The 144,179-nt window shown below is 40.3% G+C and overlaps 5 protein-coding genes across 8 annotated transcripts; 1 reads left to right on the top strand and 4 right to left on the bottom strand.

The window, feature by feature from the left end:
• Window positions 1–36,484: 36,484 nt before the first annotated feature.
• LOC131236359 (protein CYPRO4-like) lies at window positions 36,485–44,988 on the bottom strand. Its single transcript, XM_058233488.1, has 2 exons — window positions 43,143–44,988; window positions 36,485–36,897 (listed from the first exon to the last, which is right to left on the bottom strand). The coding sequence occupies exons 1-2, from the start codon at window positions 44,784–44,786 to the stop codon at window positions 36,616–36,618; spliced, it is 1,926 nt and encodes a 641-aa protein (XP_058089471.1). The 5' UTR covers window positions 44,787–44,988; the 3' UTR covers window positions 36,485–36,615.
• A 5,994-nt stretch (window positions 44,989–50,982) lies between these two features.
• On the top strand, window positions 50,983–61,842 carry LOC131236349 (photosystem I chlorophyll a/b-binding protein 5, chloroplastic). The gene is made up of 6 exons (XM_058233478.1): window positions 50,983–51,239; window positions 53,381–53,513; window positions 60,500–60,612; window positions 61,201–61,305; window positions 61,406–61,494; window positions 61,579–61,842. Exons 1-6 carry the CDS (start codon window positions 51,040–51,042, stop codon window positions 61,713–61,715), a joined length of 777 nt encoding a protein of 258 aa, XP_058089461.1. The 5' UTR covers window positions 50,983–51,039; the 3' UTR covers window positions 61,716–61,842.
• Window positions 61,843–67,555: 5,713 nt separating this feature from the next.
• Window positions 67,556–82,324, bottom strand: LOC131236331 (uncharacterized). Of its 3 annotated transcripts, XM_058233462.1 has the most exons (8): window positions 82,197–82,313; window positions 76,717–81,913; window positions 76,351–76,607; window positions 76,159–76,276; window positions 70,250–70,451; window positions 69,806–70,150; window positions 69,001–69,698; window positions 67,556–68,575 (listed from the first exon to the last, which is right to left on the bottom strand). In XM_058233462.1, exons 2-8 carry the CDS (start codon window positions 81,847–81,849, stop codon window positions 67,904–67,906), a joined length of 7,425 nt encoding a protein of 2,474 aa, XP_058089445.1. In that variant the 5' UTR covers window positions 81,850–81,913; window positions 82,197–82,313; the 3' UTR covers window positions 67,556–67,903. The 3 variants fall into 3 exon arrangements, with proteins under 3 accessions (XP_058089445.1, XP_058089439.1, XP_058089450.1); XM_058233456.1 differs by having other exon boundaries at window positions 76,717–82,324; XM_058233467.1 differs by having other exon boundaries at window positions 76,351–76,604; window positions 76,717–82,324.
• A 22,507-nt stretch (window positions 82,325–104,831) lies between these two features.
• LOC131236319 (uncharacterized) lies at window positions 104,832–117,406 on the bottom strand. Of its 2 annotated transcripts, none has more exons than XM_058233446.1 (6): window positions 117,237–117,406; window positions 114,093–114,159; window positions 112,040–112,162; window positions 111,863–111,946; window positions 105,273–105,359; window positions 104,832–105,194 (listed from the first exon to the last, which is right to left on the bottom strand). In XM_058233446.1, exons 1-6 carry the CDS (start codon window positions 117,305–117,307, stop codon window positions 105,108–105,110), a joined length of 519 nt encoding a protein of 172 aa, XP_058089429.1. In that variant the 5' UTR covers window positions 117,308–117,406; the 3' UTR covers window positions 104,832–105,107. The 2 variants fall into 2 exon arrangements, with proteins under 2 accessions (XP_058089429.1, XP_058089434.1); XM_058233451.1 differs by lacking the exon at window positions 117,237–117,406 and adding an exon at window positions 115,485–115,572.
• A 1,809-nt stretch (window positions 117,407–119,215) lies between these two features.
• LOC131236317 (protein WEAK CHLOROPLAST MOVEMENT UNDER BLUE LIGHT 1-like) lies at window positions 119,216–132,472 on the bottom strand. The gene is made up of 4 exons (XM_058233431.1): window positions 132,370–132,472; window positions 132,214–132,261; window positions 121,751–122,830; window positions 119,216–121,418 (listed from the first exon to the last, which is right to left on the bottom strand). The coding sequence occupies exons 3-4, from the start codon at window positions 122,783–122,785 to the stop codon at window positions 119,559–119,561; spliced, it is 2,895 nt and encodes a 964-aa protein (XP_058089414.1). The 5' UTR covers window positions 122,786–122,830; window positions 132,214–132,261; window positions 132,370–132,472; the 3' UTR covers window positions 119,216–119,558.
• Between the last annotated feature and the right edge of the window lie 11,707 nt (window positions 132,473–144,179).

Here is a 144,179-nt window from a genome sequence, read left to right as displayed (position 1 = left end):
ATTTTACGGTCAATTCTGGCGATTCCCCTTCACTTCACGGTCAATTCCATGCATTTCATGGTCAATTCCGGCGATTCCCCTTCACTTCACAGTCAATTCAATTCAATTCATTTCATTTCACGGTCAATTCCATGCATTTCATGGTCAATTCCGGTGATTCCCCTTCACTTCACAGTTAATTCAATTCATTTCATGGTCAATTCCATGCATTTCATGGTCAATTCTGGCGATTCCCCTTCACATCACGGTCAATTCAATTCATTTCACGATCAATTCCCTTCACTTCATGGTCAATTTCGGTGATTCCCCTTCACTTCATGGTCAATTCAATTCATTTCACGGTCAATTCCCTTCACTTCACGGTCAATTTTATGCATTTCACGGTCAATTCCCTTCACTTCATAGTCAATTCCATGCATTTCACTCCATTCACTCCCTTACACTCAAATACACGTCCCAACTCATCTCTGTCATCCTTATTGAGATTTAATGAAGAAAATGGGTGAAAAGAATGAATAAGGATGGCAAAGATGAGTTCGGACGTGTATTTGAGTGTGAGAGAGTGAAAGGAGTGAAATTGATAAAGCACCGACATTTTTAACCTGTGAAAAGCTGTCTGAGAGTGGATGCGTCGTGGAGAAAGAAAGAAAGAAATTGAGTGAATGAAGTGAAGTGGACGCATCGTGCTATAATTACATGCGTTTCTTCAACCGTGAAGTAAAGGGAATTGACCAGGTCAATCGGGCCTAGATGGGGTCGGCCCCATTCCTCCCAAAGCTCTTTGGATCATACCTGAGTTATAAATTTATCCTGTGATTTTGTTTTCTACCCAAACTTGTTGAGGAAACTATAGATTCTTACTATACGACGATTCCAAGAATTTAACATTAGACCCTCCGAAATTATCTCACATACATCCTCTTCATTGACCTTCATGCCAATTGCTTTCAATGGGTCCTGGTATAAAGAAGAAGGGGAGCCCAAACAGCTTTTAGCCGAACGGGGTCGTGAAATGCATGGAATTGACCGTGAAGTAAAGCGAATTGACCGTGAAATGCATTGAATTGACCGTGAAGTAAAGTGAATTGACCGTGAAATGCATTGAATTGACCGTGAAGTAAAGGGAATTGACCGTGAAATGCATGGAATTGACTGTGAAGTAAAGGGAATTGACCGTGAAATGCATGGAATTGACCGTGAAGTGAAGGAAAATCACCGAAATTGACCGTGAAATGCATTGAATTGAAGGGAATTGACCATGAAATGCATTGAACTGACCATAAAGTAAAGGGAATTGACCGTGAAATGCATGGAATTGACCGTGAAGTGAAGGGGAATCGCCGGAATTGACCGTGAAATGAAGGGAATTGACCGTGAAATGCACGAAATTGACTGTGAAATGAAGGGGAATCGCCGGGATTGACCGTGAAATGAATGGAATTGATTGCGAAGTAAATGAAATGAATGAAATTAACCCCGAACTGATTAAAATTGACTGCGAAGTGAATGAAATGGATTTTCGACCATCGATCTGATGGAATCTTGGAAAATAACTAGGTTGGTTGGCTAAAGTAGCTTCTTCTACCCCAAAATCATATAGGGTACGTTAAATAATTAATTTTGGTTTAGATGAATAAAGAAAGAAATGAAAAAAAAGAGAAACAAATTTATATGCTTATATATACATATTTATATAAATATGTATTAGAGAAAATTGTAGGTAGAATAAAGTTCTCCATGTAAAAAAATAAAATAAAATGAACAGACTGCTACGGTTATAATCCGTAGCAATAGGGAAAAATACCTTCGATACATATCGAATACTCTTCGATATGTATCGAAAATTGTAAGATTTTTTAGGCAAACTCGCTGGACAGTTCTGGACCTCTTTCGATTATATCGAAAGACCTTCGATATATATCAAAGTACATATCGAAAGACCTTCAATACATGACATATCAAAAAAGCAGGGGCTACAGTTATAATCCGTAGCCATAGGAAGCCCAAGCTTTTAGCAAACACATTTTTGAAAAAACAGGGGCATTTTCGACCTTTGGCAAGTCATCCATATGTATGGGGATTATTCTCGCGAGGTAAAAAGAAGTGGGTTTAAAAATGTAAATGGGTCGTAAACGGGTCGTACAGTTGTAAATTTCTGCCAAGAAAGTGAAATCCTCCAAAGAAATTTTGATACTCCCGCCACGTATGACGCTAGCACGTTCGACACTTACAAAATGCACACGATGGAACATTTAATTCGGACATGGATTGCATCCTACCCCCGCCCGTCTCTAGCCCCAAATGGGCGGTTCTGTGGGCTGGCCCACCGTGATGTATCTGTTTATCCATGCCCTCCACCCCTTGTCTTATGTCATTTTAAGTCATACACACAAAAATGAGCAAGATCCAACGCTCAAGTGGACAACACCAAAGATGACCCTTGCATTTAATGCAACTGGCATCTAATGCTCTGTGCATTTAATGCAACCTATCTTATTAATTTGTGTGGTCCACTTAAGCGTTGGATCTGCCTCATTTTTGTGTATATAACTAAAAATGGCATAAGACAAGGGATGGGCGGCATGGATAAATAGATACATCACGGTGGGCCCGCCCACAGAACCACCTGTTCGGGGCTAGAGACATGCGGGGGTAGGACACAATCCGCGTCCTATTAATTCATATAATATCCCACAAATCGTGTCGCTCACTCACGGTCGATGAAGCCACCGTACTAAGATAGGATTATTCTTTGATTCATTCCTCTTTCTTTTTTATTTTAATCGCTAGATATATTTTATTTTTAACTGTTAGTATCAGTCCATTATATGTACCTTTTCAACTCGTGCCTTTTTTTAAGGTAATGGATGGTTCATATCAAAGGAAGCCTTACATGGTAGGCGACGTCAAAGGTGAGACCCAACAATTCACATCAAAGGTAGGCCCACATTATGGACAACCCACATCAAGGTGAATCCGCATGATGGATTGTCCACATCAAAGGTAGGCCTCTAAATGATGAATGACCCACATCCAAAGTGGGCCCCGCATGATGGATGACTTACATTGAAGGTGGTGCCCACACAATGGGTGGTCTATATCAAAGGTGGGCTCCACATGATGGATGACTTACATTGAAGGTGGTGCCCACACAATGGGTGGTCTATATCAAAGGTGGGCTCCACATGAGGTGTGATCAATACTGAAGATGGCCTCACATGATGGAAAGTAACATTGAAGGTGGGCCCCACATGATGAGCGGTGAACATTGAAAGTAGGCCTCATATTAAGGACCCTTTATTTCGATGGTGGGGCCCACATGACAAATGACCCACATCAAATCAGACTTCATTAAATGAATGGTCCACATAAAAGGTGACAATGATGAATGGCCCACATCTAAGGTGGCATTGCATGATGGACAACCAAATTGAAGGTGGGGTCCATATGATGGATGGTCCACATCAAAGGTGGGCTCCACATGATGGGCGGCAACTATTAAAGATGGGCTTCACATGGTGATGGTGGCCGCCACATGATACATGACCCATATCAAGGTGGGCCCCCACACGAGAACAATTCACATCAAAGGTTGGTCCTAAATGATGAATGATCGACATCTAGGGTGGGACCTACTTGGTAGAAAGACCCACTTTGAAGTTGGGCCCTGCATGATGGAGAGTCTACATTAAAGTTGTGCCCGCATAATGGATAACCCACATTAAAGGTGGGCCTTACAAGGTCGATGGTCGACATTAAAGGTAAGCCGTCATGGTGGACAATTCACGTGGAAGACACGGCTAAGGTGGGCCCAACATAATAAATGGTTCATATCAAAGACTAGTCCCACATCATCTATAGATAGTAAATCACACAAACTTGAGGGAGAAACACTTGACGTTGGAGACCAAACATACTTTTCAACTTTTTTGTGATAAGTGTGTTGTTTACCAAACATACTTACCAATTGAATAAGTGGAAACCAACATAAGTTAATTTAGCCATAAGTAACTTATATAAAATAACTTATGGTCCAAATGCACCTTAAGGCTTGTTTGGATATCTCCTTACGTTACTTTTCAACTTATGTTCTGTCATTAACTTACCTTTTCACTTAAGTTTTTGAAATATGATTTCAAGAATAACTTATTTGTTTAGGTATACTTATACCCATAAGTTTTTTTTTTTTTTAAATAGCTTGTAGGGGACATTTGGATCTTAAGTTACTAGAGATAATCTACTTATGCCTCAAGTACCTTATCTTGGCTTTTACTTATTAAGTTGAAGTAATTAAGTACATTTATGTAAAAAAGTTAGTTATAACTAATTTTTAACCAAATTTACCTTATCTCAAATAAGTTATTTATCTACTGCTGTGAGTAGAAAAAATAACTTATTTCATGGCATTCAAACGTAGAAAAAATAACTTATTTCATGGCATTCAAACGGGCCCTTAACTCCTCACTTTTTTACATCTCTCTCTCTCTCTCTCTCTCTCTCTCTCTCTCTCTCTCTCTCTCATAATCCATATCAAAGGGGGCCCCAAATGATGTACTGTCTACATCAAAGGTGGGGACCACCCTATGGATGATCCACAACAAAGATAGGCCCCACACAATGCACCACCCATATTAACATGGGCCCACATAATGGATGGTCCACATCTAAGGTCGACCCCTAATAATAAATAACCTACATCCAAAATGGGTAGGTATGGTGGACGATCCACTTCAAAGGTGGGACCCACATGATGGATGGTCAACATCAAAGGTGAGCTCTACGTGATGGGCAATGAACATTGAAGCTAGGCCCCACATGATGGATGGCCCACATCGAGGTGGGCCCACATGATGGAAGGTCCACATCAAAGGTTAGCCTATAATGATGAATGACCCACATCCAAGGTGACCCCCTTAGTAATGGAAAACACACATTGAAGATGGGGCCCACATGATGGATAATTCATATCAAAGGTGGACTCCAAATGATGGGAAATTAATAATGGTGGGCCCCACATGATGGACTGTCCATATCAAAGGTTGGCCCTAATGATGAGTGGCCCATATCTAAGGCAGTCCCACATGATGTAGGCCCATAAGAGGTGGGGCCCGCATGTTGGACGGTCTACATTAGAGGTGGGTTGCACATGATGGGTGGTGGATATTGAAGGTCAACCCCACATGATGGATGACCAACATTAAAGGTGGGCCCTACATAATGGATAATGCACATTAAAGGTCATCCCCTAATGATGGACGATCCATATCAAAGGTGGAGCCCACAAAATGAGTGATCCATGTCAAAGGTTGGCCCCACATGATGGAAGATGGATGTGATGGGACTAAACAGACTTACTTATAATGTTGGAAACCAAACATGCTTTTCTACTTTTTGGCTGATAAGTATGTTGTTTACTAAACATACTTACGTACTAAGTAGAAATCAAGGTAAGTTACTTGTGGCATAAGTAATTTATCTAAAGTAAATTGCATAATCCAAACGCCCTATAAATGTCATCTAATTTGATAGTTGGATAATTGAGTAAGCAATTTCATATAGTAGTAATATGGTGTGGATTCAAGTGTATGTTACAATAGATTCATGCAGTAGCAATCTGGTCCTAGATATATTCATACAATTTTTATTATTGGGTTGTTTTGCAGCATAGATTTAAAATCCTTTAAAATCCTATGGAATAGAGAGGATTTTATAAATTAATTCTGAGGTGGACTATGAAAAAGGGCCCCTTAAAGGGATTTTATAGGGTTGAAATTTTAAAAAAAATCTTTAAAAATCCGTGCTTATACCAAATGTTCTAAAAGTTGAAATCTCCACAAAATATCCCTCTAGATCCATCCACTCTTGTAAATGCTTCTGCTTGGATTATGCGATTAAGTAGGATTAGGTGGCATGGAATTGCATTTGGTCTAATGTAAATTCTATCTAGCGTTTGGAAAAGATACGAAGAATTAGATTAATCTAGGTATGATATCACCCGGTCCTAACAGTAGATATGATAAAATTTCTGATGGATTTTGAAACCCACTATATATGTGAGCCCCATATTAATATATGTGTTTTATCTATGTCATCCATTCATATGTTGCCTTTACATATGCTAATCTAGTTGCATATGCATTCAGGTGACCTGCATCAGTTGTGAAATCTGGTCCGTTGATTAATTTTATGCTCCACCAAACATAAGTTTCAGTTAACATAATGCTTTCCTCAAAAGAAGAATTTGATCTCAAACTAGGGTTTGGACCGTCAAAATACCATGTCTATTTCTAAACATATAATCATTGTACAATAATAGTGCTAATTCCACCCAATGCAATTCAATACGATTTAATCAAGCATTGCAAATAAGCCCTAAGTGGTTGCACATACAAACCTTGTTACAAAGCAATGGCCTTTCAATATCTCTAATAATAAGAGCATATCTGCTTATTCTAAAAAAATAAGCTCTTCTTTTCGAAATAAACTATTTGATAAAGCTTTAATTTTATAATTTATTTGTTTAGAAAGCAACAAAATAGCTCTTAAAAAATAAGTGATGGGAAGTCGTTATTTTTTTAAGAGCTCATCTGGCATAAGTGGATAGGCATTTTTTTAATTAATTTTTGAACAAGTTTGTCCTTCAACTTCTTATGTAATTTCCATCTTATCCTCATCTTCTCTTTCTAATCTTTCTGAGCTGGGCCCACAGGATAAGCAATCCATATTAAAGGTGGGGCTCCACATGATGAATGGTCCACATCAAGGTGTGCCCACATAATGCACAATCACATAAAAGGTGGGCCCCACCTGATTGATGCCCTACATCAAAGTATGGCCCCCATATGATGCACAACCCACATCAAAGGTAGGGGTGCACATGGGTCGGATCGGTCCGATTCTGGGGTGAAACCAGAACCGATCAGTTCCTAACGGTTCTACACTTTTCAGAACCGGAATTGAACCGTTGGCATCCTAGAATCAAACAGGAACCGAATCATGAAAAATGGTTTGGTTCCGGATCGGTCCCACGGTTCTGGGCTATCATGCTGAGGACGAGCATGAGGCCAACAGATTTCTATGAATTACTTTACAAGATACAGTGAAAGAGGAGGTGGGCCACAGTGGGCATATAGGCTTAATATTACAAACTACTGCTCATGCTTGACACGTGCTTTTAAGATACCCGGAACAGGAGGTGAAACAGGCAGCTTACCCATGGCATTGGACCTTGGTAGATGCGGCACCTGCTGTTGATACATGGTAAGCATGCTAGCAGAGCTGTCACCCCCATTTGCGGTAGATTCTTGGGCCCCATCACTTTTCTGTCTATCATAGAATCTCATTGCCTTGAGAACATAAGCATCATCATGCAGCTCAAAAGGGGTGCGCAGTCGGCATCTCGGCGATAAAAGTTCTCTAAGAGAGGGTAGGCAGGGGCGCAGACGACGTCGCAGCGAGAGAGACTCTGAGAGAGAGGCGGGAGGCAGCAGTGGGATAGTGGGATAGAGAGTAGAGGTTTTTTAGGGTTTTTTTTTTTTGGTTTTGTTTTAAAGTAAAGGCACGGTTCTACAATTCGGATCAACGGTTCTTGTAACGATTTGGATATACGGTTCAGGTAACGGTTTGGATCTACAGTTCTACAGGGCCTTAAACCGTAACTGATCTGTAATCAACAGTTCTCCAAATTTTGGAACCAGAACCAGAACCGGTGCTATCTAGAACCGGACCAAACCGGACCGATCCAACGGTTCCGGTCCGGTTCCACGGTTCTACGGTTAGATGTGGACCCCTAATCAAAGGTGGTACCCACATGATGGATGGTAGACATTGAAGGTGTAACCACATGATGGAAGGTTAACTCAAAGGTGGGCCCACATGATAAGAGGCCCATATTGAAGGTTGGACTTGACATGATGAATGATCCACAACAAAGGTGTGACCCACATGATGGATGGTAAACATCAAAGGTGGATCTCACATGATGGATGGCCCATATCAAAATGTGGCCCCACATGATGGACTATCCATATCAATTGGGCCCCATTTGATGGATGGTCCACAGCAAAGGTGGGACCCACATGATGGATGGTGGACATCAAAGGTGGGCCTGCATGATGAATGACCGATATTGAAGGTACCCCCACATGATGAATGGTCCACATCAAGGTGGGCCCACATAATGCACGATCCACATCAAAGGTGAGCCCCACATGATGGATGGTCCACATCAAAGGTAGGTCCACATGATAAATGACCCATATTGAAGGTGGGGCCTACATAATGAATGGGCCACTTCTAGGTGGTCCAGGACGAAGTGGGCGTCACATGATGGATGACCCACATTAAAGTGTGGCCCTTCGTGATGGACAATCCACATCAAGTGGGCCCCTACCTAATTGACCTTCTACATTGAAGGTCTTGCATGATGGATGACCCATATCCAAAGTGGCCCAACATGATAGATGAACCACATAGAAGGTGCGCCCTACACAACCGATGGTGAACATCAAAAGTAGGACCCACTACATCATGAGTAGTGGGCATTAAGGCACCTCACATAAAAGACAATTAGCATTGATGGTGGGCCACACATGATGGATGACATACATCAAAGTAGGTCGCACATAATGGGTAGTCCACATCAAAGATCCCTAATGATGAATGGTCCACATCCAAGAGAAGCCTCACATGATAGACAACTCACTTTGAAGGTTTTGCTCACAAGATAGATGATCCACATTAAAGGTGGGTTTCATATGATGAAAGATCCACATCCAATGTCCGACATAATAGATGGCCCAAATGTCTTAAAACATGAAGGTTGAAGACATTCACTCACTTGCCATTTGTGGCAAGGTCAATCTATGATAAGATCCACTGAAACAACATTTTGGAATGCTATTATAATTAAGTTTTTGTAATCTTTAAAAATGACATCAATTATCTTTCAAAAAATAAAATAAAAAATAAAAATAAAATTCTTATTTAAACGTGTTGATGCAGTTTCTGGCTCACCCCCTTTTGGCTAGTTGAACACCTGCACAGAAAGAGGACAAAAGAGACCCTGGCTTGACCAGGGGACCCTCTAATGCTAAAGTCAGAATCTAGGTCTAAGAATAATGGTTTAGGGGTGAGAATGTGTGTCTACATTTCATCTTTTGGCGTCCCTATTTATAGAGGAGAAGTCATTTGGTCCTTTTAGGGATCTTCCTTAAAAGGAATTGATCGTGATCTTTGAATGATCCTGAGATCTCCGATTCTCTGTATTCTCGGGATCAGAGATTATCTTCCGAGGATCTCGAATGGAGATATAGAGCCGATTTCTTAGCTCGTCTTAGGACGAAGTTCGTCGACCAGCATCCAAATGAGAACAAGTGTCGGGGCTCGGCTAACCGCTGATCATCTCTGGAGCATTAGTATTCTCAGACGGCTTATGTTGAAGCTGACCGAACCTCCTCCTGTCAATTGGCTGACCCTTGATCGGCTATAAATTTGGATATAGTTAATCCATGGCCGACCTATCACGGGTTTATAACTGTTTTATTGACTGACCTAGGAAGTAGGTCGGACTGAGTTTCGGCTGAGGCCTGGTCGGTTTTTACCAGATCGGTGCCCGACCTATAGGGTGGGTCGGCATATAGTCAGTCGCTTGTATGAGGTCCCTAGGGGAACCAAGAGGTGCATCAACCTCATAGGAGGTCTCGCCTCATGGCTCTGGACATATATGTCGTGGTCAGGCTCGGTGCCTTGTGAGTCCAGGCCATGTCTCTCCAAGCGATTTGGACATGTAGGCCGCGGTCAGGCTTGGTGCCAAATGAGTCTGGGCCATGTCAACAGGGTCAGTCCATGACTCAAGCCGGCTTTTTCGACTTGTCATATTTTTCCCCAACAAAACATTTTACCAAATGTGCTTCTTTGAAATAAATTTTTTAAAATAGTTTTGAAAAGTAATTTACGGAATGAGCTTATTTAAAACAAGAGCTAAAATAAAATAAAAATTTTAAAGTATCTTTTATTTGAAAAGCTCTTGTTAGATTAGAATACAGATGCCAAACAAGGTTTTAAACTTTCGGTGAAAAGCAGAGTTTCCAGATAAGAGGAGATGGAGATTAGGATGTAAGGTAGCGAGACTCGGAAGACTGTATATGGTGAGACCCCAAGGCAGTGAGATTTGACTGGTCCAACCCCGTAGACTGTGAATCAAGTACTCATTTTACGGACACATTCTCTATAAGAGCCGGATTAGCCACCGGCGAGTTCGATCAGTACCTATTTTGTGTGGTTCACTACTTTTACGCAACGGCTTCACACCCACGCAGGCCGTAGTGGAATTTCACCACCTATAGGTTTCGAACCCAATACCTCGTGTTGAAACTCCTGAGAGTCTACCGCTCCGGCGAGGACCGGAACCCGGTTCAGAACCCATCTTACCTATCTTGCTATTGAACTGACATCACCAAGTTTTGTGGGCTTTATCATGAAGTATGCGTTGTATCCATACCGTCCATCCATTTAGAGATCATTTTAAGGCATGAGTCAGATAATGGGCAGATCCAAAGCTCAGGTTTACCATCACAGAAAACAATAGAGATTGAACGCCTACCACTAGAAACTTTCCAGGAGCCACAGAAGTTTTCTGAGTTTTTTGATCAAGTTGATATTTGTGTTTTCCCTTTTGTCTATGTAGGTTTGACCTTATAAACAGGTTGGATCTCAGATAAACATCATGGTGGGCCCTAAGAAGGTTTCAACGGTGAGCGTCACTGTCCCTGCTGTTTTCTGTGGTGGAGTCCACTTGAGCTTACGATCTGCCTTATTCGTTGGTTTATACCTTAAAATGATCTTTCCAAATGGATGTACGGTGTAGATGCAACACATAAATCATGGTGGGCCCACAGAACTTGGTGACGTCACCCTCCTCAGCAAATCTGCGTCCCTGTCAAACATGCTTTGCGGACCCGGATTAGGTACACCCTCACTTGTCCTGAGCTCCGCAGTCACATGCTGTGAGGGGCTCACTGTGATGTATGGGTTTTATCCACTACATATGTCCCTTTCGCCATATCATTTTATGGTGTAAGCCCCAAAATGAGGCTGATCCGACCCTCAAATGAATCACATCACAAGAAGCAATGGTGATAATCATGCCCTCCATTGAAACCTTAGTAGGATTCACCTAATGTTTACCTATTTATAAGGTCATGTAGGCTTGAAGAAGGGAAAACATAGATATCAGCTTGATCCAAAACTTCTGTGGTCGCAAGAAATTTTCAATGATAGGCATTTAATCCTCATTGTATGGTCCACATGAGCGATAGATCTGTCTCACTTTGGGGCTTACATGTTAAAATGATATGAAAAAAATGAATGGACAGTGTGGATGAAATACATGCATCACAGTGGCCCCTCAAAGCTGAGCCTCGTGCCGAGATCGGCACAGCGGGTATGGTGCGTGACCCATTCAAATCTCACTACCTCAGGGAAGCGTGTGTTTCCCATGTGATGAAGAAGAAATACAGGGGAGTGCGACAGAGGCCGTAGGGTAAATGGGCGGCGGAGATTCGGGACCCAAGGAAGGCGGCTAGAGTCTGGCTGGGGACATTCGATACGGCGGAGGACGCCGCCCCGGCTTACGATAAGGCGGCGATCGAATTCCGTGGAGCCCGCGCCAAACTCAATTTCCCTTTTCCTGAAGACCCAGGATCTGATCACATCAGCCTTCAGAACCAGCAACTGCAAAATCAGCAGCAGCAACAGCAGCAGCAGCCCCGCTCTAATCCTAATCCTTCAATTCCGACTCATTCGATTGAAAATCGACAAGAGAATGATTTCTGGGACAATCTTGGAGTGGAGTTTGACAATTGGATAGTGATGGACGGTGGCGATTAACCTGTCGTCCAACTACCGAAACGAGAGAATTTCTGTTTTATTTGAATATCTCTCATTTATTGTACTTACTCCATGTATTTCAATTACAGCCATATATTCTTTACGTAATTCATTCATTCTTTTAAGATTAAAATGAGCCTTAATTCCATTTTGGTCAGCTTGGACTAAGTCATATCGCGCACGATAGATTTTGTTGCCACGTCGATTTATTTAAGTCCAAGGATTTTTGCCACGTGTGCCGAGGGTCCCTCGAACTGATCACCTTTTCTTTTCACGGTCGGTCACAATAGGGATCACTTAACCAGCAGAATCCGCGTTGAAAACGTGCACTTATCTTTAACTTAAAGGGATTAATTCGATGAAAAGGTTCTGAGTCCATCTAGATGAACCGAAAGTCATAGTCCACCTAGAATATAACTTAGATCCTCTTAAGCGCATGCACAATATAAACCGTCCAATATGTTGGTCACATCATTAGGGTTACATTTGACAAAAATCAGCTACATCCTTTTATGAATATTCTCAAATTTTTATTTTTCTACTTATCAACGGGTAGCTATTTTTCTACAGAATGCTTCACCTACTGGTGATATATAGGCTGAATTTTGTAGTGGATGGTCCAAATGGTTGGGCCTACCTATTGGATGAGTTGGATATCATACATGCTTAATTCGATCTGCGTTATTTGCAGGGCAGACCATTGCTTTTGGTCCAACCGGTTGGACTTGAGACCAAGTCTCACTTGATACTCGGACTGCTTATGACGATCGATACTTAGGCACCTACAAATGCTGCTCGTGGCATAAATATTAATTCAAGTTAAACAGGCTAAATTGTAGAAACCACAGTCACTAAGGGTCCATTTGGATTGTAAACTGTTTAAGATAAACTACTTATTTTACATGTAGCTTATTTTAGGTTTTACTTATTAAGAAAATAAAGGTAAATAAAATACTTATATGCGTATCCTCTCTCTCACTCTCGTTATGCCTTTCTTCAGCAACATATAAAAAGTAGAAAAGTAAATTTTTTTTTTTTTATAACTAAAGTAGTTATATACTTTTAAAAAGTTAATCATAGTTAATTATAAATTGAAACTTATATGAAATAAGTCACTTACCTACTGTTATAAGTAGAAAAAGTAACTTATTGGTGATATCTAAATATGCCCTAAGTTACTAACTAAATATCAGGTTACTTGAGTCCTTATACCTTGGTGGAAGACTTACAAGAGTTTTAACATGAGGCCACGGTTTCAAGTGTGTCTATTGCGGTGAAAAACCATTGCTACGTGTTAGCACGTGGGTTTGTGTGGCCTGTTAGTGTGTAAAGAAATAATAATGATATCAGGTGCTTGAACAATCTTATTCTACGATTCATTCATACTTATCAACCAATAAATATACTAATGATTTAGACAATTTAATTTGATTGCTTAGGTGAGTACCATCCACCACACCAGAGTATCAGAGCGTGAGTTGGCTGCAGGTACCGTAGGGTCCATCTTGATGTATTCCTTGTATGTCCAAGCTGTACATCTGTTTTCTAACTTATATATTTTAAAATATAACTTAAAAATAAAGTAAATAAAATTTCAGGTGGCCCACACCACAGGAAAAGTTACCATGGAATGCACACCGTTAAAATATTTCTCACATTCGCACTAATGTTTATTGACCATGCAACCTGTTGATAAGGTAAAACAAATATCACCTTGATCCATAACTTATTTTTTACCCAGGAAAGGTTTTCAACATATAATAACCACTGCTTCCTATGGTGTGGTCCACCTGAAATTTTTATCTCCTTCATTTTTGGGACCATAACCTAAACTAAGCTGTAAAAGCAGAACAACGGGGCATTCATACATGGAGGTGGGCTCCTACAGTCAGGGTCTCACCCATGGAAACGGATTGGCTACTTTGCCACCATCGAGTTGGCAGGTGGTCGGTGCTCCGTGGGCCTCACCATGATGTATGTGTTTCATCCATTTCGTTCATCAATTTTTATAGATCATTTTAGTGCTTGATCCAAAAAATGAAGGATATAAATATCAAGTGGACCACACCACAGTAAAACAATAGTGATTGGATATGCACCATTAAAGTCCTCCTAATGCCCACAATACTGTTTATTTGACGTAAAATCTGCTGATTAGGTCATTAAGACATAGATGAAGGAAAAAAAAAGAAGAAAAAGATCAGCTTGATCCAAAACTATTATGGCACCAAAAATTTTTTAGTAGTAAACGTTCATTCAACACTGTTTCCTATAATGTGTTCCACTTGAGATTTTGATATATCTCATTTTTGGTCTTATACCATAAATATAGATGGACGGCATGTATGAAATACATACATCAAGATGAGGAGCACCGACCGCCAATGGCTGGTGGCAGGGGTCGTAGCCAATCCGTTTCACTCGCCCACAACGCTGGTTCCGGGGTCGCTATCAAAGTAATCTGTTTCAGGGAATATTCTCCGTAGGCCAACGCAGAGGAGGTAACGCAATTTGAGGAACGCGGATTGACTACTAAGTAAACTCTGTGGGGCCACCGTTATATTGTATCTTATCCACGCCGTCCATCCATTTGTCCATCTCATTTTAAGGCATGTGCTTAAATCGAAGTATACCAAAAGCTCAAGTATACCACACTTTAGGAAAAGTGTGAACTGACGCCTACCATTGAAAACTTCTGGGCGGGAGCTGCAGAAGTTTTGGATGACACTGTTATTTGTGTTTTCCATTCATGCATGTCTATGTGATCTTATGAACAGGATGGATGACAAATAAACATCTCATCAGGTCCTAGGAAGGTTTCAACGGTGGAGGTCATTATCCTCACTGTTTCCAGTGGTGTGGTCTGTTTGAGGTTTGGATATGCTTCAAAATTTAAAATTTATCCTAAAATTAGGTGAAAATCTGATGGACGGAGTGGATAAAACATAAATCACGTATGGGATCCACGAATTTTACCAGGGCAATAGAGTACCGAGTTACCAGGTAGAGAACCGCGTTCCAGTTGCAGGCGCATATGCGGGACGCGGATTGCGTCCTGCCCCAGCCCGGACGGTAATCCGTCTGGGCAGGGCTCTGTGGGGCTCAAAGTGATTTAAGTATTTTATCCACGCCGTTCATCACTTTTCTTAGATCATTTTAAGGTATGCAAAAAGAAATTAAGCAGATCCACAGCTCCAGTGGACCATATCAAAGAAAGCTGCAGTGATAATGAATCTTACCGTTGAAACCTTTCTAAGGGCCACCATGATGTATTTTTACCATCCAACCTATTAATAATGTCATGCAGACGTGGATGAAGTGAAAAAAATAAATATCAGCTTGATCCGAAAGTTCTCCAGCTCCAAGAAGTTTTTAACGGTGGGATTTAAATCCCCATTTTGTGGTCCACTTAATCCCCAGACCTGCCTCATTTTCTACATTATGTGTTAAAATGATCCGAGAAATATTATGAACGGCGTGGATAAAAAACTTACATTACTTTGGACCCCACAAAGCCCTGCGCGGACGGGGTTGTGCCAGCAAAGTCATGTTCTCCAGAGAAATTTTGATACTCCGGCCGCGTATGACGCTAGCAAGTTCGGCACTTACAAAATGCACACGTGGAACATATTAATTCATAGTAAATCCCACAAATGCTGTCGCTCATTCACTGTCGATTAAGCCACCGTGCTATAAAATAGATTCGTCTTTGATTCATGGACTTCTTTTTTTCTTTTTTTAATCGCTAGATATATTTTATTTTTAACCGTTAGTATCGGTCCATCATATGTGCCTTTTCAACTCGGCCCTTTTCTTTTTAAAGTAATGGATGGTTCATATCAAAGGAGACCTTACATGCTGCGCCCATGCCAAAGGTGAGACCCACGAGATGACGATTTACATCAAAGGTAGGCCCAATTTATGGACGACCCACATCAAGGCGAATCTGAGTAACCGATTGTCTGTATCAAAGGTAGGCCTCTAATGATAAATGACCCACATCCAAAGTAGGCCCAATAAATGACCCACATCCAAAGTAGGCCCAATATGATAGATAACTCTCATTGAAGGTGGTGCCCACACAATAGAGGGTCCATATCAAAGGTAGACACCACAAGAGGGGCAATTAATATCTAAGATGACCTTATATGATGGACAATAATATTAAAGGTGAGCCCCACATGATGGGTGGTGGACATTGAAAGTAAGCTTCACACCAAGGACAATTTATTTTGATGGCAGGACCCACATGGCGGATGACCCACATCAACGTCGTCTCCATGTAATGAATGGTCCACAACTAAGGTGGGCTCCACATGATGGGCGACAACTATTAAAGGTGGAAGCGTTGCGTACGGAGTAAATTAGCGTATTGAGTAAACTCTATGGGGTCTACCATTATTTATTTATTTTATCCACTCCGATCATACATGTTAACAGATAATTTTAGAGCTTGAGCTCAAAAGGGAAGCATATCCAAAGCTCAAGTGGACCATACCACAGGAAACAAACAGTGTGATTGAACCTCTACATTAAAAAATTCTTTTTGGCCACAAAAGTTTTGGATGACGAATAACATTACTATGGGCCCTAGGAAGGTTTCAACAGTGGAAATCATTATTCTATTTGTTTACTATAGAATGGTCCACTTGAGCTTTGGATTTGCTTAAATTTTGGGATCAACCCCTCAAATTAATAGGAAAAATGGATGGACGGTGTGGATAAACCACATACATTCATAGTGAGCTTAACTGAGTTTGCACAGTACGATAAAAGTGTACTAAGTAACTCAATAGGCAGTCCGATATCTATTAACGATGGGCTTCACATGGTAGACAATAACATTGATAGTGGGTGCCATATGATACAGACCCAATTCAAGGTGATCCCCAAATAAAGGTGATCCTCAACTTTTTTGTGATAAGTGTGTTATTTACCAAACATACTTACCGGTTGAATGAGTGGAAACCAATGTAAGCTAACTTGTATAAAATAACTTATGATGCAAATGCACCTTAAGGCTTGTTTGGATACAACCATAAGTTACTTTTCAACTAATGTTAAGTCATTAACTAACTTTTTCACTTAAGTTTAGTAAATATGATTTGAAGAATAACTTATCTATTTAGAGATACATATCCCCATAACTCTTTTTTTTTTTTTTTTAAAGCTTTTAAGAGACATTTGAATCTTAAGTTACTTAAAATAATCTATTTATGCCTCAAATACCTTATCTTGGTTTTTACTAATTAAGTTGAAGTGATTAAGTACATTTAAGTAAAAAAGTTATAATTAATTTTTAACCAAACTTACATTATCTCCAATAAGTTACTTATCTACTGTTGTAAGTAGAAAAAATAACTTATTTCATGGTATCCAAATGGGCCCCTAACTTCTGACTTTTTTACTTCTCTCTCTCTCATAATCCATATCAAAGGAGGCCCCAAATGATGCATTGTCCACATCAAAGGTGGGGACCACACGATGGACAATCCACATCAAAGATAGGCCCCACACAATGCATCACCCATATTAACATGGGCCCACATAATAGATGGTACACATCAAAGTTCGACCCCAATAATAAATAACCTACATCCAAAATGGGTGGGTCTGGTGGACAACCCACTTCAAAGGTGGGGCCCACACAATGGATAGTCAACATCAGAGGTGAGCTCTACATGATGGGCAATGAACATTGAAGCTAGTCCCCACATGATGGATGGCCCACATCAAGTTTGGGCTATAATGATGAATGACCCACATTCAAGGTGAGCCTTGTGTAATGGGAAACCCACATTAAAGATGGGGCCCACATGATGGATAATCCATATCAGAGGTGGGCTCCACATGATGGGCAATTAATAATGGTGAGCCCCACATGATGGATGATCCACATCATGGTAGGCCCCCACATGATGGACGATCCATATCAAAGGTTGGCCCTAATGATGAGTCGGTCATATCCAAGGCGGTCCCACATGATGTATGCCCACATAAGAGGTGGGGCCCACATGCTGGACGGTCTACATTAGAGGTAGGCTACACATGATGGGTGGTAGATATTGAAGGTGGGCCCCACATGATGGATGACCAATGGGCCCTATATAATGGATGGTGCACATTAAATGTCATCCCCTAATGATGGACGATCCACATCAAAGGTGGGGTCCATAGAATGAACGGTCCACGCCAAAGGTTGGCCTCACATGATGGAAGCTGGATGTGATGGGGACTAACCAGACATACTTATGATGTTGGAAACTCATGTTCCTACACTTTGGTTGATCAGTATGTTGTTTACTAAACATACTTACCTATTGAATGAGTAGAAATCAAAGTAAGCTACTTGTTGCATAAGTAATTCGTAAGGTAAATTGCACAATCCAAACAACCTATAAATGTCAACTATTTTGATAGTTGGATAAATAGGTAAGCAAATTCATACAAGAATAATATAATGTGGATTCAAGTGCATGTTATAATAGATTCATGCAGTGGCAATATGGTGTAGTAATATGGTCCACGATATATTCATACTATTTTTGTTAAAGGGTTGTTTTGTAGTGTAGATTTAAATTCCGCTAAAATCCTATGGAATAGAGAGGATTTTATAATTTAATTACAAGGTGAACGAGGACAAAGGCCCCCTCAAAGGGATTTTATTGGGTTGAAATTTAAAAAATCTTTAAAAATCCATGCTTATACCAAATGTTCTAAAAGTTGAAATCTCCACAAATCCATCATGATCCATCCACTTTTGTAAATGGTTCTGCTTGGATTATGGGATTAAGTGGGATTAGGTGGCATGGAATTGCATTTGGTCCAATGTAAATTCTATCTAGCGTTTGGAAAAGATGTGAAGAATTAGATTAATCTACATATGATATCAGCCGTCCTAACAGAAGATATGATAGGATTTCTGGTGGATTTTGAAACCCACTATATCCACGGGCCTCATATTGATACACGTGTTTTATCTATGTCATCCATGCTTATGTTCCCTTGACAAATGCTAATTTAGTTGCGTATGCATTTAGGTGACTGACATCAATTGTGAAATTTGATCCATTGATTACAATTCTATTGTCCACTCCACATAAGTTTCACTTAACATAATGTTTTCTTCAAAAGGAGAATTTGTTCTTAAACTTGGGATTGGACTGTCAAAATACCATGTCTATTTCTAGACAAATAATCATTCTACAATAATAGTGTTAATTCCACCCAATGCAATTCAATACGATTTAATCGTGCATTGCAAATAAGCCCCAAGTGGTTGCACATACAAACCTTGTTACAAAGCAGTGGCCTTTTAACATCTCTAATAATAATAGCTTATTTGCTTATTTTAAAAAATAAATTCTTTTTTTTTAAAAAATAAACTATTTGGTAAAGCTTTAATTTTAGAATTTATTTTTTTTAGAAAGCGTCAACATAGCTCTTAAAAATAAAGTGATGGGGAGGTCATTATTTTTTTAAGAGCTCATTTGACTTATGTGGATAGAAGTTTTTTTAATTAATTTTTGAACAAGTTTATCCTTAAACTTCTTAAGTAATTTTCTTCTCACCGTCTTCTTTTCTTTGTAATCTTTCTGAGGTGGTCCCACATGATGAACAACTAGTATTAAAGGTGGGGCTGTACATAATGAATGGTCCACATCAAGGTGTGCCCACATAATGCACGATCACATAAAAGGTGGGCCCCACATGATGGATGCCCTACATCAAAGTGTGGCCCCATGTGATGGACAAGCCACATCAAAGGTGGGACCCACATGATGGATGGTAGACATTAAAGGTGTAACCACATGGTGGAAGGTTAACTCAAAGGTGCGCCCACATGATAAGCGACCCATATTGAAGGTAGGACTCCACATGATAAACGATCCACAGCAAAGGTGGGACCCACTGTTAAGATGTGGAGCCACATTAGGGACTGTCTTCGACCGGTCGTGAGCAATGCTCGATTGGTCGTAGGGTCCGGCTCGACCGGTCGTGGACCGGCTCGACTCAAAGTCCAGCGAGCACTGTTTTTGATCTCGAGGTGTTCGACCGGTCGTGGCTCATTCACGAACGGTCGTGGGGTCCTCTCGACCGGTCGGGGAGGCTGCACGACCAATCGAGGTTACGCAGATTTGTTCCGCGATTTTGCACGGATTTCGTGTCGCAAGTCCTTTCGCAACTGGGATGCGGAAAGGGGAGTTTCCTAAACTATAAACAGGGGTTCCTAGGATTTTTTATATAGAGAAAAAGGTAAGAAAAAATTATTCTAAGGTGTTGGCAAAGGGTTTTCTATGTGCTTCCAAGGGAGAGGTTAGTATATTGCTTTGTAATCTTCGTTCTTCATAGTGGAAGTTTGCATCCGTGGTTTTTTACCCTAGTTTAGAGTTTTTCCACGTATATCTTATCTTGTGGTTTGTTTTGAATGCTTTGATCTATTTCTAGTTTATGTTTCTTCCTGTTTATCGTTTGTGGGTGATGCCTGAGATTGGATGTAGGCTCACTGCGTTGTTGGCGTGCTGCGCAACAATTAGTATCAAAGCTATTAGTTTAGTTCTATTGGGAGCGATGACGGAAGAAGGGAAAACTAGAATTGAGAAGTTTGATGGTTCAAACTTTGCCTTCTTGAAGATGCAAATGGAAGATTATCTGTATCAAAAGGACCTTTATATTCCTCTATGAGGAAAAGAGAAGAAACCAGAAAAGATGACAGATGATGAATAGTTTTTATTGAATAAGAAGGCTTTAGGAACGATCCGACTCTCTTTGTCTAAGAGCGTCGCTTTCAATATATTCAAGGTAAAAACGACAAAAGAATTAATGGAAGCCCTAGCCACCATGTATGAAAAACCTTTAGCATCCAATAAGGTTCATCTTATGAAACAGTTATTCAACATGAAGATGTCAGATGGTGGGAGCGTGGCTGAACATCTAAACGAGTTCAATACAGTCACGAGCCAGTTGGAATCCGTTGGCATTGTTTTTGAGGATGAGGTAAGGGCGTTATTGATCTTATCCAGTTTACCAGACAGATGGGATGGTTTGGTGATTGTTGTGAGCAATTCTTCAGGGTCGACAAAGTTGAAATTTGATGATGTGGCCAGTCTAATTCTTAGCGAAGAGTCTAGAAGAAAGACATCAGGAGTTTCAGGGGATTCAGGGAATGCTCTAAATGTTGAAGGAAGAGGAAGATTGCTAAACAAAGGAGGCAATAAACACAGACATTCTAAATAGAGGAAGAAGTCCAAGGGACCGAAAGACAAAGACGGGTGTTGGCATTGTGGTCAGAAGGGGCACATGAAACGTGATTGCAAGACGCTCAAGAAACAAAAAGGAAGCTCTCAAGGCGGGAAGGATTCAGTGAATCTATCTGAGGAGAGTGACACAGAGGCCTTAATCTTGTCTCTTGATGCGAGGAATGAGTCTTGGGTTATAGACTCGGGTGCTTCGTTTCATGCCACTTCATGTAAGGAAGTTCTGCGTGATTATGTGTCAGGTGACTTTAGGAGAGTCTACCTAGGTGATGATGAGCCGTGCAATATTGTTGGAAAGGGAGACGTTCATGTCAATCAGAAAGACGGAACAGTTTTGAAATTGAAGGATGTCAGACATGTATCGAGTTTGAAACGTAACTTGATCTCAGTGGGGCAATTGACCGATACCGGTTATGTGACGACATTCACTAGTGATTTCTTGAAGATCACAAAAGGTGTCATGGTGATATCTCAAGGGAAAAAGGAAAGTACTTTATACGTGACTTCAGGATCGTATTGTTCACTCTCAGTCGCATCAACTGGAGTGAATGGGCAGTTATGACATCAGAGGTTGGGACATATGAGTGAGAAAGGGATAAAAGTACTATTGTCAAAAGGGAAGCTACTAGGGCTGAAGTCTATTGACTTGGAATTTTGCGAGGACTGCATATATGGTAAGCAGAAGAGGGTAAGTTTCAAGAAGATAGGACGCACTCCAAAGACGCATCTGTTGGAGCTTGTACATACTGATGTGTGGGGACCGGCACAGGTATCATCTCTTGGTGGCTCACGTTATTTTGTTTCCTTTATTGATGATGCTAGTAGAAAACTGTGAGTCTATTTCTTAAAGCACAAATCTGATGTATTTGACGTATTTAAGGAGTGAAAAGTTATGGTAGAAAATGAGACAGGTAGAACAGTAAAATGTCTCAGATCTGATAATGGGGGAGAGTACTGTGATAAGAGATTTGAGAAGTATTGTGCAGCAAATGGAATCAAACATTAGAAAATGATTCCAGGGACACCACAACAGAATGGTGTGGCTGAGCGCATTAACAGGACCATCATTGAGCTCGCCAGGAGCATAAGGCTACATGCAGGGTTGCCTAAGATTTTTTGGGCAGATGCTGTGAATACTGCCGCATATTTCATCAATAGAAGTCTCTCAGCACCATTGGATGGTGGGCTACCAGAAGAAACGTGGACTGCGAAAGAAGTGAACCTTGCACATCTCGAAGTGTTCGGTTGCACTTCATATGTTCACATTGATGCAGAGCACAGAAACAAGCTGGATACGAAGTCCAGGAGGTGCACGTTTATAGGCTACGGACAGCATGATTTTGGCTACAGGTTTTGGGATGCAGAAAATAAGAAAATCATTAGAAGCAAGACGTAGTCTTCAATGAAAAAGTGATGCATAAGGACAGTGTCTAGGAAAATAAGGCCGAGGAGAAAGAATTCGTAGAGATGGAAGAGTTACAGGACATGAGTGTTATAGCGCCACGGGATGATCATGCACAGGATAATTATGAGGCAGAGCCGCATACACCAGTTGTGAGGAGGTCTACTCGGGAGAGGAGATCCACAGTCCGATACTCACCCTCCTTACATTATCTACTGCTAACAGATAATGGTGAACCAAAATGTTTTGAAGAGGCATTAAAGACAGATACACGAGTTAAGTGAGAGCAGGCCATGGATGAGGAGATGGACTCTCTTGAGTCCAATCGTACATGGGAGCTAGTCACCCTACCTATGGGTAAGAAAGCTCTTCATAACAAGTGGGTTTACAGATTGAAGGAGGAGCACGATGGTTCGAAACGGTACAAGGCTAGACTAGTTGTGAAAGGGTTTCAACAAAAGGCAGGTATCGATTTCACTAAAATATTTTCACTTGTGGTGAAAATGTCTACGATTCGTATGGTCTTGAGTATAGTGACTACAGAGGACTTACATTTAGAGCAGCTAGATGTTAAGACAGCCTTTCTTCATGGGGACCTTGAAGAAGAGATATATATGCATCAGCCGACAGGATACGTGGCACCAAGAAAGGAGAACAAAGTGTGCAGACTGAAGAAGAGTCTATATGGCCTGAAGCAGGCCCCGAGGCAGTGGTACAAGAAGTTCGACAGTTTCATGTTGGGAAATGGTTATAGGAGATGTCATGTAGACCATTGTTGCTATTTGAAGAAGTTTGATACATCATACATCATCCTTCTTTTGTACGTTGATGATATGCTTGTGGCCGGTTCAAGCATAAAGGACATCTCAGATATCAAAAGACAACTATCTAGAGAATTTGCCATGAAGGATTTAGGAGCTGCAAAACAAATCCTAGACAAGGGGATAAAGCGTGACAGAAAAAATAAGAAACTGGTTTTGTCACAGGCAGAGTACATAGCCAAGGTACTTAATCGATTCAATGTGGGAGGTGTTAAGCCGGCTAGTACTCCATTAGCCAACCACTTCAAGCTATCTAAGGAGCAAGGTGCAAAGACACAGGAGGAATGAGACTACATAGCTAAAGTCTCATACGCGTCAGCTATTAGGAGTCTCATGTATGCTATGGTGAGCACGAGGCCAGACATTGCTCAAGCAGTGAGAGTTGTTAGCAGGTTCATGAACAACTCCGGGAAGAAACATTGGGAAGCTGTGAAGTAGATTCTTAGATACCTGGTAGGTACTAAGGATGTAGGGCTGTGCTATGGTGGATCAGAAATCAAGCTACAAGGCTATGTGGATTCAGATTTGGCAGGAGACATCGACAGCAGAAGAAGCACTACAGGTTATGTCTTTACTCTAGGCAGTGCTGCAGTCAATTGGGTCTCTCAGTTATAGAAGATAGTATCTATCAGTACGACAGAAGCAGAATATGTTGCGGCTATAGAAGCGTGCAAGGAGATGGTGTGGATGCAAGGTTTCATGGAAGAGTTGAGTAAGAAGCAAGCAGATTGCAAGATGTACAGTGACAGTCAGAGTGCAATACATTTGGCTAAGAATTCAGCCTTTCATTTAAGGACCAAGCATATTGTCATCAGATATCACTTCATTCGTTCGTTACTGAAAGATGGATCGATTGTTCTGGAGAAGATTCATACAAGTGAGAATCCTGTGGATATGCTGACCAAGGAGGTCACATGGAAAAAGCTGAAGCTCTGTTCAGCTTTGATTGGTCTTCAGGCTTAAAGACAGGGAGGTGATGTACTCTGAATGAAGAAGACGAAGGTTTAAGGCGATGTGTCTCCAAGTGAGAGATTGTTAAGATGTGGAGCCACATCAGGGACCGTCTTCGACCGATCGTGAGCCATGCTCGACCGGTCGTAGGGTCCGGCTCTACCGATCGTGGACCGGCTTGACTCAAAGTCCTGTTAGCACTGTTTTTTATCCCGAGGTGTTCGACCTGTCGTGGCCCATTCACAAACGGTCGTGGGGTCCTCTCGACCGGTCGTAAAGGGTGCACGACCAGTCGAGGTTACGCAGATTCGTTCCGCGATTTTGCGCTGATTTCGTGTCGCAAGTCCTTTCACAACTGGGATGCGGAAAGGGGAGTTTCCTAAACTATAAAAAAGGGTTCCTAGAGTTTTTTATATAGAGAAAAAGGCAAGGAAAAATTATTCTAAGGTGTGGGCAAAGGCTTTTCTATTTGCTTCCAAGGGAGGGGTTAGTATATTACTTTGTAATCTTCGTTCTTCATAGTGGAAGTTTGTATCCGTGGTTTTTTACCCTAGTTTGGGGTTTTTTCACGTATATCTTGTCTTGTGGTTTGTTTTGAATGCTTTGATCTATTTCTAGTTTATATTTCTTCATGTTTATCGTTTGTAGGTGAGACCTGAGATTGGATCTAGGTTCACTGCGTTGTTGGCGTGCTGTGCAACACCCACATGATGGATGATAAACATCATAGGTGGATCTCACATGATGGATGATCCACATAAAAATGTGGCCCCACATGATAGACTATCCACATCAATTGGGACCCATTGGATGGATGGTCAATAGCAAAGGTGGGACCCACATGATGGATGGTAGACATCAAAGGTGGGCATGCTTGACCCATATTAAAGGTACCCCCACATGATGAATGGTCCACATCAAGGTGGGCCCACATAATGCACGATCCATGTCAAAGGTGAGCCCCACATGATGGACGGTCCACATCAAAGGTGGGACCCAATTGATGGATGATAGACATCAAAGATGGGCCCACATGATGGGCGATTGACATCAAAGGCAGGTTCACATGATAAATGACCTGTATTGAAGGTGGGGCCTACATAATGAATGGTCCACATCTTGGTGGCCCACATAATGGACCAAGTGGGCCTCACACGTTGGATGTCCCACATCAAAGTGTGACCCCTCGTGATGGACAATCCACATCAAGTGGGCCCCTACCTAATTGATGTTCTACATTGAAGGTCTTGCATGATGGATGACTCATATCCAAGGTGGCCCAACATGATAGATGATCCACATAGAAGGTGCACCCTACACGATTGATGGTAAACATCAAAAGTAAGACCCACACAATGGACACATCAAATGTGGATTCTACATCATGAGTAGTGGGCATTGAGGCGCCTCACATAAAAGACAATCAGCAATGATAGTGAGCCACACATGATGGATGACATACATCAAAGTGGATCGCACATAATGGGTACTCCACATCAAAGTGGGTCGCACATAATGGGTAGTCCACATCAAAGATTCCTAATGATGAATGGTCCACATCCAAGACAAGCCTCACATGATAGAACCCACTTTGAAGGTTTTGCTCACAAGATGGATGATCCACGTTAAAGGTGGGCTCCATATGATAGAAGATCAACATCCAATGTCCGACATGATAGATGGCCCAAATGTCTTCAAACATGAAGGTTGAAATCATCCATTCACTTGTCACTTGTGGCAAGGTCAATCTATGATAAGATCCACCCAAGCGACATTTTGGAATGCTAATATAATTAAGTTTTTGTAATCTTTAAAAATCACATCAACTATCTTTTTTTTAAAACCAAAAAAAAAAATACAAAATTAAAAAAAAAAAAATCTTTTTTAAACGTATTATCAAATGTGCTTATTTCAAATAAAAGATTTTTTAAATAGTTTTGAAAATGTAATTTACTGAGTGAGCTTATTTAAAACAAGAACTAAAATAAAACAAAATTTTTAAAGTAACTTTTATTTGAAAAGCTCTTACTAGATTAGAATAAAGATGCCAAACAAGGCTTTAAACTTCCGGTGAAAAGCAGGGTTTCCAAAGAAGAGGAGATGGAGATTAGGATCTAAGGTAGCGAGGTTGGGAAGACTGTATATGGTGAGACCCTAAGGCAGTGAGATTTGATTGGTCCAAACCCGTGAGATTTGGAAGACTGTATATGGTGAGACCCTAAGGCAGTGAGATTTGATTGGTCCAACCCCGTGGACCATGATTCAAGTACTTATTTAACGGACCCACTCTCTAAGGGAGGCCGATTAGCTACCGGCGGATTCAATACCTATCTTGCTATTGAAGTGACATCACCAAGTTTTGTGGGCTTTGTCATAAAGTATGTGTTGTATCCACACCGTCCATCCATTTAGACATCATTTTAAGGCATGAGTAAAATAGTGGGCAGATCAAAAGCTCAGGTTTACCATCACAGAAAACAGTAGAGATTGAACGCCTACCATTAGAAACTTTCTGGGAGTTACATAAGTTTTTTATCAAGTTCATATTTGTGTTTTCCCTTTGTTCATATAGGTTTGGACTTATAAACAGGTTAGATCTCAAATAAACATCATGGTGGGCCCTAAGAAGGCTTCAACGGTGGGCTTCACCGTCCCCACTGTTTTCTGTGGTGGAGTCCACTTGAGCTTTCGGTCTGCCTTATTCGTTGGTTTATGCCTTAAGGTTATCTCTCCAAATGAATGTATGGTGTAGATCCAACACATAAATCATGATGGCCCCACAGAACTTGGTGACGTCACCCTCCGCAGGAAATCAGCGTCCCTCTCAACCATGTTTTGCGGACCTGGGTTGGGTACACCCTCACTTGTCCTGAGCTCGGCAGGCACATACTCGGAGTGGCTCACTGTGATGTATGGGTTTTATCCACTATATCTGTCCCTTTTGCCATATCATTTTATGGTGTAAGCCCCAAAATGAGGCTGATCCGACCCTCAAATGAATCACATCACAAGAAGCAATGGTGATAATCATGCCCTCCATTGAAACCTTAGTAGGATTCACCTGATGTTTACCTAAGGTCATGTAGACTTGAAGAAGGGAAAACATAGATATCAGCTTGATCCAAAACTTCTGTGGTCGCAAGAAATTTTCAATGATAGGCATTTAATCCTCATTGTATGGTCCACATGAGCGTTAGATCTGTCTCATTTTGGGGCTTACATGTTAAAATGATATGAAAAAAATGGACGGACAGTGTGGATGAAATACATGCATCACAGTGGCCCCTCAAAGCTGAGCCTCGTGCCGAGATCGGCACAGTGGGTATGGTGCGTGACCCATTCAAATCTCACCACCACAGGGAAGCGTGTGTTTCCCATGTGATGGGGTCCGCAGGCAAAATCACCTATTGAACCCTGTTTGACCATGATAAAAGGACTGCGTGAGCCTGACTAGGCCTAATCGCACAAAGGGCATGTGCACTAGACCTAACCATCCAACAGGTGAGCCTCACATTTCCCCTTTGAATCTGAAAAATCTGTCAAATACAAGACTTAGGTGGGCCAGACCATAGTGAAGGATGTAAAATCATTCTAGAAACTCTGGTGGGGCCACATTAGTCTTAGAATGTCCTAAATTTTGAGGGAATCCATTTATCCCGGCATGGCACCTTAGATGAGTAGATTAGATTGGCATATACACCCCACCGTGGACCCACATAAATTCAAACAAATCTAACGGTGGGACTTCCCATCTCAACTGTCCACGTGGCACAGCCACCAAAGGTTTGAAACAACCTAATTAGTTTGGGGCCCTAATCCCAAAAGATTATAACACACCCTGGTGAATGAGTTGGCATCTTTTGCACACATTAGCAAATTGTCGCTCTCCTACATTTAAAAAAAAAAAAATTTGACTTAGCCACGCAAAGTAGGTTTGAAAGGTATTAGATTCAATAGGTATTCCACCGTCCATCTTTAATAACGCCACATGTTACAATCACATCTCAACACCAGCAACTTATGTGGTATTGGGGTCGACATACAATCCATGTGTTTAATAGTTGTTGTTTTTAGTAAATGTAGATTGCCTGGAGATGGTGACAGGGTCACTAGAGAACTAGAAGGATTTGATTGGATCAAGCTCGGTCAAATACCAACACCTTTTCAACATGCTTTGTGTGGCCATTCTCTAATAATGGCAAGTGGCTCAATCAAATTGTGACTCATCCATGATTGCGTGGATTACACTACTATATCAGTTTTGTACATCTTAAAAATGCCATTGAGTAATTGTGGATTGCTTTGCAAATGGAAGATATCTCTAAAATCACACTAATTCAAGTAATCTTAACCATCCAATTAATTTCTATCAAAGGAATCGTTAAGAGTAAATTGGTGAGTTGTTCATCTTTGAATAAAAAATTAGATAGTTAATATTATCTTTTCACTGCAATTTTGAGGTCACGTGCCATTGGTCAGTCTAAACTGCCGCCTCTATGTCACGTGCACGGTGTTCTACAAGGCTCTACCATTTTTAGCAGCAGACCCTTCTCATCGAATACTGTTGCTTACATGTGTTTGTAGTGCCTATTCAGCGAGAAAAAGTGAGAGTGATTGACGGAGGATTGCCCCATTAGCAGAAGAGGTGAGCCATCATGGCATTCCACTTACTAGATTGTCCCTGTCATACTTGTGTTGGGTCAGTCAAGCGGCTTTCATCAGTCAACGTCTATTCATTCAATCACACAATGGCCGTTGATCATAAAGTAATGACCATCATTTTGAAATAGTACTGGCCGTAATTTAATGGGCATTTTCTTGGCAACCAAGACTTTCAGGTACATTCGATGGTAAGTTACTTATGCCTCAATTAGCTTATCTTGGTTTCTACTTAATTAATAGATAAATATGTTTTTAAAACACATTGGTAAAAAGCTGGAAAGTCCTGTAATGTCATGACTATGGGCCACTCTAATATATTGTGTTAGATATTCACTCTAGTCAGCTCTTTTGCGAGCTCATTTACAAGTATTGGCCCCATAATGAACCTGATCCAAATCTCATGTGGACCACACTATGGGAAACAGTGGTAATTAAAGCTCGTCATTAAAAACCTCCAAGAGCCCACTGTAATATTTATTTGCCATCCAACATGTTGACAAGGTCACACGAACCAAGATGAAGGGAAACAAAATGGCCACTTTCTCTAAAACTTGTGGCCCCGAGAATTTTTTAATGCTGGGCATTCATTCATCATGTTTCTTATGGTGTGGTCCACCTAATATTTGGATTGCTTCATTTCTGAGATTATGCCTAAAATGAGCTGGAAAAATGGATGGAAGGCAGGATATGCAACACATACATAAGGTGGGTCCACAATACCGCATCTTTCTCAGAGCTTGAGATTTCGAAGCTTTGAAATTTCAGGTAGAAAGAGAGACAATGTCTGATCGTGGAACGGGAGCAAAGGGGCTGGACAAGGGCGGGGGGCGACGCGAGATACTACGAGATAACATCCAAGGTATCATGAAGCTGGCGATCCAACGGTTGGCAAGAAGGGTGGTGTGAAGATGATCAGTGGCCTGATCTATGAGGAAACGAGGAGAGTGCTGAAGATTATTTTGGAGAATGTTATTACGTATACGGAGCATCCGAGGAGGAGGATGGTGATTGCGATGGATGTGGTGTATGCACTGTAGAGGCAAGAACTTTTTATAGTTTTCGAGGTTAGGAAGGGGATTTTCTTGATGAAAGTCTTGCTGTCAAGAAATGGGAAGATGGATAGATGGATTTTGGTGGGTTTGTTTTAGGGTTTCATGTAAGTATGGGAGTTGAATTTATGCATGTATGGTGGATTTTATGTTAATGAATGCAAGGATCCTTTTATATATATATATATTTTAATTTTAAAAAAAAAGAGGTGGGTCCACAATCACAGTTGAGCTGAACAGTTTGTTTTCCATGGGCTCCACTCCTGTTGCTGCAGACAGATTGGTGGGTGAACCCAACTCCACGTCCATCCACATTGATGTTTCTTAGAAATCCACCCCTTCCATCCATTTTACCAGATTATGTGAAGAGGTGGGCCCAAAAAATGAGGCAGATCAAAGCTTAAGTGGGCCACATTAAAGGAAACGATGGAGATTGAATGATCACCATTGAAATCTTCCCGAGGTCCACTATGCTGATTATATGACTTCCAAGCCAGTCATAAAGTCATTCGTAGACCCATAAGATCATAGGGAGAAATTGGTGGACCAGTAGATATTAAAAAAAGAGTCAATGCAGGCCTCATGACTATTTTAACCATGGAGGTTCAATACCACTTGTTCGAGTAGTTTAGGCCATTTGATTGTTGGATCTGTCTCATATTTGAGCCCACGGTGTAAAATGAGCTGACAAAATATGGTGAACTGAGTGGATTTCTCAAAAACATCATGGTGGGACATTCCAACTTTTTGAGCTCCTCCCTTCTAAAAGTGGGGGGTTCAATAACACAGTTTCAAGCTACCTCATCTACCTGAGAGTTTTAGATCTTTATTAGATTTTGACCCAGCGGGAAAAATCAGTTAAAAAATTGGTGGATGAGTGGGATTCTCTGAAACATCATGGTGAAACACACAACAATGGGTGCAGTTCAATGGTGAGCACTTAATAACACTATTGTAAGTCATGACACACTTGAGTGATCTACATTATATTTGGGCGCACCTCCTAAAATGGGATGAATAAAATAGTTGATAGAGTGGATTTCTAAAAAAATGTCAGAGTGAATTTTGCAACATGGCACATTCATTCATGAAGATGAGTGCACACTCCTCATAGTGACAGGTTTAAGTTACTTTTCTTAAGTTGAAAGGTAATAAAAAAAAATAACTTTAAAAAATAAATTACTTTATTTAATAAACTATTTATTTTAGTTGATTAACTAAACTAACTTAATTAAGAATAATAGCTTATTGACTTACATAAGTTTAAAAAATACTACTTATTTGGTTATATCCAAACAGGCCTTTGGCATTGAAGTTCTCTGCAAACATAATCCATCAAAGTTATACATCCATGCTTCTACACTTAACTTTTAAAAAGTCCATACCTGATTGTTTCATATGAAGTGGTGAGTGTGTGGCCCATATTATGCATGCTACGGGCACATCACAAGTGGATCCCATTGCTATGCCCATTGCCTAAGATCCAAGGGTGGAGGCAATCTAATTTGATCAAGATTGTTGATCTATTATAATCCACAAATAAATGAAAAAAAAAAAAAAAAAAAAAAGCTTACATTCTCACCTTCACATCATTGAGTGACATGAACCAACTTAATGCGTACCTAGAACACCATTTAGATTGTGTTCAGGGTTGTAAATGGTTGAGTTTGGAGCAGGTTTAGCCAAAACCAAACTCACCCATTTACTATATAGGCCTAGGTCTAAATTTTGACCTGGACCCTTTTACTAAATAGGTAGGTCCGGATCGAGTTTGAGTTAACCCTGTTAGATCAATTTATAAATGGGTATGAGGTTTGATAAAAGGAGATCCACCCAGACCCATTTATAAATCGGTTGGGTCGAACGGGTCTGGTTAAGGGATATCTAGACCTTTAACCAGATCCACTTACAATGCTAGTGCATGAACTTTCTGCAAAAGTCTTTTACATGCAATCCACATACATCCTACTTCACTAATCCCACTATCTACGGCACATCGATTGAAATTTCATGGTGCCCCGCATTCTTAGTCCGGCATGAGATGAATTTCTTATTTTCCCATGTTACTTGTCAAGGTGTATAAGTATTTTTACTGGGTTTAAAACCGAGTCCGGATGGATCCAGATTTGAATGAGTCCCTTGCAATATATATCAAACTCGCCCATTTACTAAATGAGTTCAGATCAGGTTAAGCCTGTTCTCAGACCTAAACCCCTACCATTTAACAAATAAGTTAGGTCCGAGTCAGGTCTAAATCGGTTACCTATTTACAACCCTAATTGTGTTGAGAGCTTAAAATGCTTGGTTTCCTCACCTTCTCTACTTGGACCACCATCGAAAATAGGAAGAAGAGCAGAAGGCATGAGAGAGACTTGGGTCTAAACTTATAAACATGGAAGTTTCCGATACCCTTAAACCCGTAAAAAGTCTTTAACCTTTCAGTCTTCTCAATCTTAGAAAATCTGCCCTAGGTAAGATTTCGCCACAATTGAATTAGATGAATGATGTACCAACTCATGTTATATAGAAGGCAATAGCCATTATGAGTGAGACTTACCAACACGATCTTAAGATCCAGCAGTTAAATTTAATCTGATTTGATCAAGACCGTTGAACTATGATGGCCCACTTCCTACTTGGTGCCCTTCATTTTCCAACAATTCTTTAGAAATGGGCTGATCAGAAAAGTATGTGATTTGAACTGGTAGCTCATCCTGAGCAGAGCTGGTCTCTTGAGATTCATATCACTGTCCTCTAAAATAATATTAAAAAACATGTGAGATGAGGACCATTCATCCAGAGCGTTCAATCATGCATGTTTCACGTTCCAAATAATTAATATGACATCGAAAAATGACAGGTGGTTAAAACATCGTCCATGTGACTTGATTTTATTATACAAATCATTTCAATCCTAAGGAAACAGATGATCCTAACTGTCCGATTGGCCACCATTAAATGGACAGTTAAGATGAAAAATCAACCAACAACTAGGTTAGATCCATCCAATCAATCTGGACTTTTTGGCTATTCAATAACTATGGTGGATCCCCGTCGTTTTCATTCGACGTGCATGTATTCCACGTGATCGTTTTCTTTTAGGTGGGACAAAAGGACTAATATTCTAAGTAGAGGATGAGGATCCATACACATGCAGTCCACGTCGGCACACGTAACATACATGCATTTAAGTATAAAGTGTCCACATCTTGGGATCCGCTGTAGGCCGGACATCACCAAAATCGCGTTCCAGAGATGATCGTAACTGGTCAACTGGTGGAATTATAATGAACGGTCAAGAATGATTTTTTTTAAAAAAAACGTCAACAGTGTGAACTCCACAAATAAAAAGTCATTAAATAAAGGGCAGGATCATCGAGTCAATCTGATATTTGGGCAATGCTGCGGATAATAACGAGTAGGTAGAACTACTTGGATGATTCCAACTTAGGTAGACAGGTGACATGTACAACCAAATATTAAAAAATGGTTTTGGTACATGGGATCATTCACCACCAATGTGAGGTCCATGGAGAGGACGCGGATTGCCTTTCCTGCTATCGAAAGCTAGGTGAGGCATACGGTGTACATTCTGTGCATCTGTTTTGCCGACTCATGTTAAGTAGATTAGGCAAAAAAATAGGTATATCTGGTGCTAAAGCGGGGAGGGATGGAGTTTTGAAAATCTGCATGATTGAAAACTAACCACTTAGATTTATCTAAGTAAATAAGCGGCTTGTAGATTTTCAAACTAACCACTTAGATTTATCCAAGTAAACAAGCGGCTTGGATGTTACCTTATTTATGCCATGCCCTTTTTAGTGCATGAGTAGCATGCGCCCAGAGCTACTGTCCTTTTCCCTATGTTTTTCTCTTTGAAAAGCTCACGTGCCACTTTCCCAAATCGTATAATACTTGAGCGTACAATTGTATTTGGTTTGATGGTGGTTAGATCTGAACCATTTGATCCGATCTGACGCAAATTCAATGCCCATTTGATTAGAATCTCAGACGGGTCTTATGTTAAAATAAGCCAACCCATTTATTTAATTGGTTGATTCTTACATATGAGGATTTAGACCAGTTATTTATTTTAGGAGTTTTTGCAAATAACTACATTATATTAGTAAATAACCACATTATTAATCCGTGGTAATTTTTTTTTCTAACGACCGTTAACTCTTTTACAATATTTTGAAGAGAAAATGACGAAACTACCACTCTATCCAGACACCCGGCCCCTCTTGCAACTCAAAAAACAAATATCCAGATTAAAATTACTTCCCAATATGTTCCATATAGAGGGGAATTGAAAGGTTGTGGTATGTTGCTTATGGTCGTTTTCATACATTTTCTATTAGTTGCTAACGGAATCTATGAAATACTAGTGAAATGTGGGTATTTGTAATAATACCAAGTTAGCAATGTGATTATTTGCAACTATCTATTTTTTATGTGGGTATTTTCAAATACCAAATTAACTTTGTGTTTTAGAACTGCTTCGTTTTTAACTGAAGTCGTAAGGTGAGCCGGCAACAGACATATACATTAAATGTCACACAAACAGCACAGTGGACTCACACAGCGCTTTTTGTTGCACAGCTTCCTCATGTGAATGCAGGCTATACATAGATTCCTCTTAAACTAGCGATTGGCGCTAAATAAATTAAAAGGACAAAATTGTCCTTGGTTGAAAAGCTATATGCATGAAAAACACTAGAGCTAACATCTCTTCGTATCACTAATTGGAAGGGTAAATTTGGCCAAATGGCATAAATACAATGGATAGTGGAGTTTTTTAACGTAACGTTTAACTATAAGGGCCGTCCTGATAAACTAATCACATCTTGCACTAACATGCTATATGTAAATTAGTAGCATCATGTGCATTAAGCTTGTACTTTGGGTCAACTACCACACTAAAAGCATATGCTGAATTGTGTGGGGTTTTTTATTTTTTAACACACCCACTCATACCACATGGGCACTTGATCTCATGATCTGTGTTAGCTGGACCCACATCAGGCTCACGGATAGGCATGTTTTAGGGGCCTGTTTGGGAGCGTGGATTTCGAACCCCCTGGATTCGGAACCTTCAGGATTTGAAACCCCTTGGATTTGAAATCCTCCTACATGTTTGGCACTCTGGATTGTGAATCAACTTTAATCCAAAAGTAGCTATGCATGGTATATATATGAGGGTTTGAATTTAATTACTAAATCTACTTTAATATCTCTAATTAGTGAGATATGAAATTTTTGACACAATGGTTGTGATAAGCCCACTGAAATATATGCTTTGCCCGAAAATGATGAAATTTGAAGTCTCGGATGGGCCACTAGCACAAGATCATGTTTGAGTAACTAACCAATGATTTTTAATCGTTGATTAACATGGACAATGTTTGGACAGTGCTGGACAATGTTTGGATGGTGCTGATCATCATTAGTGGGCCATGTGCCCAATAGAATGATAGTATAGTGACACGTGTTACACATGCAACTATTAAAATGATTTTAGGTGTAATCCAAACTCTCACCGTAGATTTCAAACCCCCTCCAAGAGGGGATTTGAAACCCCCAGTTACTTTATGCTACCAAACAACTGGGGGATTCAAAACCCCCCCAAATCCCCGGGTACCAAGCAACCCCTAGGTCATCTTAGGTTGGTCCAAATCAGGGCCCTAAAGGGTCCCACCAGACGAGCTCTTTAGTTAATTGAAGATCCAGATTTCTTGTCAGGCGTTGGTCGGGTCCATTAATCCATCGCAACACTGTTCGCTTTGAGTTGCGTGATTATTGGTGCTTGGGCTGAAAGATTCTGCAGTATATTTTACTGCAAGATCTTTGGGCCCAAGCATCTTTTAAGACCTCTTTCATTTTATCCCATCCCTTGGAAGATTTCTAGCCTTTTATTTTATTTTATTTTTTACCGTTGGTTTCCTCTCTTTGGTTTCTGAGTCGAACAAGCTAGCAGTGGAGACATCGAATCGAACAGTTCTTGCATAGACACCCGAAGAGCTAGGGCAGGATGTATCATTCTTCCATATCCATAGGATATTAAATGAGTGATTTCGAAGCAAGCAGATCACTACATTACAGTGGGATGTGCCAGTTAACACTGTGACAGATTCTCAACATGGACGCTTGCATCAGGCAACATGGATAGTTTCCCTGATAAGAACAATGCTACTAGCGACTATTTGTGTAATATGATAGGAAAACCTCTTTGATTCGGATTCTCTGTTACCCAAGGCGCTCCAAACTGAAACGAAATGCAACCGTCAGGCAAAACAGCATGCCTGCAGGAAGAGGATTTTCAATTTGCTTTACACGAACAGACCTTACCAATTGAATCAAGTGACACAACATCATATTGTAAATTTGACATTCATTTTGATCACAAATACAAAGGTCACAGGCCAAAAAAACAAAAAAAACAAATAAGAAGACTTAAGGTCACAAATACCATAAACAGGACTTGGAAAATATGAAGGACAATCTACAATACTATCCAAATGGATCACTTAGCTATCCTAAATATGTATCATCAGGAATCAGGATAAGTTGAGGGAAGCATGATGTCACCGCCTACCCGATATACTGAAAGAGCTGACTTTCATCGGCGTCGCAACCACGAGCGGAGCCTCCGGAGAATCACTGACTGCGAACTTCTCATGCATGAAGCGGCTGTCAACAATCGATTCATCCTTGAGTACAATCTTGTAGCAGTAGCAGCTCTTTAGGCCGTCTTGATTCCGGTAACACTCGTGGCCGCTGTTCTTCACTTGCTGGAAATTCCAAATGATGCTGAACTTGCCAACAGTTGCTACAAGATGGCGTTCCTGCTTTCCGTTTTCAGTAACCTGGAGCAGTATTTTGTATGGAAGCAAGATTGTCAGAATAAGACTCGCAGTCAAGAAGTGAAGATCAATTGAATAGTGATATTTTCCGAAAGCAATGCTGTGACAATGAGATCCCACCAATCAGTAATAACATATAAATAAAACACGAACGAGACACATGCAAGGATCCAAACCATGAAATATGTCAGGCACTGTCATCATCATCATCGAAGCCTTAACCCAACCAATTGGGGTCAACTACACGAATCCTGTTTTGCCATTCCACTCTATCATGGACCATATCCTTGGTTAAAACATAGGTCCTCACTCAGTTCTTTTCTTACTACTTCTAGCTGCGTCCCTTCCAAATAGAAAATATCATGCATCCTCTAATGTTACTAGATTCAGCAAATGGATTACTATAGAAATAGCGTTGAAGAGTAGTATCAGAGATTATTAACTTTGCAGCATGTTGCATGCAGTTGGGATGATACAGCAGACGCATCAAACATAATAGAAACAAGCAGCAAACATGTATTGATGGCGATTGTATCCACATAGAAACAAGAAACTATCTGGATATTTGGCAGTCAGTCTTGCATGGACGGGAGTATCTCCCAGCAAGTAGAGAAGGAACCCAGTGTTTTTATCTAATATACTTTCAATCCAAAATATTCATTCTTATTGACAATATTCAGAAAATGGTGATGTTGAAAAATGAAATTGTTGGGAATAAAAGAAAAGAAATTTTATTTTTTATTTTTAAAAGGAAAGTTAAATAATTTGACAATCCAATAGCACAACTACGACAATGTAACAAAGTGTGTGTGTGTGTGTGTGTGTGTGTGTGTGAAATCTTGACAAGAAAGGAGGGGGGGAACCATGATTCTGACACTGACGGTACAGACAGTAAATGGTTGTAAAATCTCTTAGGATCAATAAGGAACGCCATATGACAATATGAAATGCTCCAGTATCTCTGGTAACAACAAAAGCACTACCAAGACGCCCGTAGTTGAAAGGTTATGATTATTTCGTAGTAGCATCTAGAATATCTATATATACCTGCCGTCATCTCATTTTCTGCAGTTCAGTGTTGATGGAGAGTTGAGCATTGTCTTTTTTGTTGGGTTCAAGAGCTCTGCCGTAGCGACTGCTTTTGCGAAGGTCTTTAGCATGGAGGCGGCATAAAATTCTATTCTGGTCTTGATGTTAATGGCTTTTTACTCTGTTCCCCCATATGATATTTCAGAAGCTCTTTTGTGCCTTACTATCAAGTTACAAATACGAGTAGTTCTGTGGGAACATCAACTCTTTTTCTGTTTGCCTCTAAGAAGTCCATGAAAGAGTCCAAGAAGCCGGGATGCGTGCCATGAAATCTGAAGGGGATGTCCCCTGAGAATAAGGGATAACAGAAGCCCAATTGTAAACAGAAGTCATTTTTCTTTTTATCCCCTCTTTCGAGGCAGACTTGTCATCAGAGATTCTATTGTTCCTCTCCTTCCAAAGACCCCACATAATGGCAGACAACATCAATTTCCAGTTTTCCACACCCTTTTTCTGCTACCTATTAAAATGGTCCCCATGTCACCCACCCAATGCCTATTTCAATGAGCAATTAGGCACACACTAAGAAAGGATGAAGAAACTGATTCCAAATGGCTGTAGATAGCATTATCTAGATAGGCTACAATGAAGAAAAATATGAGCAACTGTCCATTCATCTTTTTTAACATAGAATAGACACATTTTGCCTCTTTTTAAGATTATAAATCATGAGAGTTTTATTTGAAGTAGCTACACATGCAAAAAATTGAATTCTAGGCAGTATAGGGACTTTCCACATAGATGCAACCAGAAAGGTTTTCCCAACTGTCATCAAACAAGATTTTGAAGAACGACTTGGCAAAGAATTTTGCCGTCCCATGTCCACTTCCTGACTTTCTGGTATTCACAGTTTGTGTCTACATGTCCTCTTGATAAGGTGACATTCCATATACTTGAATACCCCACCATCTCATAATATTCATTCAATTTTGTGTCTTTTCTTGCAGAGAGGAGAAAGAGGGATTGAAATGAATCTGTTAAAAACTCCTTCTAACCATCAGTCCTTCCAGAATCTCAGTCCATCCCCCCTCCCAACAGTGAATCCAAAGTTCAAACCTACTTAACAACATGTCAACAATAAGCAACCATAGGGCGAAAGAATCAACACTTTATAGGGCTTCCAGAGTGTGGAAAGGTATATCATCATTGCGGAACAAGTTTTATGGACGAGATTCATTTCTCTGGGTGATGGGAAAAGAATTCGGTACTTGAAGGACATCTGGATTGGGGAATGCCCGCAATTAGAGGCACTCCCATACCGGACGCAGATTTCCTGCGAAAGCCTTTCACAGGAAGTTCCTGTGCTGAGATGCTAGGTGGGGCCCACGTGATGTTTGTGAGAAATCCACACTGTCCATCCACTTCGAGAGCTCATTTTAGGACATACTACCAAAAATGAGGTGTATCCAAAACTCAAGCAGGCCGCACGAGAGGAAACAGTGGGGATTCAGTGACCGCTGTTTGAAACATTCGTATGGCCACAAAGTTTCATATCAGGCTAAGTTTTTGCTGTTTTCACTTCATCCCAGTGGGAATCACTTTATAAACGGTTTGGATGGCATATAAACATCAAGGTAGATTCCAGGAAGGTTTCAACAGTAGGAAATTCTTTACCTGGTTTTTCCTCTCATGTGGCCCACTTGAGTTTTGGATACACCTCATTTTTGGTCGCATGTCCTAAAATGAGCTCTCAAAACGGATGGACAGTGTGGATTTCTCACAAACATCACGGTGGATCCCACTAGCATATCAGTGCAGGAACTTCCTGCAAATGCCATTCGCAGGAAATCCGCGTACCTCCCATACCCAGCCAGAGTTGCTCCAGATTTGGATGTGACCGTAGAGGCGTAGACCAACGCTATTTGTACAGTGTTGATGTGGTGGTGTGGTCTCCTCCCTACAGAAGGAACTTAAATGGATGAAGAAGCAATGGAGTTTGTTCGTCTCTTGGAATGGCTACATTGTCTAAAGGTACATCCAGGTAAAAAGGATTCCTTGTTGTGGTCTTGGGAAACATCATGCCAATTCTCAGTTCACTCCTTTTATGGGGTGGGTAACCAGTTCCGAGTGAAGTGGTGTGTTGTCCGTTGTATGGTCCTGCGAAGTTCCCCCTAAAGTGGCACCATTCACCAGGTTGGTGGGAATAAAGAAGATCCTCAGTTCCTCACTATTGACAATCTGTGGAAGAGATCGATGGCAACTACTAATTGTTGAATAATGCATATGAGGGCAGCAAAATCAGTGAACCATTTATTTATCCATTGTCCCTTCGCCTGAAAGGTGTGGGACAAATTTATAGCCTTCTTTGGCATTCCTTGGTAAGAGTTTTGCTAGTGTGGTCTGGGGGAGGTTTAAAGAAAAAGGAGGCAGTGGCGCAGAAGTTAGTCATGATGCCAATTTTATGGTCTCCATGGGGGGAGGGGGATCAGAGATGCTTCCAAAACAAAAATGGATTGGAGACGGACATATATAGGACTAAAATGGGCTTATTGAATTGGGTTTCTTGTTTAAAGGATTTTGACCAGGATGAGTGGTCGTTCCTAGAGGGGTTGTAATCTCATTAACTTTTTAAAGTATAGCTCGTAAATCAAGCATCTAGCTCCCATCAATAAAATGTCATCAACTTTATAAATAACTTGAAAAAAAAAAAAAAAAAACACATTTATTTTCTACTATTTCCAACCCTTACCCAAAAAACGAAAAGAAAAGAAAAATGTCAATTGTCACGTAGCTCGCACATTCTCCTTCTACATTTCATAAATAGTAGTTATAGAACCAAGCATAACACCAGAATTTTATCAATATGAGATGCATCCTCAGACTCTTCTCGGTACCCACCTAGACTACAAAAGACAGCTCAAGATCTTATCACACCCTTAAAGAAACTAACAATTCTTGGATATTTCTTAACTTATGAGGAATTACAGTGGTCCACCGAAGTCAACATTTTCCACTTTAAATGAGATATGACACCTCCAAGGCATCTTTTTTTTTACTTCTTTAAAGTAGCAGAGAGGAAGGTAGACACTACCCAGCTTGCCACCCCTTCTTATCCCATGCTCTTCACTCTTTTGAGGACCTAGTAGATAGCCACACAACTAATACCTATGTTACTCTAGGTCATCATCGTCATCAGTATTCATCATGATAGCCTTGTTCTAGCTGCTTGGGCTTGACTATCATGATTGCTTGAACAACCAATTGCCCACCTGATATAAACCCTCCTCTACCTGGGCTTGGAACCAGCTGCCAAATAGTTGAGTGACCTATCTTACCTAAGTATGAGTACATATATATGATATGGCAAGGAAAGGCTGAAAGGATGGATCCTCTAAATCCCAAATTATCAAGATAAAGGCAAAAATCAATAGATTAACCCAAATAAATGTCAGCAACATCCATCTGTTGTCCTGCATTCCATTTTCTCGAAAAATGAAATTCAGTAACTCAATTATGCCGAAACGAGTTAAAATAAAATAGCTCCATTTGCTCTGCAAAAATTGTTCTTGACAAAAAACAGTAGTCTCAGAACAACCACACATTGACTTTGGAAGCACAACAGGATATATGGTAAGTCTGAAAATACTCCATAACCTTTCAATCTACATGATGCATTTCCATGTCCAATCTACACACTTATCCATATCGGACATGAACATGAGGTGTCAAACAGGAACCCCAGAAAACCAGACACAGACACAAATATACAGATATATAATGATATTGGAAGTCTTGTCATATGATTTTCTTTCAATAAAATTGCTTTATGATAATAAAAATTTATTATATGAGTTTTGGTTCATAAATGAAAAAGGCATTGAAAGAAAATGCACCTAATAACTACAGACATTTTAGAACTTCGTATAAAGTTTATAAGCTGCCAAGGCACCAAAACAAAACACAAACTAAGGCTTCTACCTACTGGACATGTTGAACTGACATGTGCCAGAAATGGGTGTCACACTGCAATTATTTAGAAAATAATGTCCCTGTTATAGTTACCCATAGATCAAGCTTTACACAGGATAAAATTTTCATCTCCAATTAGTAAGTTCATCTTAATTTCTAAACCAAGGATAAAATGCACAAACAAATAAAAAATAAAAATGGTCTCACCTAATTCCACAAAGGACATGCAGACAGTCATAAATATTTCTCAATCAGCAATAGCTAAAAACTATTCACTCGATCTCAGTCAACCCAATACTTGCTATCACTAGCCTCTTGCACAATACCAATGAACTTTTCAACACTCCAACAAAATCAAACCTAAATTAAGGAATTATAAAGGAACTCCCTCAGAAGTTCAGCCTGGATGAATCCGTTTTAACATGGTAAGTTCTATCTCCACAAACTTGAGCTTCCAATGGTGAAGAAATAATCACATGGCTCTTTCTTCTCGTGATATGACTCATAATCAAGATCATCTAAGCCTATAGTTGCACAAAGCAAGAAGTGAAGTGTCACAAGGTCAGGTGCAGGAGCAGGGAAGTGCCTCAAGTATAAATAGGTAGGAAGCAGGAGTGAGAGTCCGAAGTAGGGATTTGAAGCAGGAGCGGCACCTAGTTTGAAGGATCCTGCAACTATGGTTATCCCAACTAATTGGGGTCAGCTTGTTGTGGATGGCCATGAACCCTAAAACAAATCAAGGAAACACTTCCTTCTTTCTTTTTTTATCCTCTCTTTTCACACTATGGATGTGTTTGGATGCCGCATCATTGCAATAATCAACCTTATAAAGTCCAAAATAACCAGAGTATATTTCCTTCCTAAGCATTCATATTGTGGGGTTGAGGTTCAAAATTGCACCGTGTTACGTTAAACCTGAACTTGAAAGGATCATAAGCAACTCAATGGCCATTTCCTTCTCTCTTTTTTTTCTTTTCTTTTTTCAATTTTTTGAAAGATGACAGCCATTTCCTTATTATGATCCAAGGAAACATCAATGACTTTTGTTGTTCTCTTGCATGCAGCCTCAGTGTGTATAAGAAGACATGCCTAAATTTAATACATTAAGAAGGCAAATAAAGAACAAGATGCTAACCTAGGATCTTGGTATCATATGAAACTTGACAGATGATGAAATTTTAACCCACTCGAAAATAATGGAATCAGCAAAAGAGAAATTATGCCTACGAAAGAAAAGAATTTATACTTACCCATGAGAACTGTCCTCCATGGAACTTATTGTTTACCCCGGCCAGATGCGAATCCAAAGGAGTGAGCTTCAACAGCCTTGGAGCTGCAATCCTATTCCCCATCCGACCGCTAAACCCAGTCTTAGTCTTGCCATCTTTATCCGTGAATAGAGTGCATATGAGGATCAGGTATGTATCCGTTGTGCCCAATATCCATTTCCCATCATAAGTGACATCGACATGGGTAATCGGTGAACCAAGCCCTGGAAATGCCGTCTTTGCCTGCCTCATTGAAGTCTTCGAATACAGCCGTATCTTCCCATCAATTGACCCAACAACGATTGACCCGTCACCCGTTGTTGCAAAGCACTGGAAATTTGTCCCTCTAGAGAACTGATGCCCTTGCGTCCAATGCAGAACCGGTGTGTCTGCACCAGCCAGCTTCTGAACCATACCTTTCCGGTCACGCATGTCCCACTGGCACAGCCTGTTATCATCCAAACCCAAGAATGTCGACTCCGAAGGATCCAATTGTGAACCTTTGGTATCGTTTGTGATGTCCCGCATGGAGACGTCAGCCCCATCCTTTTCGAATTTCCACTCAGTGACTACCTTGCCCGTCTCAATATCAAGCTGGTGGAGCCCCGTTGAATGGGGCTTTCCCACATTCACCGGGCTCATCAGAAGCATGTTCGTCTCACCCCTCATCAAAAGCGCTTTCTTCGGGGTCAAATGCCCAAGAGCAGAACTCCCTCCCCTGCTCCCACCATTGAACTTCACGTAGGCACCTTTCCCATGAATCCCATGACTGAAATTCTTGACAACCTGAATACCCGAATCACCAACAAGGAAGCTGTTATCCAATGCACCCAACGCCAGACTCTGAATCCCTCCGGTATTAACCGCCTCCTCAAACTCCTCCAACAAGTCCTGCCTCTCTCTTGCAGGCGTCACAGGGCCCGGGCTCTTCACGAAGCCATCCTCAGCATCTTCCCAGATCGAATCATCAGCTGATTCCGGGTTGGCCCACCCCATGAAATCCTTCCCATAAATCTTCACCTTGTTCTCAACCGTCGCTTCCACATTATAAAGATTCTCGAAGAGGCAATTCTGGTAATTGGCAACAAACCTGCGATAGTCATCGTCGGAGAAGAATTTGACGGCCCAGACGCCATGGGCCACAAAGTCGACGCGGCGCTGGTCGGGGAACATCTTGAGTTGCATGGACGTTTGGACAGGGGCACGGACTTTGGATCCAATCTTAAGGACCCAGATAGAGGTTTTGGGGTTGGCTTCCGAATCGGAGTCCGAGCCGGAAAGATCGTCGCCATCGGATTTTACAAAGGCGTAGGAGGTAAGCTTGTCGGAGACGATCCACTTGGCGTTGGGCGTGTTGCCGCCGACATGGAGGTAGAGCTTGATGGAGGAGTTATTTTTTAGGTTAGCGTTTTGGGAGGAGGAAGACGAAGAGTATTTGAGCTTGAGGGATTTGAGGCGGGCGTCGACCTCGTCCAGAGATTGCTGGTGTTGCTGGTTTTTCCCTCTTTTGGATTCGTCGCCGTTGTAGTCTTCTTCGTCAGTTGGGTTTTCCCTTTCTTGCTCTTCTTCTCCTTCTTCTTCGGAATCGGAGAGTTGAAGGCCTTCGCGGCTTTGAGAACCCCCCATAGCTGCTGCTTTCGCTGCCGGAAACTGAAAAGAGAAAATGGAGATGTTGTGTTTGTGTTTTTGTCTTGTGCTTTTCACGAAAAATCGAGTTTGGGAAATGGTTATTTGGGGGACTACAGATTTTAAATTTCGATGTGGTACCGCGTATCGCCGGTACGCGTGGGTTAATCGGATCGTTGGTTTCTAGGGTTTCACTTTCCTTCGGATCGAAGCAAGCAATAGTTCGTGTCGTCTCTCTCGCGTCTCACGATCCCCTGTGTGTCGCCGTCAATGGGCCCACAATCTCAGTGATCTGACAATCGTGACCGTTCATGGTATGTATTCTATTCTAGACGCGTCACCTGATGAAAATTAAATTTAAATGATGATTGTAACTAACATTATCTTCAGATGATTTAAAACAACGAAAAGGATATTTTCAACAGTATCTTCAACTTTAAAAAAAATAAAAGGATAGGATCCTCCCTGAAGTAAAAGGTTATTTGATAACAACTTATTTTCGGTAGAAACGAGAAAATGGAAAATTCAAATTACCTGACCATCTCATCATGTGGGGTCCAGCAGGTGGCGACACACCATCGGCGCTGCGTCGCGGCAGAGACAAAACGAACTAATCAACTAACTTGATACAACCGCGCTTGGGTAACTCGCGCGAAGTGCCTGCCGGTGTTTCTTTTGCAAACCGAGAGCTAAGTCTACTTTTCATGAGATCTACCCCGTCCATCAGGTATACTAACTTCTTTTAACTATTGAAGCTGAAAATCATGATCATCTAAAATTAAAGTAGACCACACCACGGGAAAAAATTGGGATGAAGTGGCCACCATTAGTTTTGTGTAGGACCACCGCGGTGTCCATATGCCATTTAATCTCATTCATTCACATGATGTGCCTCATCAGGCGAAAGAATTTCTCAAAGATCACAGTATCCTAAGACTCAGGTGGGTCATGCCATGTAATCAAAGTAACCTTTGTGGTACCTAGCGCCAGCGCGAGGGACCCGATAGGTCTTCTCTGTGAAGAGGGAATGTTCAAATCCAAACGAAGCAGCAGCAACCTGACCTGAAAGTGAGCTTGACCCACATGTGCGAGGTTTTGTCCTTTTATTCAAGGATGTGGAGAGAAAATACTGGAAAAGCTCGTGCTTGACGTCGACCCCGTGCATGGGGTTGGGAATGGGCCAGGCTAGCTTAGGGGTTCTACTCTGCTTCTTATTATAAACTCAACTGGTGGAGAATAAATGGATAGTGTATGTATCACTATTGAAAATCATAAATTGAATTTTTAAGTGCTTACAATTGAGAGATGTGGTTGATTTTTTATAGCTTATATTCTTTTGAAATTTTATAAATGAGATTACAGTTTTCTATCCATATAGGTAAAAGTACTAATACCAATAGTTAAAAAATAAATAAATATTTGGAAAAGGTTATCTATCACACTTTTTTATTTGAAGTCTCCATACTACAAATTTCAATATCTACCTGAATAATCATGTATATGAATCATGATTAAGCATTCCACTCCAAACTTATTTATAATGATCATAATGATGGTGGGAATCATCGAATTACTTAATCTGAATAATTCAATGATCAAATCAAAACTTATAATTATGCGTAACTCATTTAATAGAAGTATTACATTTAAAGTTATAGCTCTAGTTTTAAAATACAGAGATATAGCATAAAATTCAAAATTAATAAATTAAAAATAATAAAAGATGAATTTAGATAATTGAAGTACAGTAATGTCACCTGCAAGTCTACTCCTGAGATACAATAGCACCAGTGTATAAGTGTGGACACCATACTCAGGCTAACATCTTGAGAAGACTAAGACAATCCGGGAACCATAATCATATCCTAAACCTAATTCCAGTTTAAACCTAACACTAACCCAAAACCATGACCTAAACTTCAAAACCTCAAATCTTGCTACATTAGAAATCCGCGTGTGTGCCTAGTCCCATCTCGACCACAGCATCCATCATCTATTGAGATTGTTTTACCACACTAAGTAGAGACCGTACATTTGTACGAGAAGAGAGGGTACCTAACCCCTTCCCTCTTTGTAACTGAGATCACTTACCCGGAATCCCGGATCGTAGACCAGGAGTCAATCTAAGGTATGAGAGTCTTCGGATTTATCTAACCTTACATATTCCGCGATTCTAGCTGACCGCGGGATTCTAAAATTGTTCGGCTGGTGGCGACTCCATTCACAAATTAGCCTAAGCACTCCCACCACCAAATCAAAACATATAAATCAGCGTGGGTGCTAATTTTCAGTGTTTACAATAAGTACGCATGAGTATAAACTATATGCTAAGAATATCAAAAGTGATCAATTAAATACACATTACACTACGATTGTGGGTGCACATCCAAGGTTACTCCCATGACATGCTATTGTTTTCCAATACAAATGATTAATAAAGGATTTTAATATAAAAACTTAGTTTTCTTTGAAACTTTTTAATGTGGGACAAAACTAAATTTAATTAAAACAAATTAATTAACAAAAGTAGAAAATCAATTTTCTTAGAATTTTCAAATCTCTCTTTTTTAATCCTTTTAATTTAACGGTAGCCTGGCCAGCCCTAACCCTGTTAGGGCAAAAAAGGCATTGTACTTGCCCAACAAAGCAAGAAAAAGTTAGAGGCTTGAAATGATCCAATTTTAAATATATATTTTTTGGGCAAATACGACAATCCACAGAAGTCTCATCATGCAGATTATGGAAACATTACCACATATGTAAGAGTTGATTTAAATTAATACAATTGAGTGAGAAAGCTCAAGAGTGCCTTTAAGTTGTCCATTCTTTTTTCCCACTTGACGGTTAGACTATGCCTGTGATTGAGGCCTGTGGTTGGCCCTCATGGGACCTAAGGCTTAGTTCTACAAGACTGTGCTGACTTGACTAAGGTAGGTACTCAGGGATTGACTTGTGCTAATTGAGCACTATCGTGGACAAATTTGTGTAAATCCGCCACTTTCATGATATATACAGCTACATTTGGATCTTAAAATCAGTCCAATTTAAGACTTAGATGGTCCAAGCCACATAAAATAATGTAAAATCATGCCTAAAACCTCTAAATTCATATGGTGTGGCCCAAACAAATCTCGTAACATTCTAATTTTCAGGATACTCCTTCATCCTAATCTATGCATTAAATTGAATAGATTGAATGACAACTATAAATCAAGATGAATCCCACTTGCATTTTGGGTGATTTTAATATAATGGGACTTCACATCTCAATTGTTCCATAGGTTGTACCCTTCATAAGATATGAAGTGTGATTTTGGACTTGGTCCAAATGCATGATAGTGCACTTGATGGACAGGATGGATGTCGTCTTCACTGGCGTCAGTCTACTCATGAAAGTCACGCGGCTACAATCAGGTGTAGTAGGTTAAAATTCATCTATGATGAAATGATCCTAAGACTTCAATTGGTTCTGATTAGGCACATTGAATTGGACAGTTAAATTCTTGTTCGAACTTTGAAGTCATCCATTGTGAACCCCGCTCGTTGGTAGGATGTGCTTCCAACGTATGTGGGGACCCATGGCAAGCCATTGTCATTTTTGTGGTGGAGATTAGTCCTTATTGAACATGTGGTACCTGCATAGTGATCAGGAGTGTTGATTTGGTGGGTCTCTATATGAATGCTCCAGAATCCGTTTACGTAGGCGCACATGACCGATCAAAGTGGAACGGTTGTCCCATTGCCAGGAGTCCACATGGTGCCCCACCATATCAACAGTTCAGGTTACCCGGTGAATGTTCACCTGCCGTGGGGATAGTGGCGGTACCACCGTGATTGGACATTGGACTGGGACGCGGATCGCCGATTGAGGCTTTACAGGGGAAGCGGATTGGCTGGTGTACCACACACACACCGTCCTGGCTGATGTATTCCGTTCATCTATTTTTACAGATCAATTTATGGCTTTATACAAAAAATTTGATAGGGATATAAATCTTAGGTGGGCCACACCACAAGAAAACAATAGTGATTGGATATCCATCATTTAAATCCTCCCAAGGCCCACTGTACTGTTTATTTGACATCCAGTCTCTTGATTAGGTCATGAAGAGCCAGATGAAGGGAAAAAATAAATATCAGCTTGATCCGATACTTTCATGGCCTCCAAAAATTTTTTAATGGTCATTGTACATTTAACACTGTTTCCAGTAATGTGGTCCACTTGATATTGGGATATACTTCATTTATTTTGCATCATATGAAATGATCTAGAAAAATAGATGGACGGCATGGATGAAACACATACATCATGGTGGGCCCCACAGAGCACCGACCACTGGCCATTGACAGGTGGCAGGGGAGTAGCGGATCGCCGATTGAGGCTTTACAGGGGAAGCGGATTGGCTGGTGTACCACACACACACCGTCCTGGCTGATGTGTTGATGTCACCAAGTTCGATGGGTCCCATCACGAGGTATATATTATATCTAAAGTGTCCATGAATTTGGCAAGCTCCTCGTGAGTCTTGAAACTAAAAATAGGACAGATCCAAAGATCAAATGGATCACACTGCAAATAAGCAGTAAGAGATTGAACTTCTACTATTCAAACCCTCTTGGATTTACGGAAGTTTTGGATCAATTTGATATTTGTTTTTGCTCCTCTTCTAAGTCTGTGTGACATTATAAAAAAATTTGGATGGAAAATAAATATGATAATGGCCAACGAGTGTTTTGACGGTGAAAACGACTGTCCACATTGATATGTGTAGTGTAATCAACTTAAGGTGGTGGATACGAATAATTTTTGAGCCTATTGGCGGGCGTACCTCACACTATAGCTGGTGTATTGACGCCAGCAAGTTTTGTGGTCTGATCACAGGATACGTGTTATATCCGAGCTGTCCATCAATTTGGCGGCCTCCCTTTAAGGCTTGAGATGAAAAAAAATACAGATCTAACTGTCAAGTTGACCATACTGCAGCAAAAAAAAAAAGGCTGGAGATTGAACATCTACCATTAAAATCTTTTTTGGTCAAAGAAGTTTTGAAACGATACGAAATTTATTTTTCGTCTTCAGTTATGTCTTTGTGGCCTCATGAATAGATTGGATTGAAAATAAATGTTATGGTGGGCCCTACAAATTATTTAACTGAAAACCATTACCTCCCGCTGCTATTTATGGTGTGGTCGATATCATCTTTGGATATGATTTGGTTTTTAGATAATGCTCTAAAATCATCTCTAAAAATAGATGAATGGTGTAAATATAATAAATACATCACAGTGGGCCATGTAACTTTGATCTCCTTTGAACCGTTCGTACAACTGAGAGCCCGAGGAGCGTTAGTGCTCGTCTACCCACGACACGTACCTACAGCAGCTATATAGCTGGTGTGTGGTCCACCAGCCAATTCGCTTCCATCGCGGAAGGGATGATCGGTGTGAATATAATAAATATATCATTGTCGGTCATGTAACTTTGACCTCCCTTGAACGGTTCGTACAACTCGACACATGCGAACACGAGCCTGGACGGTGGCGTGTGGTAAATCACCCAATCTGCTTCCATGGCCCTCATTACGAAGGATATGTTTTATCCATGTGGGCCATGCATTTACACAGCTCATTTTAGTCCACCTAAAATCGAACCGGATCCAAATCTTAGGTGGACCACACCAAAGGAAAAGGTGGTGATTGAACGCCCACCATTAAAAACTTCTTGGGGGACACAGGAGTTTTCCTTTCATCCATCCAGGTCAATGTTACCTTATCAGCAGGTTAGATGGAAAATAAACATCACAGCGGGCCTTAGGAAGTTTTTAATGGCGGGCGTTCGATCACCACTGTTCGATCACCGACCAGTAGCTGCCTCGCTACTGGCGGCGTTAGCAGGCAATCCACGTCCATTGGACTGTCCTCACTCCTTATGGGTTCGACAACTCACAGCAGTTGCATCGTGCATGTGGGACCTGTGTTCTGTTATCCGGACGGTGGATTTCTCAAAAACCATAAAAAATGGAAGATCGGAACCCTTCGATCACCGTACCATCAGCAATGACCGTAAACAAAAAACAAAAAAAAAAAAAGGGGGGGGGGGGGGTCACCAGATGATAGTCCACTGGTACGGATGGGGTTCACTATCCATAACGTGGTGAAGCATCAGGACCCAACATTTCCGCGCGGGGTATTACTCAACAGGATAACAATAGAAGTAGATACCGGTCCGGAATTGCATGGTTGTTAGCTACAGATGGCCGTTGCAATGCGAAGCCTTCTTCTTCTGCCTCATCCTCTCCCCTCACCATTCCCTTCTTCATTAGGTAATAACAACAAGCACCTAGCCTTCAAACCCGCAGCACCAACCGCTCGTCGTTCCTCTCGAACCCTGGCCGGAGCCCAACGTGCCACGTGGCTTCCCGGGCTCGACCCACCCCCTCACCTCGACGGAAGGTCTCTCTCTCTCTCTCTCTCTCTCTCTCTCTCTCTCTCTCTCTCTCTCTCTCTCTCCATGCCTTAGTTCTGGAAAGCTTGCTTCATTGTCATTTGAAAGATCATTGCGGCAACACCGTTCAATGGTTTTGTGCGTTTGGATGCTCAATCGAAATGAATTGACGCGGCTCAAGGTGATGAGGAGAAAATGACAATGTGTGCTAGCTCTCAAGTTACCATTAGGGGTCGTTTGGATGGTGGTAAATGGTTTACGTTGTAAATGATTTACAAGTAAATCACTTAAAGGCTGTAAATAATTTACAGCCTGTCTTTTTGGCTTTAAGTTGTAAATGATTTACTAGTAAATCTTGGATAGCCTGTAAATGGTAAATGAAATCTGCTTTATAGGCTTTCATTCAAAAAAAAAAAAAAAAGAGCCATTGCCATCTCCTCATTTACTAGTAAATGAAAACTCACCTAATTGCTCATAAATGAGAAGGGGGCTTTGCTAGTAAATCATTTACAAGTAGTAAATGATTTACTACTTGCCCCATTTACCACCATCCAAATGACCTCTTACGAACATTTTGTTGTGTTTTTAAGAATAAAAAATAAATTTCAAAAATAAAAGTTATTTTTACAAAACAAATAAATATATTAATTATTTAAACTTTCCATAAATAGTGTGTATAGCCAGTTGGTAAGAGAAGGGGTTTTTGCTTAAGCAACCAGGGTTCAAATCTCCTCGAGGACGGTATGAAGCACCGTCCGCGCACGTGGCGTGGGCTGTAGGGCTGCTTGGGCGCTTTATTAGGCTCACTTAGCACTTCGCATCGTCGCAAGGAGCAAAAAGATAGTCTTTTTGGCACATGGTTCAAACTTTTTTGGCCATAGTACAATTGGAATTGAACGAGGGTTTATCCTGATGATTTTATGACCTTTGTTGATTAAGAGTAATTGTGACATGATTGTACATGTGGCACTTATGCCATGTGTTGCTTATGTGGATTCAGTTTTTCTTGTTGGATAACTGCTCCTGTCTGAATGGGTACAGAAATAACTGCCATATGACATAGAGTCATGTCCTTTCATGGAAAGGCAATTATTTGCTGTGAATGGGTATGAATTTCTTGAAGAGGCTCTTTAGCACCTCTTCAGGAAGAAATCCATAACCTTTCAGTTGATATAAATCCTGGATACTATAATGCAGAAGTATAGACTCTTAATTCTTAACATTATATCATCTTCTGTGCAATTACTCTCGATCTAATCTCTTACTGAGTTTTTTCTGAACGTCTTAAGGCATATCGGTGTCAAAACTAGAGATCTGTTTAACACTTAAATGTGCAAATTTTCGTGTTGAAAATTGGATTGAGAGTTCATTGTATCCTGAAGACAATTTGCAGATTTCCTTCGTTTGCACTTGCTGGAATTTCCAAAAAAAGGGCAGCAAATCTATCTTGAGAAATCGACTATTCAAGTCGAGCCTTGAACCCGATAGATCTGATCGTTTTTCTTGTATCCTCCGTTGTGTATTGGATTTCTAACACATTTCCAATCTTAAAATGGTAATCAGAGGTTTGGTAATCATTGTGAATTAAAAATGGTGCCATGCCCAGCGATTTCCTCTTTATTGAATTCATCTATTGCAATTCCGTGTTTGTATGCTCTACCAAATTGAATTGCAATTATAATTCTAGTAAAATGGAAATAATCAAACGGTTTTTGCCTCCCTCTGTATTGATATTGGCAGTCTAGGCTCCAAATTGCAATTATGTTTCCTTGAAGTTGAACTTGAAAGAGAAGTAACTTCAATTTTAGGGCTACTTCGCTTTGAATAGTAGGATTCATGGATAATTTAGTCATATCCTCTTGATTAAACTACATGTTCATGATTCTCTTTGCCCATGCATCCATACACTGCCTTAGCATTGCCCATGAACCTGGAACCATATACTTCCTTTTGCGCAACAAGTTTTCATTTATGGTGTGTTTGGTTGCACCAAATATCATGATATTTGGTGCAACCCCAACGCACCCTTCATGATTTAAGGCAGCATGGGCTTTCTACATAATCTTCTTAATTACTGGAGGAAGCATCACTTCACATATTTCTAGTAGTTAGATGCACACTGTTGGCTAACAGAGGTTATCTGATGTAGTCTCGTTGGAGATTTTGGGTTCGATCCTCTGGGGCTTGGGGAAGATCCCAAAAGTTTAAAATGGTATGTGCAGGCAGAGCTAGTGCATTGCCGTTTTGCAATGGCAGGAGTAGCAGGAATTCTTGTAACAGATGTAAGTGCCTTAGCTTGGTCTTGTTGGCAGGCATCAGATATGAATTTCATTGAATGTGATAATGCCTTGTCATTTTCTTTTTCTTGTTTTCATGTACTGAATTCAGGCAAAATTTGGGTTTTTCCTGTGCTTAGAAGTCATGATATAGACTCTGGCGTAAACTGCTTATGGAAAGGTATAGTAGGATACTCCATATATCTGTTTTGTCTGATAGGCTATCATTTAAAGTAGGAAACTTCACAGGACCACTGATACCAATATGTTTAATGGGTGGGTTTCCGCTTTACATTCAAAGCAAGATACACCAACTGAATACTATACTGTTCAAAAAAGCTATACAGACCACCTTCCAAGGAAAAGAAAATATGTATATGGAATTGCTAGCACCCTTAAAAAAAAGTATATGGAATTGCTAGCAAAGTGACACACTCAAAGCATCAGTCAGATAGCGAGGCTGCCATAGTGGCATACGTTGGTTTGCATCTGAAAATGCAGAATATTTCAAATGTATTTGTACAATGTCGTTGGGACAGATCTTTGTTTTCCATATAGAATAAATGGGGTTTGTGTTCGTGTTGGAATGAAACGGAGGAGAGCAAGAAGAATTATCAATTTTACTTTCTGGGCATTTGCTATTCGTGTTAGCTCGCATAATTAAGTTTATGGCCCCAATAGCTTGTTGATTGTAATCAACCCATGTAATAGACTATTAGATAACACTTGATTGTAATCAACCTATGTACTGGTCTATTAGATTGCGCATGAGGGAGTTTTATGCTTTCACAGCCAGTCCCGAGCCCGGATAAAGGAGGGTTGCGTTAGGTTGGCAGTCGGCGTCAAACTTATGCCAAAACTTTCAATTTGAACAAAATGACATTCCAAACTCATGCTAGGGTTTTCCCAATAATCCATCTGTTGCATTGGAACCTGGTTACAGTGAGAAATAGGCAAGGGTTGGCTAGGGCATCTCCCGTAAGCGACTCACCACAACAATGCTTAGTTGCTGTAAGAAATAGGCATGGTTTCCTGCATCAATTTGAATGCGTGCTAGTAAAGAAGCTAGTCCTAGAAAATAAGATTCGTCTTGCACTAGAATATATGAACATTGATAGGTATGAGCATGGAGTTAGGAGATACGGTGAAACAAATGAGTGTTAACATAGCTTGTGTTCAAGAGACCAAGTGGAAATGGGCCAAAATTAGAAAAGATCGATGGATATAAGCTTTGGTATATAGGAAAGGACAATAATAGAAATGGGGTAGGATAGTGGTAAATAAAGATTTAAAGGATAAATTTGTAGATGTTAAGAGAGTAAGTGATAGTACTTTATTAATAAAACTTGTGTTAGGAGAGGACATAATCAATGTTATTAGTGCATATGTGCAACAGTCTACAGGTGGGGTTAGAGGATAGAATAAAAAAACAATTTTGGGAAGATATAGATGGACTAATGCAAGAAATTTCAAACAGGGAGAGGATATTTGTAAGAGAAGACTTAAATGGTTATGTTGGAAAAGAAAGAAGAGAATATGATAGGGTACATGAAGGATATGGTTTTGAGAGAAGAAATGTGATGGGAGAAGTTATCCTTGATTTTGCTATGGCATACAATCTAGCTCTAACAAACACATACTTTAAAAAGAGAGATGAACATTTAATAACTTCAAATGTAGATCATATACAAGCCAAATATATTTTTTCTACTGAGGAAGACAGGACGATCAATGCATAAGGACTAAAAGGTGATACCTGGAGAGAGTTTGATCATGCAACATAGCTTAATGGTTATTGATGTTTAAATTAAGAGATTGAGGGAAGGGAATGGAATTAATAGGTATCCAAATACTATGGAATTTATAAGGAGAGAAAACAATATTATTTAGTAATAAATTGATGGAAGAAGGAAGGTGGAATTTGATGAAGAAGAAATGTTATGTGGAATGAGATGGTTGGGTGCATTAAAAAAATCACAAAAGATGTTTTAGGAGTATCTAGAGAGAAAAGTCAATCATATGAGGGAGCTTGGTGGTGGAATGATGATGTACAACAATCTAGTAGCGAGAAACGTGCATATTTTAATGCCCGGCAAGGGACTAGAAACAATGAAAATCTTGAACAACGAAAAAATGCCAAAAAGATTGCTAACAAAGTGTAAGGATAAACTTAACACTTATGATGATCTTACGATAGATCGAGGACAAGAGAAAGTGAGAAGATGTCTTCAAACATGCAAAAATAAGAGAGAGGAAGAGTAAGGACCTAGATTATGCTAGATGCATTAACAGCAATGACCAGATGGTACTAATTATGGACAATGAGATCAATGAAACGTGGACAAGTTATTTTCAGAACTTGTTAAAACACAATCACTCTAAAAACATAGAGATAGAAGGAACTATAAACTCAAATGACGCTGGAGTCCATAGATACTTTCCCGGGATTAGGATATCTAAAGCAAAAGAAACTTTGAAAAAGATGAAACAGGAAAGGCCTGTGGACCAGATGGTATACCAACAGAGGTTTGGAAGTGTATGGGAGATACTAGGTTATTTTCGTTGACAAAATTGTTCAACAAGATTGTAAGACTGAAGAAAATGCAAGACGAATGGAGGACAAGTAACGTGGTACCTATTTATAAGCATAAAGGTGACATACAAAGCTTCACTAACTATTGAAGGATTAAACTTACGAGCCATACAACTTTAGGAATGAGTGATTGAGCCGAGACCAATGCATCAACAATTCAGTTTGGTATCATGCCAAGGCAAGGTATTCCGTAATGGTAACGGTGGCCGTAACGGCCACCACCGTTACTGTTATGATACGGGCCGTAACGGCTGTTACAGCCCCTGTATCGGCCGTTACGGCCATTTTTTATTTTTTGAAAAACGTTGTTCCTGGACTGTTACGGGGCTGTTTTTTCTGTAACGGCCGTTACCGCCATTTCGACCCCATAACGCGTAACGGTTATGACCGTTACCATTACGAAACGGCTGTTACGGCTGTATCGTAATGGATACGGGACACCTTGTGCCAAGGAGGTCCACCATTGAAGCTATTTTCTTAACTAGACAATTGATAGTTTTCTTCTTTTTTTTTTTTTATTTTTTGGAGATATAACAAATTGTATATAGATAAGAGAAAGCAAAATACAAAAGGGGAGGAGGAGCCTGCTGAGACGGCAAGCCCAGCTAACCTCCTAGAAAACGAAAATCAAAATCCTTTAAAGATGCTATATTAACAGCCCATTCTGAGAGAAAGCACTTAGCCTTAGATGCTATTATCTCTGCAGAATTCGAAGGATCCCTGAAACATCAACCATTTCTTTCTTCCCGGGCAGCCCACCAAATTGCCAGAATTTCCATTATCCAGATTCGTGAAGTACTCTTTCGAAAACAAACCCCATGCCATGCTGTGAATAGAGAATCTACCGAGCCAGGAATTCACCAACTAAGATTGAAGCAAGAGAAAAAATCTGACCATATCTTTCCAATGAAGGGATAATGGATGAGAAGATGATCTTTCCAAACTAAGCTTAGCTTTAGATCTTCCTTAAAGACTGGCTTGTTGTGGATCAGACTGTGTAGCAACTTGACTGAGAAATTGCTGAATTTATCCAATCTCTAAGAAAGATTGTCAGTGCTTGAAGGATTTGGCATGGATCTTTGGATAAGAAGAAGCAGCTCCACATATTCACTAATCTGCCAATCTTGGAGGAGTCTTCTACACTCCACCTTCCAGACTATCTTTCCAGCAATGATCTCATAGCAATCAGCAACTACAGCAGCTTTGTTAGAGGCTAGAAGGAAGATGTTCGGAAAGCCCATTTTCATGGGGACCTCCCCCACCCATAAATCTTCCCAAAACCGAATTTTGTCTCCCTGACCGAGCTCGTAACCAATGCCTTTTAGGACTTCCCTTTTCATATGAATAATGCCCCTCCATAGATGAGAAGCCCTATAGAGAGAAGAATCTCTAGTCCACCAACCATCTTCTGACGAACCATATTTACCTTTGACTAAGATATTCCAGAGACTTTTTCCTTCTGATCCTAGTCTCCAAATCCATTTACCCAAGAAAGCCCTGTTCATGTTTTTTAGATCTTTTACCCCTGCTCCGCCTTCTTGATATTGCTTGCAAACCTCTTTCCGTTTAACAAGATGAAATTTCTTCTTTTCCTCACTACCAAACCATAAGAAGTCCTGTCTTAACTTTTCGATTTCTACCATCACCGCAGGCGGACAAGTATATAAGGACATAAAGAATAAAGACAAATTAGAGAGGGCCGCCTTAATTAGCGTAAGCCGCCCTCCCAAGGATAGATATCGACGTTTCCATCTTGCGAGGTACTTCTCAAACCTGACTATTATCTTGTTCCATAGTTCCTTTGGGGGAGATCCTAAACACAAGGGGAGACCTACAAACGTTGTAGGGAAAGAAGCCGAGGGACAGCCGAAGCGCTTAGCAAAGTTCATAATTTCTTCCTCAACCATATTCACACCGAACATCTTAGATTTGCCCAGATTCACTCTCAGCCAGAAAACTATCTCAAAGCAACGAATAGTGGTGCATAAATTTTCTATCTTTGCTTGAGATGCTTCAGAAAAAATTGGAGTATCGTCCGCGGATTGGATATGGGAGACCGGAGAAGACATGCCTGGCATATTAATCCCGAGAAGAATACCCTCTTCTTGGCCCTTATGTAACATTCTTGATAAAGCTTCCCTAACTATAAGAAAGAGAAAATTGACAGTGAAATACAAAGAGAGGAAGAAGGATCTCCACATGGTCTTTGTTGACTTAGAGAAAGCTTACCATAGGGTCCCTAGAGAGTTAATTTGGTGGGTGTTGGCAGAGAGGAGTTTCAAGAGGCTATCTTGACATGGTTAAGGATATGTATAAGGGAGCAATAATAAATGTGAGGACCACTAGTGGAGATACAAGTGAGTTCCCAATTGTTGTAGGCTGGCACCAGGGGTTGGCATTGAGCCCTACCTTTTCGCAATGGTTATGGACGAGTTAATAAGACATTTTTAGAAAGAGATGCCATAGTGTATGCTGTTTGCTAATGACATAGTTTTGCTTGACAAGAAAAGGGAGGGTGTAAAAACAGAGCTAGATTTATGGAGAGTTGCTTCAGAATCTAAATGATTTAAAATTAGTCGAACGTAAACAGAGTATATGGAGTGCAAGTTTAGTAATAATAGAAGTGGGAACAAGGAATTAGTAAAGATTACTAACCAAGAAGTTTCCCAACTTGACCGCTTTCAATATCTTGGGTCGATAATTCATGAGAGTGGAGAGATTGAGAAGGATGATGCCCATAGAATTTAAGCAGGGTGGAAAAAATGGAGATGTGCCTTTGGAGTTTTATGTGATCGTCATGTAACACTCAAACTAAAAGGGAAATTTTGTAGGATGACTATAAGACTAACCATGCTTTGTGGGGTAGAATGTTGGGGCAATTAAGGAACATGTCCATAAGATGAGTGTAGCTGAAATGAGGATGCTGTAATGGATGAGTTGCAAGTCAAGGAAGGATAGAATTAAAAATGAATGCATTCAAGGGAATTTAGGAGTAGCGCCAATAGGTAACGAGATGAGGGAAAGTTGACTTAGATGGATTGGTTATATGCGACAAAGACCAAGAATTGCGCCAGTTAGGAGTGAGTCAATTCAAGTTGAAGGCTCTAAAAGGGCAAGGGCAAGGCCCAAAACAACGTGGGTGGAGGTAGTAAGAAAAGACTTGATGACTTCTAGTCTAGTTGAAGTTAGGGCCCTTGATAGAGTGGAATGGCAGAAAAGGATTCATGTAGCTGACCCCAATTAGTTGAGATAGGGCTTAGATGGTAATGATGATGATGAATCAACATATCTGTGGGAGAGAGCTGTTAGGCTTTGTTGTCCATCCCTCTGTGTGTGTGGATTCCAGTTCATTCACTAGAAAGCATGCTTGTGTGTGATTACATCTGTTTAGGATACGTAGACCTTTGATAGGCTATATAACTGTTTCTTGATCAATTGCTCAACAGTGGCAAAGCTAAATTAGGGATTGCATAAGCTTGCTCGCCAATGATGCAATCTACCAGTCTCTGATTGTTTGTCCATCTTTTAGTCAGCAGACACAATGCTATAGATTTATTGATTCCCTGGCACCTTTGGTTAACACGCAACTATTGCTTAGACCTTTTCATGTGGTCTAGTTTTTCCTTAGACATGCTGGTACCACAAATGCAGTTATTCCATATTTGGCGAAGCTATACTAGGATTAAATTATTGAAGTTCTTTGCAGAAGGCAACATTACCAATGAATTAAGGTCTTAATTCTTGTAGGAAATTTGTGCTTTTGTACCTCAGGCACACAATGATTCTTCAAAAACATCTTTGACTAAAATTTGGTAGGGAACTTCAAATCCATGTCATAATTTTAACTTTTGTGAGCTGTGAAATATAAGATGAAATACAGTTCGGTCATGTGTTACAATGCTGTGTTTGTCTATATACTTTCACAAAATATCAACATTGTGTAACAGTATCTGTGTTGGGTTCTTTTAATCCACTGACCAGTAATGATAATTTGCTAACTTTCAATCCGTTCGTCAGTCAATTACTCATATATGGATCGGCATTATTTCACTATAATTTTTATTTCAATCTGTCCATCAGTCAATTCCTTGTATATGGATCCATATTATTCCACTATGATTGTTATTCCATGGTTCCAAGTACATGCAGAAAAGAGAACAAAGGGGTGCTTGCCAACCGTGCCTGTGTCTTGACCTTTGCTTGATAGCGATATTTAGTTATTTTTACCAATTTGGGGTTTCTTTTGTTACATCTATTTCTTTGACCACCATATGCATCTAACATTCGATTTCAAGGGAAACTGGAACCAGCTTTATTAATACTCTATCATCTTCTAACCCACCCATTGTTACTTTTGCATCATAGTCCTGTGGTTTAATCTTTTTCTTGCTGGTTGCAGTTACTTCGTGTTACTGGAAACAGCAACATTCCAGTTTGGTATGAAGCTGGTGCTTTAAAATTCGACTTTGCCAGCACAGAGACACTTTTTATTGTCCAACTTCTTTTGATGGGGTAAGGTTTATGTAGGACTTCTATTAGGGGTGTGTGGATGCACTATCGATTTGAATTGCAATAATTGGTCTCCTAAATTGCAAATAATCCTCTCATTCATACTGAGGACCTCGGCTCCGAGTTGCAATTTGTTGCTCAAGTTGGACTTGGAAGGAACACATCAGCAATTTGATGGTCCCTTCCTCATTATAAATACTGGGAAACTTCTTAATTTTGTTTAAAATTAGTGTGAAGTGAACCGGAAATAGATACGGGTGTGAGAGGAGAAAAGTGCCTGTTTGAAAATGTTTCAACTATAAAAAAGCAAGAAGTCTTATCATTTAAATGGTAGGTCAGCAAAAGTTTTACTATCAGCTGGCCACTAGACTTCAACCTTCCTCTTTTACCTGGGCTCTGGAAGTTGGAACTGGCCATGGCAGAGGCTCGCACTTACAACAATCGTGTTCCAATGACGCAGAGTACAGTGATCTTGCAATTTGAGATTCAAAATATTTCAGTGGAATCTTTAGTTTCATATCTATTCATTCTAAAGAGTAGTAACCATGATCTTCAGTTTTACCCATAGATTTTGTTGCTATTTCTTTGCAGATTTGTGGAAACAAAACGATACATGGATTTCTTGTATCCTGGATCCCAAGCCAAAGAAGGAACCTTTTTTGGGCTGGAAGCTGCACTAGAGGGATTAGAACCTGGGTAATTATCTTACAACGAAATATGATCATGCTCCCTCACTCATTAAATTGCAAAAGTTGAAGGACCTCTCTCACGGGAAACTTACGGCCTGTAACAACAGCTATCCTGGTGGGCCGTTGCTCAATCCTCTTGGTTTGGCGAAGGATGTCAATCGTGCCCATGATTGGAAACTCAAAGAAATTAAGAACGGTTGGTTCCCAGACACTGTTGATATAATATCACTGATAAAAAAATCCATCTCGTTTTGCATTTACATGGGGTGTTTTGTTACAGGAAGGCTAGCCATGGTGGCCATGCTCGGAATCTTTGTGCAAGCATATGTGACTCACGTTGGCCCTATTGAAAACCTCATAGTGCACCTTTCCAACCCGTGGCATAGAACTGTGATTCAAACCCTTGCTGGCTCTTGATTCCTGAAGACAACGAAAGAACCTAATTTTCTCCATAACATTTGAAATGTAATGTATCATCCTATTCTAAACAACAGGGAATGTTGTATTTATGATTTTTTTCCATCTTAGTTCATTTTATTTTTAATTGCCTCCACAGAATCCCTTTTCTTCTGACTGACAACAAAAACTTCATCAGAAACAAAATGCACTACAAGAGAACATCGTGGCTAATGGAATGGACTAGATGATTAGGGTTCATCTAATCCATTACAATGAGAGCCCCTTCCCGAAATTTCTTCAACTTGTTCTTGGGCTACACCGTACAAAAGCTTTTACACTCACAACCCAATTAACCACTCTACCTCTGGCCTATATAATGATCTTACCATCTTAGAACATGATTGCGACTTGTTGCAGAACATCCTAGTGTTGTGTTCATTCCAAATGGACCATAGATCCGTTTGCAACATAAGGGGACACGAAATACTTCCTCTTACCCTTGCAAACCCCTTTCCACACTTGAACAATGTCCTGGGTATTCCCACTATCACCCAGGCCATCCCAAATAAATCAAAGAATCTTTCCGAAACAGCCCCTGCAAAACCAGTGCAGAAGGTAATGATCCATTCATTTTGGAGACGATACAAGTGTTTGTAATTATCATATTCCTTCTCCAATGATCAATGTTGAGCATGCCGTGGTTTTGACAAGCCAGCAAAAAGCAATCACCCTTGGTGGGCTCGAGTAATTGCCAGATTTGGGTTTTAGAGCCCTTCTTTCCATCCAACTATCGCTGATGTTAACGAATAAAATGATTTCACTAAGAAAGTCTCTGCTCTCGCTCTCTCACATAGGCACTGCTCTTTTTTTTCTTTTTTTTTTGGTAATAAATACTGACCCACCCATGCACAGACCCCACATGAGCACTAGAACCCAGGACTTCAGTGTTGAAGTGCAGAGCATCTACCACTGAGCCATGCATTGAGACCTAAAAGAAAAGTTTCAGAATGTACACCTCATAGGCACTACCTAATAACATTAATGCACATAAATATGGCAAGGGCTATATGTTGCACCAAACATCCTCACAGAATTGTGTGAGCAATTGCTGATTTTACATGAAATCGCCTTTGCAAAAATCTTTTTAACTCTAAACACCGTTTTCTACATGCTGTCACCGTGTATCAGGCAATTCGTTAATGAACCACCCTCCTGTGAATTTCAGATACAGCAAATGACTGTTGTCTAAAGACTATCTCTCCACTCCAGACCTACAGAACCATTTATCTAACAACGTGGTATTCAGGACTTCCAATGATTTTATCCCCACCGTTCCATACTCTTTTTGTGTGCATGCCTCCCCCCAGTTTACAAGGTGGAACTTGTGCCTTTCTTATGCGCCTTTCCAGATAAAATCCCTTTGGATTATGTCCAACCTTTGTAAAATGCTCGTCAGACACTGAAACTCATGCAGCTGAGGCTCGTTCTGATTGTGGAAATGACAGTGGTTGCTTTGGCAAAACGGGTAGTTCACATGATGATGCAAATCATGAAGCAAGGGCATGGTGCACTTGGAAAATGCAACAAATACCTTGCAGCGGTGGAGAATTCTCAGCTCCAAGATTACATAATTTATTTCTCAGAAGCTGAAGAGGACCTTCCTCCAGTCCTTTACATAGAGCTTCAACCAAGTAATCCTAATGCAATTCTTCTAAGCACTTAATAACTAAATAATTTTAAACAGCTAATCAAGCCAGTTTCAACCTTCCATTGGCTAATTATTAAAGCTGAATTTTGAATTGGAATAAAAGATAAGATTGATTAAGCTGTTGTGTAGAGGGATAATCAGAAGCCCAAATTCATGCTACCTCTCCATGTTTCTTCACTCGTAACTTCTGGGACCCATGTTGAAGCGATCCCAACAGTTCATAACATGGATTTTGATTGCATCATTCTCCCCAAGTTGGAGAAAACTCGACCTTGAATTTTATTTGTTGTCATTGACGCAAGTGGCCCCTGCTTATGGTATGAGATGATCTACATCACAAATGTCAGATGGCTAAGCCTGGCAGACCAATTCCGAGATTGATTGATGGTGAATTTGGGCTGCAATAAGGACAAATCCCACTGGTTGGGCTTGGCCCTGCTAGACCATGTAAGTGATAAGTTTCCTTTGTTGTGAGTTACCTCCTCAATCTGCCCATCAGTCTGTGGGTGGTAGGCACTTGAAACAAAGTCAGGTGCCCATTTTCTTCCATGAGCACCTCCAAAAATGTGGTCAGCCTGACGTGATGCTATGAGGAACCCCGTGAAGACAACCATCCTAAAAGAGTGGTTGGCTGTGTATGATGAATGAAATGGGCTATCTTTGAGAACTGATCAGCAACCACCATAATCAAGTCCACTGGCGCTGGTCATTGGGCATGAGAGATACCCAGCACAAAATCGACATTGAAGTCTTGCATGGTGTATCAGGTGTGAGGAGCAGTGTGAAATCTCATATGTAGCTTGCTGACCCTTTTCATAGAGTCCAACATAGCTTGCTGACCCTTTTCATACCTGACATATGTAGCAACACTCGACATACTGTGCAATGGCATCACATGTGGAGCAAGTAATAGCTCTTCTCGACATGTACCAAGGTTTTCCTTGACCAAAATGGCGTTTTCCATCCAACTCTATGCAGATCTTTTCGCGCAATGAGCACAAGGGAAAGCATGGTCAGTCCTACTGAAGAGTAAACCATCTTGCCACAAATAAAAAAAAAAAAAAAAAAAAAATCATTGTGTTGTCCTCTATCAATATCATGCACAACGTGGAAAAAGCCTGCATCATCGTCATATATGTCTGTGATAGCTTTTAACCCATCCACAACTTTTAATTTGGTTAGCAAGGTGGTTTGATGGCTTAGGTTATTGGCTACTTAGTTCTGGGTACACGCCTTGTGTGCGATAAGAACATTCTTGCAAAAAGGATATCCGTTTGGCATGCCAATGGTTTAGCTTACACTGCCCATTCAATGGCTCATGATCTAAACAAAGTTCTTAGATAGTGGTGAAGATGTCCTATTTTGGCTTATGGTGAAAGAGGTGCTGGTGGTCTAAAGAAGATGGGGTTTAATATCAAATTGGTCAACGTTGGGGCTTGGCCGTCCGGGTTAAAGACATGCTGAGGTCGTGAATGAGCCAGTGAATGCTGGACAGAAGAGGTGTTGCTCAATATGTTGTCACTTCAAGTCTTGAGTGATCCCAACATCCCATAAATGCCTCCCCAATCATGGTTGCATTAGAAAGAGAGAGAAAATAAATAGACATATTCAATTACACAAAGTTAATCAGCGTGAATTCTAGCTATAGATACCTTCTTTTCCAACCTGAAAGCTTCCTCTCTCCTCTCCGCTGCCAAATCCCACAGCTGTTTATGCAGTTTGCCGGTGCATAGATGAAGCCCAAGGTAGAATCTTGGAAGCTTGCCTGCCTTGCACCTAAATCTCCCTGCAATTCTTTGCACATCCTGTGGCCACATGTGGATCTCCAACAACTATTGAGATTTATCTTCTGCCCTGACAGCACCTAAAAAAGCACATCTAAAATTCTCCTCCTTTTGGTCGTCCGCATTGCAAAAAATAATTTTTATTTGCATTTGTTAGTGGGAGGCTTGGAAGTTGGAGTTTCCCATCCAAAAACTATCAATTAGTTCCTCGTCTCTTTGTACAACATCTTGGTAAGTGCTTCAGCTGTCACCACAGAGAAACAGAGATGAACGGATTCACCCAATGCAAGCCTTTAGCCCCCAGAAGAACCCCTTAAGTGGCCTATTTACCAATTAGAGAAATCAGCTCACACATCTTCATCCACCTCATCTTGCTCCGAACTCCAATTTTTGTAACAAACAATGCAGAAAATCACAATCAAGTGACCTACTTACCAACTAGAGAAATAAGCTCACACATCTTCATCCACTTCATCTTGCTCCAAACCGCAATTTTTGTAACAAACAATGCAGAAAATCGCAATCCATGTAGTTAAAGGCCTTCTCCGTATCAAGCTTAGAGATAACCCCAGGCCTACCATCTCACTGCCTGAAGTCAATATGGTCATGTGCTACATAAGTGCCCCATCAGGAATTTGTTTCCCATGCACAAATGTCATTGCGATTTTAAGGTAGCGACCCCTTGGACTTTCCTCAACCTTGATGCTAACACCTTTAAGATTATATGGCCTCCTTGGTAAAGGGGGCCTAGCGTGATGAACAGAGCCTTGATGTCCTTGGATTTGGTTATCTTTCCCCAATCATTAGTCAACTTTTACCTCTCCCCAAAACACATGGAGAAGGGCAATTGGAAATCCGTCTGGTCTGACAAGATTGCCAACTAGACATCATCTCCACCAAATCCAAGATTGCCAACTTGACATCTTCCTTCCTGATGGACCTCTTAACTAGTCTGCCTCCTCTGGCCTTTTCTTTTCTTTTTTTTTTCCTTTTTTTTTTTTTTTTTACACACGCACACACACACACACCCCCATACACTCACGCCAAAGTGGAATTTCACCAACTATGGGTACTCGAACCCTTGACCGGGTGTTGAAACTCCTAAGAGTCTACCACCAGAGCAAGAGTAACGACCCCTCTGGTATTTGGTTGAAATAAAGATACTATGAAGTTTCTGTCTTTCCCAACACCCAAGTAAAACTTTATAACTGCTTCGCATAATTTTGGAATGCCTCCACTCCGTCTTTTTCCATCTGCATTCAATATATGAATTCTGTCAATGGTGTTTGCAATACCATAGAGATTTTCTATTATCACTCCTTTCAGCTAAAGCGCTCTCTGCACCTCTTTCTTCATCTGATTCTCTTTAACTGGCACCTTTTTTCTTCATTTGATCTTCTCTTTAACTTTCTTTCTGAATTCTAGCTTCAACCCATTTCGCTGCCATCTTGTTCCTCAGAGATGCTTCCATTCTTCCCTCCACGGTATTCTTGAGTCTGCAGTTTCTGCAAGCAGTCTTTTCTCAATTGAATGTACACCGTTGCTGTATCTCTTCTTCAACATCCATCTGTTGCAGAACCCAAATTGAAAGGTTAGGATTGTCTCATCAAATAGATTTTGGGGCATGGTCCATCCAATGTGGCCCACAACAAAATGATCCCACTGAACCATGGACTATAAACTGAATACTAAGTATCTCAGGTCAAGGTTTGTTTAAGTAGCAGCATTGAGGGAAATGCCAAGCACAGACTGAACAAGAAGAAAACTAAAGAACAAAGACGTTTCTGCTTGCAGTTTAATCTCGAAGCAGTAACATGAGATCATTCAACCACTCCTCCCTCAGAAGCAACTTCTGGCATTTACAAGCTTTGTGCTGCAACCAACTCAGTTCTTTAAGAAACCAGTGAGGAATATGAACCATTTGGGGTTCTGTCTGCAGCTTAAATTAAACAGAGCTTTGGCAGCTTTGAAGACGTTCATGCAAGCTAAACTAACAGAAATAATAAAGATAATAACAGAATAAATAAGTAAATAATGAATCATTTTTGCAAATCTGGGTTTCTTAGCAATTCATATCAGTTCTTCTAGATCAGTTTCCATGAAATGTCATTCCTGAGTTTTTTATTTTTAAAGGCCATGAGCATAGGAATAGTTCAAACAAAAAACAAAGCAAAAATGCTCCAGGCAAGGAGGTGGACTTCCTCATCTGAGTTTCTAGAACCACCTTTGGCTCTTTAAATCTCAATCAGAGAGGCCCATGAAAAGGAAAAACTGAGAATTACATGAGCATAGTAGATTAAGGATCTGATAACATTGGTCTGTGAAATATAACAAACACCAGGAAAAGCAGATTTGAGAATTGAAAAAAAAAAAAAACAATAGTGATTTTATCATTAAAATTAGTGTAATATCTGCTGGATTTCATACAGCAACCCCTACCTATATCTTGCTTTGGAGCCAAAAAGGAAATATATATAGAGAAAGAGAGGAGCCACCTAATATGAAGAAACACTTATACAACATTAAAATTAAAATTTTAAAAAAAAAAAAAAAAAAACAAAAACCACCAGTGTCTGCTCCATCTCTCCCCCTCTAAAACATTGAAAACAAAAAAGGGCCTCACAATGCCAAATCACTAACCAAAACAGCTATTAAATAAAAGAGGCAGCCACCAAAAGCAAGCCTCACTATGCTGCTGAAGCCATGCCTCCAAATCAAACATTTGTTGTAGGAGTCCCGCTTGTTGCTGGTTTAGCCACATAAATTTGCTTCATCTTGGACACGGCAAAGTTCTTGTCTGTCCCCGAAGTTTGATTCCTTCCTTGGAAACCCATCCTACGATGGTGCCATTCTCCTCCCGAACCAATCTTGTGAGAAAGCCCACCTCTCTGGTCCGTATACCCAATCGGATGAAGGTACTGCTGAGTGGGTTGATTTTTAAAGGATGAGCTCATGCTCTGGCTGCTGCTGCTGCTGCTGCCGCCGCCGCCAAGACTACTCTCATTAGCACTTCCAACAGTACTTCTGGATGAGCTCTTGGTGAGACTCTGCACTTTGTTGTTCCCATTTGTAGCGCTGTATGAAGCAGGTCTGCTTGTGGGAGCATGGGGTGCGCCAGTGCTCGAGGGATCTACTAAACCCAGTTCATCTGGCAACTGTGAGGAGTCAGCTGCCACATGAAAATTCCGACAGTTGTCTGCGGGGGCTGAAGATCGAGGTTCATGGAACCTTTTCCCAGTCGACGATTCCACCGGCAATCCATGGTTGAATTGGGAAGGAAGCCCTCCCTCTGCCTGCTTCTGCAATGGCATTGATGGTGGTATGGAATGAAGGGGCGAAGCAGGAACGTGAGACCAGCGTGCTTGCACTGGTATTTCAGCAGATGACTGGAATTCAAACAGGTTTAACTTATCATCACTAATGACAGTAAAATGAAACCAGTGAACAAGAGCTTAATACTGAAGAAAATGAAAAAAACAATAGCAATAAATAATAGATTTAACTAGAATGAAGCTCTTCTTCTTTTTTTATCATTTTTATGGGTAAAAATAGATGCCATACTGTTGCTACCTGCAATAAATAAATCAAACTTTGTAGTGACCTAAATTTGAAGGGTAGTATTTAATTTGTAGTTCCCCTTTTTTCGAGAGAGAGTAATGAAGACGTATTCAATTAAAAACAGCATATCCAAAATACATATTCATGATCAATCAGCAGGATTCTTTTTATTTATATATTTTTATCTATTTAAAGCAGTGATGGGCGAACAGGTCAGTATAAAAAATCTACTAAGTCAATATAAAAAATCTACCTGAAACGGCATGTCAAACATGGCCAAAGGAGATGCCATTGGCAGTAGAGGTGACCCTGGAGCAAGATGCTGGATGGGAGCAGGCATGCCTGAAGGATTGCGCTGACCAGAAACCATATTAAGATTATTGATGTCGCCTTCACTAATACCAACTGCAGAAGATACAGGAGTATGCTTCCAGTCAGGTTGCTTCCCAGAGGGGATGTACGTGGTTCCCATGAAACTTAATCCGAGCTGCCCGTACTGTCCAACTGGTGCAAAATGGTTGTAAACAACCATGTGAGGTGGACCTTGAACACCTGGCATTCCTCCGGGAGGACTGATGAAAGGGGCGGTAAATCCAGCTGGATGGCCATAAAAGGAGTCTACACCAGAATGGCACTGTTGCCAAGCCCCAAGTGGCCCTGTACCTGATGTGCTAGTTTTTTGCGACTGTGATTGAGTGCTGGCAGACTCATCATGGGGCCCAAAGGCAAAAATTGGACCCCCTAACATCGGGTTCATCTCATAACAAGGAAAATGGGAAGGTGGGGCCCCAGGGAAATGAGAGAGCATTGGGCCAGAAGAATTTTGAGGGCTCGGTAAAGTAGGCCACAAAGACAAAGATGGTGTCTCTACAGAAAGGTCGGCAGGAAGAGCTACAGTCAGAGACTCTTCACCTCTCGACTGACAGGATAATTGTTGGTTGTCTGCCACACCTGCCAATCATTTAACACTTAATACAGCAGTACAAGAAATAAACAGATGATTTTATTAGTGAAAAAGTTTGGCTCAATTGAGATAGTTTAAAGATGTGTTTTCCCACCTCCTGAAGGTAATCCCACGACATCTGGACCTCCAAAGCTTTTGGTCTCTGAAACAGAGACAGAACATGCACCTAAGCCAGTCCCGACTAACTCATCGCTACTAATTGCAGCCACAGCAACCGCTGATGCAGCTGCCTCAGCTTCAGCCTCAGGATCTTCTAGGTGAATGCAAGATCCATCAGGGTGCTTACCTTTATCGAAAAATAACGTGCAGTCACCCTCAGGTCCAGATAAATTATGGTCGGTGGAACTGGAAATGTCTGACCTACATAAACCAGGAGGACCAATCCCGCTTGAAACGGCACGACTGCTTGGAGGCAGAATGGTTGGAGATGTAACAGCACCTGAACCCAATGTGTAAATTTGCTCAGAAAGCTACAGCACTAGAGATTCAAAGTAATTATGCCTGCAAGGTGAGATTTCAAGTGGGATAGAAAGCTCACCAAATTGAATTTTCTCCCCAGCGAGAAGGGAATTGAGTGGGCTTGCAGATGAAGTAAATGATATATCCTGTGTCAAGACTGATGTTGATTGCTTGCCAGGCTCCATAGCAACAACAGTGTGATCACCGATGGAAGCAACATGTGTATCAAATCGTCCAGGCTTCATAGCCTCATCAAGTTTAGTCTGGGCTAAGACCATCACCTAAAAAAATTTAAAAAATAAATAAATAAATAAATAAATGCCATTGAGACTAATATTTTAATAGGTTGCTGGAAATTTTTAAAAAACAAGATAATACACATGAAAAGTAGACATTTCCACACTGCACCCCTTCAAAAGAATCAAAACAAAACAAGCCGTTCTTTTTGGGACAGAATGTTGGGCAGTTGTTTCATAGGATGTGTAGCTGAAATGAGGATGTTGAGATGGATGAGTGGCAAGACGAGGAAGGATCGAATTAGAAATGAACACCAATAGATAATAAGATGAGGGAAAGTAGAGTTAGTTGGTCTAGTCATGTGCAACGGGTGCAATGGAAACCAAGATCTACGCCAATTAGGAGTGAGTCGGTGCAAGTTGAAGGCTCTAAAAAGGGCCTGGGGGAGGCCCAGAAGGACATGGATGGAGGTACTAAGAAAAGACTTGACAACCTATGCTCTAATTGAAGTTATGGCCCTTGATGGGGTCACATGGCAGAACAGGATTCATGAAGCCGACCTCAATTAGTTGGGATAAGGCTTAGATGATGACAATGATGGTGACCCCTTCAAAACAAACTGCAGCAGCTAAAATAAACACTAGCTTGGTCGGCCTAACAATAGGTTATTTGTGTTAAGTACTAACATCAGGGGTCCAAACTGGTAGCCAATTGGATTGATAGATATGAGAAATTCTCTTTTAACCATAATTGTCAGTTTTATATGTGTTTTCAATTCTTCTTCTTCTTCTTCTTCTTCTTTTCCAAAAAAGAAGAATATCAGTACAATCTAGTTCAGCCCAGCATGCCGATGTCTGATTACACCAGAAAACCAAACCACCTTCAAAAATAAACAAATAAAAAAAATGCATCAGTAATGCAAAATATCTCCATAACAAGTCCATTAGTTTCACGAAATTCTGTGGAGTCACCGTGTCCGTAGTCACATGTATGGCACTCCTAGACATGGCTCATATAAAAATCATTTTTTATGTTTAATTATTAAATCTTTTTTATTATTTACTATAGTTATTTACTTTTGGGATATATGCACATAAATAATTGCAACAAACAATTAAAATAAAGTATTTTATTATTTAAAATAATTGCATGGATATGTCGGTGAATCTGACTTTTAAAATAGGCCTGTAAACAGGTCGGATCAGGGTGGATCCATGTCCAATCCTAGTAACATACCGACACTGATATGAGACAGATCTTGATTTACAATATCCAAATGCATAGAGGACATAAAGGGCATATCCCGTGGCCGTCCCATATCTGACCCGTTGAAGGTACGTTGAAGGTAGGGCGGGGCATGCTTCTTCTTGATAGATTCATGAAAAAGCAAGATCCACAAATGCACATAAGTTCAACAATAATGACACTAGAATGGAACCCTGGAGATGTTATTATATGCGTCTTTGGGAGATGGGAATCAGTAATGCAAAATATCTATCTAACAAGGACACACCTTTTTTAAGGGAAGACAACTCTCTCCCCTTGTTTCTTTTTCAAAATTACATAGTGACCAAGATTCACATGTATGGCAATCCTAGACATGGCTCATATAAAAAGATGTTTTTATGTTTAATTATTAAATATTTTTATTTTTTTACTATTGTTATTTATTTTTGGGATATGTGCACGAATAATTTCAATATACCATTAAAATAAAATATTTTATTATTTAAAATAATCGTATGGATGTGTTGGTGAATCTGACTTTTAAAATAGGCCTCTAATCGGGTTGGATCAGGGTGGATCCATGTCCAATCCAAGTAGTAACATAACCTACCCAGATCTGAGACAGATCTAGATTTACAATATCCAAATGCATAGAGGACATAAAGGGCATATCCAGTCGTCGACCTGGATCCAAGGTATCCAAAAACGGCTACGTAACGGCAGCAACCATTATATATATATATATATATATATATATATATTGAAAGACGACAAAATTTTATTAAGAGCAAAAGCAACTATAAGCAAAGACAACAACAAACAAAAACAAGAGCAACAAGAAAGGGATGCCGAGACAGCAACCCGACAAAACCAGAGAAAGTCCATGTTACAGCCCTTTAGGATAGAAACAGAAGAAGCCCATTCAATAATTAAAAATCTAGCCATTTGACAAGGGCAACCATTGCGTGTTATGGGGGTCGTAACAGCCATTATGGAAAAAATGGCCCTCAAAGGTCCATTACGGAGCCGATATTCAGAATTTTTTTAGTAGGCATACAGCGATTACAGCCCGTACCGTTATGGTTACCTTGCCAGGATCTGGCCTGATGAAGGCAGGGCGGGCTTCTTCTTGATAGATTCAGGAAAAGCAAGATCCGTTGCCTTTCAGGAAGAAAGAAAAGTTTTTTTTTTTTTTTAAATAAAAAAAAAATAAAAAAAATAAAAAAAAAAAAGAGATCCGCTAGTGCACATAAATTCAACAATAACAACATGAGAACGGAATTCTGGAGACGTCATATGTATATTTGGCAGATGGGAATCAGGGATCAGCTATTGAACTTTCTCTTCTTTTTTTTTGGTCATGGATTTGAGAAGTTTTATATGCAATCTGATGCTCAAAAATTGCAGATTTCAGGCTGAGGGCCATCATGAAATTAGACAATTACAATTGAGTGGAAAATTTTCATCGATTTGGGACTTCCTAGAAATGTCTTGATCAACAGATGCTACAAATTTCAGTAAGAGTTACCTTGTTTCAGGAATGAGCTCAGATACAAAGTGAGAAAGGAAAAAGGAAGTGAAAGGAGCGAAGCGAAGACGTGTTGACATTCTAGCATTTGTGGAAACAAAAGGTACTTTTGGTTACTTAACCAATCTTACCTTAAAAAGTCAATTTGAAAGCATTCACTGTTTGGAAAAAAACATCCACTGAAGGATTACAGCATTCACCCATGGGTGAATGTGAGCAAATCCTGTTTATAACTCTGTAACTTTTTTTGCCTTTACTTGGGGAGTGGGAGCCTTGAAGGTAGGAACCTCCGAGGCAGCAAGTCAAGGTATCAATCCATCACAAATATTAATATATATATGATGAGGGTCCCACATGTCAGATTGACCTGGACAAAGATATGATCCAATTATTAAGATGCAAGAGACGGTCCACCAGATAATTGAATTGACCCAACCAATTTATGGCACCTTATTTTAAAGGGCACCATGTACCTCTATTTGTGTCCAGCAATGACAAATGTGTCAGAGTGCAATTTACATAGCACAGCATGAGAGAAGTAGAAAAAAATGATTGATGTCAAATACAGTCAAAAAGTTGTAACATAGTTCTCCATCAAAGTCATGTGAAATAGAAAGAGAGAGCCTTCAAATGCAACAAAGATCTCACAACTGAATTGGCTTCCTCAGAACTACAATTATACTAACAATTCAAGAAGCAACTGCATAGAGCAGCAATAACAAAGTGTAAATAAATACCTTTTATATATAAGAAATGCACACACAACTACTTGGACATGCAACTAATTCATCAACTAATGCTGATAAATGTTGAATGAGGGAGAGTAATTAATGCTGATAGATGTGACCAGAGTTTTCATAAGGTGGAAAAGGAGTTGGTAGCTCTGGTAGGCCCCACCTTGGTGTTAATGCGAAATCCACACCGATATTAGGTGTGCCACCCCATGTTAGAACCAGATCCCAAAAATCAGCTCCATTTGTGGTTCAGGAGGACCATATGATTGGAAACAGTGTAAGGAACAAAATTTACCACCCAAACTATTTCCCTAGGTGCGGCTACCTGGCTACCTCAATCATGGATGGGCCTGATTTTTGGCCTCCAGTCCCAAGTTTAATGTGACATCTAATGGTTGGAATGGATTGGGTATAATCATCAGTGAGCCGTATAAAAATCAAGGGTGGATGCTCTATCCCAACTGTTTCCCTTGGTGTGGCCCACCTGAATCACAGTTCAGCCTGATTTTTTGGCTCTAGGCGTAACATAAGATTAAACATCTAATGGTCGGAATGGATGTCACATACATATCACGGTGGCCCCCGTAAAAATCAAGGGAAGCATCTGATAAAATTCCTTTCTCTTAAACATGAAAGTCTCGATCTAATGGGTTGGACTGTAGGTTGAGGTCCGACCAGCAGATAACTTCCAACCTTCCATGTGTACACGACATCCAACCCGTCTAATAGGTTAACCCCATCATGAGCATAACTTTTGAAAAAATGCATATGTAAAATCCATTCATTAGTAGACCACGCTTGTGTTTTGCTATTTACCCAATGTCTAGACGACGTTTTATGTGGTGAGGCCCGCTTAATTCATAGATAGGACTGGCCATTGTACAAGACAACCTCGTGGTGGGGCCAACCTGCCGGAAGGTCTGGATGTCACATGCACTTAATGTTGTTGGCAGGTACAATATGGGTGGAAAGTAGCTTGTTGTCAAACCAATTGGACTTAAACTCCTCTTTTGGAATGGACTTGTGGAGCGTAGAACACAACACCAACCTCCATGCAGTGCATGCCTGGCAAAGCTCCGTGGGCGTGGATGTATGTGTTTTATCCACACACAGTCCATCCATTTTGCCAGATCATTTTAGGGCATGAGCCCATAAGTGAAGCAAATCCAAATCTCAATTGAACCACACCACAGGAAGCAGTGGGAACAATGGTGCCCACAGTTGAACCTTCCTAGGGCCCACCATGGTGATTATTTGCCACCCAACCTCTTCGTAAGGTCACACAAATCTAGATGACGGGAATACAAAATTGTCAGCTTGATCCAAAACTTTTGTGGCCCTGAAGAAGTTTTCAATGGTAGCCGTTCAATCCCCATTGTTTCCTATAGTGTGGTCCATTTGAGGTTAGGATTTGCCTCGTCTTTGGGCTAATGCCCTAAGATGATCTAGCAAAATGGATGGACAACATGGATAAAATACATACACCATGGTAGGGCCTACAGAGCTTTGCCACATATACACATTACCAAAGTCAGTGTTGTTTTCCACGCTACCGAATATGAGTCTTCTTGAATCTATCCCTGTTTTCATGGGAACCAATGCGAGATGGACGATTTTTAATGGGGCTCACCATGATGTGAATGTTAAATCCACTCCAATCATTAGATGTGTAATCCAATGCTGGGCCCAGAAACAGAAAATCGGGATGATCCGTGATTTAGGTTGGGGCACAACAAGGGAAACAACTGGGAGAGAGACCGCCCTTGATTTTTACAAGGCCCACTATGATGAGTATGTAAAATTTACTCTTAACCATTAGATGCCACACCAACCGCTAGGCCTGAGGCCCAAAAATCCAGCTCATATTTGATTCAAGTGGGCCACACCATGGGGAAGAGACAGTTTGAAGTGTGAGCTTTTCCCAGTTCACTCTTTCCAATCATGTGGTCCACTTGAACCATGGATGTCCAACATGAGGTCATGCACTTGATGGTCGGTATGGATTTGACATTAACACCATAGTGGGGCCCACCCCAAGCCACTTACCCCTTTGACGTGAAATTACTCTTCCTCGCATTTAACAGCACTCTTCTCCTCACATTAATTAGCATTAATTAATGCTTAAATTGGGTAGCTATTTGTACCTACAACTAGTTGTGTGTGAGCATTACTCTTTACACACGCGCACGCATACATACATACCGTAGGCTAGCATACATATGCAAAGTAGAAAAAGGAACCACGTCAAGACGCTAACAGTACCTGCTGATTAATGCGTGCATTGGCCCAAGGACCCAATGTGGGGACATTATCCACATTTTTGCTCTCAAATGATAAGCCTGGCACAAGGTTTGCTGGGACAGAGTTTGTTGGATGCGACCTGCAGAAGAGATCATGAGTACCAGGGGCTCCAAAAATATCATGTATACATTTGTAAGTTGTAGCTAAACATACTTCATACTGAGAGATCTTGTATCAGGTTGGGCATCCGCGGTCACAGCAGGTGTGCCAATTGGGGGTAGAGGCGGAGATGCAATACTGGTAGAGAATCCAGATGATACTTCAGCATTGTTTGGGCCCTTCCCATCAGTAACTACACACTCAGGACGAGCACTGTTCGTCATTTCTCCACTTAATGATGTTGCTACCCGATTTGAGTTGGATGAAACCACAATACTCTGTGAAATTGAACGAGGTTTCCGAGGTGCCTGCTATGGAGAAGCCAAACAAGCAAACCAAACAACATCTCTCATGATGCAAGAGGCAATACTAAAGGGAAATCAAACCATGAAATTGTGTAAGAGTTGCAAGACCAAATACCTTTATGACTCTTGACTTGGCCTTAATTTCCTTTTCCCTCTGTTCACGTCGATCATTTAACATCTGTCTCTTAGACCTGACCTCAATGAAGTCATCTTCATCGCTAGCAGCTTCTATGCCTGGCTGCTTGAAAACACGCACAACGCCACTTTGCAGAGGAGCATCAACGTCCTCCTCAGAATTGCCATTAGTTTTGAGGATGCCATCTCCAGAGCGAGAAGTATTGGCTGCAGTATTTCCCAATGCTTTGTCCGTCTTATTTTCAGAATCAGCAACCCGTGAACTAGAAGAACCTGAGGTTAGAAAGCACTCTGAGTCAACCGCTGGTTTGGTTGATTTATTCAATCCAGCATCCTTTTTACCTCCACTTCTTGACGAACCAGAAACCCTTCCGCTGATATTTGACTTCTCATCCTGCCCTGGGTGGTTAGATGAGGCCACACCTTCCAATTGCCTCCCATCAACATTTTCCCGCACTCTAAACTCTGTTCTCCGGATGTTTCGTCGAGCCTTTCTCTGGAAGCCACTAGAATCAACTCGTGAAGCTTCAGAGGCAGGAAACGATAACCTTGAGCCATTGTTCCTGACAGTATAAACTAATCTCCTCCCTCTACTACCAGGTATTGGGCCCGGAGCCTTTGACCCAGCAAAGTTTCTCTCTTTTGAAAAGGGATGGGATGAAGTGGCTTCAGTATGCATCAGACCTTGCGTATCTCCATTATTAGCAAAGGATCTATAATTCCTTTTCACAGTCTTATCACGGTGTCCTTGATTTTCAACCTGGGAAATGGATTCAGACCTAGGCTTATTTTCACTGCACAGGGAGCTTTCTCTATTCTGAGATGGCAGAACATCATTGTTGGCATTACCTGTTACTAGCAAGCCATTCACCTCCTTGCCTAAGTTTTCCTGAGATGAGTTCATGAGATTTGGCGCAAACCCGGGCTGGTTATCCATCAGAACAGATGGCATATTATCTTTCAAACCGGGACTCTGAATGGAGGAATCTTGGGTTGCTTGATTCTGCAGCGATCCTGCGGGATTTTGGTTCATAGAGTAATGGGTTGAAACAGTGGGCTGCACAAAAGGCACTGTCTGAGGAGCCAATGGCAATATTCCCTGGGAAATAGGGGACGTGTACCTCAGCTGGCCAAACTGGAAGACAGGAGACTGTGAAGGATGTATTTGACTGAGAGAGGGGCCAACTTGAGGATGGAGATGGAGAGGCATCTGAATGGAACCTATCTGTATGGCTGGAACAGGCGATGGAATCAGGGAAGGACCAGAAAACAGACCAAACTGCAACTTAACGGGGGACACCTCAGACTGACTTGAAACAGAAGAAACCGTGGACAGGATCGGCTGGATTTGTTGAGAAGGTAGTGACATGTTCACAGAAGATGTGACAGGCTGCTGACCCAGCAAACCAGAATTATTAGTTGCTTCCACAGTGTCTGGCAGGTAATTGGTACATGCCGCTGAGCTCGCGGATGCATTCACTGGCTGGATTACCAAGTCTTGCAGTGACTTTTCAGTTTCTTGAATCATTTTGGAAGCGCTCTCCAAGCTCAACTCAGGAAAGTTGTTCTCAGATGGAAGACCATGTCCATCAAAAGACTCCAGTTCATGTGAGGTGACAGCAGAAAGAGGTTGTCTTCCAACGGCATTTTCACTCTTCCTGGGAGTTCTTTCAAGTTCATCCCCGCTTGGCATTCCCACCTCAACACCCTCATCAAACCCTAAAACCAGCTGACTTACCTTCCCGCTTGTGTCTTGCTCCTCTGAATGCAAATCTTCAAACTCCTGGGTTAGGTCAAGATTCTCATCATCGTGCACTTCATCTTCTTCCCGGTAGCCATCTTCCACTTCATCATATTCTTCTTGCTCCTGCAGTTCTTCATTGTCTCCAGCAGCCCACTCTTCATCTTCGACAGGAGATGCCACCCTTGGGGCTATCACAATATTTGTGTTCCCAGCCTCTGATGCTGAGATGACATGTTCATTGTCAGATAAAGCAATCTGTTCACCATCATCAACAGCGGCCACATGTGGGGAATCTCCACAATCATCCAAGTCATCATGCGAAAGATGGGTGGGCGAATTTGGCGGACTTGAAACAGAAAGTGAAGACTGTGAGTCACACCCAGACACATTCTTCTCTTCTTTCTGCTCCTGAGGGCTGGCATCCTCTTGCGCTGAAGCCCTCATTCCAGGTTGTCCAAGATTCTCATGATACGCACTCCCATAACCGGCCTGCTGGTACCTCAATTCATTAGCCATAAAACCTGAAGAACCTGGATGTTCAGTGTCGGCTCTGAAGGAACCTCTGTGCATGGAAGGTAGTGATGGAGGAGGGAGAACACGAGGCTGTCTCATGGAATGCCTCATCCTCCCAAAAGAGGAAAAGCCATCAACCTCGGAGTTCTGAAATAACCTTTCTGCATATGGAGCATGAGAACTGCTACGAGAGCGACCTTGGCCCCATCCAATATCAGTAAATTTGTCCATTGAATTATCTGGAAACTCAGAATCAATGTCTGAGTTCCTACCATAATGATCCCCATCCACAGCGAGGTTCCACCTGCGCCCTCTCAGATGAGGGAAATCATCTGGCATATGAGGTTCTGGCATCCCAACTTTTGTGGATGTCCTGGAAGACATGACTCCAGGGCCACCATAGAAATCTTTCCTTGGAAAAACTCTCCCCACACCAACAGCATCTCGCCTTGGACTGTGATAACCATTATCCTGATCTTGTAAAAGGAATGAGGAGTTGTTCCCATTCTCAAACACATCCCTTTTCCAGGAATTTGAGTGCTTACCTCTGTCTGAGAAGGCAGGATTTCCATCCCTAGAAGAATGAGGCCTTGAACCTGTCTCAAAGTGTCTGTTCATACTGGAGGAATCAGAGGATGCAGAACTAGTGATCCGCTCTACCATTCGTTCACCATCTTCCCAATCTCCAACATCTGCCAACCTTGGAACTTCTCTTTCTTTAACTAACCCTGGCATTCTTTCGTCCCCCATGAACGTGGTAAACTTATCATCCTTAGTATTAGTAGCTTCAGACTGCCTCTTTGCAATCCTTGCCTCCAACTCCAAAAGCTTTTTCCTAGCAGCCTCTTTCCTCCTCTCTTCCTCCAAGTGAATCCTCCTTTTCTCCTCTTCTCTTGCCATCTTCTGCTCCTCAGCTCTTTTCACTGCTTCCAGCCTCTCCTGTTCTGCCCTCCAAGCTGCCTCTCTCGCCTCTTCCTCGAGTCTTCTCCGGCGTTCCTCCTCTTCCCGGGCCAGCCGCTGTCTCTCCTCTTCCTCTTTCCGAGCAAGCTCCATTGCTCTAGCTTGCTCTTCAGCAATCTGCCGCCGCTCCTGCTCTTGCATCTTTTGAACCCTCTCAAGTTCTGCCTCAAAAGATTCCCTAACTGGATCATGGAAATCAGCCTGTTTTAGCACATCTTTCTTCCTTTTAAATACTTTTACATCCCCAACAAAACCCCCAGAAAAAGGATCCCTTCCATCAAAATCTTTCAAGAAAGTGTCTTCCACATACGGTTTGCCAGCACCTGAGAATAAGTGTTTTTCTCTGCCAAAATTAAGTATTGGATCATTCATGGGAAGCCCTTTACTCCCCAAAGAAAATGAGGATTTGGGCTTCAAACTGTTCTGAAACACATCACCTCTGTATCTGTTGGAGGCGTCACCGTACCGCCCACGTGTGTTCTGTTCTGTGCCTCTGCCATTAAATGATTCTGCTGAATGGTTCCCGTTCTGCCCAGATGGCCCATAACCCAAATCTCTCCGCATATACCTAGCATCCTGATTTCCATTCGCCATGCTGCTGAAACCATCGCGAGCATTGTCACCAAACTTGTTGTCTTTACCTGCATCTTTGCTGAGACTGAAAGGTCTCGCAGTGACACCATTTCTGTCAATTCCGATTTCTCGGGCACCAAACCCATCTTTGGGAAGCGATGAAACTCTCCACGAGCTCCCATCTCGGCCTTCCCTGCTTGGGGTCCTCACATCTCTGCCAAAAGATTCCCCTTTCAAGACTTCCCTCGACGAAATCTTGCTAGCTTCAGCATCACGTGGACCCTGCCCTTCAGAAAGATTTTGAACCAATGACCGTGGCAACGCACTCCTGGGAATATCAAAATCTCTTTCATGACCAGATTCAGCCCTCAAGAATCCATGATCTCTGTTCCGATCTGGTATCCCATGACCTGTATCACGCTCGTCATCGGCCCAATCAGACGTGTGAGATAACCTTACAAGTGGAAGTGGACCTGGCAAGTACCCATCCTGCTTCCTTGATGGCTCCCCCATGCCACCCGGCAGGCCACCCGAGCCCCTGCTCTCACCTGAATTACTGTTAGCAGTAAGACGCGTTGAACCCAACTGAGGACGCATATGAAGAGGTGAACGCAGATTAGAGCTCTCCATTTTCTCATTCAATGCATCCTCGCCTGGCCTCTGCTTCTGCTTCTGGTTCACACCATCCTTTTGCTTCTGGGCCTGCATGGTCGCAGAAGACAGGGTAGCATGCAACGAAGGGAAATCTTCCCCTCTCAGAACAACAGCTTTCTCCACGGGAAGAACATCGCGTGCTGTGGCAGCAACCGGCTGCTGCACGCCCATGCCTGACCGTGCAGAAGGTGGCATATAAATGCTGCTGCTAACTCTCGCTTCGCCATCAACAGGGCTATTGACCGTCTGACCCCCACTGCCCGGGCGCCCAAACATTGGCTGGTCCTGACCCACGTCTTTCTCCTGCAATGTGGCAGAAATGCCCGGTTTTGTCCAGCCCATGGTAGATGAAGAAAGGCCTGCTCCAGATCCAGCATTCCCACCACCAGCCAAACCACCCGATGTAGATAGATCAAGCCGTTCATGCTCTTTCCGCAACGATGGCAAATTCAAGGGGGGCGGTACGGAAAGCTTTGGGCTGCCCTTGGGGCCACCTGAAATGGTACTCCGCGTCCGTGACAGGACCACCATACCACCACCACCGACACTGACATGGTTAACAGGCCGGATTCGGCCAGTATTCGAAGAAGAGGATCGAGGCTGCCCATACGATTTATTTAGATTGACAGAGACGAATTTGTTCCCAACACTGCTGCCAGGATTGGCCATCAAAGAAACCAACCGAAACCCTTATCCCTTCCGGCGAAATCCGCCACAGCATCAAACCCTAACCCTGGAATTCTCACCCAGAAACAGGAAGAAAAAAAAAAAAAAACAATTCTATCCCTTCTTATTTTCTTGCAAACAAAAGATCGAGATCAAACCCTAGAGACCGCTCCAACGACGGCGATCGGATAATATAAATGACGGTGGAGGTAGAGATCAAGCTGGAAAGGAAGGGATGTTTGTTATGAGGGAGGGAGAGAAGTCGGAATTTCCTTGATTTATTAGGGTTTCACCTTCTAGTTCGAGAGAGAAGAGGAGTGAATGAGGGGTGCGTAGATTAACGAGGTTACCTCTCGGCGTACGCGGAGATGGTGATGTTTATAAGGCGCCGCTGAGGAAGGCGGAAACGGGAAGCCCTAACCAGTAGAGAGGAGCTTCTCCAGAAAGAAACGGAACGACAAACAATTGAGAGAAGGGAAAATAAAAAGAAAATATCGATTGTATTGTAGCTGCGTCGTCATTAAGTGGGGATGCGACTCGCGCGCGTGGAGATTGATAAGAGTACTCGCGGAACGCCTGACCTCGCACGTGTGTGAGAGACCATTGCCATTCGCCGGTGGGTCCTATCGTGACCATTCTTCGGTCCAAATAAGCCCAATTAACCCAGCCAATGTACCTAGCCGTCCATTTTCTTGATTCATTGTAACGTGATGTGTGTCCCCGCCTAATTGGCCAGGCCTCGTTGACGGTGGTCCCTTCCTGGATCTCGTGCGTTGCTTGTTGGCACGTGTGCCAAGAGGTCCTTGGTAAGTAAATCAAGCTCGTAGGATCATCTGGTGTGTCCCATCATTGCCTGAGAGAGATTTCAATGGCCATGCGCTTATCTTGAAGTTCTGTATCTTTTCCCTTATTAGGCCCCTTTGCTTGGACGCGGACGCCGTTTTTGGCTAGTGACGCTGCCATGAGCCAGGTGGCTAGTGGTCGGTGCTATGTAGACCCCACCATGATGTATATGTTTTATTCACGCCGTCCATCCATTTTTAAAGATAATTTTAGGGCTTGATCCCAAAAATGAGGTAGATCTAAATCTCAGGTGGACCACACCATGGGAATACAGTAGTGATTGAATTTCCACCATTAAAAACCTCCTAGGGCCCACTGTAATGGTTATTTGACATCTAACATGTTGATTAGGTCATACAGACTTGGATGAAGGGAAATACATATATCAGCTTGATCCAAAACTTATGTGACCCCTAAAAAGTTTTTAACGGTGGGAGTTTAATCAACACCGTGCGGTCTACTTGAGATTTAGATCAACCCCATTTTTGAGCTCATATAATAAAATGATATGCAAGAATGGGTGAACGGCATGGATGAAACACATGCATCATGGTGGGGCCCGCAGAGCACCTACCACTAGCCATTGGCTAGTGGCAGGGGAGTCGCCAGTCCCTTTCACCTTTGTTTGGCACATGGATAATGGCAATGCTTTGGACTATCTTTCCAGATGATGGTGGGAGTTATTTTGTTTAGCTACTCAATCTTGACCATCCATTTTTATGTCATCGGACATACGCTTAATATCATTAAGATTATTCGAATGGATGGCATGATTTTTATACCATCGCTTGCTCATAGTTACATAAATGAGAAAAATGTTTCGTCTCGATGATAGGTCATCCCATGTGCTATGTAAAAGCTTGGGGGTATTGCAAACATTCTATTAAGTTGGCAATTGTTAGAATTTTGTTTTTTTTTTACTAGTTAGTTTTACACTACCAAGCATTTGCTATTATACAAAATTAGTTCAATCCAATTTTTATCGGTGTTAAAGTGCCTTTAATCTAGTGATGTAGTGTAGTTTGGTCGATTGAAGTCCGGTAGGGTTGACTGATCTTGTTATGATGTTTCCAATCAATGGTGGCTCCCTCTGAAACTTTTTGTCGATTGAAGGTGGGGTGCGGTTGATCGAATGGGATGTGCCAGTTGTAGAAAGTGCAGGTTCGTTTCTAATTTCGTATGGAAGTCTATATAAGACTTTGTAATATGAAATTAGGGTTAAATCCATGTAATGGAGAGAGAGCTTACACGATTTTTAAGGTTTCTCAATGGAAGAAAGCATGGGCTTTTGAATACGTAAGTTATTTATCTCTTGTAACTTTTTAATTATAGTGGATTGTTTGTCGTTTGGTACTGTAGTTTTTCCCCACAAAGGTTTTTTCATGTAAAATCTTTATATTTCTTTATAATAACTTGATTTTCATTTCTCTATTCATGTGTTTGATTCGTTCTAATGTTGCTTCCAGACCTAATGTGTGGCAGCTACGACAATGAGTGGTATCAGAGCATACGCTTTACGTTAGGAGTTTAGATTGAATATGAAATATATGATCGAATGTGAAGTTCGAAACAAAGAAGTTTACAGGAAAAAATAACTTTGAATTATGGATGTTGAAAATCAAAGCCCTCATAATTCAACAAGGTGTGTCGCAGGCTCTCATTGGCAAAGTGAGACGTTCTGAAACTATGAAGGAAAAAGATATGTACAACCTAGGTCAGAGGGCGATTAACACAATTTAATTGTGCCTGATTGATGAAGTCCTCTATAATGTTATCAATTATGCAACTATCATAGGCCTATGGGTGAGTTTGGAAAGCATTTACATGACGAAGTCACTCTCCAATTGCTTATATTTAAAGAGACAACTATTTACTTTGAAGATGGAAAAATGGTCAAATCTTTCCAAACACATTAGTGTCTTCAATAAAACTAATTTATAAGCTGACAAGTATGGAAGTAAAAATTGATGAAGAAGATGGAGCTTTAATGTTGTTGACACTCTTTACAGATTCCTACAAGAATCTAATGGATACTCTGTGCCATGGCAGGGCTAACTGAAACCTTGATATCGTTATCTTTGTCCTTCAGTCGAAGCAACAGAGAAGAAATAGTGGTGAGGAATTTACTTCTGTAGGGACACTGATTACAAGGGGAAGATCGTTTGAACAAGAAAATGATAAGTCGCGTTGAGGTCCAAGTTGTTGGGATTTGAGCTGTGGAATCACACAAATATGGATCTAAAATAGCAATCTAATGGTGTCAAGCAATCACAAGAGAATACAAAAATTTAACATGGAAAACCCTTTCAGGAAAAAACCACGGTACAAAGTAATAAAGATCCACTATGACAGCAAAATTATAGAGATAGAGGACTCATGTAACACCTCATACTTTCGCGTACGCGGGTGTTACCCTCATAATCTAAATTTACGTATTTGTGTGAAAATACACATGACCTACATTATTAACCATCGTTTGATAAGTCACAACCCACTACTTAATCTCTACGATTAGATTACCGGATTCACAAATGCAACCATTAATTTAATATAAACCGATAACCGTACATTAAGACCCATGTATTATAACCCACTTACAATTAAAATAATCAAATATTTTTTTTTTTCTAATCAAAGCCATGTAGGGGGCTAGGTGAAAGAATAAATGTCACGGATCGTGATGTGACCCACATAAACGAATTCAAGAAATAGTACAAAATAATAATAACAATAATAATAGTAATAATAAGTTATTAAAAATATTGTACTATAATATCACCTAACCCAAAATCTAGCCATTTATTTTAGCTAAGTGGTCCCTTGGACACTTTTTACCGTTAATGTACAAATTTGGAATGATCTGACCGTCCGATCTTTAAGGGTCATCGGATAGTATCAATTAGGCACATAAAACAAATGTTAGGGCCCACCTAAACCTTGGACCTTCCTGATCTTTGGTCGGGGGACCTATTTAGACCCGAGGAGTCTGATGGACGGGTCAGATCTCGGAGGGCAACCCCATGGACCCCACTTTTGGGCAGGGTGAGTGCACATCAAGTATACACCACGGAGCAGCGGACCATCATTTCGGATTAAATGAGTTTGACCCAGTGATTTCCGAAGAAGGAAATATCCTTCCTTTCCACCAGCGTCCATTTCAAATGGACAGACGTTTTTGCTTGATCAATGGCCCACCATCTGGAGTCTTTAGCATAGTTCGAACTGTCCATCAAAGAGTCCATGGAAAGTTAATCAAAACCCAAGTGTTTCAGATGTTAGAAAGCTCGTGTGTACACAAGGCGTCGATCACAAGAAGGCTGGCGTGCAGGCAAGTTGTGTTTCCAGCCCTCTCAAAACCAATCGTTTGTGATCTATATGGGCCACCTTGAGCCAATCCAAACCATTCAGGTTGTAGGCCTCTTAGATCCATCCAGGATGGTGGGACCCTCATAGATGCATACACACGTGCATGTGTAGAAATTCGGCCCAAAGTCACCCTCTCACGAGCATTCCATTTCCAAAAATGGAAACTATTCCTTCCCCTTCACGAGCCAGTTGTTGTGATCCATGTGAGGATCTCTCCTCCAATCAAAGCCCTCTGTTTTAGACGAATCCAGACCATCCAAGCGCTGTTCACGTGGAATAGGGTTTTCCACTGGAAAACCAATGCCAAAACCGTGTTCCATTAGTGGTTTTTAGAAACTGGACACCTAAATCATATCCTGACCATCCAGAAAAGCTAAGTTTTGATATAAAGAGAAACAGGAAGGATCAAACAACAGCAACTTCTCTCATCTTCTCGTGGCAACATGAAGAAAATCCGGTCATTTTCTCCTTCCTTTGAACCCACCAGCCAAACGGCATCTGAGTTCCATTCGATCTATCATCCATGCTCCCTATAGTCCATCAGGGCTGTTCGGAAGAAAGAAAATAGAGAAAAACCCATCGAGCTTCAATCTGCCATTGATGCCCATACCTTCTTCCTCGTTGTTTTACCACACTGAGTCGATGCGGTTCAAGTTTGGTTACATTCGGACTCACCGTCGAGTGTCCCTGGAGAAGAAAGAAAGAGAAGAAAGGGAAGACAAAAGAAAGGAGGGCGAGATGTTGATCACTACTGCTCGCTGCATGGTGCCGCACCACCTTCCGACTATCCGAGTTAGGCTCGAACTCAGAGCAAGTTGGGGTGGCCAGTAGCCCTGACTCTGGAGAGAGAGAGAGAGAGAGAGAGAGAGAGAGAGAGAGAGAGAGAGGACTCGGGGTCCAGTAGGGCTCAACTGGATCCGAGCTCGAGTTATCGTCCAGACTCGCTGGATGGTGTTTGCTGGAGCTATAGAAGGACTGCTAAGTTGACTCGAGCAGCCCCACACCCACCAGGGGGGACGTCTAGAGTGGTTGCTGATTCCAGGCAAGCCAACTCCCTGCTCACGCCAAAGAGAGGAAAAATAAGAGGAGAAGGGAACAATTGATGCTTGCTGCCACACAACACCAACTTGTTGAGTTTATTGGAATTTCAGCGAGTTGTATTGGCCTTCACTGCTGACTCATGGGTGTGCTGTTAGGTTGGACAGAAACTCAATCCCATATGCGTAAGGGGGTTGGTACGGTTAGTCTCAAGAATCCGACGAATTGTGCAATTGGTTCAAGACCGAGCTGTGATTGTACAATCTTTGAGTCGTTGTTCCGTGGACTCAGCGAATTGGGTTGGTTTCATGCTTGCATGGGTCAATCGAACGATACAAAGCAATATTAGTTGCCAAAGGTTATACCCAGACACATGGAGTTGATTATTAAGAAACCTTCTCACCAGTGGCTAAACTGAACACGATTAGAGTTCTATTATCTCTTGCTGAGAACCTTGATTGGTCATTACATCAGCTCGATGTAAAAAATGCATTTCTTCACAGTGATCTCGAAGAAGAAATTTACATGGATATCCCTCCCGAGTATATGGCTAATTCTGAAGCCAAGGTTGTGTGCAAATTGTAGAAAACTCTATATGGCTTGAAACAATCTCCTCAAGCTTAGTTCGGGAGACTGAGTTTGGCATTGAAAAAATATGGCTTCCAACTGAGCAACTTCGATCACACCCTATTTCTTAAACGTCAACAAGGTAGGATCATAGCACTAATTGTCTATGTTGACGATATGATCATTACATGAGATGATGCAAATGAGATTGCAAGACTTCAAGAACAGTTAGCATCAGAGTTTGAGATGAAGAACTTATGGGGGCTCAAGTACTTTTTGGGGATCGAAGTTGCTATATCTAATCATGGAATATTCCTTTCTCAGCGGAAATATGTTTTAGATCTGCTTGCTGAGGTCGGGCTACTAGATTGCAAGCCTGCTAATGTACCAATAATCCAGAATCACCAACTTGGGGAATATCCAGACCAAGTTCCAACAGACAAAGGTAGATATCAGAGACTGGTTGGCAAATTGATTTATCTGTCGCACATGCGACTTAACATTGCTTATGCAGTAAGTGTGGTTAGCCAATTCATGCATTGCCCGAGTGAAGATCATATGAATGCTATAATGCAGATTCTCAGATACCTGAAGTCGTCCCCTGGAAAAGGACTTCTGTTTTCAAAGAATGGTCATTTAAATGTTGAAGGCTATACAGATGCTGACTAGGCAGGAAGCATATCAGACAGGAAGTCTACTTCAGGCTATTTCACATTTGTTGGAGGGAACCTAGTCACCTGGAGGAATAAGAAGCAGAAGGTAGTAGCGTTATCAAGTGCAAAAGCAGAATTTCGGGGAATGGCCAAAGGACTATGCGAGCTTCTCTGGCTCAAAAAACATTTATCTGAGATTGGGTTTACCCCTAATTGCGAGATGAATCTATTTTGTGATAATAAGGCGATGATGAACATTTCACATAACCCAGTTTAGCATGATCGGACCAAGCATGTAGAAGTTTATTGGCATTTTATCAAACAAAATCTCGAAGAGAAGATGATTCGTTTTCCTTTTGTGAAATCTGAAGACCAGTTGGCAGATATTCTAGCAAAAGTTGTATGTAGTAGGAGTTTTCACAACTCAGTTGGCAAGTTAGGCATGATAGACATATACGCACTAACTTGAGGGGGAGTGTTGGCATGAGTTGTCTTCCGAAGATTAGATGAGCAAATTAAGGGATGAAAATCCCTACATCATAGGGTCAACTACAGCCCAACGGAATCAACGATTATAGCCAAGATTTTCTATGATTAATAGCGAGATTTGTGTACATCAAAATAGGAGTAATGTTTGCTGTTATATACCATCTCTGTGTAAAGGAAAATATACGAAAATACATAATCTGAATTCTTCCTCCAAAAAATTGATATTCGCTGGTGACAAACCACATGCATGGGTTTCGCCCAAAAGCCAACTGGATGAGCATCCCCAGTTGATGTGCACTCATGCATCTATGCATTTAATAAAACTGCATCATGTATTGTTTTGAATGCCTTTTTGTTTATAACTATGCTTACCTAATGCGGCAGTGTATAATCTTAAGAAAAATTCACACAGAGCTGGTCACTCATTCATCGAATATATAACCGTACAAGTAGTACAGGTGGCTTAAATGATATTCATGTTCAGACTGATGACGAGCAGGGTACAATTGTCAAGGATACATGGTCGTATCTATCAAGAGAAGTTGCTTGATCTTGCTGCTTAATTTTATATGCATTTTAATATTTTTCATGTGTTAAATTGTGTATTTCTTATAATTGTATAAGTCATTATGGGCAACCGCTTATACATTGGAATATATATGAAGATTTCATTTATGTTTGATTTGTTCGTATTTCGCATAAATGCTCACTCTGAAAAGATACGTACACACGTCGAATTTGTATTTTTAAAGGTTAACACTCAGGTTTTTGGAAAACGAGTTATATACTTAGGTTCCGAAAACTCGGGGACTTACAACTTACTCGATTGGAGCAACCTCAAATCTCACCCTTACTACACCCTTTGAAACCTTAGAACCCATTCTAGAAACCCTTAGAATACCTTTAGAAAGCATTAATATTCTTTAGAATGGCCCTATGGACTCCTATTTATAGTTTAGGAGACTCAACTTTCACACCAACTTAGAATAGTCTGGAAACTGCCTTAAATTTATGCAATCTGTGTAACGTTGGACTAGTCGAGCTAGAGCTTCGACTGGTTAAGTGTCCAGGAAATCCCAAATACACCGTTGCTGCACTTCGAGTCAAACTTTCTTCGACCAGTCGAGGATTTTCAGAACTTTTCATATTTAAGACATCTTTTTAACAACACGAGTCAAACGATAAAGGGAAGTATAAGTGTTGAAATATGATAGGACCGGACATATAAAGAAGGAATGCATAAGTGCCAAAATTTAGAAAGATGAGAATTCAAATAAATAATGGAAAAGACCAATTCGGCAGAATCCAGTAAAAGCACGAGTGGTTGTGACATATCGTCTGTGTCTAAGGTTAAACACTTGTTTAATGAGTGGATACTGGATACGGGATTTTCGTATCTCATGTGTCCTCATAGTGGTTGGTTCGCGAAGTATAACGAGTATAATGGTGGCTTGGTTCTTATGGATAATTATCATGCCTAAAAGATTATTGAAATTGGTTCGGTGCGCATTATAATGTTTGGTGGGGTGGAGCGTACTTTGACAAGTGTGAGGCACATTCCAAACCTGAAGAAAAATTTGATATCTCTAGGAGCTCTGAAGGCACTCAAGTGTAAATTCATCAGGTATGAAAGTGTCCTGAAAGTTTCTAAATGGGCAATCACTGTTATGAAAGCACAGTGAAGTGAAAACCTTTACTTATTAACTGAGAGCATTATATCAAGTGGAGTTACAACATTTGTAGCAGAATCTATGTATACATATGTGTGGTATACGTGCCTAGGCCACACATTGTGAAGGTACTACTTGATTATGATTTAATTTATACTTTTAAAAATTTTAATTTAGATGTATGTGAACATTACATATACGGTAAATAATCAAGATTATCATTTAAAATTGAGAAACATATAAGTAAATGACAACTTGACTATGTGCATTTTGATGTGTGGGGGTCATCGCCCGTTGTTTTTAGAAGAGATTCATCATTCTTCGTAACATTCATTAATGACTTCTCTAAAAAGGTGTGACTTTATTTCATGAAGAATAAATCTGATATGTTTGTCACTTGCAAGTTATAGAAGGTTATGGTTGAAAAATAATCAAGGCAATAGTTGAAAGTTCTGAGGACTAATAATAGCGAAAAGTTTACTTTGAAAAAAATTAATCAATTTTGTAAAAACGAGGGTATTGCTAAACATAACACAATTAGATATACATGTAGCAGAATGGTGTGATAGAGCGTATGAATTGGACTCTTTTGGAAAGAACCCAGAGCATGCTAAGTAATGCTGTGTTAGGCGATGAGCTATGGGTTGAGGCCATCAGCACGACTTACTATTTAGTGAATCATTCCCCGTCTACACCGATTTAATACAAAATTTCAAAAGAAGTATAGAGTGGTTAGGAAGTTGACTAATCGGGACTATGGATATTTGGTCATGACGCTTGCTCTCATGCGCCGTCAATTAAGAGAGATAAGTTGGACCAAAGGAATAAAAAGTTAACATTTGTCAGCCATAGTGATTGAGTGAAAGGGTACATACAGTACGGTCATATTTCACGGAAAATCATATTTGGTCAGGACGTTAAATTTGATGAGGGATCCTTTTATTAAAAGGATGAGCACAAGGAAATCAAAAATTTGGTTGTTGGTGTGAAATTAAATAGAGGTAAAACACCTATAGAAGTTAAGCTATAGGAAGAGGTGGTGGCACTACTTGTTATGAGAAATTCACCGAGAAATTACAGGTTACTAATGAGACACGGGAATGACTCAAATTTTATGTTTTCCCTAATCATGGATGATGGGAATCCGTCTACCTTTTTAAAGCATTAAATAACCCAGATGCTAAGAAGTGGATGACGGCGATGTATAATGAGATGGATTCTCTGTATAATAATGAAACATAGGAGTTAGTGGAGCTTCCCGTCAGGCGAAAAGCAAATAGGTGCAAGTGGATCTTTCATAAGAAACTTGATAGGTATAAGGCGAGACTAGTTGCGAAGGGCTATTCTTATAAAGAAGACATTAACTTCGATGAGATATTCACATCAATTGTGAAGCAAGTATCTATTAGATTCGTATTGGCATTAATTGCCCAATATAATTTGAAATTGGAACGACTAAATGTGATGCTAATTTTTCTACATGGAGAACTATAATTACATATGTACATTAAGAAACCTGAAGAATTCGAGGTACAGAGAGTAGATGATATAAGGTTTGTAGGTTGAAAAGGTCGTTGTATAGCCTGAAATAGTTGCTAAGCAGCTGTATAAAATTTTGATTCTTTCATGATGAACAAAAATTTTATTAAAAGTGAGTTTGATCATTGTGTTTACTTCATATTACTGAGTGATAGGGAATTCATAATTCCGGTATTGTATATTGATGATATGCTTATCGTCAGCCCATAACATATCTAAAATCAACATACCAAAGGCTCAGTTGTCTAGGACATTTAAGATAAAAGATTTAGGAGTTATAAAAAAAATTATCGGCATCAACCTATATAAATATAAGGAAATGAGAAGGCTATATCATTGTCTCAGGAAGAATATATTGAGGACTTGGGTCAAGTTCAGACTTGATAACACAAAGTTGGTTAGCACACCTCATGCTGCTCACTTTCGACTTTCTTTAGAGCAATGTCCTACATCATATGAAGAAAAATAGTATATATATTTTGTACTCTACTTAAGCGCAGTTGACAGTCTTGTGTATGTCATGGTTTGTACTGGACCAGATATTTCACATGCAGTGGACGTTGTAAGTAGATACATGTCAAACCTCGACAAGTAACATTAGGAGGCAATGAAATGGTTACTTCATTATATATGAGGTATGACCGATTATGTCTTGTCATTCGGTAAATTTGAGGAGAAACTAGTGAGCTATGTGGACGTCGATTATGCTAGTAATGTGGATAATAAAATTTCAACTTTTGGTTACTCGTTTTATGTTAGTAGGTGTAGCGATCATATGGTGGTAACAAATGCATTCATGGCAGTAGTTTGGTTGAGAGGTATGATGAATGAATTTGAGACTTTAACAGGAAGTCGTGCCTGTGCATTATGATAGTGAAAGCACGATCAATTTGGCAAAGAACTCGGTATACTATTTTTAGACTAAACACATTGATGTTCATCATCATTTTCTCCAACAGATGCTAGAGGAATACAGTGTTACTCTTGAGAAGATCCACACCTGTGAAAATCCAACATATATGCTTACGAAGGTTATTCTTATAGAGAAGTTCATGTCTTGCTCAACTTCTATGGGCTTGGTGAAGAATGAATGAAGATGAACTGTGCACTAGAAGTGATGATGATGATGATGCTACTATGAAGGAGAGTAGAAATGGTGATAACAACTTAGAATAATTGAGCTGGAAGATTAAAGCCACAGTATAATTGTTGTCAGAATACCTTTAATCTGGTGATGCAGTACAGTTAGGTTGACCGAACGAAGAGATTGCAACCTCTTTGTGGACAACAATCTTCTCTTGTGCCAAGATAGTGAATTTTAAAATATTAGATTTAGATATGAAGAAGGAGGTTCCAAGATTTTACAATCTTATTAGAATCCCCAAAAGCTCTTTTTGAGGCTTTTCAATATTAGCAACCACCTTAAGGTCATGAACGAATGAGTAAATATCATACTATATATGGAATGCATAAGGGACTCAAGATCATAAGTAAAGATTTCCTTTAGGAAACTTTGAGCCCGAGCCAAAGGGGAGAGGATTCTGGTCGAAGACGTGGTTGTTAAGAACTTGCGGAAGTATAGAAGGTTAGAGGCTAAGAATCTATATACAGGAGAAAAATGAGAAACCCAAGTGGTTTTATATAATAATTTAAGGATATGGATCATGTCCAAGTTTAATGCCTCACAATGTGCAATAATGGTATTCAAAATGCCCTATTAGCTTCTAATGAGTTAGGACGAGGACTCATAGTGGCAATTATTTCGACAAAAGAAATGACACATGACTCCTCATTTCCATGTCACATCACTAGGACAGTTATTACTTTTAGTGCATAAAAAATCATAAGTACTAAAATGATTGAGATATAGAAAAACAAAAGTGGCACTTTGGCTGATTTCATTGATCAAGACAGTAAATACATGCTAACTTAAGATTAAAAATCAAAAGAGGAAAAAGCAACCATTTTCTCTTATATCTTGGATCGCCTAGCTTCTTGTTAGTTGAAGGCTGTTTAAATTATGGAGGCTACACGCTTAGCCTAACCGACAATTGAAGTGTTGTATCGGATGAAGGTGAGCAATGTGCTAACTTTGATTTTTTTATTGTCCCTTAATCCTTACCAATTCTTCATGACGATTCTTTAATGTCCCTGATTTTTCCTCCAACATTGCGATTTGAGCAGCAAGATCAATTACTTTCGTGTCTGATTCCTTGAGTTCAGCCTAGGCAACATAATATTGTTCTTCAACTGTAGTAACTTCATTTACTTTAAGGGTCGCTGTTAAGTACTCGGCCTGAATCTTGTCAACTATAATATTGATATCTTGATACTCATGCACTAAGTCTAGGAGAAGCATAAGCATCTTGGCCAAGAGGGTTTCATCAAGTGAGAAAGCACTTGATAACGGTGAATGAGGAGCGAAAGTCTCTCAACTGACCTTGTAGAGACAATTTCAGTAGCCCCTGAGCGTATGAGAGTCCATAGCTCATCTTGGAGTTGTTGAAGTTCGGAAGGTGCTGGAGACTCGGCCACTATGATATCACTGTTTAGCATTTGACCGAGGAAGGAGAGTACTTCTTCAACCAGAAGTGTGTCCTTAGGAGATGAATGGTTGTTGATGTATCGGCTAGTATGGGAACTATAGTATCATTAGCCACAAGAGCCTCCATGGTTGTTACTTGGCCGGGATAAGATGTAGACGACCGAGATGGTTCTTCTTCTTCATATAAGACTAGTACCTAATACCTGCTAGTCGTTCTCAGAACTGGTTGTCCAGTTGCTTTCAATGGTGGTGCAGGTTGGCTGGCCGATATTGATATAGAGTGAGAAGAGATGGCTCTACAAAAACTTTGTGACATCACCACAATAGGTTCGTCATCCCAATTGATAGCCGCCAACAGAGCCTCATAATGAATGGAAACACGAAAAGGTTTGGCTGATTGAACGGTTTATGTGTCTTCATGAGCTTGATCATCAGACTGAGGGATATCGCTTGTCGTCGCTTCAGAATTAGTCTTGTTAAATTCCATTGTGGGAGTTCTAGGTTTGTTTGGTGCAACAACAGTAATGACTAGTAATTTTAGCTGAGATTGTGCAGCTGTTGCAAGGACTATTTGTTTCTTAGCAACCATTAGTTCTCTTGTCACTGTGCAAATGGTTAAGAAAATGTTAGAAAAAGTAAGGAACATAGAAAGAAAGAAAAAAGAAAGAGAAATGAAAACATCCACCTAAGTCAGAACGAACAATAATGGTAGAATATCGGTCAATTGTTAACTGAATTTTAGTAGGATCGCCGATGGTTATCACCAAAGGACAAGCATAAGTAGGAAAAGATGGTGGATTGGGTTGATACTGTTTGAGATAACGATCATGAGGAAGATTGGGATCATTCAACATTTCCATATCTTTAATCTATTTCATAAAAGCTCGGTTAAAATGGGCTTCCTCATGTTTTTATGAGCTTCTTTTTTTTTTCAAGCATAATATGAGGGTGAGAGTCCTGACCAATATTTTGTTTTGAAATATATTTTAAAGGCAGAGACAATCTCAGTTGCAGAAGAGATACCTAAAGTCTTTGTTATAGCTCGACCACTTCTACTGGTTGCTGGAGGATTTATTGGTGTAGCTTAAACAGTTGGGGGAATGGGCGGTTTAGGGACATGACCTAGAAAAGGTCTAAGGTCAAAAATCTTCTTAAGAACGAGCGAAGCTATGGGTTTTTGGGTCATTTAAATTGAAATTTTTACTTTGATCGGACCCGCAATTGTGACCTTTTAATGATTTGGCTGAGAGGAGTTGGATTGATCATCCATGTTGTTGCCGGAGAGGGATGATCGAACTCACCGATGCCATTTTTTGTGATCGTGTCTTTCTCTACCATGAAAACATGACCGGTTTTGACATTGTTGCTTTTTTTATTTATCTAGTTCATTATTTTCCTCTTATTAGCCACAAGTTTCTCTATCCTTGTTGTAGAAGGAAAGAGTCGAGCAATGATGAGTTAAGAGGATGCAAAAAACAGTCCATTATAATAGTTGGTCCACCATTCACCAAAAGTGCACATTTAACAAGGATAACTTGGGAAGATGGGAAGTTCAAAAGCCATGCGCATCGTATCCAAAATTGTTGTTGAGTATTTATAAAATCCTGACCAAATCTACAAGCATACGATTATAGGGAGGTTAATTGCCAGTCTTGTGAGTGAATAGATAGGGAAGGGATTAAGCGAGGTCGAATTGGAGAGCCAGGAGATTAGGGCAGTACTGCTTGACCTCTGCCTTAACATTGACATCGGTCTCCATGATGGCACTGTAAGGGAGATCTTTACAGATGAGGTAACTCTTCCAAAATAATCTTGGAACTCTACCATCTCTACGTTGGCTATTTCATATTCTTCTATGAACCAAGCTGAAACAAATTCCTTATTGCAAAATGGGTAGAAAGAAGTGTTAGGTTTATTTATGTCAATGACAAGGAAGAATTTCTTATAATCTGCAAAAGAATAGGCAATTCTAGGGTAAAAGATGTTTCGGCGGTTGAAGGAAGTAAAAGAATTTGGAGGAGAATATAATTTACAAGACCAGATCGGAAGTATTCATACAACCACATTTGAAGAAGCCAAAGAAGTCCTCCGCTGTGGTAAAAACCCTTGGTAGTTGTATTAAACATGTTGCGATACAAGTAGTCGAGCACGAATGGAGCGAAAGCTAACTGTCGACCTTAAGCTAGCGCCTTGGCTAGATGAACATACTCTTTAATTACCTGAACAACATTCACACAACAAGCAATGATAAATCCACACCAATAGAAATGTCATGAGATTTGTGCTGAGTGGATATGAAGGTAAAATAAGCGCACCCATTCTTGTTTGGAAGGTCGAAGTAATGCAACTCTTCCTGGGCGAAGTTGGGACAGACTGAATCTCTAAAAAGGAAGAAGATGAGTGAGAGTGCAAATATCCATGACTGTTGGGCTCGTGGGACCACATTCAAAATGAAAAGTGTGAATCGATCGACTCCAAAAGGCAGAAACTGCAGTGAGCAAAGAAGCGTTTGTTATGTACTCTTGCAAAGATAGACCGATACATTTATAGATACCGACATGCTACGATATATCACCATGTTGATTAGATATACGGTCGAACCATTTTGACCATCCTTTCATGGGTTTCACTTGGGATCTCGAGGTCTTGAAAGCATTGGCAGGATCCGAGAGGGAATCAGATTGAAGAAGAAACTTTTCCCCAAGATAGTCGGGAAATAATAGTTTTATAGATTAGATTTATTTAAGAATGATTTTAGGATAGAAATTTGGGGCATGAGTAAGGAATGATATGTTAGATTCGTTAATAACATTGAAAATGACGTCATTGATCACTACGTTAGAAGGAAAAGCATCCAATTCTCTCATGAAATCTTCTTAATAATAAGCTGGAGTAGAAGAAGAAGAAGCACCCATGGCGGATTGCAAAAATTTCAAAAGATAAAGGAAAAGCGTAAAGAGAAAGAGTCATAAAAAGGAACAAATGATTTGAAATTGCATATATATCAGTCAAGAGTGTGCACATTAATGAGAGGATAATCACGATTCCTCGTATGACACAATTGTGTGCAACATGTCACATTGACAATTGTATAAAATGAACAAAACCATCATTTGATCTTCAACTCGGTCAAGCAGAAGCAATGAGGAGTTGACACATGGAAAGAAAGACGGTTGTATTTAATGCATCAGACATTAAGCCAAACATTGCTCTCACATTTTTTATCAAAGTTAAGATGACATGGGGGGCAATGTTGTACCTTATTTTTTATCGTTCCTGAGATAGCAAATTAAAAAAGGACACATGTCATTGCACAAGAAATATATAGTGTGCGTAAGATCTTTAGAGATATTTATAGCGCTTTTTATGAAATTACAGCTGGCACAAATATGATGATACACATCATCTAATGACGGTGCACGATCGATGCTTCCAGAAAGCAGAAAGCGGTCGAGTGGAAAGAACAGTTAGAGGGACACATGTCAAGAAAAGAAGGAAGGATCTGGGATGTCCAGATGACGTACGACAAATTAGTTATCGTAACCATTAAATAAAGAAAGAAACATCTATGAAACAGTTGAAGAAGAGATATATAAACAACAAGGAAATCAATAAAGCAAGTTGTCTCACACCAAACCAATCAAGTTATCTTTCCTTGTCATAATTTAGCTCTATCCAAGGAGTAGCGGTAATCTAATAGCAGCAATAAGCTTTAGTTATAATCCATTAGTGGTAATTTTTTACTATAATTAAAGTCTATATTTATATGCTGGATTATTCCCAATTTCAATACAAGCTATTAATATTTCCGAATGGCAACTTGTAGTTGCTCATTGTGACTAACTATAAATGTTTCCTTTTTATTTGACCATTTCCCCTTATAAAAGTGCTTTCATACGAAAGGTAAGGTATAACCCATCTTAGGAGGAAGAACTCTAGCCTCCGATAATCACCTGATTATCCTATAACCATATTGCGAGTGGTTGAATAGTGACCAATCTTCTCAGGTGTCGGTTATATACGATTATACTCAACATATCTTCCTATCCTGGTGCTTCGAGTCAAGTTGTTCGGTTTGAATCGAGTCGCACAATCGATTTTGGGACGCTTGCACACATTACAGGTGACAAAAAACAAACCAAGGGCCAACAAAGAGTCTCATATATAATGTAAGTGTATCTAAGCTATTAATCTACCGTACATGTGGAACATTGTGATACCTCGAAACAATCATGGCTACATCACTAAATTATATCAATGGAATGATATGAACAATCCAAACATTGGCCATAAAATTGATGATTAAAAAGCATAGGCATGTTACTTGTAATGATATGTTTGTAGCTCACTCAAGGCTCCAAAATTTCATCATTTTTTCCTCTTGGTATATATTTCATTAGGTAGCTGATTACGTGTGGCCCTGACCTTAGCCAAGGTGGGGCATCCCTTACCATAGGCACACCTTGATGTGTGTATTTTATATTCATGTCGTCCATCTATTTTGTCGAATCATTTTAAGGCATGCATCTAAAATGAAATAAATCTAATTCTACGTTAATGGTCAACAAAAGGATTAAGTTTATATTCGTCTTTTCTTTTTAACCTAAGTCCATGTTTACGGTACATTGTCAACAGATTGGATGGCAAATAACCTTATCAAACATTATGGTGGACCTTAGGAAGTTTTTAAAGATAATGCATATGGTGGGCCAAAATTTGGATCTCCTTTATTTTTTGGCTCAAGCCTTAAAATGTTCAAGAAAGACATGGACGAGATATATACAAGGTGAGCCCGACGGTGCAAAACATTATTATCAAATATCACTTGACAATAAGGTGTGGTCGTGGATGAGTCGCACCTTTATTATCAAATATTCAAATATCACTTGTATATAAATTCAAGATACTAAAATTGATTTAGTAACGAAATTCAAATTCTTAATAAATATATTATAAAATTTAAAAGCATTGCTATTTTTGGATTCCATTACATGACGATTTTGAATGAGATTTGAAATTCAGTGCATTCTAAATCCAACGTTCACGTGATGCTAGGCCCACATATGAATGCGTATCCCTCTCAAATTGCTACGGTTGAGTGACCTACCATGCAAATATACGAAATGGATGGTCCATATCAAGTGCGCTCGAGAAATCTAAGCATTGATGTGGATGGCACACAACGAGGGGCCCACCGTTGATTGATATTTGTAGATCAGTTCAATTGGATGATGCTAACCATCTCGTTTTAGAATGCAGCCTTACCTGACCTGCGCAGATTTTACATTAGGCATGAGTTTTCAATTCTTACAAATGGGCTCATTGTTCCTCAATCCAGACCATTGGTCTTAATCCAGACCATTGGTGTATATCAGCCGACCGTGGATGGACCATGCCTCGATATTTCCCTCACGGCGCAATCTTAAGAAGATAAATGAAACAACGTTCCACATTTAACAGAAAAAAAGATCCCAGTCCCAGTATCGGATCTTCCAAACATAGATTGGGTGTCGTCCGTCAGCCAATGGTCTAGATCACCAAACCATGGGACCCACTTGCCCAAATTGAAAAACGGTGTATGGTATCCCAAGCGTGCACCACCCATCTTTCGGAAGCGGAATGCCTGTGATGTGTCTGTGACCCCGGCACAGAGATATTCCTGTGGCCGCTGCTGTGGGGCCTGCAGAACTGTCCGTGATAAATCCATTCCGTTCATCTATTTTGCAAGACCATAATGGGACATGATTCTAAAATTCAAGCAGATCCGAAACTCCATGGGCCATAACACAAGAAGCAGTGGGATTAGTAATTTGGGAGTGACTAAGTTGTATCAGGATGATATTTGTGCCTACAATTTAATCCTATGAACGGTTTGGATGGCATATCAACATCATGGTCAGCTCCAATAAGGCTTTAAATGTTTCCATTTCCACTGTTTCTTTTGGTATAACTAACCTGATCTTTAAATCTATTTTATTTTTAGAATCATGTTTTATTGTAGTCTTTCAAAATAGATGAACGGAGTAGATTTGTTGCGGACATCTCTAGCGTCCTCACACAGCCCCGCACAGATATATCTCCGCGCCCGGGGTCACAGGCAATCTGCTTCCTGACGCGGATTAGGTACCGACAGGTTGAGTAACGAGTCTGCGACTGAAGTGACGTAACCAAGTTCTGTAGGCCCACTATGATATATGTGTTTTATCCACACCGTCCATCAATTTTAAAATATCATTTTAGTGGATGAGCCAAAGAATGAGTTAGATAAAAATCTATAGTAGACCCATCACATAAAACAATGGAGAGAGTGATTCCCACCATTGAAACTATCCGAATGCCCACCATAATGTTTATTTGAGATCCAACTGGTTCAAAAGTTTAAAAAGACATTAAATAAGGGAAAATATAAATATCAGCTTCATCTGAAACTTTTGTAGCCTTTAGAAGTTTTTAATGGTAGGCATACCTCTTGCTGTTTTCTGTGCTGGGGTCTACTGGAGCTTTAGATTTAACTCATTCTTTGGATATTATCTTAAAATGATCTATACAAATGGATGAAAGGTATGGATAGAAAACATAAATCATAGCGGAACTTGGTGACGTCAGCTCAGTAGCCAGTCTCGCTACTCAACCTGTCAGTAGCTAATCCGCGCTCTCTGCTTCTCCCTTTTCTGATTTAGATTGACGAGTATCCGTTTAGCATGTCAATCAGATCGAGGTATATCCGTACATTAATTTAAAATTTTTTAAGCAACCGCCAATATATATAGAGGTGCTATCCATTTTCCACACGTGCACTATTATTGTATGCTTGTGGGCACTAACGGCAGAGTCGCCACGTTAGGGGCTACTGGGAAAAAGACTGATAATCTGGCTCAAAATCTAAGCAAAACTCTTCTAATTTCACTCCGTATTAGTAATCCCTTGGGCGGTTGTGGTGGGGACGGCCCAGGTAGAGAACAGATCTCCGGCCAAATTCCAACGGAGAGGCCAAAACGTAGCAATTTTCTGGCTGATGATCACTCTATTCTCAAACATTGATTTTGAAAACGATAGTTTATCCATGTTAGCAGTTTGCAATTTACAAACGCATTACCACTGTAGGGCTACTAATACTTTGATGTAACAGTTTTACCTTCCTGTACGGTACTATAGGCAAATCTAAATAGGCCCTAAAAGGCTGCAAGGATCAGACGGACTTATCACTTGACAAACACGGGTAGCAACAAACGATTAATAGCCGCTATCAAATTTCGATGAGCAATAACAGAGGGTTGGGATATTTGTTGCTACCGTGTTTTCCATGAACATCAATGAGGGTTGAGATATTTGTTTAATCCACACCGTCCATTCACTTTTCATATAATTTTAGATATTTATCCCAAAAATATAAAATATATAATGCTCAAATGGACCATACAGTGAGGATTAAATTCTTTCTGTTAAAAAATTCTTAGGGACCACGGAAGTTTTAATCAAGATAATATTTGTTTTTTAACTTAATCCAGGTATATATGACCATATCAACAGGTTAGATGGAAAATAAATGACACAGTGGACCCTAAGAAGGTTTCAATAGTGGGCATCCTTAGCACCACTGCTTCCTGTGGTGTGGTCCACTTGAGCCCTTGATCTAATTTATTTTTATTTTGGTAATCTAAAATGATATTTAAAAATGGATTGATGGTGTGGATAAAACTCATACATCATGGTGGCCCCTCAGTGGGCCTCCGAACATACGCCTGTACCGACTTCCGAACAGGCGGGGGTAGTACCCAATCCGCGCCCGGTTAAACATAACAAAAATCCGGACCACCAAAGTGCTACGCCACGTGGCATATTACTACATGGAATATCCACGAAGCCCAATGGGGCCTGGGAACGGATTGGCTACTCCCCCTGACACCAGCCCCGTGGCTGGTGTTTGGTGGTCTGTGGGCCCTACCATGATGTATATATTTCATCCATTCCGTTCGTTCATTTTTAAAGATCATTTTAGGGTTTCATCCTAAAAATAAGAGGGGTATAAATCTTAGGTGGACCACACCATAGGAAAACAATAGTGATTGGATATCCATCATTTAAATCCTCCTAAGGCCCACTGTACTGTTTATCTGACATCCAATCTGTTGATTAGGTCATAAAGACCCAGATGAAGGGAAAAAAGAAAAATCAGCTTGATCCAATACTTTTATGGCCCCGAAAAGGTTTTTAATGGTCGACGTTCATTCAACACTGTTTCCTGCAATGTGGTCCACTTGAGATTGGAATATACCTCATTTTTTGTGTAATATCATAAAATGATCTATAAAAATAGACAGACGGCATGGATGATACACATACATCATGGTGGGGCCCACCGAACACCAGCCATTGGATGGTGCAAGGGGGAGTAGCCAATCCGTTTCCAATGGGCCTGGTCGAGCCTTCGTCGTCTTGACCTTGTCTTCTCCTGCGATTGGCAGCAGTGCCGTTTGATGTGACCCTTTTTGTTTTTAACATGTAGGAGGTGGTGGGATCAAGGGGACCCCATTGCCCATCACTTTCTCATCTTTGATAGGGCATTCTGCAGTCTGCACCGTATTAAATTGATGCCCACATGGTACTTTACAGGAAGTTCTATTTCGGTCCTCATGGTACACATTGAAAACGTGTTGTGATCACGACCATTGATCTAGTGGCCCACCAAATGGACATGCCATATCTCAAAGGTTTAATGATAACATACATTCACCACATGGTAGGGCTATGTGAGGCTCCATTGATGTTATACATCGAATCCAAACCATGAATCCGGTGCAGCGCCTCATGTTCGAGAGACATACCAAGAATCATCCCAATCAAAAACTCAGGTGGGACACACAACACGAGCAACTGCCTAAAACTTATATATGAACGGCTTGGATGGCATGTACACAATACTGTGGACCTCAAATTCCATCTGGAAGTTTCTATGATGGGCGTCCCCTCCCACTCCCTATTTCCCATTTGGTGTGGCCACCAAAGTTATGGATAAGGCTGAATTTTCAGATATAAGCGTGTAACGTACGGGTTGGATGGCAACCATGAACTCCATGAAGCTCTAACATGGGTGATTATTACCGCACCTTCGTTCAAGCGTATGTGATCATTCTCCCATATAAAAAATAAAGGGGTTATTGGACGGCCCTGATAGTCCCATGAGTCTATCTGAATGGCTGACACTTCCTCCAACGTTGATGTTTTTGAACGAGATTCTTCTTTTACTTGGACCAAAGAAAACGACATCCCTCTCATATGTAAACAGCGTCACAGAAAAGAATGCTATGAAGACAATCAAGGCTTTTCAACCAATGATCAAAGTTTAATTAATATATGATGTGATTATTGTTATTGTGTCATTAGCTACTCTTTCTTGATTTCTAAGCACTATAAGACCATGTGCTGCTTTTTTTAATCAGGAAATCTACTGTGTCAAAGCCAGACCGAGCGCCGCACTTTTGGAAAATTCAGCACAACTAAAAAATCTTCGTGTCATTTTCATTGTCTGCTTATGTTTTCTTAATCAGCTGAGGTCATTTAGAATATTAATTTGGTGGGACCTGCACTAAATGGACATTTCTACATGTACCTTTCAGACTAGAAGATCCTACCCATCCAATCAAGCACCGACATACGCTTTGGTTTTATATTCTATTGGCAGCATATGATAGTATTCATGTAGTTAAAAGGGGTTAACCATTTGCTTGTTGGATTAGGATAATGAAAGAGCTCACTGGATAACTTAAAAAGCAAACCCGATTTGCTTAAAATGCGTTTTACTTCACATTGGTTTAACATCCCCGACTTCTCAAGAAAAACATTCCCGGGGTCTCAAAGGAGGATTTGTACTGGTTTTGATCCACCAGAACCAAGTTTCAAAAGTTAGAACCACCATTGAAAAGGACAACACTGTATTTATGCATTTTTGTAATGAGGACGGATTCAGTACACTGCTGTTACCATCCTGGGCAATCAATACAGAGCAACCAATTGATTGGCCACCTGATTGATGGCCCAATGAGCAAGTATTGTACTTGTTGAGGTGTGTTTGGATGCAGTATCAAATTGAATTGCAATTCTTATCTATGGGTCTGTTTTGGTGACACCCGAAAAATCATTTCCACCAGTAAAGTGGAAATGCCAAATTGGAATTTCCTTATCATTCATGTCAGGTATCGGTGGTATTGGGCCTCCAAATTGCAATTACAACAGTTCTCACATTGTACTGGAAACAATTACAAGGACTAGGAAGCATAACTCCTGAGTGTTTGCAAATTTGTTTGTTGTGCATCAAAATGCAATCTAAATAATGTTCTTTCTTCTTTCTTGTGTACTACACAAACAGCATTTGATATAGCATGAGGGTCCTAGATTATAACTCAAGAGCTTAAATTGGACCCCAAAAAAAATTATATCTTCAAGAATAATAAAGATTAAGAACTTAATCAGAAATGGGGTACAAGAGGCTGATGCTTATAATATAGAACAAAACCAAGTAATAGAACATGATAAAGAAGATTCCGTACTTTCTTATAGGGCATCTCGAGCAGCAATCCGGCATGTGATGGAATCGGCCAGCGAGGATATTGATAATTCCAGGCTTGATATTTTGTAATGCTGAAGAAAATAGAACCATCATCAGCAGCTAAAAAAGCAGAAGCAGAGTAGGAATTTGAGCTCATAATCGAATCAAACCTTCTGTATCTGGGCTTTGTCTGCTGTTCCTTCCAACTCCTCCAAATCAATCTCTTTTCCATTGATCAGCTTCTCTACAGCATTCATCTGGTGGACTTAATGCCATCCGTCGTCAATATCATTGATTTTAGATTAACTCCAAAAAAAAAAAAAAAAAAAAAAAGCCCAAATTATAGGTTCCCAGGCTTTCAATTTTATATTTGGATTCTAACAAGCAGGGCCCACAATCCAGTGGGTCCAGATTATCGGTCTACTGGGCCTCACCGTGGATAGACCATGCTTCAAAAATCTTCTCAATAGTCTCTTAACCTCTTGACCTAGACCTACAAATTGACAGTTCCGAAGGAATAGAGCAACAATCTGCATTCAAATGAAAAAAGGGCCAAAGCTTGGAGGATCTTCGAATCTGGGAGAGTTTTGGGGAACGGCCCATCCACAGTGGTCGTAACAGAGCAATGGGTTGGATTACTGAACCATGACCCCTACTAGTCAGAACTGAAAACCAAAGTATTCTGTGAAAAGTCTTGAGCCAAGGATCCAAATTGGCCTCCAAAATACATATACCTACATACATTCACACATACATCAAGGGTTAAAAATTGGTTTCAGTGTAATGGATCAGCCACGACTGAAACCAGTGTGTATCTACAGTAACAGCCACTATGGGCTGATACACATATCCGACCCATCCATAGTGGAACATATTAGTTCAACGGTTCAGATCACTATATTTATCATGATCTGTACCATTTCGCAAGAAAAGTTGGGTTTGAACTTTCAGTTCTGAATTGATACTATAAAGGGGAGTTAATGAATGCTTTGGCAGCATGTGATGCCTGACACGCAGGACATCAGAAATTGATCAGGTGGCACATATTAACTCAAATTAAAATGACTAAATGTGGAACCCACTGTCCCCAAGTCTTGGTCCCAAAGTCAGATTCATTAGTAATCCTAACCTCTGATTTGTGACTCTTGTTTGTTGAAATAGGACCATTGGATATTTTTCATTTTTAATCATCCAACAAATGTTCTAGACATGTGGTCAATAGAATTTTATTTTATTTTATTTTTTTTGCGGGCTCAAATGGCGTGGTTCATGATACATTTAATGAGGGACATACAATTTGGACTGTCTAATTTGAATTACTCATATGATGAGTGTAGCTGAAATGAGGATGTTCAGATGGATGACTGGCAAGATGAGGAAGGACAAAATTAGAAATGAATGCTTCAAGTGAACTTAGGAGTAGCACTAATTCGTAAGAAGATGAGGGAAAGTAGACTTAAATGGTTGATCATGTGCAATGGAGACCAAGAATTGTGCTGGTTAGGAGTGAGTTGGTACAAGTTGAAGGCTCTTTAAAGGGCAAAGGAAAGGCCCAAAAGGATGTAGGTGGAGGTATTGTATTAAGAAACAACTTGATGACCTAACTGAAGTTATTGCCCCTTGATAGAGTAGAATGGTGGAACAAGATTCACATAGCCAACCCCGATTAACTGGGATAAGGCTTAGATGATGATTATGATGATGAATTTGAATTACTCATATGCCATGTTTGCAACTTTTAAGTGCCTGCAAATCATCTGTCAAACTCTACAAGGTTTCTCTCATTGATAAAAACAAAGTGTTGGTGTTATGATTGAGGCTTAACAGATGAGTCATTATAGTTTAAGTGCTTTGACACAGATGAGCTGCTTGTCAGTCCAATGTGATGTTTTTTTGTGGAATCCAAACCATGCATTGGGTGGTACCACAATAAGATAAGATGCCACAAAAATCAAGCTGATCCAACACTCAGGTGGGCCATGCCATTAAAAATAATGTAAAAATGTGCCCGAACCTACAAACTCAAGTGGTGTGACCCACTTGTGTGTTGGATATGCTTGAGTTCTGGGGAGTCCATCCTGATTGGGCGCACCTTACAAGCGGTTTGGATGACATATTTACATTATGGTGGGCTGCACCCTTGGCTGGCGGTCCATTTTTCTTTTGGCCTCCAGATAGATATATGCCAGTGTTAAAATTTATTTTATTGGCATTAATCTTGTGATGATGATCCTCTCGAAGTGATTTGGCAGGCAAAGAGTGTGTTTACCTCACTGGAGAGCCTTAGATATATATCTACTCAGCCTCCAAAATACATATACCTACTCTCACTTTGAAATCATGCAAGTCCTACATAGCTTTCCACTTTCTTGAACTACTAGATCCTATTGCTTCCAGTTGCTAAGATCTCCCCCTTCTCAGAATTTTGTGCCTTTAGCCATCACAACCAAAAGAATATTCATGCAATCATTAGTTTGACTCGACTGGACTTGGTCCTGTCATTTGTTATTTATTTTTTTATTTTTTTAAGATAACGATTGTATTAAGGAGAAAAAGAAAACAAACAAAAAAGGCCTGCTGAGATAGCAGAGCTGAACAACCTAAAAACCCAAAAAAGCAAGATTATAATCTTTAAGGCCTAGAACATTCACCACCCATTCAATAATCAACTTCTTAGAATAAGATCCCACTGATTTAGCCGAGGACTGAGAGTTGCTAAAGCATCTTTCGTTCCTTTCTTTCCAAACTGCCCACCAGGTAGCAAGAATCACCATTCTCCAGATGCGAGTTTTAACTTTGCCCAACTTAGTACCTTGCCACGCTGCTAGCAAAGCCGGAGCAGAATTAGGGATACAACCGCTGACGTTAAAGCAAGAGAAGAGATCCCACCAAATTTGGGTGATAAAGGGACATTGGACCAATAGATGGTCGATAGTCTCCTCGTTTTGCATACAACAGAGACAGATGTTTACCAATTGCATCCCTCTCTTCCTAAGATTATCGATTGTTAGGATTCTGTTCATAGCTGCCAGCTATCCAAAACAGATGATTTTTGGGGGAGCATCATATTTCCAAATGAAAGGACATACCATTGCTGAAGAGGAATAATTGGAAGCGAGAACAGAGTAGAACGATTTAACCGAAAAGATGTCAGACTTATCTCGATTCCAGATAATAGAATCGGAGGTAGATTGGTCCAAGGTGACATTAGATAGGGAATGAAGCAGCTGCACATAGTCATCCATCTCCCTATCATGCAAATTCCTGAAGCAAGTAACTTCCCACACCCCTCCAGTAGCTGTATGGGAGAAGAAGTTAGCAATCATACTGTCCTTTTCCACAACAATCCGGTAAATAGCAGGAAATCTTTCACGCAGGGTGCAATCTCCCAACCATTTATCTTCCCAGAATCTAACTCTCGTTCCATTTCCCACTGCAAAACCGATATCGATAAGAACTGACGATTTAAGACGGAGAATCCCTTTCCAGATATGGGAAGCCCTGTACAAAGAATTATCCTTGGTCCACCAAACACCAGGGGATGACCCATATTTGCCTTTAATGATTGTGCTCCAAAGAGCCTCGGGTTCCTTTCCCAGCCTCCAGATCCACTTTCCCAAAAGAGCCGAATTCATTATCTTAAGATTCTTAATATTAGCGCCCCCATTTCGAAAATGACTACACACATGCGTCCAATCCATAAGATGAAGCTTATTATGATTTTCTTTACCATTCCAGAGAAAATTGCATCTGAGATGATCGATACGATTCAAAACTGACGTCGGACATCTGAAGAGGGACATGAAATAGACTGGAAGGTTAGATAGCGCAGCTTTAATGAGGGTGATCCTACCTCCAATCGATAGATAACGACATTGCCAAGTAGCAAGCTTCTTTTGAAATCTATCAATGACTTTGTCCCACATCGCAATCGGAGGAGGACGAACAACAAGAGGGAGACCAGCGAAGAAGGTGGGAAAAGAGGCAACCGAACAGCCCAGACTACCGGCAAATCTGGCGATGTCCTGATCTGATCCATTCACACCATACACTTTGGACTTGGCCATATTAATTTTCAAGCCCGACACTGCCTCAAAACATCGTAAAGTCGTGTGAATGTTGTCGACAGAATCCGCATCAGCTTCTATCATGATAAGAGTATCATCAGCGAATTGGATGTGAGAGACAGGGAGGGAAACGTCAGGTATCGATATACCTCTAAACATGCTTGCATGCTACCCTCTAGCAATCATTTGAGACAAAGCCTCACCAATGAGGAGGAAAAGGTGACTTTGTTGACTTGGTCATTTTTAACTCCCCTTTATCAAACTAATTCAAAAACTCAAATTTAACAAAAGACTTTGTTGATCTTGTCTTCTTTAAGATAAGTTTAAAGCTATTAACTATTGGAAAAAATCTCCTTCCCTCCCTGTTATTATTGACTTGAGTCTTGTAAAGACTCCAATGAATCTTCAAGTTGGGAAAGAGAAGAAAGTGCTTTGGAGAATGGATCTGCTCGCTATTTGGTGGGCTATTTGGGAAGAAAGAAATGTTGAGTGTTTCAATAATGCTCAAAGTCGGTGAAATGCACCTCCCAAAGTGCAATATCGCTGGTCATAGAATGGGTTTCTTCTGCTTCTAAGCTGAAGGGATGTAATTTGGATTTTTTTGGGCTGCAGTTGGTTTGCTTTCTTGGTTCCCCTTTCTTGTTGTAGTTCCCCCCCCTCTCTCTCTCTTTTTTTTTTTCTTGTTGTTGTTTTGCTGCTTTCGTTTGTTTTAATACACGTTTTGTCATCTTTCTAAAAAAAAAAAAAAAAAAAGAATCTTCAAGTCATACAGTGTGTTGGATTTTCAGGTTTGCTATGCATGTAATGTAACGTTTGTACAAGGTCTGCCTCTAAGACTCGAGAAAATTACTATTAAACTGGTGATCTCTGGACACTGCACTTCTCATCAAGGCATAGCCATTGCCATAGATGCAGCTGTAAAGGTGACTTAAAGGAGTTCTTGGCAGGAAGGAATATGCACACATGCAAGGTGAGAAAACACAGCTAAGGAGACCACGAGCAGAGCCAACTTCAAGAAAATGCAATGCAATAACTGAAATTTTACAAACTTTTGTTCATCATTTCAATGCAATAATAGATACTTACAAACTAATCCAGAAATTATCAACAAAAATCCACTGCCATTTGAGAGTTGGAATGATAATAGAAGTGGCTAAGTTAAATTTCATTTTGAAAATGCAGGAGAGAGTTGCCAGGGGCTAAAATCCGCTGGCAATTAGTTGCTTGAGATGATCAATTTCATCTCTACTACGCATATGAGAGTTGCTAGGGGCAAAAATCTGCTGCCAGTTGGTTGTTTGAGATGATTAAACTATGTAATGCAAAAGAAAATGAGATGGATTTTTTTAAAAGTAACGGAATTTATTAGGAGGGCCAAAAGGCCAGCAAGGACAAAAGCAAACAGAAACAAAAATACAGACCACAACTCAGGGCACCCACTCCCTGATACACAGTTTAGCCCAAGTAATAGCCTCCAAAAAATGAGATGGACTTTCAAGCAAAAGAAACGACATTTTGGTAATTAGAGCGAAGCAATATCTTTAACCAAAGAGGCCTGCTTTTTACAACTGCTCCCATCCCACCCTTGCCTTGAAAACCACTTCTTTTCTCCACATGCATCGTACCAGCAGCATCTGCTGGTAACTGGAATAATTGGTTAAAAAGCAACAACCACTACCGTCCATCTTCCAATACTAGACTACTAGGTTGATCAACTACTGATATCAATGATCAAATTCCCTTATTTGGCCAACTCTTCAGTGAAGGTGAATCATTTAGTTTCATCTAATGGTTGTGGGAAATGACTGTAGTCTGGGTGCTTGGAGATTAGAGCATGACATCAACTTTGATCTTAGACTAGCTAGATGGCCTAGTAGTAGCAGGATCCTTAGTTGTAGTGCATAAGGCTGAAGAGTTAGTCAACAACCTTGCTAAAGGAATCCTATGAATAGCATTATGTAGAGGAAAGCGACACCCCTCTTGTAAGTGTTTCTTCCTTTATTATTCATGTTTTTTTTTTTCTTTTCATCGTCATCGTGGCCTCATCCCAACTATGGTTGGCTATTTGTATGTCACAAAAGAAAAGAAAAGAAATGGACATCTATTTTACAGTGCATGCAAATATATATGCAAACAAGCTTATGTTCATGTACAGAAGTCAAAATCATACAAATTAGGCCTATGTAACTTGGATAGTGACATGTGTGTCAGTGTTGAACATAGTAGCTTTTGAAAGTCGGATTTGTTACCATGTCCTAACAGATACTTAAAAGCAATAAAATATTACATTGCAATTGCCTATTTATACATAAAAAATCCCAAAACTAAATAAGTAACAATAAACCTAAAATTCAATTACTTATATTTAAGCAAGTACCACAAAAATAAAAGGCAATGATAGTCATATATGTGTGTGTGTGTGTGTGTGTGTGGGTAAAAGAAAAAGTTCTTTTTATCAGTGAATACAAACATTATGATAATGTCTTCTATATTAAAAATAATAATAAGAAGAAGAAAGAAAGATATTCCTATATGAGCCATGTTCAGGAGTGTCATACATGCAAACACCGATACGCTTGAAGTGGTACAATTTCAAAAGTCTCAAATCTTTGCCATTTAGGATGAGTTTCAAATATGAGAAACAAAACCACCCAATCAAAACTGCATGAAAGGGATGCGTTTAACAATCTCACCTCATCAGGAGAAGCATTGAAACGAGCTGCGAGAACATACTTAGAGTTCTCAGAGATTCCACATCTCTTCAATGATTCTGATATCTGGTAGAAAATTGAAGTTCAAATGCTAACTATTCCAAGGAAGTTAATGAAAGAAATAAACCCACAGTGAGCAGAATAGAGCAAGATGGATACATGTTTGGACCCTGAGTAATTATAAACAAGCTCCGAATGAAGGGTGCGTGTTGTCAATGATCCCCTTGATTTGGCTAAATGTGCTTTATGTGCTGCCGCTAGAACAGGGAAAACGTCTGGTATCTGTCCAATTTTTTTACAGAAATGACATTAGAGAAAACTTATGAAGTAGCGCTGATGCAGCACAGAGTGGAAATGAGGCCAATTTGAAAAGAATTTAGATGTGAAATCTATGTCATTTCTGAAGAATTGTTGCAGAAACTTTTCATGAAACTCCACACAACAGCAGAATTCGTAAAAAGTAAAAAATAAAGACTATTATAGGATCTACAAAATAAACGGCATCATGCTACTTGTTTTGGAAGCACCACACTCCACAAATTAACTCATTATAGGATTAAAGGAAAAAAACTTCAATTTCCTTAAAAAAAGAAGACGAAGAATCTTCAATCACCAAATAAGCAGGTAAAGTTCCATATGTATGGCCTTTGTATATACAGGCTGTACAGCTTAAAACAGAAGAGTACTCGTTAATCAGCATATAACAATGTAGAGCTCTATGCTTTCAATATCTAGCCCTTGCACACACCAAATTCATAATTTAACTACAACACAGATTATTGCTTGTGAAGTGAGTCTAATACATTGGGAACTGCCTATTAAACTGGAAAAAAAGGAAGGTGGCCTGTTAATAACAAGCCAATGTGTGTGTGTGGGTGTATGAAAATGCATGTGTGAAGAGTGTATGTATGATCAGTGTGTCCAAAATCTGACCAGAAAACCTATGGGGCCCATAAATTGAATCTGATCAACTAAGGGGCTGATTCCATGAATTCCCCTCAGCTTAAAAACTACTCGCCCTTAAGTTCTACTTCTGATCCAGTAAACCTACATGTTAGCCCAGCACAACTTTTGTTAGGATCCACCGCAGACCACGTTACATGCACTTCCATGCAACCTAAGCCTTCCATTGTATCTTTAATTTCCTTTTCAGTCTTCAAATTGTTTGCTCCAGTATTCATGTCAAGATTGACATATCCATGTTTGCCTCAACAAACTCCTTAATCAATTCCGCTGATTTAGTCATCTCTCCATCCATCTATTTATCTGTAAATCAGAAATTTGTTCCTTCCATATTAATTTTCAAATTCTTCTCCAAATCCATTCATTGTTGCTTCCTTGATATGACCATCGATCCAAGCAGATCCTAGGTGAATCCAGCCTTTAGTCTATTGGCATATCCACCCATGGACCACCTCCAGGGCCATTTGGCAGCATGGATTTGGATTTTGACTTAAGAATCCAAATCCAGGATTTTTAATCCCTAGATTTTGCATTCTTTCAGTTGAGTTTAGCAAGCTTGGATTTCAATGCCATAGAATCCAGAAATTGTGTTTGGCAACCTGGATTTTTACTCAAGGGGAACCCTAGAATAATGTTGCGCACAACTAAAACAAAAGAGTCATTAATAATCAAATAACCATCTAAATTTCCACACAATAACCTTGTGCATACAGACCTTGCATACACCACTTTCCTAAAGTAACTTAAACACTCATTCCTGCTTGTTGAGCAAGTCTAAGAAAAAATGGAAATTATCTATTAACTAGAACATAAATTTTTTTTTTTTGAAAGATATTAACTAGAACATAGTTGCATGAAGCGTGAAGTGAAGCAGCAACAAATTCAGGTGTGGGAGCAGGGACATGCCTCTTTCAAAATGTAAACAAGTATAAATTAGGTAGGGATTCGGAGCGGGATTGAAAGTGGGAATCTGAAGCGGGAGCAACACCTAGTCAAAAGGATCCTGCAACTAAGAACTGGACACAAAAGGAAAGTAACTTGCTAACAAATTGTCCATTTGTGTGAGGATGAACAGTGAACACGGGTAAACAGTGCATGAAGGCAATTTGTAGTGCAATAAACAAGTTGGAGACATCATTGCCTCTGGAGGCATTGGGTCGACACACATAGGTAGATGGATGGATAGAGCACGGGTGTGTGCGTGCATGTGTGAGGAATGAAAAGAAGGTTAAATGTGGAGAAAACGTACAAGAGATGCATTAAGAAAGGCTACTTCAGGTTCAAGTGTTCCTGCTTGCATAGATTCCACAAGTTCCCTGCAAAGGCAATCAGTTATGGGGAGTTATTTGATACTGTAACAGAGAATGATGGTTTCATATGCATGCAATCAGAAATTGAAAACTTGGCGGGTAATAAATTAAAATTACACCAGCCAAGTCTTGGGACCACCACAATGGGTAATAACTATAAAATCAGACAAATTTGACAATCCTGACCCCTGATCAATGGACAATTGTTTAGGGGCTATTTGGCACACGGGATTAGGTGGGATTAAGTGGGATGGTATTGTTTGACAGTAATTATTACGGGATGTCAGGGATTGTCAAGGGATTCAATCGTTTTGATCACGTTCCATTCCAAGTTTGGAATGTAAGAAATCTCCATGTATATCCAGGATGAATGGGGATACCACGTTTGGAAACCCACCTAGAGGAGTCGGTTACAATGAAGATGCCGGACGCGGATTTTCTACAAGAGGCTCTCGTAGAAGTTTGTGTAGGGATGCTAGGTGGGGCCCACCATGATGTTTGTGAGAAATCCACTCCGTTCATTCGTTTTGAGAGCTCATTTTAGGATAAGAGACCAAAAATTATTCAGATCCAAAAGTCAAGTGGGCCACACGAGGGAAGAGTAGGGATTTAGTGACCACCATTGAAACATTTGTATGGCCACAAAAGTTTTGGATCAATCTGATATTTGTTTTCTCCCTTCATCCAGGTCTATGTGACCTCATGAACAGCTTGGATGACAAATAAACATCATGATGGGCCCTAGGAAGGTTTCAACGGTGGGAATCATGGTCCCCACTACTTTCTATGGTGTGTTCCACTTGAGCCTTGGATTTATCTCATTTTTTGGCTCATGACCTGATGTGATCTCGAAAAATGGATGGATGGTGTGGATACGATACATATATCATGATAGGGCCCACGGAACTTGGTGACACCAATACACCACCACGCAATCCGCTTCCGATTTTTTCTCCGGCTCAAATCTATCAAGGGATTCCATCCCGCAATCGTAAAACAATTGGGATTGGGAGAATCCCCACCATTCAAATTTCCATCCGGCGTAGTTTCCAAAGCCTTAATAAACCAACATCAACAAAGAAAGTTACCAAACAAGGGGTAGGTTTGAAAAAGTGATTTTTGCAATTCAATCCTACCCAATCCCATCTAATACCATGTACCAAACAATCCCTTACTGAATATGGGACATTGACTATTTTTTTCATTTGAGCCATCCATCAGATGTGGCCAGTCAAAACATCAATTCAATGGAATTGTTATTTTTTGATCCATCTAAAGTGGAACATTTGATTTGGACAGTTTAATTTCAATTACACGGCTACCACATGTACCATTTCTGTATGAACCATCAAATTTTGCAAGAGTGTCAAAGCTTTTCACATTCATTATTAGCCAGCCTCAATCTGTAAAAAACAACACGGCTTGGCAGTGCAGGCTCACAAATAAACACATACACAATTATCCAATCTACAAACACACACACACATGCTTGATGTCCTCCAATGTGTATAAAAGCATTATAGTGCCCATTGTAACAGCCTCACTCAAAGCTTAATAATGCCCATTACATCAATGCTGTAATGATAACAGGGCAACCCCATTACGTTACAGTGGCAATAAGGGCTGGCGATATACTGAAATGCAGTTATTTTGCTCATAATTAAATTACTTAATTAACTAAGCTCAATTAAAATAATAACGACATCCAATAGCAATTAAATATATTTAAAGCATTGCTGCAGTATCGTATATTTGAGAATTTGATCCAGTGCCCTCGGAGCATTACGATTTATACTTCTCCGAGATACATTGGTAACTTGGCCAGTCTGATCGACTGATCTGGTCTGTCAATTAGGTCCAGCAAAAGTTCCATGGTTATCATTTAAAAATCACACTGAACAGATGATTCTAACCATTTGATCAACAGCCTATAAAAATGGACAGTCAAGATCATTTACGGAAAACGCACCCAAGCAACAATCTAAAGCATCTATCTGTTGGACCCAACACAGATTGCTCATTGTTCTGAAGAAATAAAATTTGTCATAGAACCCCAACAATCCGATCCATGGCTTAGAAAACAGATAGCTATATATATATATGATGGCCGACTTAGGACAGAAAAGGTTATCGATCAGTGTTATGGTGAACCTAATGTACAGTATGGCTTGATAGAATCAACTGATGAATGCCCCTATGCAACTACAAGCATTGTAATTGGAATGTTTCTAATGCAATCGTCCCACATCCCAAGCGTGCATGCTTCGTATGTGTGAAATTTGCTCTTTCTTTCATATCTTTATTTTAGGCAGGGAATAATTTTAAATATCTTCTTATCTAAGTATCTTCTTATTTTAGGCTTTTTCTTAATTATAATGCTTTATTATTTGTGTGCTTTCCTATTTTCATAAATTTTTAGATTCCACAGTCTTTATTACAGATTGTAAGGTTTGATTATAAATAGGGCCTATGTCCTATGGAATAAGACAGGCTGATTAATATTCTCTTTATGAAATTCTCTTATTTTTTCTACGGTAGCTGTTGAAGGGAGGGGGAGTGGTCTCTAGTTCAATACTAGAGGACTGCTGAGCTTGCTCACAGTCTTGCATTTGTGATCTCTAGCATTCGGTGATAGGATTGTTGGGTCTTTTCCCACAATCTCTTTCATTTCTTATTGATTTATGTGCTTTCCCTTTGGGATTGCGTCAGTTTCTCTACATATGGTACATGACTGCGAATGGCAGACAAGATTCATGTTTGAACAGCCAGAAATCTGAGCAAGGGTATGTTCACCGTGGGCGCCATCCCACCTAATGAATGGCTTGGATCCAGCACAGGTGCCCCATGTGGGCACGTGTCCTCTGAGGAATGCGTGAGAGAGAGAGAGAAAGAGAGAGAGAGAGAGAGAGAGAGAGAGAGAGAGAGAGAGAGAACGCTGAGTATTCTGACATTACATGCACTATTTCTACTTTTAGGTGATTCAATAGTACATATCTGTACTGTTGTGTTAGCATAAGTAGAAAAAGAGGGGCGTAAATGTCAGAGAGTGAGAAAAGCAGAGAAGAAGAAGAAGAGGCGTGTACTTGCAATTGGTGACGTCGTTGAAGAGCGCGAGTGAGAGTGTCGTGCTTCCGTTCACCTTCATTTCCTTCATTTCCTCGGCTTTTAGAGAGAGAGAGAGAGAGAGAGCTAGGGTTTTCGCGCTTAGCGGAAGGAAGAGGGAAAATGCTTTGGAAAAACTAACTGACGAGTGACGAGAGGCTTGTTTTTCCTAGACCACACGCGCACGCTTTCTTGGACACGGTGCACACGTGGCTCCCTCCCTGAAGAAATGAATACGCGCTACATAGCGGACACAATGTGCGTGAAATAAATAAACGGTCCACCCCTTAGGCGGGGACTACCTTGTGGTGGCAATGAGCCGGTTCTGGGTCGGGCCAGGCTGGGCCCGGGTCCGGCCTGACACTTTCAGACCAAAGTCCAGGGCCAAATGGGTTATTAGCAGGCCCAAGCCCAAGTCCCAAAAGATAATTAGACCCAGGTCCGACCAAACCTGATCTGACAAAAAAATTTGATAGAATCTCATTTTCCACTTGAATGTTCCTAATCTATTCATTGATTAGGTGGGTCTACGTACACAAGTAGATAGAAGTTTTAGAGAAATGAGATCAATGCTCCACATTCAAGATAGATGTATTGCCTAACCTAGGATTGGATATATTCAGGGCAGATAACACGTGGACAAAGAAACGTTATCAGTGTGCACTACCTGATGAATGGCCCACATCTCTGACATGTGTGCCTTGCATGTTTGGACTTTTCACTCGCTATGAGGGTTGACAGAGAGTTCAGATTTTGGGTACTTAAATGGCCCACCAGAAGAGTTGACAGCCCCATTTTCACGGTATAATCCACATAATGGATGATTCGGATGCATCACTTCCACACACGTGTAGGCCGCCCGGTTTATACCCGGGCCTACCAACTCATGAAGGAAAGATGAAATGACAATTATATTGGGACTCATTTCTAAATGGCAATTTTTAAAACTGAATCCACACATTTTCAGCCATTTGTGCAGAAATAAGATGGACCGACTTTTGGGCCCCTCAAGCTATTTGGTTAAAATGTTCTTAAATAAATCCAGTTTTAAGACACCGTCAGCCATTTTTTATTGCCCTATTTTTCTCACTAATAAATCCATTTTTTGGTCGGCCTGACGCCAGCTCATATGGACATCATCAGCATTAGTAAAAAAATACAAGAAATGATATACATCCCTAATTGGGAGTTGGCGTCTAGTTCAAGGGTTTTAATTGGACCTTATCTAAACCTCCTTTAAAAGAAATTATTTGGTGCCCATATGCAAGTCACAAATCAGATGGAAAGTGACCTGTCTAACACGGCATGGTGGTTGAATGATCAGTCCACCAGAAGAGATGTGGCTAAGATGCCCAAAAGTGAGTCTGGTCCATACAATTTATAAAATAAAAAATCCTTCTTTCGCTCAAAGCATTAGGTAAACGGTGATAAGTGAGTAATTATGTCAAATACTTGCTGTTTGGTTTCAAGCTGGAATTCACCTAGAAAATCAGACAACTCAACCTTATAACAGGTGAGCCCCACCACGATGAATATCCCAAGTATTTGATGAGGCAGATCCAAAACCCAAGTGGACCACGCCATAGAAAACATTGGGGAATGAATGCCGACCACTGGACTACTTGGTTGATACAAAAGTTTTGGATGGTTGATACAAAAGTTTTGGATCACCTCGTGTTTGGGCTCATGCCCTAAAATGATTAGACTACATGGATAAAATACATATATCATGGAGGCCCACAGAGTTTATGCGAGTCTCTTTTTTAAACTGCTTGTCAACATCTTCAATGTTGTAAATACCAAAGTTAATCATCATTACTTATTTACCATCATTTACATACATTTACAGTTAACCAACAGGCCCAATAATGGGTAATTAGCAACGACATTCTACTGATATCAAATATTTTGGTCCAACATGCAATGCACCTGATCCTTGGCAGTGTTTTACCACAAATCATGCTCAAGCAATCTCAACCACATTTATTGTAAGATGACAACCCCAAACAGCTTCACTCAATTGAGTTCTGCCAAAACTATAGAATACACAGATTATTATCACCATCCCTTGTTTTTTCCGACGACAACCCGAAAACTTCCATATATCATACATGGAATTCTCACAATCTATACAAGTACAGACAAATCCCGACTGAAAACTGGGTTTCTCGGGTCACCAACACCACACACCCAGGATTCCTCTTCCAGCTCAAATGCCCACAGGCAAGCATAAAGAATAAGCATGCAGAGACATAGAAACACAACAACACAAGCTTATAACACACATACAACAACAGTTCACTTCATTGATTGCGCTTCTTTCTGGTCAAGAGCATGACAATACTCGGTAATAGTGATTTCTTCTTCTTCACCTTCAGTTCTGATGAAACGTTCTCTCCATTGTTTCCTGCCATGTACACCTTCGGGCTCGATATGGGTTGGGGAGGAATGACGACAGTGTTTTGATCCTTCTCGAAGCTCTTCTGTTCTCTCCTCTCCTCGAAGCTCCTTGGTGGGCTTCTACCAGGGTTTATAACTGGGGGAGCAGCATCACCGGCTTTCCGCCGCCGCTCGTGCTCTGCTCTCCACTTCCTCAATTCCTGTTCTACCCCCAATTTCCCTTCCTTGGCCCTCTCGGCCTTCTCTGTCGCCATCCTCAGTGCTTCCTTTCTTGCAGCCACCTCCCTATTTGCTTCCTCCAACTTCTCCAAGCTTCTCAGTTCGGACTCCTTCGCCACTTGTATCTGGGATATTGCAGCAGCCACCTTCAGGTTGGCCTGCTCCTCGGCCTCATGGGCCCTCTTGCTAAGTGCATAGTATTCCTCCAAGGCGAGTGTCACACCATTTGGCGCCTCCTTAGCTCCTGGGCTTGCAGCTGTTTCACTCTCTTGCAATGCCTTGACCGCAGCAAGTGCCAACCTCTCTGATGCCCTTGCCGCCTCTATCTCTTTCAAGGCTGCATGTAGTCTACTCTCCGTGGTGCTCGCACCAGCCTTGGCTTGCTCTGCCTCTTCCTTCGCCTTCCGTAGCTCTTCACTTGCCAATTTAGCAACTGACTTAGCCTTATCAGCTTCTTGGGCTGCTTGCTGCAGTGCCTTGGGCAGCTCCACCATCTTCTCCCTGGCTTCCTTCTCCTTCACCAGAACCTTCTCTATCTCTGACCTCATCCTGTCCAGCTCGGCTTCAAGGGATGCAACCGCCACTGATGCCATTCCTTCTCTCTGTCTCATGGTGGTGAGTGCTGCCTTTTCATTCTGAAGTTCCGATTGGAGTGACACGGCCGCAACCCGTAAGCAATTCACATCGTCCTTTGCTTTTTCAATGTTGAGCTTTACTTCTTCAAGCTCCTTCTGGGCTGAAGCAACTGCTGCTTGTATTTCTGTTTGGGTTTTCCTCATTTCTTCCCGCAGTTCATCTTCTTTTTCAATGTTATTGATCTCTTTATTCAATTTCGCTTCCATGTAAGCTGCCAATTCACATTTCAAACTGAGTAGAAATTTGGATGCACCATCTAATTTCAACTCCAGATCCTTTGCTGACAAATGCTGCTCGTTCAGCTTCTGCAGCTCCTCTTCGGCTTCCTTCAGTTCCTTCTCCCAATTCAGAGAATCTTGCTCCCTAGCCATGGCAGCACCGATTCTGTGCTCCTCTGCTTCCAAGTGTGCTGCCTGTGCAGATTCCAAGGACTCCTTCACTGTGATAAGCTCCAAAGTCAGTTCCTCAACTGCCTTCTCAACTTCCTTGGCTGCAGAAACTGTCTCCTCAGCTCTCTTGACGGCCATGTCCTTGTCGCTGACTAAAGAAGCATACTCTCCCCGCAGTACTTCTAGCTCATCCTTCACCAATTTCAGTTCAGTGACCGCAGCCGCATGCCTGGCTTTGGCAACCTCGAGCTGTGCCTTGGCCGCGACACTTGCTTCGTCAGCGATTCCTTGCTCCATCTCTTCGACCCTGAGGCGTGCAAGTTCAGAGTCCTGTTTTGCCTGGTCCTCTTCGGTTTGTGCTCGCTCCAGATTCAGCTTTAGTTCCTCTATGAGTCTCTTCGTGCTGTCTAGCTCCTTCAGTACTTGAGCTTTGGCATCTTCAGCAGCCTCCGACTGTTTCTTATACTCTGGAATCTTTTCACGTGCCTTCTCGAGTTCAAGCTCCACAAGTTTACGTCTCTGAGGACAGCCAAAGGAGTAAATTTAGAATATTTACAACAAAGAATGAGAGATAGATCATTGGGGTCCACAGGAAGTCTGGAGTAAAGCTTTGTCATAACAGAAAAAGAAGGTGTTTTATATTCTTAAAAGAATGATATACTGGATCTTGGCTTAGTCCTTTTATAAAACCATTCTGATTCATGGGAAAACAGTAAAAATGCGCTGCTTCCTTAAAAGATCGAGATATGATCTACAGCCACTCGAAATGCAGTAAATCACTAGCCGTGGGAAAAAAAAAAAAACAAAACAAAACAAAAAAAACAATAACCATCATAAAGAGCAATAAATACCTCCATAGTCCGGATCTTATGGGCTTTCCAATCGACGATTCCTCCAAACTTGGTAACAGCTTCTTTAACAGATTCAAAAGGCGCAGCAGTGTCTACAAGGCCTCTGTTTACATCAACCTGTTTTATCTGTTCCGATGGATCAATGGGTTTTGCCTGTTTTACATGTTCGGAGTGATCAACGGTGCCAGGCATTTTGGCATGTTCCAAAGGATCAACGGGTTCCGGCATTTTATTTGGTACACTTGCAACCTCCATTTGGGGCTGACCAAGCTCATTAGACGGCACAATGAGGGAATTATCTTCCGCAACCCTTGCCCCGCTGGAGGCATTTGAAGGTACTACAACATCGACCTGAACATCAGCAATGCTAACCAAACCACTGTCCACAGGTAGCTGTGGAATATCTCTTGATTGTGCTTGAAGAGTATCGGAAGAATGAGGCGGAGTCTTTAGTGCTTCCAATGACCCAGCTGCAACTTCCACAGCTATAGGCTCCGATATATCTGCTTTCTCCATAGGAACAAGAGCGTTCTTCTCAAAAGCTGGACCATCACAAACACTTCCGACAGCTGATATTTCAGAATCTGTTGCTACTGTGCTCTGGTGGACAGTTTCTGGTTTTTCAGCAATAAGAGGGGTAGGAGTCTTTGCATTAATGTTAGCAGAAACACCATCCTCAGGTAGCTGTGGAGCATCACTTGGCTGTGCCTCAGGAGTATGTGAAGAATAAGGTGGAGAATTTAGTGCTTCCAATGACTCAGTTGCAACATCCACAACAGTAGGCTCCGACTTATCTGCGTTCTCCATAGGAGCAGGACTGTTCTTCTCAAGTGATGGACCATCACATATGCTTTCAACAGCTGAGATATCAGAATCTGTTGCTGCTGTGCTTGGCTGGACCGCCTCTGGCTTTTCAGGAATAACAGGGGCAGTCGTTTCTTCACGAATGTTACCAGATGCTTGGGAAGGTTGAGAAGCATCTAGAGAGATCACAATTGCAGGAGGATTTCCATTAGCATTCCTCATTTCCTCCATTCCTCTGCCGTATGCAAGAACGAAGCCCAAGAAGATATCTGAAATCTAAATATAAAAGGACAGCAAATAAATCAACACAATATGCAACTAGAACCTCGTTCTACAGCTCAAAAAATAATGTCCACTTCAGCCAAAAAGAAAAGAAAAGAAAGAAACGAAAAGAAAAAGAAAAGATTTTCTTGCCTATCATCTCTTTAGAAGGAAAAATTAGCTCTGAAGGAGCCATGTAATGGTTTCATGATGTCATAAAGACTAACATGAAAATACAGAGCAATGAATCTATGACCTGATACTGAACGAAGTTCTGTTTGCATATGCAGCCAGCAAAAGGAAGTCCCACTCGCAAGTGAAAAAGGTGTACAGAAAATAGGATTACTAGAAAATAGGATTACTAGTATGAGCGGTGGCCTTGTCCTAGAAGACGCATACAATATGCCACAGGAGGGTTCTGCCACTCTCAATGATGTAACAGTGTTTCCTTTAAAAAAATGCAGCTCTGTGAAGGCACACAGGATATAAGTGCTAATACTTGAAAACAAGGAAACACGAGGGAAAGTAACGCTGTGACACCTAAGTCGTACTTCACCGTTCACCCTCAAATTCAACCCAAGGACTCAAAACAGAGTTAAAGCAAGACACTAAAAATGTTATAGAACAATTGGAATTGTGACGCGTGAAGCTTAGTTGCACAAAGCATGAGAGCAAGCAAGAAGGCAGGAGTACAAAGCTATATTTGGAGACTTGAAAAAAAAAAAAACAACTTGACTCGACTCAGTCAATTCGAATGACTCACTCAGATTTCTTAAGGACTTCAAAAAAGATTGATTTGGTCATGAATTGGTAAAGACTCGCTCAAGACTCAGTTAACTCGCGCAATTGGCTTGACTCTACTCAACTCCACTCAACAGAACTCGGAAAAAAACTTAACAAAAGTTTACTCAACTCACCAAGATTGTACAATTTTTTTGAACATTAACTCTACATATTTATACATTTAAAACATTAAAAATCATCGAATCTTGTAGTTCAAAACTTGAAAAACTTGACCTAGTTGCTAGACTAGCAGACTTTTGAATTGAGTCAAATATTTGAGTTTTAAAACTCTGGTGGCAAACTCTACTCAGAAATTTTAGTGAGTTTAAAAGCTTAGGAAGTGAACATGGTGGCAGGAGTGGGGGCAAGAGCACTCTAAAGCACAGGTTTGAAGCGAGACAGCACCTTGGCAGAAGGCTCATGCAACTAGGGCATGAAGTGAAGCCCGGTGAGATGACAATGGTAATCAACAAAGGCAACACATCCAGATGTTAGAGTAGATGATGGATGACAGACCTCATGGAAGGGTGTAGTGCATGTGCCCCATGGCAGGAGGGCTTTCCCATTCATGGGCATTCCTGAATCGAGATGCATGGTGAAGTGGAAACATAGGGAAGAGTTACGAAAAGCTAGAACAGAAGTATCAAGTCAAAAGACAGTTTTAGAATATAGTAACAACAAATCATGTAACAACATGGGCACAGATCATGTTTGGAAAGTAAATACTGAGAGAGCATCAACTAAGAATTTTCTTGTTGGGTGAAAAAGCAAACCATGAACTCTGAGTTCTGACAGGAGGTGCTATAGCATATTGGTATCCTAGTCAGTCTCAAGGTTGAGTTAACATTTCTTTTTGTATTTTAGAGTGATCTTAAGTAAGCAAATTGAGACATGATCCTCAGTATGAATAATCATCAACTACTGCATGGTGTCAAACTGCAACAAAAGCTACCCAGTCAACAATGGTGTGCTAGATGCAAATCTCTTCCTATATGGAGTATGACATAAGGATAGTTGCTGGACAGTCTGCCTTTTCAAGGGCTTGTATTGGTTAGTCTGTGTGGCTTGTGGACGTTAAAAAGGGGTGTCCTGCTTGTGATTGACCCCATAAAAGGTGTAAAAGTATTTTTGTTATTTGGGAAAAGGTTGCACCAAAACTTGCAAGGTTTCAATGAAGAGATTGTGGCAAAGTTGGATGTCAGCATTGGAAACAAGGGGAGAAAGATGTAATCAGAGATGCAGAACTTTGCAATTGCCCCATAATGCTGTCCATATAAATAAAATATTGTGCCATGTTGCACAAGTTGATTGGAGAAAAGTGTACCTCCTCACCAGCATGGTGTCTTCTTCTTCTTCTTCTTCTTCTTCAGATACCAGCACAATCTAAATTTAATTGTGACTAAAGTGTAAAGATATCAGCACAAATCACTAGTATCGGTTCCTCTGTTTAATGTAACCACATGTAACCACATGTGGCTTGAGAAAGTGACTAAGAAATACTATCTACAATAAACTGGCATCGGCCAGTTCTGCCATGTAATATTCGAATTCTTAAAGTTTACATTTTTTACTGAGCACAATCTAAATTTAATTGTGACTAGAAGTGTAAGGATATCAGCTCAAATCACTAGTATCGGTTCCTCTGTTTAATGTAACCACATGTGGCTTGAGAAAGTGACTAAGAAATACTATCTACAATAAACTGGCATCCGGCCAGTTCTGTCATGTAATATTCGAATTCTAAAAGTTTACATTTTTTACTGATAGTCTAAATATTTTTCTGTATGTACCCTTTATGGGAAATTATTTAAGTTGAGAACTTGTCTATTAATATATTTAATTATTCATATATGTCCATTACTCAGTACGTTTGTTCTGGTAGTACATTTGATAGAATATGTTATATGCCTATATCAATATGTGATGACTTATCTATGATAAGAGGTTATAGGATCCACCTTCAGTGGAACTGAACTCATCAGTGAAACTGAACTCAGGATCTTAAATTCTAGAGCTGGTAATTGTTAAAGTCTACAGTTGTGTGACAATCAAGCCTATCTTCTGATATATATATTTTTTTGAAGACACAAGGTGTCCCCACCTCTTTTTGAAGTGAGACTAATCCCTGCGGATACACGCAATCACCCACAACCATGTGTATCGGGTAAAGCCAAGGAGGGAAATTGAACCCTCACTTATAGGGAGCAAACCTACGGTGAAGACCATTCGCCCAAACCCCAATGGGTAGCCTATCTTCTGATATTGCCGAGGAAATATTGTAACATAATTGTAGCAATGAATTGGTCAATGATGCTCCTTGTTTCAACATCTGACAATTGGGTTCAAGCCCATAGCACAATGGTAGGCAATCTCCCATTAGAAACTGACATCTCGAGTTCGATCCAGCTTACTTACCCAAAACATTATAGTAACAAACTGTAACAAACCCTTTCTCCATATGATCTGGAAATTTGTTATTTACAAGATTTATGTACCAACTACCAATCCTTGCCATCCTTACTATACTCAATACACAGCTGACTCAGGTGGATAAGATAGTTTTTTGAACAAGGTGTTGAATGACTTGGGAGTCCTTCACTTCCTTTTTTTTTCCCAATCAACATCAACAACCAATCTGCAAGCCATGCCTTGAAGTATATATATTAATGAAACATAATGTTCCAAAGGTTTCAACAGCCGCATTGGAATAGTTAAAATGTGATCCAGCCTCACCTTAGTCATAATCTCATGAATCTTGCTGATGCTTACTGAACTGGCCACTTCTTCTAACATACAACCTCAATATTCCAGGAAAATGGTAGCTGCTTGACAATATCTGCTCCTTAATTTACTTAGTGCCAGGAATGTTTAGCACTTATGACAGCACCTCACATTTACATATCCCCATATAATCAACCATTTAAGTCAATTGACAAAACAATTTTTATTTTATTTTATTTCTTTGAGAAGCAATCAAAAAAACACAATCTCATGTACAATGGCCCAAAATCCAAGGAGCCAATGAAATAAGTAAAGGCATAAAACCACCAAATAATAAATTTTATCCAGTCAACGAAAGCTAAACCTTGAAGGGCTAACTAAAGGTCTGGCCCTCGGTAGAGTGGAATGGAGGAACATGATTCATGTAGCTGACCCCAAGTAACTGGGATTAGGCTTAGATGATGATAATGAAAGAAAGCTAAACATAGTAAAATCCACAAATATATTGCAAGAAATTCTGGACTTACTGTTTCAAGTGATTCTCTTAAATCAGAATCCCATCGTTGACTTAACCCATCTTCCTCATGAAGCACCTCATCTTTCCATGCTGAATACACCACTTACCATTCTCCAGTCAAAAGAAGCCAATTTGCTTTTTTGAAAAAGGTAGTCTAGTTCCAGCACAACATACTTCGAGACAATAGTGGAACTGATGAGGACATCCAAGCACCATACCAGAGGAGGGCTGACCAGTCTCCTTATGGCTAGACGACCATTACATGGGGGCCCACTTGGCCCAATTCACATTCCTAGCCACATTGAAGACCCCACGTGCATGTTCACGCATCTTTGAAGACCCCACACTAGGAAGATGCATGTGGGCTGCATATAGGAGCTTGATGGACACATCGTACCATTGGACTAGGTGGACACGATAATCGGACTGTTGGATTATCATTGGACATCTTGATCGTGGACCCCCATGGGCCACAAAATAATATAGTTGCTTAGATTGTTTACATGCTTTGTTATTTTTGGTATACTTTATATTTGTGTTGAGATTAGGGAATTAGGAACAACTTTTAATTTATTAAGCTTCTTTATGTTGAGAATCTTATCTAAAAGTGTTTGTGTGTAAAAAGTCTTTTCTGAAACTATAAAAGAGAAAGATGGGTGTGTGAAGCCCTAATGCCATTATTTTGAGAAAAAAAAAAAAGCTGTGTTTTCGCTTCTTCATGTGATTTGGATTTGGGTGTAGTGGGATTCCATTCCCCATTTAACGGAGGTGCGAAGCTTCCATCTATCATCTTCCTTCTCTTTTCATTTCTATCCAAAAGAGGTATTTTAGCAAAAACTTCATCCATCTTCTTCCCTTCCTATTCAAGACCATCCAAATCATCTTTTTCTTCAACTTTTCATCATTCAACTTCAACCCCAACCAAAACCAAACATTGAGGACCTAAAAACCCTAGCCAACAACCCACATGTGCGAGCCCCTAGGCTTACCATATGAACAACCGCTTAATCCTTTTATTTCCTTTTGATTCCCCCATCAAAACCCATTGATTCCTCATCCATAACCCTACCCTAAACCCTAGATCCCCAATTTCTTATTTTTTCCAATTTCTAAAAACCCTATTTCCAAAATCCCCAATTCCCATGAACCCTAATTTATAAAATTTCAGATTTCTCCCTTCCTAACCCTAATCATAAAACCTACAAATCTGTCCCCTGAGTGTGGAACGTGCCTATGCTAAATTGGAAGTTTTATCCTTCCATTGGGCCCAGTTTTAATTGATTTATGTGATTTCTTAGCATGCGGGCATGTGATTTAGGTTAAGTCAAATTTTATTTCCTATTGTTTACTCTTAATTACTTGGTGGGTTAGCATCTTCTATTAATTAAATTACTTTATAAACTCTTTCATAATATCCACGTTCAATGCTAGCATTAAATCATGTGTCCTGCATCAGGAACAAATACCTTAGAATAGAGCACCCATCCCATCATTCACCATCACAATCTCCATCCATTTTTCAACTCCAACCAACCTTCACATAACTTCCTAATACATACTTGATGGCAAAACATTAGAATTGATGCTTCATCAAAATCATACGGGAAATCCATAAACAAGTTTTTGTAACACAGAAACCCAAGCATATTTACTGATTCATTGAATTCCTTTGTGCACTAAACTGATTAAATCTAAGATCAATGAATTCGATAGAACCACTAGTTTTGTTAGAGTTTGCTGGCATAATCTTAGTCAGGATTGTCTAATTTCTTGGTGTATCTTGTACAGCTACGTATCCTTATCCTCTATGTACCACTTTATGTATAAAGACACGTTCGTGTCTCAATGAAATACACAAAAAACAAGTTTCTGCCATGTAGTCTCTTGTGATTAACATAATATCAAATCCTACTCAAAGGCCTTGATACCCTCCGATCGTATCATCTAGTCACCATCTGCAACTGTCCAATCATATCATGTAGTCACCATCTGCAACTGTCTGATCGTATCTGTGACTAGGCGCACCACCATTCATCTGTCTGTGTAACAGATACATTCACTATCTAACTTGTGCCTCGATCAGCCACCATTGCATCTGCTGAATTCATTCACCTCCTTCCTCTCACTTGATTGAATTGGCTTGAAAGCTGATTAATTCGGTTCTCATTTACAAAGAGGAAAATAAAACCTGCCGCACATTGCTGACTAGTCATCTCCATCTCCGACTCGAACTCAGACTCGTCCTTCACCCGGCTGTGATGAATCCCATTCCGCTGCCCTCCACATCTTCGCACACATGCACCTGTCTGCAGGAATCAGCGTATCATTTACATCTTCCAGGGATGCCATTGTCCTTCCATCCAGACTTCGTCTCCGTGACGTTTACACCAACTCTGCCCTGAATCCGACAACCATTACATCCGACACCTTGAAACCAATGCCTGAATCCCATCTCCGCTCCCAACCACCGGCCCAGCTCCTAGATCTGTGTTTGAAACCCATTTGTTGTCCAGATCCCATCATCCAACATCACCATTAGAACCAATCTTCGGTGTTGCAACTTGCAACCACTCACCAGTACATATACCAACTGAACGCCACCCTCTAGCCACCCCACTTCTATTATTGCCATTATCAGATCCATCATTAAACCCACCATCACCGATCACTGCAACCACTGGTAGGAATTAGGCCGTAATTTGAGTCATCATTTGCATATCCTCAGACCGATGTTCAGCACCATCACCATCACTACTGGCGGATTGCCACTACAACCCCGACCAAATCCTTTCAGGGCTTCTTTTTTTTCTTTTTTCTTTTTTCCCCGGCGACAAATATGTCGCTGACCGACATCGATGACAGCCCTATGGTTGGAATCAGCCCCATCTCCACCTGCATCTCCAGATCCTATCAGTGAGAACCCGTCGCACATAGCATCTCTACTTGTCTTCACCTCTGCTTGTCTCCATCAGCTCAATCCGTCTGCCATTGCTAGTTGATAGTAATTGAGCACCAACCTGCTTGGCTCACCCTCTCTAAAATCCCCATTTTCTTCATTTGGCAAAAGAAGAGGCATGAACCTCCTCTTTTGTGCCTCTATTTCATTGTGTTCCCTGAGTGCACATCATTTGCATGCTTCACCGCTTTTTGGGACCCGGTATAGTGAAGGCACTTATAATTGCACCTGTTCTATTATGTAGGGCCTTCTGACCAGACCTAGTTTCTATTATGCCGGACTTTTTTACCTGGACCATGGTATGCCAAAATGGTTATGTAACAGCCCTAAAGTAATGGTAACGGTGGTAATTGTCATGCGTTTTGGGGCCAAAACAGCCATTACAGAAAAAATGGTCCATAATGGGGCCAAATAGATTTTATTTTTTTATTTTTATTTATTTTTGGAGGGGGTGGGGGGGGACCGTTATGGAACACCTTGACCCGGACCTATTGCCACACCGAGCCTTTCTAGCTTGACTTGTTTCTCCAACATACAATTATGATTGGATCTGATATTCGGTTATCGTTTGCTCACCAGATTTGTTAGTTTGAACCATCATGCACTAGTATCGCCATGCACCTGAAGCAGTTGCTAACTGCAATCTGCAAACCTATTTTGACGCACTTGTCTCTATTGAATGAATAGTCAAACTCCGGCATTTGAATTTGGATCCAGATCACCTGTCAGTTCCAGCACTCATACCCATCATTGATGTTGTTGTCGTCTCACCCACGCCTGCTTACTCACCACTCATGCTACCCATCGCTACTCAGATTTCGTCACCATGAAAGTTTTTCTATTTCCAAATAAATTTGACCCTTCAAACTCAAGTTCTTTTAAACCGCCTTGAGCTTGAAGGGAGCTATTTGAGTAGATTAACGTAATCTCAGATAGGATTATCTTATATCTTGTAAAGCTGTGTATAAAGTTGTACATTTATGTACCAATTTGTGTATAAATACACGTACTCATCTCAATAAAATACATTACACAAATTTCCACCATGTAATCTCTTGTGATTAACAAGAACCATCCAAATTCAGGCCTGAATGTGCTCGTTAGTTCACCCAAATTCAGGCATAAAATCCCCATAATGTCTGAGCTTAGGCAAACCTGAAGAAAAGCATATGGATTGAAGAACTATTCCAGCTTTGCATTGAACAACCATGCCTATGAACTTAGTGAACTAATGCTATGAATCAGATAAAGTTGAGTTTACGAACTTAGCAAATTGATTACTAGATTTAAGGGAATGAAGGCAAACCAAGCTGAGTGAATTGAGCACATTGAGCATCCCATGAATCATGACCAGTGGGACAAACGCAAACCTAGCTGTGAACCAAACAGAGTAAACTGGGTTCACTGAGAATCCCACGAATCATGAACTGCGAGACAAGCCCAACCCAAGCGGTGAACCAAACTGGGTTCACAGAGAATCCCATGAATCATGAGCTCCAGGACAAACCCAAACCACTATGTACAGGCTACAGAACAAGAGCCCAAAGTTCCTCCAACGAAATACTAAGCTTCCATTGGTCAAGAAGGGATCCAATCCAGTATATCAATGTCATAAAACCTTAATAAAACGTCAAGCTATAACAAACTTCACATATGCCAGTCAGTTCACAAGAAAGAATTCATAATTGAAATTAGTAAATATCAAAATTGGAAAACATAAGCTGCGTTTGGATACAAAAGTGAATTGAATTGTGAATCTCCAGCCCTCAAACTGCAGCTACGTTTCTTTCAAGTCCGATTCATAAACAACTTGATAGAACTTGACCCTCAGCATGATAGCTACTGAAGGAGAGTCCAATTTCACAATTCCCAATTTGCTAGATAAACAATTCCAATCTGACTCCATAGTGCATCCAAACACAGCCTCAGTTAATAGACAACAAAACCATAATATCATAGATAAGTTCATCCTCGGATCGCAAACTCTAACCATGTCATGATAACTGCACACCAAACTACAATTCGAATATCCGATATCTCTGGCGGAACACAATAGGGGCAGTTTGGTAATTTACTCAAGTTATCAGTCATAACGGGGAATCGAGAATATGGGATAGGAAATTGATCGATCTTTTGCTAGGAAATTGATCGATCTTTCTTCAAATCAATCGCATGTTTCATCGAGTAGAGTACTCGAATAAATCAAGGGAACCTTCGGATGCCAAAATGAAAAAAAAAAAAAAAAACAGTAGACTAAAAGCGCCCAAATTAAATATCTAAATTCATACGATGATAAATGAAAAATCAATCAAACATAGAAAGAAGAAAATGGTAGAAACTGAGAATTTAGCATAAAAGGAAAAGAGAGAGAGAGAGAGAGAGAGAGAGAGAGAGAGAGAGAGAGAGAGTGGAAAGACTTACTCAGATTCTCTAGAAACAAGACAGAGAAAACAAATCGCCGATTTTCCCCTGAATTTACAGAGACATTTTAGAAATTGGAATAAAAGGTGGAGAAAAATGGAAAGGAAGGCTGAAAACGGTAAAACGAAGGGCGGAAACACGTGCTGAGGAGCGTACCTCTTCACAGACCAGATCCATCTGTACTCTCTCTCTCCCTCTCTCTCTCTCTCTCTTCGAGATTTTTTTTTTTTTTTTTTTAAATTAATATAACGGGTCGTCTTTTCTTTTTTTCAATTATTACTGTGTTTATTCGAAGGTGGAATCTGGAAAGGGGTTTTGAGTCTTTTGACCACAATCGAGAAGAGAGAGAGAGAGAGAGGGCCAGAGCATTCCTGAGTTATTCGATGACGCACAGCCGCCTCATCACTCTACTCTGACGGAGTAAGTTGCTTGATACGCATGCACTCAAAAATTGCATACGTAGAATATATCAGCTAAAATTAAACCGACTTAACTGTCGAACCCATTGTGTCTTTAATCCAAATTTGAAAATCAGATTCGTTTAACATTTCTAACCTCTGATTCGTTGACACGTCTGTAAAAAATGGGACTAGTTAGTTTCCATCCATGCCCCCAGTCCTCAAGTTAGATAATCAGCTAAGGATGTGGTTTTTTATATTATTATACATCTAAGTTTATTTTGAATATACTGTATTCAACCTATGCAATTTTTAACTGTATGCGTATCATGTATAACACTCTGCCAGAGTATCAAAGTCTTTCTATTAGAAATGACTGATGCGCAGTGAGCTATAATCCGCTCTGTCGGAAAAACTTTAATGCTCTGTTAGAGTACAATACTTCGTATGCATGCACCCACAATTGTTACATTTTTCATATACCAAAACAGTCCAAATTATATACAATCAAATCAGATGTGTTAATAAAATAAAATAATATAAATCTAATGATGAAATATTCCGATTTTATCAATAAAAATTCAGGATGAAGAATCAAATTCAACAAAAAATGTCACTTCATCAGTTTTTGATAACGTTAAATCAATATAATTTTGGGCTAAAATCTATGTAATAAAAGTTTTACCATAGTTTGGCCGGTTAAAGATGATTTATTTTCATAAAATCTATTGTGGTTTAAGTGCATGAGTATGAATCATCACGCTCTGGCAGAGTATCAAATTACTTCTTGTCTCAGGGTTTTCCTGGCAATGACGGAAGTGCCCTTGTCTTTTCTACTTTTACGATTTTAAAGAATGCTCGCTCGCTCGCATGACATTGGAAGGAGCATCGCGATTTTCATGCCATTATCTTCTGCTTTATAAGAATCGTATCCATCTATTTGTTAGGAAATTATATGAACATAAGATAACAGAAGAAATAGATAGGTACGCCATCTAAGCATATTGAATACAGACCGTCAGTCATGTTTATCAACTGTCCAACTTCCTTAAACAAATGTGGTTCGCCCAATGAATATGTCAGCCTTATTTTTTCGACCAGGGTGCCTCACATGGGATTTGATAAATGCAAGAATATATAACCTATGTTTTATGTTGGCACGTGTGACATGAGGTCCCTGACCATACGCTGAATTCACGCGAGCGAGTATACTTACAGACTCGTGACTTAGCCGCTAGAGGTGGGAGTGAATTAGGTGTTACCCGGGCAACACGTAAGTGGGTGGTCCCTGACCGTGGGACCCACCTTGATGTATTTATTGTATATCCACTCGGTCTATCAGTTTTTTCCGGCTAATTTTAGGATACTGTTCCAAAAATAAAGTAGATCGAAATTTCAAGTGGAACACACGACACCCAGGGTGGTCAATGAATGCCACCGTTAAAAGATTTCTTAAGCCCACCGTAATGCTCATTTGCTACCCAACCTGTTGGTAAGGTTACACAAGCCTGGACGAAAAACTGATGGACAGCGTAGATATACAACACATACATCAAGGTGTCCCATTGTCAGGGCAACGCAATGCATAAACGAGGGGGAATTGACACGTGCAGAGACTGATAGGTGTCAAATGTGTGGTGTGTGGAAAGGCCTCGTTTTATCGTACACGTGGCATATCCAGGCTGAAGAAGAGGACGCGGATTAGATACTGACACGGTGAGTAGCGAGTCGGCTACTGAAGTGACGTCACCAAGTTCTGTGGGCCCCACTATAATGTACGTGTTGTATCCACACCGTCCATCCATTTTGAGATATCATTTTAGGTCATGGGCCAAATAATGAGAAAGTTAAAAATCTGTAGTGGACCCCACCACAGAAAAAAATGGGGAGAGTGATTCCCACCGTTGAAACTATCCTAAGGCCCACCATAATTTTTATTTGAAATCCAACCTGTTAGAAAGTTAAAAAAGACATGAAATAAGGAAAAACACAAATATAAGCTTGATCTAAAACTTTTGTGGCCCACGGAAGTTTTTAATGGTAGGCGTCACTGTCCCTACTCTTTTCTGTGCTGGGGTCCGCTGGAGCTTTGGATTTAACTCATTCTGTGGTTATTACTCTAAAATGATCTCTCCAAATGGATGGAAGGTGTGGATACCAAACATATATCATTGTGGGGCCCACGGAACTTGGTGACGTCACCTCAGTAGGAGGCTCGCTACTCAACCTGTCAGTAGCTAATCCGCGCCCGAAGAACAATGACTATTAGAGATGACACTTGGACGTAGGGATAATCGTTCAATTGGTAGTGGCCCAAGAGTCCGTGGTCATGATATTCACGCTATTCATGGGGCCCAATGCTTTTGGGCGATCTGAACCAACACTCACGCTTCCAAGGGAAGGGCAAGGGGTAGTGAATTCCCTGGTGACCCTACCACAGGGGCTGTGAGGCCGACTGTGATGTATGTGTTTTATATCCACGCCGTACATCCGTTTTGCCATTTCATCTTACGGCACTTGCCCAAAAATGATACATATCCGATGCTTAAGTGGACCACACTGTAAAAAATAGTGGAAATAACGATAGCACCGTTAAAATCTTCCTAAGGCCATTGTGATGCTCATTTGCCATCCAACCCACAATGTTCACATATCGGAATGTAATAAAAACACAGATATCATCAGCTTCATCCAAAACTTATGTTTCCTCGAGAAGCTTTTAACCGTAGCTTGTTTCATCACCACTGTTTTCTGTGGTGTGGTCCACTTAAGGTTTGGATCAATTATTATTATTATTATCATTGGATGATGATATGAAATGATCAAACAAGAGGGATAGACAAAATGGTTAAAATACTGACATTATGGTGGGCCACAGCACCTGACGCCAAGGAGTAAGTGGCCATACATGCCAAATATCATTCATGGACGGGAGTTCCCTGCGCCACCTGATGTACGCAGCCCGTCCATTACAAAACCCAGTGGGCCCCATTGCATTGCATATTTAAAAGGTTGCAGCCTCTATTTCATGACGCCAGGCAAAAAATGAGACGTGAACTTGGTACCACCCCGCCCTTGACTCAGCTTCCTCTTCTCAGAAATGAGTCCGGTGGAGCAGGTACTCCACTAAACATTTTTTAAAATAAAAATGCTTTGCAAGCAATGTTATCAAAATCATGATCCTATCACAAATCATAATAGAAGTTGAATTGTATCCAATGGTACCATAAATTGTAATATTTTTTATAATTTTTTTTTTTTTAAAATAAAAATAAAAACTCAACACTTACCCTTTTACCATCAATATGCACAAGTAATACCATGTCACAATAATGTTAAACAATTCTTATTTTAAGTTTTTCAACATTTTTTTTTTTAAATATAAAAGAATCATTTAATAATTTATGTTCTTATTAACTTTCTTCGATGTAGAATTACCTTGGAAAAGCTGCATTTAATTCTATAAACCAACGAAAAGAAATATTTTGATCGTTAACTATCATTTCAGAATAGATACAAGTCAATGTGATTGTAACAATCTATAAAAATATTCTAAAAAACTTGTATATTAATTCGGTGTTTTAACCAGCTAAGAAGGAAGAGATCATTAAAAAAAAACCCTCCGTAATTTAATGTCGAAGAGAATATATATCATTCAATCTCTTATAAAAAAACAATATAAAATAATTTAACTTTTCTAAATAATTCTTAAAGCCTTCACCAATTAAAAAAACATAAAATGAAAGCCAAGGAAAGTTTAAAATAGAAAAGAATAAGTAGAGTTTGAATAAAGGATTATAGGATTCAAATCATAAATTTATAAGATTAAGGTAAACAAGAATTCAAATGAGAGATCAGAATTGCTTTACTTAAGATTCCATTCAAATTGTAAATCATATATCATAGAATTTTGACAACATTATTTATAAGGGCTTTATTTAACAACAGTTTGCTATCCAATCAAATCACCCTACATCAGGAGTGGAGGGAGCTCGGTCCAAGCCAGGGAAGTAATTAGTTTGCCTTCGTTCCAAGGGATCTACTAAATATATAGCTCAAGTCACACTGTCGAGAACAATGGAGATGGATGCCAATCATAAATTGTGTGTGGGGGCACCAGAGTGCATATTTTCTCATGAAATCCATTAATCAGGTGTAATTCACGGTAGTGAGATGAAAAGACAAAAATCAACCTAATCAAAGTACTAATCAGGCCTTGTTGTGTGATCTTAGGCCTCATGTAGTATCAATTAGAATCCAAATCATAATTATCATGAAAATTTTGTGAATTATAACCTTCAGGCTTGTTTGGTTAGCTGTAAATGCATGTGTATACTGGGGTAAATAAGTAATTATGACAAAATGCTTGGTGTTTGGTTTGAACTAGAAATTTCATGCGAAAATCAAGCAAAACTCAACCTCATTACAGTTTGGCCCCACCACGATACACGTGATATATCCATGTTGCCATTCATTTTTTCAAGTTATTTTAGGGCATGAGCCGAAAGATGAGGCAAATTCAAAGCCCAAGTGGACCACACCACATAAAACAATGGAGATTGAATGCTTACCATTGAAAATTTTTGAGAGGCTACATATGTTTTGGATTTGCCACATTTTATGACACATATCCTAAAATGATCTCACAAAATGAATAAGCAGCATGGATAAAATACATACATTATGGTGGGGCCCACCGAGTTTATGTGAATCTATTATTCTATAAATGAAGCAGATCTAATTATCACATAGACCATACCATATATAGGAAATGGTGGCGATTGATGATTAATGGGCCACAAAATAGGTTAAATACTTCTGAAGTCAAATAATCGGTTATGTGTTATTTCGATTAAGAGGAGACTAAGAATTTCCACCCATACCCAATATGATGTTTATGTGAAATCCACCCCGACTACCATGCAAATGTCCCCATGTTAGGCCCAGGGACTAAGATACAATCTCACTCGTAATTCAAATGAACCATATAATTGGAAATTATATATCAAGGAAATGCAAACCCTCATAATTATTTCTCTTCACATGACACATTTAATTTATGGTTGGGCTCGATTTTTTGTTCCTAGGCATAAATTTTAGTGTGGCATTTAACAATTGGAGTGGATTTTATATAACCATCATGGTGGGCCCAAAAAAAATCAAGGGTAGACATTTATTTCCCAATTGCTTTATTTGTTGTGGCTCACCGGAAGCCTATGTATACCTGATCTTTTGGTCCTCGACATAAGTTAGGATGATGCATCTTATGCTTAGTGTGGATTTCATAAAAGCATCATAGTGGGCTATGTAAAAATTAAGGGTGGGCATCCCTCTCCCAACAGTTTCCCTTTTTATGGCCCACTTGAATCATGGAATAAGCCAGTTTTTATGCCATGGGCCTAACATGGGGTGATGCACCGAGTGATCATGGTGAATTTCTTGTAAATATCACGATAGGGTTGCTAGAGCCCAAGCCCTACTCTTTCATGACTAATGTGTGCTACTTAAAAACCCCCTCTTTAAAAGTTAAAATTTGGATCATCAGAGGAATTAATAGTAAATAAGATTGAAATTACAGCCTTTAGGAGAGATTTCAAAAGTATTAATTACAAGATAATTGGATTACACTCCAATTCACAGCTTCTAAACAACTTTCCTTTCAATTCATACCAAACACACTTGCCAATTGTTTCCTTAGGGGCGTGTATGGATCAGTGGGATGGAGTGTAGTTATATGTAATGGACTTGATTCAATTACTTAACATCATCTGAGAATGGACTAACATTCGCTGACTTATCCACCTTGTGATGTGTGTTGTCATTTTAAAGGTAATATGAAATCCATTCCAAATCTATAGAGGATTCCATAGCTTTTCAAGACCATTTAGAAGTGATGGTTGAAAGTGCTTTAGTGGTCCGTGCAGCACCATAGTTTGTTTACTCCTCTTTCATCGTCAATTTATCTTTATTTATGGATGTCATTTATGTAATTTATCAACCGGGAGTAAGAATAATGACTTTCTAGCATTGCTTTAGAAATGACAATAAGGGATCACATTTACAGGGAGGTGCTTTAGTCATTACCTCTCCTCCAGTGTCCTGCTATGCCAGTATGGACTTTATCTCCTTTTAACATGGTATGCCTTGGAATTGTTGTCTCACTATTTCATTTCTAATAATGGATGATTTAAAGAAACGTGATCAATGGAGAATAGTGAACTCATACGAAAAAGAATGAACACCTATTGTTGAAACCTTATTGGGGCCCACCATGATGTTTATTTACCATCAAACCTATTTATAAGGTTTGAAAAATGACCGGATGAAGATAAAATATGAATATTAGCTTGATCTAGAACTTTTTCAACCCTTGAGATGTTTTTAACAATATGTTGTTGTAGTTCAATCAGACATGAGCCCACACATGTTAACGAACGGCCCGTATTCGATCAAACATATACGATTAGGATCATGTAGGGCATGCTAGAGTCGTATTTGACTTGAGTTTGATTGAATGCTTAGAACCCCAGGTACCAAATTAGTCGTAAGATCAAACTTATGAAGGTTGACATGGTTGTCTAACCACCGATGTGCAACAATCATGAGATTTGGAAGGGGAGGGTTGGTTCTTTTGAATGAGATTTTTTTACCTTGAGATAATAACTTTTCTTTCAACAGTGATCACCATTTTCAGGTTTCTTAGTAATGCAATAAATGACAATTAAAAGAATTAAAATAAATGTTGAAGAACGGATTTTATTGATTTTGAATTAAGATCAATATGATCAACAACAATAAAAATAAGTAGAGAAATAAAAGATAAATATATGTGATCATCTGTGCAAACAAACAATCAAGGTGGATGGTTAGCAAAATGTGACTAGCGTAATATTGAAAGTATGGACTCAGTTAATCAGGGATTTGATGACGGAGGTCGTAGATATTTATACTTCCCTTACGCGTACTGCAACGATGGCTCTGGACAGTAGAAAATCTAAGCTATTTTAACTCCGAACTTGCTGCAGTGAGACTGGACAAAAGTGGAGGTGTATGATGGCTCTGGACAATAGAAAAGCTACACTATTTTAGGCAGGACAAAGTGGAGATCCTAACGTTAAAACTAAGATAAGGCAGCATTGCGCTGTGAGAAAGGTTGTGTGTAGTGGCTTGGTTTATGCCTTGAGCACTTTATCAGATGCTTCTTATTTAGACTGGAAAGGCAGTGACTGTCTTTGGGTTTCCTTGTTGGTCTACATCTTATCCTCAAAGTTTACAGGACTGTATCTTAGCTGGATTTAGATTTTTCTTTGTATCCCTTGATTTCCTTCTAATTTATGAAATATTCATATCTTGAACCTTCGTGGTTGTCGTGAAAGCACTGATCGTCGTTTCTGAAAAGTTTTCCTTTTAGGTATGATTGTATGAGATGGCCTTGTCTAGCATATCTGAATTGCAAAAAAATTTCTATCTTAGCGGGCTTTTATAGACTTGTTGAGTATGATGCTTTTCTTGACTACAAACATACATACAACTCTGAACTGTTAATCTGTTATGCTCTTAACAGGTGACGTGTTGCAAAAGGAAATGAAGTTGGAAGATATTTTTAAAGCATAAGTAAGATTTTGTCCGTCATTAATATATGGTGTTGACATGTGGCACCATTTCATTGATCCGCATGTATTATGTTAGGACGTGTGTAAACGTATGTGTTCAAGCCCCGTTTCTTCGTATGGTGTGACTTAGAACTCTAGCCTTTAATTTGCCTCCTTTTTAGGTTAACGCCAAAAAATGATCTTTCTAAATGGATGGATGGCATGGATATTGCACATACATCACGGTGGGCTCCACACCATTAGGAATGCCTGTCAGTAAGTAGCCCCAGGTGGGGCTAATACCCAGTATGCAATCTTTCATGTGTGGACCTTTGACAAATACATTGACCAAGTCAACATAACAGGAAACACACGACATAATTTTCCTTTTTTTCGTTTTTCTCTTCGGTGCCCGCTGCATATCCCCACACTCATTACCTCTGGCTCCCAGACAAACAACGGGTATAAAAGGATAGGAATGAGCTCCATTCTAAGTTTGCAAGAAATATACTCTAATTATTAATATTTTCATTACAACCCAACCCATTAGGCCCTATTACACTACTTCAAACAAATCCAATAAATTGCCAAATGCTCAATTACCCAGCGGTTCTCACGGAACTCGTGCAAACGTTTTTTTATAATTTATCATACATGATGTGACTCTAAAAACTGAACGGTCCATGCTAAGAAGTTCTTTTTGAAATTTTATTTCTTGGGTTTAATGGGATTCCGCATCACATGTACCATTCAGATTAGACGCACATGACACATGTGCATGTGCAAAGTTGCGAACGTACCTAGGCATGCAGGTGAGCATGTATGGTATAATTTTACATTTTTACCATTGGTGCAGCTATTATAGGTTTTTATATTAGGTTTATGCTTGTACATAGGGTTCAAATAAATGATTATCAATGGATAGATAAGATTGTAGATTTACATACAAAACATGGTAGACCCCACGTAGCTTTGGTGTTAGTGCTGTAAACGATTCCGGTCCGTCATCCATCTGGTGATCCGAAAAGCATGTCACTTGTCAGTCCGTTCCCCTAAGTCAAATTTGAAAACGTGCGGCCCATCCATCAGAACACCTACTCATGTTCTGGCAGAAAAAGTTGTCATGGTTTCCTACCGATGAATGGCCCAGGTGTCACGGTTGTGCCATGTGGGTACATGAGAACTGGTCGACCTCATGTAGGACAACACACCATCTTCCCGCCAACATAGCACTTGTGCAAAAGGCCCCACCATCAAGATTTTACATGGCAAAAAAATAATATCAGTTCAGTCATCATGTGGACCACACATCTGGAATCAATGGATAACCGACGATCTGACTCAACATACAGGGGCGACCCACTTAGTAAGTAGATCAGTTTGATTTTTGAGAAATTTGATCTTTATGGCGGGGCTACCTTTTCACGGTGAGGATGTCGTTGCACATGTGGCGTGTTTGGTGGGACTTGCCGTTTTCAATTTGTACATGCACGCTCCATGTTCCAGTGATCTAGACCGTTGGTCTGTTGGGCCCCTACTGGATGGAGAACTACCCAATATTTTGGCCTCTTCTATTTGGCTATTTAAAAGGTTGGGATTGTCCCAACGAAGATCTTTATTTTTTGGGTGTGGTCCTGCCCCGTTCATTGACATCCGTTGATATTGAATGCTTAGGCCCAACATGAACCCACGAAATGTTTGATTCCCTGACTTTGGCAAGCTGACAGAGAAATGTACGGTAATGAATTCATTAAAAAAATGAATGATGGCCCACCATGAGGCAATAACTTGAGTTGGACTTTTCGTGAGAATTTTGCTTTCCATATCGATATCTTATCAAAGACGAACACAATCACGGTCGGATGATAACTTACCGTTGATCCAGTACATAACTCCCAACATTTCATGTGTGTGCTAAATCAACCGCGTCCAATAGGTTGGGCCCACCATGCGGATCACCTCGTGCAAAAATCAACCCCATCTACTGACAAGAAGGACCACATTTGTGTTTTATTATTTATGAGCGACTTTATATTATTTTAGTTGATGTGGTGTGAGGGATGAGTAGATTATTCTGATCTTTCTATAAACTTCATTTCGTGGTGGGCCAACCTATTGTACGGATAGGATTTCTCTCGCAATGACAGATTTGAAGTTATCCACTGAGTTGATGGCAACTTATCATCCACCAGGTTGAAAATGAAACATTTATCCGTTTCAAACGAAAGCCCTTTGATTTGGATGCCCCCCGAGGACTTTTTATTTTTTGTTTTTTTTATTTTCTTTTTGAAATTTCTTTGGGCACGGAGAACGATTCCTAAACGGATACCGTCACATCGACAAATGAAAGAAATTAGATACTTCGGTGGAGTATGATGGTTCGTGTGACATGGATTGAAATTGTAAACAAGGCATGCATGCGGCTATGATTAAACCGTCCAATTGGCAGGTCACATTCTGTATGAGTTAACGAAGCAAAAAAATGACATGAAATTATATCCTGGTTGACAGGCATCAGATGGACGGTTCAAATGGAGAGGAGTCAACGGTCCTACTTCGTCGAGCATGTGTCCATGAATAAGACGATAAGGTATTGTTATGGTTGAGACAGAAAAATAGAAAATTAATCACTTAAATATATGCTTAAGGCGCATTATGATGTTGCTATCTTTAAGGTGATATTCGCAATCTACTAGTGATTAAACCAATTTGTAAGAGGGTTACAACAAATTCGCCTCTAGGATACAACAAGCATCTTCTCTAAGACTGGAGAAATATGAGTTTCGGCCTACAAAATCGAAAAATTGCACTCCGAACACAGTTTTACAGCGTATAACCTGACTTCTATGTTGTTACAATTTACCCCCTGAAAACTGTTTGTAATTTACTGGAGAAGAAGAAGAAGAAAATAGAGAAGAGATGATTAGAATTTGTGATTTCGGATTGACCCAAAGATAAGTTATATAGAATCACAGGAGATGCTTTAAGACCCTTTTCATGAAAAGACATCTTCTTCCATGGTATCTTTTCAACAATTGCATCTCTCCATTTCAAATCTAAATGATGTTCACTTTACCAAGAGACACCACCATTCACAAATAAATTGTCACCAACAATCACCAAAAGCTACAACCCTTTCCCAAAATTTTTTTTATATAAATTAAAAATTCATTTTCTTCTTATTTTGAAAAAATCCAACAATCCCCCACTATTTTTCAAAATACAGAGGTTAGGGTGTGTAAGGAAAATATACGCATAGGAGAAGGTGTCATAGGAACTTGAACCTTCACTTAGTGTAAACAAATCAAAGTCGAATCAAAATCCTTAGTGACTATGGTCTTGAACTAAGTATTCTATATGGTACAATCGGACACGTTACACACACGTATATTTCAATTGCCATGTATTCTAAAATTATAGCACATTTACAGCCTTGTGCTCTGTCCTGGATTCAAGAATTCATGAGAGTAGTCAAAACTTTCGAATATCAGGAAACGGTCCCACTTTCAATACTCATACAATGAGTCCTTATGAATGCCCCTGTAATTATAAAACACTTCAAAGGACTCATTGAGAGCAATAACTCGTCCTCTTTTTTATCATTACAGGTACCCAGTACTATACATACATCCATGAATGAGACATATAGAAAATGTACAGTGCTGCTTTAGACACTTCCTGTGAGGTACTTTGCCCATTGAACCTAGTAACTTAGGTTGAGTTTCCTTCATCCGATGTCTGTGAAATTAGCTTAAGTATCATTCCTCTTGATGTTCTACTGACAACATTCCTTGTCAGTCCCTTAGTGAACGAGTCCGCTAGATTCTAGATAGATCGTACATATTGTATTATTATAACATCGTTACCAAGTAGTTGCCGAAAAAAACTATGTCTTAGACTAATATGTCTGGATTTTCTATTATAAGTCTTATTATATGCCTTTGATAGTGTCGCTTCACTATCACAGTAGATAGAG

Source organism: Magnolia sinica, chromosome 2 (assembly GCF_029962835.1).
Source record: "Magnolia sinica isolate HGM2019 chromosome 2, MsV1, whole genome shotgun sequence".
Taxonomy (NCBI): Eukaryota; Viridiplantae; Streptophyta; class Magnoliopsida; order Magnoliales; family Magnoliaceae; genus Magnolia; species Magnolia sinica.
Note: the sequence above shows the minus strand (reverse complement) of the source record. Positions and strands in the feature narration are given on the sequence as shown.

Bases quoted from the DNA above. Each gene is read 5' to 3' on its own strand.
- LOC131236331 (XM_058233456.1), bottom strand. From the start codon at position 81,849: ATGGCCAATCCTGGCAGCAGTGTTGGGAACAAATTCGTCTCTGTCAAT. The intron at 70,151-70,249 runs GTGAGCTTTCTA...CATTGGGTTCAG, and splicing joins TGGGGAGAAAATTCAATTTG to GTGCTGTTACATCTCCAACC. The intron at 68,576-69,000 runs GTAGATTTTTTA...TTTGAATTCCAG, and splicing joins TGTTTGACATGCCGTTTCAG to TCATCTGCTGAAATACCAGT.
- LOC131236319 (XM_058233446.1), bottom strand. From the start codon at position 117,307: ATGAAGGAAATGAAGGTGAACGGAAGCACGACACTCTCACTCGCGCTC. The intron at 114,160-117,236 runs GTACACGCCTCT...TTGCCTTTGCAG, and splicing joins AACGACGTCACCAATTGCAA to GGAACTTGTGGAATCTATGC. The intron at 105,360-111,862 runs GTGAGATTGTTA...TAAGTCCACCAG, and splicing joins TCAATGCTTCTCCTGATGAG to ATGAATGCTGTAGAGAAGCT.
- LOC131236317 (XM_058233431.1), bottom strand. From the start codon at position 122,785: ATGGAGGAAATGAGGAATGCTAATGGAAATCCTCCTGCAATTGTGATC. The intron at 121,419-121,750 runs GTATTTATTGCT...GGCTGTCCTCAG, and splicing joins ATAAGATCCGGACTATGGAG to AGACGTAAACTTGTGGAGCT.
- LOC131236359 (XM_058233488.1), bottom strand. From the start codon at position 44,786: ATGGGGGGTTCTCAAAGCCGCGAAGGCCTTCAACTCTCCGATTCCGAA. The intron at 36,898-43,142 runs GTAAGTATAAAT...ATACTGCTCCAG, and splicing joins ATGGAGGACAGTTCTCATGG to GTTACTGAAAACGGAAAGCA.
- LOC131236349 (XM_058233478.1), top strand. From the start codon at position 51,040: ATGGCCGTTGCAATGCGAAGCCTTCTTCTTCTGCCTCATCCTCTCCCC. The intron at 60,613-61,200 runs GTAAGGTTTATG...ATTTCTTTGCAG, and splicing joins GTCCAACTTCTTTTGATGGG to ATTTGTGGAAACAAAACGAT. The intron at 61,495-61,578 runs GTTGGTTCCCAG...GTTTTGTTACAG, and splicing joins ACTCAAAGAAATTAAGAACG to GAAGGCTAGCCATGGTGGCC.